A 140,549-nucleotide genomic window follows, 5' to 3' on the forward strand; every position below is an offset into this window, starting at 1 on the left:
GGATTGTCCGGGATTGTCCAGGCTCAGCATCCAGAGGGTCCAGAGGGGGATCCAGGCTGGTCCCTGCTCAGTCCCCCGGGAAGGAGTAAAGCCAACGTCTGGCACTTCTGAAAATCAGGCACTTGGCTCGTGTTGTTATTTGTAGCAAGAAATTATGGACTGTTCATTGTCTGGAGGGCCAGCAAAGCTCAGAATTACTGTGCAGATAGAGGTGTTCTCTGTGTGAGTTTTAATGGCAACAAAGGCATTTCAAAATGATCCTGAAATCGGTACAAAAATGCACGGAATGTGTGAAAATACTTCACAGAAATTATGCCGTGTTCCTCTCTTTATTTTGACAGAGGGAGTTGGTTAAAATGAATTTAAACAAATACTCAGGAAATCTCTGAATGACATTTTAGAGGGTTTTCCTGGTATATTATTTTCCCTGTCAGCCACTTGGCCACCTTGATAGATTTGCCTGACCAAGTCAGAGTGGTGCTGTCCAACCTGAAAGGGTTCCCTTGTTTTGGACTTTTTTTTTTTTCTTCTGTTGTATTTTAAAAATCTGTCTAAAATTTAACCATTTGTATGCTAAAAGTAATCTTTAAAAAAATCTGCTTACACTGTGATTTCTGGTAGCCTTTTATTTAGAGTATACAACACAATCTAATTTTCTTTTGGGATATGCAGCTTTCAGAAGTGTTCTTATATATGCCCAGAAAGGAAAGTTGTCTATTTATCATAGGAATGTGATTAGATAAAGTAACCCATCCAGAATCCCAGTGCAGCTCTTTCGTAGGTGCTGGATGGATGTGTTAGTGAAATTGCCTTTTAATCTCTATGGGTTAAGAAATATTTTTTTATAACTAGCCACAGATATTCCTTTTTAAATTATACTTGGCAAACAGAAGATATTTAATTTTATATACAATATACATAGTTACCTTGATTGACATATTTATAACATAGAGCTTTGTGTTTACTATGAAGGCTTTATTTGTATCCCGTGGACTTCACGGGTAAAACTTTAAAAAGCCAGTTAGCATTTAGGGAAGGATATGGGAACTTTCTTCATGGCTTCAGAATGAGGACATAGGAGGATTTAAAAGGCAATAGCCAGATTGTTTTACAGAGTATCTGGGGGGGTTCTTATTTTTTGATTGGGGCTGGTCCCTGCAGCTATTCTCATAACATCTGGATGTGAGTAACAGAATGGAATATGAGCATCTGCCTCCTCTGACTGTCACAGGCTGTTGTCTAGAGCACAGGAAATTTCAGGGTATTGTATTGTTTTGCTTTGGACAAATGTCTCAATAGACATATTTAATTAAAACCTTCATGTGTCTGAAAGAAAACATCCTCTCTTAACTAGGCTGATTTATCACTTTTGGTACCCTTTCAATCCCAAGAGTAGTGCTGTCTAAATATTTTTAGTGATGTTCCAGCTATCCTGATGTCTGCAGGTTCAAATGGTCCTGGCTAGAACCCTTTTATTACAACAATTGCTACCTTCATTTTTCTACTGTTTCTACTTTAATCTTGAATGTTTACCAGTTTCTATTGTTGGATCTTGTGGAGGGAGAGTGTCTTAGCACTACAGCTCATCCAGCTTTAACTCATACATCACAGTCCTGGAGTAAGAAAATACTTTGAATTATATATTGTGGCCAATTTATTGCATTTTAAAATGATTTCTATACTTTAGACACAACATTTATGACATAATAGGACGAATGACTTAGCTAATCGTTATATCTGTCTAGACTTACTCTCTTCTGTGTTAGTGTCATTTGGAAACTATTTGTATATGTTGAAGTTTGTAAGGGTTCAGGAACCCACAATAAAATAGTAAAGTATGTATTTATTTCTCATTATAATGCTCGAATTTGATTTGGAGAAGTCGACACTTTGTATGTCTTTTCACAGAATTGTAAACAAATACCGAAAAACTGCTTCACCTGGGGTGCCTTCCATGTGTGGTACAAACACTTGTCATTCACAGGAACAGAGATGTAAATTTATTAATCCAGTAAACACTATTTTTGTAATGTGAGTCACTAACGCAGCTCTGGCCTCGTTGTGCTTTGTTCCCACCAACACCAGGTTTATGGCTGCTGTGGTCACTGCCTTCCCCCCCCTGTGTGCACTAAATCTGACCCCTGGGGAACCACAGGTTGTGTCTCCTTTGCTCTGCCCTCAGCTGCCCCCTGAGCACATTCCTGGTGCTCCGGATTCCCTTCCTTGGGCCTGGCGGAGGGATGCTCCGTGTGGGGTGTCTGTACTCTCAGGGCTGACTCTGGCTCCTCTAGACAGGCTCTGCAATCCAAACATTCCAGTTCTAGCTCATCGTTCATGACTTACAGCTTCCGAGGAGGGAGCATCCATGCCTGACCAAAAGACTTTATCCCTCTGGGTTCCAGGTGCTGTATCGACAAGTTTGTAATTGCAAACAGCTCAGAGGTATTATGGAAATACCAGGTTAGAATTCCATTCAGGCTGAGCACAGGAGATGCAGTTTTCCTTTTACCGTGAGCACAAGTCTGCTGTGCAATACCCTCGGTACTTTGCTCTTGGAACAAAACCCTGCAAGGTTCTGTCCCGGAGAGCCCCCGGTGCGGTGCCAGGGCAGCTCCCGGCTGTTGTCCTGCCCCGGCCGTGCCCCCTGGCCCCAGGGGCTGCAGGCCAGGGCTCCCCCGAGCACGGGCTCCTGCTGCAGGACTGGGCAGTTCCAGCGGGCAGCCCATTCCCCTGGGGACACCTTCCTGGGGGTGCACCTTCCTGCCGTGCCCACGACGGGAACTCACTGCTGGCACAGCAGCAGCTGGCTGGGAAAGGTGTCCTGGGAATGCTTGACCAAGCTCAAGGGCAAGGTACTCTACAAGAAAACACAACCTCCAGCTTGTTTCTACACCAGTAACCATCTTTCAGCTGTGTTCTTTCTGTTGGGGTCTGTGCTAATCAAAAAACACAAGCTGAAGAATTGTGAAGTCCTGCAATACGCAAAGCAGTCTTGGTTTGAGAATCCATGCTGTCGCAGCATAATTTAAATGGTGTATTTATCAGTTTCAAATGTCATTTCGCTTTTCCAGTCTTTTGTATATGGGCACGATACTTTTTGTAATTTTTTTTTTAATTTAGTTGTCTTTCTGTCCTTTCTGGTATTGGAAGATCTGAGCTCTCTGGGTTTTCACGGTACTCTTCTGATCATTCTTCATAGTGGTAAAAGTCTGTATTTTTGTATGTAGGAGAAATGGTAGTTTTCTAACACTTAGCCCAATCAATATAGTACGGAATCATTTGTGAAGGACTTCCTGTTTAATAAATGGAGATATTAAAGTACTAAAAGAGTGTCTTCATCTGTAAACGTGGCCTGGGCTGGGATAATTTTCTTCCCAGTGGCTGGTGTGGGGCTGTTTTGGATGTGTTGATAATTCAGAGATGGTTTTGTTCTTGCTGAGCTCCCCCAAGGGCTTTCCTGCCCCTTGTGCTGGGGAGGGGCTGGGGCTGCCAGGGAGGCTGGGGGGGACACAGCCAGGACAGGTGGCCCCACCTGACCACAGGGGTATCCCAGGCCTTATGGCATCAGAATGTGAAGGGGGGAAGAAGGAGGAAGCACATTTGCAGTGATGGTGTTTGTCTTCCCAAGCCACCCTTCCAGGGGACGTGGCCCTGCTCTCCTGAAGGCGCTGAACACCCGCCTGCCCAGGGGAATTCATTCCTTGTTCTGCTTTGCTTGTGTGCACTGCTTTTGCTTTCCCTATCAAACTGGAGTTTTCTCACTTTTCCCACTCCCCATTCTCTGCCTCATCTCACTGAAAGAGCAAATCCAGTGTGGGGCTGGGGGTGAAACCACCCCCAGAGACAGCAGAACCCCTCGGTGCAGCACCAGGGGCGTTCCTGGGTTCCTTACCTGGGTTCAGCCAGGCAGCTGCAAAACGCCCTTGGGGTGTGGGACAGCGTGGGGGTGACACACTCAGCCCGGCAGCCCTGGCTGGGGCTGTCCCTGGAACACTCCTGGGGGCAGGAATGGACCACCGGAGAGGCCTTGGGGAGAGGACAGTGGAGCAGAGAGAAGGTGGGACTGCTCTGCTGCTCACGTGCTTGTGGTGGAATTCTCTTGGAGTGGTTGTGGTGCGCTGCCACGGGCTGCCGTGCTCCGTCCTGGGGTCTGCAGCTGCCCGTTTGGGACTGGAAAGGGATTTGGGGGCTGAAATGCCCCAGGGAGTGGGGTAATACTCTGCCGCCTCACGGCCTGGGGGGGTTCCAAGTGATGCTGTGGGATTTTTGGTTTCCAGGTGCTTTAGGCACGAGGTGGAAGCACTGAGTCAATACAGGTGAGACCCTGTGGAAAGGCACGGAGGGATGGGCGAGTTTGTGAAGAGCTTTGGGAACGTGGACGCTGCACTCAGAACGCTGGGGACGGATCAGGGGCGTGTGGGGAGGGGGCACAGGTGGTGGCCTGAAGGATTCCCTGAGGCAGTGACAAGAGGCCAGTTCCTTCTGCCTGTGGGGGCTGCCGGCAGCACTGTGGCATTACCCAGGTGCGTATCCCTACTTCCCCAGGTGCGGCGTTATCCGTGGCGGTCCCGGTCAGGAGAAGCTTCATCAGCTGTCAAATTAAACAAACAAAAAAAATTATGTTGTCTAACTTGCAGATACTGGGTCTTCCTTCAGTCTCCCGGGAAGAGTGTAATTAATTTATTGATGGATCAGGCTAACAAAATGTGATGGGCTGTGTCCAAAATGCATAAAAGGAAAGGACAAGTATTTCCTGGCAAAAATTAACGTTGGAATTGGTATTTTCCTCTTCACGGAAATAGAGTTTAAATTTGACTTATTTAAAAAAATAACCAAAACCAACCAACAAAATCCCACAAAAGCAACAGCACCGAAAAACCAAACCAACCAAAAAAAAAAATCCCTAACAACCCCAAACCAAAAAACCTCCACCCAAACTCCTCCTCTCCAAAACCCCAAACAAAACCACACTTAAATTTTCTGGGCAGCATTGTTTTACTTTCTGATCTGGAAGGTTTACAAAACACTGAACACTGAATTCTTCCAGGAAAGGAGTGTCCTAGGGTGACTGTCTGTGTTGCAGTGTGGATTTTTTGATGCATTCCTGTTTATTAATTCCTGCCATCTTAAAGATCCGGACTTTTCAGCCAATACTCCATGCAAAAAAGCCTCTCAAGCATCTTGTAACAAGATCCACATTCGCAGTGCTTGCCTAAATTTCTTCTGCTTCCTTGACACATCCTCTGTCAGAGGAATAAAGGGTGGCCAGGTGGGGCTGCTGTGCCTGTGCTGCCACGTGGCGTTTGCCCTTTGAGGGCAGTGTGTCCCCTAGTGCAAATCCGGAGTGAAACCATGCAGTGATATCATTTCTGATCAGAACTGTGCCCAGTGGACATCCTTAGCAGAAGGACAGTGAGTGGAACCAGGTGCTTGCTGAGCAGAGCATGCAGTTGTGTTCTGCTTTCCAGCACACCAGGCTGTTCTCCACCACCACAGCAGCTGACATGCTCTGCTCCTCCTATCCTGGAAGTGACTCTGTCAGATGGAAACTGAAGACTTGAGGAACTTTGAACAGTATCAGGTGAAAAGCACAGTTAGGTGGAGTAATGGACAGTGTTCAAAGGACAAGAGAGCCTCTTACTTCAGTCAGAATCTAAAAAAGCTACTTGAAATGGTATTTGAATTCCTTGGAGAGGCCTTTTGAATTCCTTGGAAAGGTCTTTAGAATTCCTTAGCGTCACCTGCCCAAAAATCACTGCCCAAGTCTGAATAAGTCCACAGAAAAATGTAAAAGCTTGGTAGGAGAGAGAGAGCCCCTCAGGCAGCTGAGAGCCGTGTGAACTCACCTGAGGTGCCACTTTCCCTTCCTGGCAGTGGCTTGGAGGTCATGGCACTTCTGGCATTGTTTCCACATGGATTTGTCCACACTTGGGTTTGGAGAGTCCTTCTCAGGCAGGCCCAGGAATCCAGGTGACAGTGGCTGTGCTGGAGCTGCAATGAGGGCAGGGACTGGGCTCTGGGGGCTTTGGAAGCAGCTCCTCCACGGGACACGAGTGAGTGTGATTGGAAAGAGGTGTCTGACGAGGTCACCGAAATCAGGACTTAATTAAAGGCTCCACACTGCAGGTGCAGTGTTGTGTTTGTCTCCTGAGACCTGAATTGCAGAGAAGCCAGCGCTCCCAGCACCCTTTTGATGTTGTCAGTTGAGGAAAAACAAGCAAAAAACCAACCCCAAAAGCCAAGCTGACCTTGACTTTTCCTCCACGTGCCCCAGACTCCGAGCTTGGAGCAGTATTTGTGGCACAATACGGGCAGAAGACCCCAGAGTCAGCCCACGCCAGCCCAATCTAAACATGCTTTGAAATACTTATTTTAAATCTAATTTTCTGAAAATATATTCCTAAAATACAGAACTGTGTTTTCTTTCAGTCATGGGAACAGATCTTTTTAAATAAAAGGCTGGGATCTTACAGAAGTGCTTGACCCTGGGAGCAAACTGCTTTGAAATAAATGAACTTATCAAGCACTTAAAAGCCGGTAATGAAATTCTCTGGGCAGGCACCTCAGTGCAAGCTGCTAAAGCAGTCTTGAAGCAACTAATGAACATTTTGTTTGCTGCCTGTTTATTTTAACCCAACATGAAAAAAATGACCAGGAAACTTGAGTATATTTTGGGGGGTGTGAAGTATGAACCCGAAAGGGACTTTGTTGTTTACAGGATTATTGGCTGCCAAGAGAGAGCATTGAATCCCCAATGTCTACTCAATATTTAGAACTAATTCTTAGTTAATGTTTTTCATCTCATGCCCTAAGGAAGAGGTTTGTCCTGTGGCTGATCCCCAGGGCTGGCTCCGAGCTGTGCCCTCTCCCCAGCACAGATTTAGGATTCCTTAAGTCACTGTCCCTCATGCTGGGCAGAGGCAAAGCAGCAAAATCAAGGCTTCAAGTAAGTAAAGACGCCAAACACTTCTATTAAAAGAGGTTTAATCAGCATGGTTTCTAAATATTAACCAGCTGTACATGCAGTACATTTTTTACTTTAAAAAAAAAAAAAAAGAATACAAAATGAGTATAAAAATGAGCCCAGGTCCCCTGAACATCACAGTGTGTGCCAGTAAAATATGACAAGGGAAAGAAACACGGGATTTGGTACAGGAAAAGGTCCAAAGAGACATTTCTCTAAATGAAAGATTGTCAAATTTAGAAGCAACCACTTGTTCTGCTTTTACTCTGTCAGTGGTCAAGAAGCAGGAGATGTAGGAGCTGCCTGCTGGACAACTCTGAGCCTGACCAGCACTCCCTGCTCCCTGCCAGCTCCCCTGTCCTGCTGGCAGCTGCCACAGGGAACTGGAACCCAGGTGCTGATTTTATTCCAAAGGAAATCTGCCTTTATTGTTTTATCCCTGTTTTTCACTTACTCTGTTAGTACCATCTGCTCTCATTTTAATCACACCTGTTCTGGTACTGTATTCATTTTTAAAACATCCATACAGGTTTCTTTGCCACAGATCCGTCTAATGCCATCTGTGAGGAGCGTGCCACGCTCTTCCCAAGTGTTTATAAATGGACACAGATATTCCAAGATAGGCTGTGCTGCCTGTGAAAACAGCCTGTCAATTCAGAGGGCTTTTCCCCTGGAACACACCACCACCGGAGAAATCACATCCTTCCAGAGGCGAAGAACCAGCCCACCCCACCCACACCCACTGAAAAAAGGGGGCTGGGGGGATGAATTCATCGCAGACATTCTGTAGTTTGGGGTTGGTTTCTTGGCCTTTTCACAGTGGGAAGGAGGCACTGCCCTCCTGGGGCCTGGGCACCCTCAGTGTGGCAGCACCAGCGGCACAAGTGCAGCGCTGGTGACACAGCAGCACCATGGCCCCAGCACAGAGCAGGACATCAGGCACTGGTGCCTGGGACACAAACACCTGCAGGGTCCCCAGGCAGCTCCTGCTGGGAGCTGACTGCCAAGCCTGCCTTCCCTGGCTCTGCAAACACTCCCAGGGGCTTCCACAAGAACAGGACAGGGCCGCCCAGAGCTGCCTCACCTGTTCCAGCCCCATCCTGTGATGAAATTGCAGCAAAGGGGATGTGACTCCATCCAAGCAGCTTAAAACAAGGGATACTGAATGCTTGATGAGCCAGCTGCCCTGCAGCACCATTGTACTTGGAGGTTTGCTCTTGCTGCAGATTTCCAGTTATCACTTTTCCTTGTCACAGACAGACGGGAGATATGACAGTATTGAGACCAATGCGTTAACTGTGATCCATGCCTTCAGTGCTTGGGAGCATTCAGACTTGGGATAAAGAAATACTGTTAGTTAGTCAAGAAAAATACAAACAAAGGCATCCAAACCTCTCTTCTTTGGCATGTCAAGAAGTCTAAAAGCTTTAAGTGTTCGAGGTTTGGAATTACGAAAGCACATTAAAAGCTGCAAATGTTAAAAATGCTGTTCCCATTTACTCAGGACATGATGTGCTGAGTGGGGAGGGACAACAGAGAATTATGCTGTGCTGTTCGGACAGAACTACTGTAGGATCTGTAGCTGTCAAGGAGTGTTTAAGGGCACTGGGAATAGTCTCCTTTTCCACATCACTGCCCTGTCTGTGCTCTGGGGATTCCATAAACAGTGAGGTGGAAAGAAGCTGAAATGAGGGGATATTTCAATTGGCAGTGCATTCAGCAAAGAGGAAAGTGCTCGATCATCTTCCCTTCATGCTTGGTTGGTGTTTGGTTCTTCAGTCTGAGTCAGAGTCGGAGTCCTCATCTGAGGGGTGAAACAAGGAACAAAAGTGAAAATGCAAAGTGGAAATCCCCCCCAGCTGTGGCTCTGGCTGGGAGAAAGAGGCTGCTCTGGCAGGGAGTGCTTCAAAGGACACAGTGGGGTTGGGAATGAACACTTCTGTGAAATGGCAGCTCTTGCTGACGTGATGGGACCTGAAATGGTGTTAGAAGGAGTTGGGAGATGCTGCTGAGAGGCCCTGCTGGTATCCTTGCTGCTCTGAGCACTGCTGTGTGCTCTGCACCTCAACACCCCCGAGAGGAGAATCTCTGAGATGCTGAGAGATCCCACCAGGCCCACAGAGCTCCATCCCTCTGGCCTCAGCGCTTGAGAGCCCCTGTGTGAGCACAAGTTGGGGCTGCAGGGCTGAACCTTCCTTGCATGGTCACAAACACCAGCAAGAAGCTCTGTGACTGCACTGCTGCGAGTTTATGTGTTTGTGTCTCCATCTCCAGGGGAAATAGATCTAATCTGTGTCCTAATTCTGCACCCTTGCCACCTGATCATCTTCTGAGGGCAGTTCAGTTTTTAGCTTTTACAGGCTGTTTTCTGTTCCTTTAATTCTCTTTTTCCTTTGTCTCTTTTCAGCCTAAAGCTTGAAAAACACGTAACAGTCTGCTAAAATCCCCAGAAGAGACTGCCAGTGCTGCTGTTCACCTCCCAGGATTCTATTCACACCTCGGGTGTTTGGTGTTGTGGGGGTTTAAAATGGGGTGTTTGGGATATTTTTTTGTTTGTTTTTTTTTAATCCATGCACATGCAATAAGGAGTCACAGGGACATGATGCCTGATTTGGGCTCCTGGAAACTGCAAAACAACTACCCCTGTCCTGTCTTGAACTGGCTTTAAACACCCACCACCTTCTTTTTACCTTTTTCTAAGGGGATCTGTCTGATCTGAAGTAGACTGTAATAGAAAAAAGATTGATAACAACCTTGTTAATTTTATGCCGTTTGACCCTTGGGTTTCAAGGCCATTTGCCCACAGATGGTCAAAGCTGATCATGAGGCAATCATGATAAGGAAATGATAAAGAGGGAAAGGAAATCTGTGCTGCATGGTGATTTCTACAGTTGGATTTGGGGCTTTTCAAAGTTACATGCTGTGAAACTCTGAGAAACTTCACATTCCTGGCTTGCAGGTTATCTTCATAAATCACTGGAATTCCATTTGCAGCTTCCTAACTGAGCAGATCTGTGGCAGACAAACCCAAGAATAGAAACTGCTCTCACTGAGCATGAGCTCTTGCTCCCTGCAAAGGGTGAACTGGAGAGGGAAATCTCACACTGCAGCTCGTGTAACAAGCAGGAATTTTACCCACCTTCTGTCTTGCACCCCTCGGGGGAATCGGAGCTGCCCTGCTTGAGGAAAGTGACCAGGTCATTGAAGGTTATGTAGAAATCAATGGCAAACACGATGGTGGCTGCAAACCCAAACACCTGGAAGGGCAAAATAACACTCTCCTTAACAACAGCTCCTGTCTGCCAGGGACAAACCAAACCCAACCAAACCCACACAGGAAAAACTCCAGGGTTGTTTTGGCCTGTGCCTTTCCAACAAGGCAGGGAAGGGAAATGGTTTGTGACACATTGGTATCAACTGAATCACAGCTGATTTGGGAGCCTGAGAAGTGACCAGGAGTGTCCTTACCCCTCCCCTAGGCTGCAGGCCTCTCGGGCTCTGGGCACGTTCTGGGCCTCAGCACCCTCTGCATCTCCACTGCCCCAGGGCACCTCTGCCACCAAGAAATCACCTCCCTTTCTTGGGAAATAATTTTCCACTTGTTTGCAAGGAGATGTGTCTATTGCTGAGTGAACTAGACAGATTAAAACGATTCTGGAGTTCCCTCTCCAGTGTCAGAGCAGCAGAGCTGTGCCAAGCACAGGCTGGGTGCTGGTCTGGGAGCCTGGGCTGAGCACACTCCATTGCTCCATGTCTCACTGCAGGGACAAAGATTAAACAAGGTTTGGATTTGCACTGTGGGATGGTTTGGGAAGGGCTGCTGGCTGACACCACCGGGCATTGTTCTTCCCAAGCTTAAAAAATTGTTATGCAAATTTTATTTATGTTGCATACATTATTGATGCTTAGAGTCAAGTTGCAGATGCAGGGTCTGTATTGTATTTCTGGCCACAAAATGTGAAGGCTCTCTCCTGGGCAGTCCTTGTACTGAAGGGTAAAATGACTCTGCTCTTGTTTCAACTCATGCAAGTAAAACTAAGCAGGAGAGGCAGGAGGTTGAAATTGCTTAATTTAGACTGGCCTTAGCAGTTATAGGTTTGGGTTCTTTTTTTTATCATCATCATCATCATCAGAATTATTATTACTATTATTATTCCCTCCATTCGAGGATCTTGACACTCCTTGCAGGAGCAGCTAGTAAAATTAAAAAGCAGAATAGGTGCTTTCCCTAAGGGCATAGTTAACACTAAGCAGCTCTGTTAGCATGAAAAACCTATTCATTGGTTCAAGACATGTTTTTCTGAATAAGGGACCGTTTCTTCTTTGCTTTGGGTAAATTAACTCTCAGTTAATTGAAGAAACTTCTGTGACTGGTCGTGGGGTCATATTTGAACTGTTTCTTAAGTACATCCATACTGAGTTCACCACAACACTTGGGTGGAAAGCTCGTGCCTACTCACCCCTGCTGCTTTAGATGCTCCATCGCTGTATTTTGAGACAGCAGCAATTGAAATGGCAAAGTAAATAATGGCAGCAGTGACGCAGCGCAAGAAATCCTGTGGAAGAAGCAACGGTGCATTCTCAGACTGGCCAAGGATTTCCTCTAAAAACCACTCTGGAAACGAACACCCAGCCCCTCTGTTGTTGCATCAGTGGCCTTGCTGGCATGTGACCACATCCTGGTTTGCTGCAGAGGAGGAACTGCTCATCTCTGAAATATTTCTAAATAGGAGAAGACGTGAACCTTGGCATAAACTTCTGCTCTCAACGATGCTGGGATAAATCCTGCTTCTACCCTGCCTGTGTCAGGCAGACCTTCCTTCAGCCTGGGAAGGGCTGTGTGGGCCACTTGCCTTGGAGCACAACAAGGGCTTTAATGGAAAAATCGTCTGAAATGCCATAAAAACCTCATGTTTGAGCGCTGGGAACTCCTGCGGAACCAGAGGCTCAGGAGGTCCAGGCTCCTGTGGGAACGGGTGCCTGTGCCTCTGTGGGTGCAGGGCTGTGTGGTGATCTCCAGGGAGACCTGTCTGTGCAACTCCTCATTCAGGAACCAAACACTTGGTTTAGTGTTGGAATGATTTATCCTTCCCATGTCCACTGCCAGCTCCAGCAGCCTGCCCCAGGAGCAGGTGCCTGGCGTGATCCCCGGGATATGATCTGCTGAGCTGTGCCCTGCCACAGCAGCAGGGGTGTCTCTGCAGTGAGCTTTAAGCACAGAGCTGTGCTTCCCAGGGCACAGGCAACTCATGGGGGCTGCAATAAGGGCACCCTCAGCTCTGCTCACAATTAGCTCTTCTGCCTTTCTAGAACAGATGGAGGAGTAAGATCCTGTCTCAAAGCACAAATCCTGCAAGAAACCTGACTCCTCTGAAGTCAGGACAAGGTCAGTTATCTACATTCTGTGCCTGCAGTATGTTATAGTAATGGCCATAATAAACACACAAGTGCCTTTTTTGTCTCTGTTCTGGAACCAGATGCATGTAGAAAATGGGAAAATGATGGAACTGAGATTACCAGCCGAGAGCTGTGCACAGTTGTAGCCAAAGTCACTGATACTGTTTTATGTCCCAGTGGCCTTGCTAACGTTATTTTCATACACTGAGAGCTCTGATTCAAACCTCACTGCAATGAACTACTGATGGTACCAAAAGAGAATCCGGATTAATAAGATCAGCGGGGTTTTTTGAAGTATTTGTACTGCAAAGCAGCTGCTCCCTTTGCAGTGATATTTGAGGCTGCAGGGCCATCCAGTGGCCAGGGCTCTCCTGCAGCCCCAGCATTGCTCCAGCAGCCACTGGGCTCTCGTGTGGGCATGAACTGGCTGGAATTGCCCCTTCCCAGAGCAGCTCAGTTTGCCTGAGGGTGTAACTCTACCCGAGAATTTGATCACAGCCTGATAAAGTCTGCCTGTTATCAACAACACACCTGTTTCCCCCTCTGCAAAGGTGGCAATAAGGAGCCCTCAGCAGACTTGGGCTGATGCTGGCCCTAAGGCATTTGCCTGGAACTGGGCATACATTCTGTGCTTTGATAAAGCCATGCTTTGTGTCAGCACCCAAAAAGCTGCAGTGCAGAGCAGAGCATGGTTCAGTGTGCTTCTGAACTAGAGGCAGCATGGACAAGTTTCTAGCACGGCAGTAAAGTTGTTAGAGTCCCCCTGAACTCCTGCCCAGCCCCTCTCACTCCCCTCACATGCACAATTCGATCTGAAGGTTTCTGTTGCACATCGCACTTACCGCCAAAGGCCAGTAGACTCCTTTAAACTTCTCATTAAGCTTTGAGGCGTAGGCAAAAAAAAGAAACAGTGCCAGCAGAAACTCTAGGAGTGGTGCCATCATGAAAGAAGCTGCTAGAGATGCAATATAGCAGATAAAGATGATAAATGACAGCACCTAAAGTAAAGGGAAAACTCGTAGTTATTTGCATGGAATAGCAGGGCTGCAGTCAGCTGAGCAGCTTTGAAGGGTTGTTTTCCCTGTGTATTTCTGTCTGTGCTGCTGCTGTCATAGCTTCACCATCCTGCTTTTTTTTATTATTATTATTTTTCATTGGGCCAAATGATTTTTCTTGTTCAGCAAGAAGTAATGGTGTTTATTTCCATGTGTGTGAAATCGCTTTTCCGGAGTGCTGGGTGGATTTGCACTTCTAGAAGTCAGTAATTTGCTCTGGATTGTAAACAGCTCTGACAACATAATTCTGAAAATAGAGTGGGGTGTTGCCAAGCAAGCAGAGCTCTAAGCTTCCAGCCGTGACAGCTCTCATTTGAAACTCAAAGCAGTGCTCAGACAGCCTGAAGTAACTCAGCATTTATAATCTTGGAGTTGAAAGAATAAAGTCTGATGATGATGGATAGAAAAGGGCCAAGAATTAATTGTTCTGCGATTTCTGGAAGTGTCTGGTTCCAGTTTTCCAGCGTGGCAGCTGTTTTAGAGAGTAATAGGACAGATAACTCCCATAGATTTGTTTTATCTCCATAATGTTTCCTAACTCTAGTAAATAATAAAAACCAGCATTTTTTCCCCACTCAATTGAAATGCCTTTAGAATATGGCTCAAAATACAAAGTTTCACAATGGTGGAACAACTGAAGAAAATGCATTTTCACATAAACCAGGCAGTACCAGAGTGCTGCCCTACACTCCTGGACTGTGTTTGTAAAAGTGGAAGGTGAGGGAACCATGGAGAAGCTCAAGAGCATTTTCAGTTGTTGTACTGAGGGCTGGTCACCCCCCCAAAAGAGGCTCCAGTCCTCCTCTTCCACTGCCTTGCATGGGAATTGGTTGCTTTTTCAATCAAATTAGCTTGAAGTAACAAAAGTAGCCAGGGTGCTGAATTACACATTATTGTGTGCCAGTTTACACCTGGGCTGCTCTGTCCAGCCTTTCCTCCTGGAGACAAATCTCTGCCTTCCCAAAGCTCAGGGATGCTTTTGGTCAGCACAGACTGAGCATTAGATTGCAAAGATTTTTTTTAAACTTCTAATTCCAAATTCAGACACTGACATTCCCACTCACATAGCAGTGAAAATAAATGGATTATTTTCCCCCAGATGGCACATCTGAAGGCAGATGTAGCTTCCTGCAAAGGAAGTCAATGCATTTACCTCATTACATTTTAGCTCTGCGGATTTGTTTGCTGATACTATGGGTTCCTGGGGACCACCTGTACCTCAGAAAAAAAACCATCACTACATTTGAGTGATAAGGCTTCCATAATTATTAATTGGTAATTACTCCTATGAGACATCAGTCAACCCTCAAATACATGTATCAAAAAAACCTTTTATGTTTCGGGGGCAACTAAGCAGTTCAATCCCACTGAAATAATTTCTTGGTGTAATTAATTATCCAGCTTTTATTCTCAGCCTGTGCTTTGGGGAAAGCAGTCAGTGCCTGAGCAGGATGCTAACAGCTGGAGTAAACTGTTTTCATCCATTAGGACTGGCTGGTGAGGTTAGAGAGGATGTGACATTTTTAGTAAGAGACTATATTTATCATAAAACGTCTATGCATTGTTCTTGTTTCACTGGGTTCTAAGAAACTGAGCTGGGATAGTTTAAACAGCTCACTTCTGCATGGGTCTGCTAGCTTGTAATATCTGCCCCCATTTGTTGGTGTTTACCCCATTCTGATTTGTTTATTGCTCACAGAGCCTCTCTGCAGGTTTTTCTCATTTTCATAAAGGGGAGGGAGCTCATTCCCTGCATCTCATCCTTAGTGTGGTATTTTCTTTCTATGAGCTAAAAGTGACAAGAACTTTCTGAAGGGAAGTGGATTCATCAGAGCTTGACAACTCCTAAGAGGAGAAAGACTTCCTTCTTCCTACCACAGCACCTTAAGGTGGTCCCCAAAGAACAGACTGCGCTTGCTTTGTGAATCCACTTCACTTGCATTTCTGGAACATAATTTAGACACAGTTCTATGTCTTCTTGGATTAAAAAGGAATCACCATCTATACAGGACATTTTCTTTTGGTTCTTGTGTTGAAAAAATATCCTTTTTGTGGCTAAATGCAGCCATGTGTGATGGTTGAGTTGCAGGCGTGGCCAGCAGCAGGGAGTTAGTTGGGTTCAGGGCAGGTCCCACTGACCACAACCCATCCAACGGCAGATCCTTAAACCTGAACTAAACCTGGGGATCTCTTAGGAAAGGAATACGTGCAGTATTAAATAATACATCCTACTGGAGCAGTGAGGGGAGGTGGAGGGGCAAATTCCAGATCTGTGAAGTGATGCTGCACAGCAGATACCTTTGATCTCAGTTCTGTTTGAGTCAGTAACTCCTGGGCTCTGACTGCCGTTGCACTGAGAAAAAAGCTTTCCTGTCGAAGTGTAAAGTGAAAGGAAGAGCCTTTGTGGTCTGTTCTTATCAGCTTTATGGCAATTTGTGCCAGGGAAGGCTCCTGCTGTCTCCTCTCAGCCCTGGGCAGGTGTGAGGCTCAGCTGGACTCAGGGAGAAACAGGAGCTGTTCTGTGGCAGGAACACACCAAGGAGTCCCCAGTCCCAGGTGCCGGGGATCCCTGCTTCTGTGCCAGGGAAGCTGCTGAAGAGACAGATCAGTCTCAGCACTTCAACCTTCTAACTGGGTCTGACCCAGAGAAGCTGGAGAAATATTAGTTGTTTATTTTAAAATCTGGTTACCAAGCCAGCTACTTGTTCAAACCAAGCCCTGCCTGACTGGCAGATGACAGCAGTGTCCTGCTGCCTGCTCCTTAGCCCTGAAGGTCAGTAACTGTATTCCCAACTTCCCCACCCTCAGCGGTGGGATTGAGTTCAGCCTGTCCTGCTCTCCACCTGTCAGCATCCCCTGAATGAGGAGAGCTGCACCTCCAGGCACACTGAAAAAAAGAGCACCTTTTGATTCACAAGAAGCCACTTGATTTCAGTAGATTATTGACGGTATTAGGAAAGGGGAAAGACTCTGATGTGTGGTAATTGGTCTGCAGTTAACCACCATTCCTCATCCTGGAGGCACTCTGAGACTGAAAGGGCCCAAGGAAGATTTTATGTGAAATAAACATCCATAAAACAATGGAGCAGATTTTGAGAATGAAGATTTGAAAGATGATATTTTTGGATACCTTAATCGAGGGAAGGCTGGAAGGCACAGGAAAGGAAGGGAGGCAGACCTTGGAAAGAGCCAGAGGAACAAAAGGAAGGAGGAGCCCGAGATGGTGCATCATCTGTCAGGTGACGACCACGGCACTGCACCTTGGTACTGCACCTCCTTCTTTGGTTTTCTTTTTTTCTGTCTCCTGACACGGATTTTAATGCCAAACTTCCTTGGCAGCTTGGCAACAGTCCTGTGTAATACAAGAGCCCACAAATTGTAGGGTTTTGATGACATTTCTCATTTCTCCTTGTGTAGAGCTCATTTCCTCTTCTGGCATGTGGAATGCACAGGCTCCTTGAGCAATATTGGATATTACTTATAACTGTCTTTTCTGAATTACAGAAGTGAGCAGGTGCCTTTTCTGGTCATTTAAGTGCACTGCCACTAACACAAGCATTTGATGTTATCTCAAAATTTTAAAAATACACCTCTCCTTGCACAATACAAACACTGCAGTGCCAGTCTGCACCCAGAAATAATGACATCTACCTATGTACTCTTCCAGACTTCAAGTCTTTGTGAAACATCTTGCAAACTGAAACAGGCTCCAAAAACTCAAAAGCACCTTTCAGAATATATCCTGACCCCTCCAAGGACTGTCAAATGTTCCACTGCACATCAGACTTGTTCTGCACCTCTTATCCTGGAGCTGTGTTTTTCAGGGTCACTTCAGAGAAAGGTCAAGCAATGGGACCTTGTTGTTTTTCTCACAGCTCTGTATCTATGCTTAAAAAAAAAAAAAAAAAAGTCAGCTAGAGAGGAAGTTTGTGAGGCTCCATGCAGTTGCGAGTTCATTTCTAGCACTTTCAGAAAGCACTGCAGCTTCTGGGAGAAAAAAAAAAGTAGCAGTGTTTTATCAGTTTTGTCCATTTGTATTTACACAAGGTTTTTCTCTTCCCTTCACTTGGGATTGCACCCTCAACACTGAGAGCAGCCAAGTCTGAGCTCTCCCTGAGCTGCTGATGACAGGCTGGTGTGACTGCTGCCAGCTTCACTGCGAAGGAATATCTGCATGCAGGCAACTCTAATGCAGCAAAGGGCGGGACAGGAACCTTTCACAGCTTGGCAGTTGTAAAGGTATAAAAAATCGTGGCAAAAAAAGCAGCCTGACTATTCACTGAGCTCCTTTTATGTACACTCCCATTCACACAAAACCCTTCTTGAGTATTGTGTTTCAGAAAGCAACTTTCCCATTTAAACCCATGTAATTATTACTTAATATTGTGTTGCTGGCCTTCTTAAAGTGGCCAGGCATTACGAAGTTACACTTTATTGTACAACTGGCTTGAAGTTCAAGGCCTAAAAAAATAATGCGGACAGTGGTTAGAGAGCACGGTGCCCCTGAAGGGAGGGAGGCCTGAGCAGTGCTGAGGTCATGGCAGCTCCAGAGGTGTTTGCCTCCCCTGAGGAGGGAGAACAGACCCGCTGGAAACCACTGGGAATATGGGGATGCTGGGAAGGCTCTGCCATCACTGCACCAGCTCCCCATCTCCTGCTCCCACCTCCTGCCCCTCACCTCCTGCTCCCACCTCCCTCCCCAGGAAAGAACAGCTCTGCCAAAGGCTTTACGAGTGGGTAGCAGTGTCATCTTTTGGACGAGAGTGCACTTTGTTCTTGTATTCTTGTCAGACAAAGTGCATCACTCAGCGGTCTCCGCTGTTCAGTTACTACTTCTCTGTTGCACTTGTGGAGGTGAAATTCCTGCTTCCTTCAGAACTGGCTGCAGGAGAGGCCTTCTGGCTACAGACCCTGAGAAAGGCACAGGGGCCTCTTCAAAGGAGACTTTGCACCGAGCAGCTGCAGTTTCAGTTACGGAGGTCAGTGCAGAGGAGACTGAAAAGACAGGAGAAAGACAGGAAAAGAGGAGAGAAATAGGCACAATGATTTCTACATCCCTTTATGTCACCACAAAGGCGGCACAACTTTACCTACTCACACTGCATTTTTATAAAAACAAAATAAAATGGAGTGCCACTGCATGCTGGCTTGAGGAGACTGAGGAGATGCCAATTAAAGCAGCCACAAAGGCTTGAGTGGAACAGCCAGGTGAGCGGCAATCCACAGCTGGGGATCCTGCCTGGACAAGCTCTGGTGGCAGTGTGAGAGTGGCTGTTAAATGATTCCAACACAGGACACAGGGAACCGAAAGCTCATCTCTTGAAGGGTGGAAAAGAGCAGGGATGAGATGCTGACCTTCAACACAGCAACTTGAGTGGTTAGGAAAAATGAGTAGCTTAAGAAGAGTGTTAAAATGTGTGGAAGAAACTGTGACATGGGGGGGGGGGGAGAATAGAGAGGAAAAAAGATTAACCTGTAAGATTAAAAATGATGGTTAGAAAATGGAGGGAACAAGGCAGTGAGAATAAACAGAATTAGGAGAGATAGTGAAGCTTATAAATGTATTCGATGCTACTGCTTCTTTCTCGCTTTACAGCTGTCCAAGGTGGAATAAAACATTCATCAGGCAGGTTACTGGGGAGGTGGACGGGATGTTCCCCAGAGGTCCCATACCACCCCAAACATTCTGTGATTCTGTGGAGATCAAAAGAAAAACGAGCAGGGAATGGGGGGAGGATAACTTGCTTGGCTGAAGAAAATTTGAGATTATAATTAAGCCTCTAGCAGTAATCAGCTCCACCACCAGCCTGACCTGTTCCAGGGGGAAGCACCAGGATGCCCAGTTTACATGGGTATTGCACCGTGCACTGCACCATTTACATCAGTACTGCACCTGAACATCCTAAAGATCCTCTGTGTGGAAATATTATTTTCAAAAAATGGCTCGAGAGCTGCAGAAATAAAGTGCATTTCTGGGGAACTGCCAAGCTGCTGAATAATGTGACCCTTGTAAGAGTAATGAGGACCCCGCTTTGCTTCTGAACAAAAGGCACCGTTCAAAACGTGTATCCCTGAATGTTATTTCCATACATTTATGCAGAACCCAACCCCACCCCACATTAGCATTGTGTCAGAGGAAAAATTAAACACTCAAGATGAGAAATACCAAGCTAAAGATGAAACACAGATTCAAACCACAATAGATTTCACTTGGACTCATCTTCAATTATTTGGCACCACATTTCTCTAATTGTATACAGGCTGCATACTCTGGGGCCTGTGTTGTCTTCAAGGGTTTCTTCTGGCAAAGCTGAGACAACTGGAGAGAAACTACTGCTGCCTCTTGTCTGCCAGGAAACCACGTCCTGAGCACGTGGGCTTGGCCTGCAAGGAGCACAAGGAAAGCTCTCGCAGATGGGATTTTAGAGCTGCTTTCAGCCAGCCAAGCCCTTGGGAAGCCCCCAGTGGCCTGACAAAGGATAAATCCCTGTTTTGTCAAGACAGAGCACTTTTTATTACTCCAAGGAGGCATCGTCAGTACTTCTCTATGACAACAAAAGGGTGAGTCTGATCCCATGACCAGAACAGTACTCCTCCAATATGTCATCATTCTGAGATGTTAAAAAGCCAGACTGTCTGAAAGCCATCATTTAGTGGCTGTAAGCTTGTAAAGGAAATTCCAGTGTGTGTTATAGAATGTAACAAAAATATGTGCCAAAGGAATCAGGTTAGCTGGGCTCTGGTATCTTCTAAACGTGTGGGTTTGTAAACTACAGATGCTGTGTGGGTGATGGGGTACCTGGAGGAGGGATAGGGTAGCTGGCATTTTTTTGGTGGAGCTGACAAAGCCCGTGGCCTCTTGCTACCCAGCCCGAGGTTTTCCCCACCACAGAAGTCATCCTGACCTCCTGAGTGAATGCTTTTCCTCTCAAAGCCAGCCTCACATCTGGCTGTTCCCTGTCTCTCTGCCACAGGGCAGTGCCCACAGTCTCACAAACTCTCAGAGCTGCTCCCCACCAGCTGGTCACAGACCATTCTGCCTCCTTCTGCCAGTTCCTTATCTTTCTTTTGCTGGAATATCCTTGTTTCCTTCCACTGAGCTAGCACAGTGGATAGCCAGAGACACCGTGCACATCTGAACAGCGCTCCGTGGACCGGACTGCTAGTTTGGGCTGTCTTGATATTTGACTATCTGCTGCCAGAACTCCAGCTAACTGAGTGTTTGAATTTATCATTATTTCTAGCAAAAACTACGTTGGACATCTAACTTCAATCAATGAGCTTCCTACTTAGAAGCTAAATTTTGGTGTGAAATACCCACTCCCCACGGGGCGAGCAATGTCCTTCCCCATCACGTGGGTTCTGTTTCAGCTGTCAGGTTTTAAGCCTTTACACGTAAAATTCCACAAAGTCTCACACCAGTCACTGCCCTGGTCCTGCTGTCACACTGCTGCTGATCCTTGTGCCCTCCTGGGCCGGTGCCCGGCCGCTGTCCCTGCACCCCAGGGCTTTCCCTGCGGGCAGCTCTCCAGCCAAGGGCTCCACGGCCGCGAGCCAGCGCATCCCTCCGAGGGCAGGGACAAACACGGCTCCGGAGGGCTCGGGACAGCAGCCGAGTGACCGGGATGCACAGCCTGATGCCACACACATTAAATTCGTCAGTAAAGTCTTTCGTGACACATTCAGGACGGGCTGTCCTCCAACCTGGCACCAGCCGATAATGCAAACCGCAGCCGTAGTGGCTACTGGATTCCCACTGCAAATGGCTTAAAACGAAATCAAAGCGCTTTTTTACCGAAAAGAGGTCGCCGATAGCGAAACACACGTAAGGCACTGGAAGTCTAACGTTTCAAGTTCTGTCTCTAACGTGCTCTGCCTCAGCTACGCGAAATCCATCAGCTGTCAGCCCTGCAGTTCCCCCACTCCGGTGGGGCTGTTTCCCCGTTCTCCCCTCGGTTGTTGTCTCCCGTCTCCCGTCGGCTGTTGTTCCCCAGCTTTTCCCACAGTTGTTTCCCCCCCGTCTCCCGTCGGCTGTTGTTCCCCGGTTTTCCCCGTCTCCCGTCGGCTGTTGTTCCCCGGTTTTCCCCGTCTCCCCTCGGCTGTTGTTCCCCGGTTTTCCCCTGGGTTGTCCTCCCCGTCTCCCCTCAGCCGCCCGGCGGAGCGGCCGGGGCAGCTCGGTCCGGCGGAGCCCGCGGGGTCCCGCCCGCCCCGGGGGTGGCTCCGGCAGCCCCCGGCGCCGCTGTCCGGTCCTCCTTACCGACTCAGCGAGCAGCAGCTGTCCCTTGCGGGAGCGCAGGAACTCGCGGGGGGGGAGCAGCGAGCTCAGCCCGGGCGCTGCGGGGGCCCCCGCGGGCTCGGGGTCCTCCATGGCCGCGGCGGCGGGCTGGGCTGGGCTGGGCTGGGCTGGGCTGGGCTCGGCCTCAGCTCCAGCCGGGCTCGGGCTGGGCGCGGGCTCGGGCTCGGGCGCTCAGGCTCAGGCTGGGGGTGGGGGGTTGGCCGTGGAATTTTTTTTTTAATTTTTTTTTTTTTTCTCTCTGAAGGAGGGAAGCGGAAATCGTGACACTGCGGAAACGTGAAAAAAAAGCTTCAGCATCCCCAGCTGTGGGGGGCGGCCCCAGCGCCCGCCCCCAGCCCCGGGACAATGGAGCTGTGCGGCTGGAGCGACACCAGGAGCTTCTTGTCCCTGCCCCTCTGAACACAGAACCACCGTGCCCTTGGGGCTGGAAGGGGCCGCTGGAGGTCACCCAGGCCAAACCTCGCTCAAGGCTGAAATTTCAGGATCCAAATGCTTCGGTGAATGCTTTAACGTGCAATACACAGGGCACAAGAAAATCTTTCCGAAGGGTGGTTACTGGATCGTTACATTTTTACTTTACTTTAAAATGTGCATTTACTCTAATGTGCTTTTTTACACTTAGTAAATAAATAAGATTAAATAATGCACTTAAGCTCATTTTTTTTCTTTTTATTAGAGAAAGAAGACAACCACGAAAATAATTTTCATACAGGTAAAAACACAATTAAGTTTAAAAAAACACAGTAATTTTCTCTGAAGCTTTAACTGGTGAAATTGCAACACTGAAACTGTATTTGGAAAAGTATGAAACCTTATGAATGATACTTGCAGAAACATCAGTGCACAGGAAATTTGAGAGTGAGCACGTGAAAATACAAATTCTTTAAAAGAGAGTGGGGAAACGGAATGGAGAACTCATTCTTTCACTAACACATCAATCTTATTTGGCAGGAGCACTCCTTCCTCTTGCTTTATCAAGGCTAATCTTCTTGCAAAGGAGAACCATGTCGACAAGGCAGAGAACAAGCAATATAAGACCCAACACCTATAAAAATTACCATAAAATTAGTTCCCCTAATCAATCTCGAGCTTTTACTGTAGTGACTCATCAAGGTAGCAGTAAATACATCTTCTGAATTTGGTTCTGGCCTTGAAAATGTGTGCGATTTGAGACAGCTGACAAATCAAATAACACCCACGTTTACATCCCATGAGCCTTTCAGAGCGCTGTCTACAGGCTGCTCTGTCTGATGTTTGTGTCAGGCCTTGGAGATAGTGTGGCGCTCTCCTTGAAAGCTAAGCTAATGCTGGATTATGCCAGACAATGCTTTTATCCTAAATTAAAGCCCTTCTGTCCCTTTAAGGGTTGCTTAATTAATGGGACCGGCTCTGAGAAAAGTCAAGGGGAAAAGTCAGTTTTCGTAGAAACAAGCCCAGCAGGGAAATGCTCTTCTCCTCTGAAAGGAAAACATATTCCAAATTGAATAAAATGTACTAAATTATTTAGAAAATAGACAACCTCGGGCAGGTAACTGGAAAAATCTGTTTGCAGAAGAGCCACTGAGTAAACTCACTCAATTCCTGCCCTTCAGCTCCATCCCACATACACGCAGGGTTTTTTATGCAAGCACTGAATTATCTGATCAGAGGATTTATTTTCAGGAGAGCTCTTGGGAGAGGACAGCTCAAAGCAGTTTGTGCCTCAGGAGAACAGGCTGGGGGTGATTCTGTCCCTCCCAGCACTGAAGATGTCACATGTTCACCCAAACTTGTGTTCCCAGCTACCGGCTCAGTCTCCTGCTCCCACCTTTAATTTCTGTGAACTTCACAACTGAGAATATAAATTCTATGCCAGCACAGTCACTCCATCAGGAAGTCTCCTTTTTAGGAGGACATTGCCAGTGAAGCCAGCAGCCTTCCCCCTCACCATCTCCTAAACTGAGTTTGAAACACCTCTGTGGCAGGTTTTAGGTTTCTTTTGGTTGCTTGTCACATTGCAGCTTGTACTGTATCTTGTACTTCTAGAGACTTTCAAAGCTGAGGGGTTTTTTCCCCTCCTTATTGTTTATTAAGGTTAGTTATATTAGTTGCCATTTGAATTAAAAATACCAGTTACTTAAACTATTAATTTGGTTTGATCTTAAGGACACGAAATTCTTACAATCACAGTATGATCAAAACTCCTTTTCAACTGACATAATACCTCAGTTTGTGTCAGAAAAAAGAATGTACATGCCAGGAGGGAGGTACCAGCATGTCTGTAAAAAGGTTTCAACTCTTTTCAGCAGGATTGTTGGTATTTTTTCTCAAGTAGTGTAACCAAACTGGATAGCTCTAAAAGAGCTAGGGATCTCCTCATCTAGGATTCAAGCTATGGTAGCAAAGGTAGGTTACTTAAAAACGTCAAATTTTCAATGTTTCAGTACTTCTCTGCAGTAATTCCTAACTCTAGTAGCATCTTTAAATTACTAGTCATGTGAGGGTTATTTTCTTTTTGTGAGATACACTTGAATGTATCTTGTTTGCTCCTGCTGAGAGTGTTCTTCCAAGACAGTTGTTTGCATGGTCCTTCCACAATGTGAGTGTACCAAGAGGTTCAAATCACTGCACTTTAAGAACTGAAATTCATTAACAATGTTCCTACTTACTCCTCCAGCCAATGTCCCCTTGTTGGTCTTGATTATTATTGCAAACAAGGCCACAATCAGGAGGAACAACGCTGCAACCACCGAGTTGAAAATATCCTGAAACAGGTAGTGGAAGCAAAATATTTATTCAGAAATACAGGCCTGAAGGAGAAGGTGGAGAGCTCCCAACACAGAAGGGATGGTTGAAAATGGCTGGATTGCCATGAAAACAGTTACAGTAATAGCTGTGTGAGAGGACACTGACACCCAGTGGTTTGATGGCAAAAAGAGCGTTTATAGTAAAACTTCCTCGTTTTACCTTTCTTCTGTTTTTGCGTCAGATTTTTGCAACTTGGCTACACCTGCTAGGGTGAAGCAGCAAATACACGTACAAAAGGGAGATAAGATGAGAACTCGTCAGTATTTGAGTGAAAGTGTGTGACTAATTTGTGATGTGAAGGTGTTACACAGCCAGGCAAACAGTCAGTGCCTGTGCTGGGAGGGGCTGTTACCAGATCCAGCAGCCATCCAGGAACTGATGGAACACAACGCCCCGTCAGGAAAAACTGCCTCAGCCTCCTCAGAGCACTGGGGCTTGCCTTACCTGTACAGAGACAATCACTGAGCTGGCTGACACTGTCCCCTGGGACAGGTGATCCCTCCTGTGCACACTCACAGCCAGCGCTGCAACAGCCAGGGGACACGGGTACCCACAGCCAGGGGACACGGGTACCCTCAGCCGGGGGACACGGGTACCCTCAGCCGGGGGACATTGGTACCCTCAGCCAGGGGACACGGGTACCCTCAGCCGGGGGACACGGGTACCCACAGCCGGGGGACACGGGTACCCTCAGCCGGGGGACACGGGTACCCTCAGCCGGGGGACACGGGTACCCTCAGCCGGGGGACACGGGTACCCTCAGCCGGGGGACACGGGTACCCTCAGCCGGGGGACACGGGTACCCTCAGCCAGGGGACACGGGTACCCTCAGCCAGGGGACACGGGTACCCTCAGCCGGGGGACACGGGTACCCTCAGCCGGGGGACACGGGTACCCTCAGCCGGGGGACACGGGTACCCTCAGCCAGGGGACACGGGTACCCTCAGCCAGGGGACACGGGTACCCTCAGCCGGGGGACAGGGGTACCCTCAGCCAGGGGACACGGGTACCCTCAGCCAGGGGACACGGGTACCCTCAGCCAGGGGACACGGGTACCCTCAGCCAGGGGACACGGGTACCCTCAGCCGGGGGACAGGGGTACCCTCAGCCGGGGGACACGGGTACCCTCAGCCGGGGGACACGGGTACCCTCAGCCGGGGGACACGGGTACCCACAGCCAGGGGACATTGGTACCCTCAGCCGGGGGACACGGGTACCCTCAGCCGGGGGACACGGGTACCCTCAGCCGGGGGACACGGGTACCCACAGCCAGGGGACATTGGTACCCTCAGCCGGGGGACACGGGTACCCTCAGCCATCAGTACTCACAGCCAGAGCGCCCCGGCACTCGGAGCCCACGGGTACTCACAGCCAGCGGCCAGAAGACGCACCGCATCCGCGCGTCGAGCCTCAGCAGGTAGAGCAGCAGGAAGAGGACGGTGATCACCGTCTCCATGCCGGCCAGCGCCGTGTAGGCCTCGTGCGCGCCCGAGGCCACGAAGCAGATGAGCGCGGCCAGCGCCACCAGCTGCGGGACAGGAAGGGACGGGGTCAGCGCCGGCCCGGGCCTTGCCGCGGGCCCCGGGGCCGCCGCCGGCCGTACCGTGCGGGCGATCTTCAGCACGCCCCGCGGCGAGCGGGGGAAGGCCCGGTCCACCTCCAGCCGCGCCACGCCGGCCGGGCGGTGCCCGGCGGGACCGCGACCCCGGGACGGCGCCTGGAGCCGGGGAGACGCCGGCGCCGATGCCGCAGGTGACACCGGGGCCATCGCCGGCGCTGACCCAGCCCCGCCTCAGAGCGCCGGGGCGGAGGAAGTGATGGCGCGGCGGCGGAAGGGCCGGGGCGGGCCAGAGCCGGTCCGGAGCGGGTCCGGCGGCAGCGGGGATGGGCCATGTGGCGGCGGGGCGCGGCCTGGGCCTGGGGCCGGCGGGGCGCGGGCAGAGCCGCCCCCGGCCCCTCCGCGGGCGGGCCCCGCGCCGCTGCCGGCCGTAAGTGCGGGGCGGAACCGCGGGATGGGACGGGACGGGGCGGCGGCCACGGCTGGGCCCGGCTTCGGCTCCCTGCGAGCCCTCGGGATGCCCTGGAGCGGCTCCGGGGGAGCGGGGTCAGCCCCTGGAGCGGCTCCGGGGCAGCAGGAGAGAGGTCGGACCCGGGAGCGGGGTCAGAGCCTGGAGAGGCTTTGGGGGAGCAGGAGCGGGGTCAGCCCCTGGAGCGGCTCCGGGGCAGCAGGAGCGGGGTCAGACTGGAGCTCTGGCCGGGGGTGACCGCCGAGCTCGTCCCTGCCTTCCTGTCATGCTTGGCTGGGCGAAGGATTTAGTAAGCTCGGCTTGGCTTGGACAGGTTGTTGTGTTTGTTTTTTTTTTTACCGCAGTTTTGAGGTGTAAGGTTTTGGAGCTGCTCTGTAATCCTCACTCTTATCCCACCGGGCCTGTGAAGCCAGCGGGTGCTGCTCCAACCAGTCTTTCCAAAATTAATTTTTCCCCTGCGCAAACCCACTGAGGAGCAGCAGATGTAGCAAAAATCTGGTGGAAGTGTGATCACTCACCGTTGGACTTGGCACTGTCAGGGACAGTGGAGAACTTCAGCTAAATCTGTGTCAGTCGGTGCCACAATGTGTCTATTACATGACCCAGTAATTACCGAAAACCTCGCAGGTTGGTAATTTAGAAAATAGTCATATGAAGCCATAGGGAACCTAAAAATGTCCTGGATGATCTCACATTAAGAGGCTCAGTATAACTAAGTTATTAAGACCTCTTTGATTTTAACTGTTGTTTATTTCCATTCTAGATAAGCATCTGATTAAAAAAGATGCTAGAAAGAGAATTGTAAGTATTTGCATTTTGTTCAGAAAACAAAGTAAACAGTGCAGCCTCTCTCATTATAATTGCGTTATAATTTGAGTGTGCGTGTATTGGCCATAGCTGTGTCACTGTGTAGTGGTGGGTGTGTCACTGGGTCCTACTCTGTGCAAGGCTATGCTGGTCTAGTTCTGAAAATTGTAATAAAATTGTGAGAGATCTGTGCAAAGGTTGTGAGGAATAAAATTGTGAGGGCTTGTGTCAGGACAGGTGGCATTTTGGGTTCAGTGTTGCATGTGTAGCCTTGCCATTGCCTTATGTAACTCCCCTGGGCTATAAATTATTTTAAGGCAGTTGAAAAAAATTCTCTTCGTTTATTTTAGTTGTTTAGGTTTCTGAAAATAAAAATGTGACCCTTCCTAAGGTTTAAACTGTCTATATAATGGATGTTGAAATTATTTCTTCAGCTGGGTCTCTGAGGTGGGTTGTGGCAGAGTGAGGAGCAGCAGGTGACCCACTGGAGCCCCTGGGGAGGGGAAGGGAGCTGTGAGCAGGGCAGGGGCTGGCTGTGGGTAGCGGGGGGGGAAAGGTCGTTGTCTGGGAGAGTCGCAACATCCAAACAGATCCCCAGTGCCTTCCCATGAAATAATCCCTTCCCAGTGTAGGGAGCTGGCACGTTGGAATGGGCAGGGTGCATTTCTAACACACCGTTCACTGTTCTGCCACAGTGTGGGTCTCAACGTGACTCTGTTTCTCACCAGATCTGTATCGAGGGCAACATTGCGAGTGGAAAAACAACATGCCTGGATTATTTTGCACAAACTACCAGCATTGAGGTACTGGATGCACATTTCTTTGTCCTTATTTCTGTCACTGAGCAGCTGCTTGTCTTAGATCCAGCATGTCCTTGGGTGTGTGAGGAGGGAGCAGGAGGGGGCTGCTGGGGCACCAACCCAACTTTTTATTGTCAAATTGCAGCAGAGACATGTAGATCCCATGTGGTATGTACTGGATGCCAAAATACCAGTAAAACCTGTGAATCAGAGTTTGTACCTATATAAAGTAACAGCAACTCACAGAGCATGGGCATGTTTGGACTTGCCTGCCTGCCATTTCATGTCACTGAAGTCTTAGATGGGTCTGGTAAAAGCAAAGTAAAGAACTATTATGTAAAAATACTTATGCCATGTAACAGAGATCCCAGTGAATAGATGGCTTTTTTAAAAAAAGGAAAATCTGTTAGAACTGTTTCAGATTTCTTAGACTGCTCTGGTATTTGATTTTGTGTTGCTTAGAACCAGGTTAGGGGAAGGGCAGGCTTGTTGTATTTTAAACAAAATCAAGGTCAAACCTCAGTGGACAATTGTTTTTATACAACAGATATTAATACTTTCCCCAACAAACCTGGCAACACATTAGGTAATAAGTTTTAGGAGTCCTCATAGAAATGTTGGGTTGCCAGATATTATTCAGTAATTCAACAGGAATTGTCCTTATGAAGTAATTAACTGTTAATCCAAAGGATAACAGACTTTAATTTGCATACCATGCTGCATTTTTCAGTAGCTACTTAAGTTCCCCAGCTGATGAGATTCTCCTCGGCCTGACTCTACAGTATTATTGCAGATTTAGACCCTGTCTGAACCAGGCAGGTCTCTTGTGATTTTACCTATTCAGGGTAGAAGCTTTTCTGATTCATTTTGTAAAAGATTCGAATACACTTTGTTTGTTAGAACACAAAAATAAAATGAAAAGGAATGTGGTAGCAGTCTGATTCTCTTCCTTTGCTGGCAAATGTTCCTGTCTGAGAAATTAATTTGTAAGGTGGTGGGCTTGTCATTGAAATGCTAAGTACTCTGCTAAGCTCTTCTTTCCCTTACATTGCACTGATTCTGGCTCAAAAAAAAAAAAAATTCTTTCCAGGCTTATGAGGTAGCCTAATCAGTGTTTAAAAATGCTAAGAAGATGTTGGATATTGACATTTCTCTATTTTTAGCAGTGTTCATTATTAACCTTTTATGCTACAGAATTCAGTACTATTTTTTAAAGTGTGATGAGTTTCCAATGCAAGTCCTGAATACTCTGATTTACTGCATAACTATTCCTTAAAATAGTTGTACACTAGTAGGGTCATTAAGTATTTTGAATCTAAGATGTGTCTAACATGGAGTAATTCTTTTTAACCAGGTTTTGAAGGAACCTTTGACCAAGTGGAGGAATGTTAGAGGTCATAATATCCTGGTAAGTGGCAGAAATTATTTCTGCAGTTACAGTGACTGTTGTTTTAGCAAGACATATATGATGGCTTTTAATCAGCCAGCAAAACTGCTACAAAATGTGTGATCCAAATGTCACACAGCAAAAACTAAAGCTCCACGAAGCAAAAGAGTTCTACTGTGATTAAGACATGCATGTAATAGAAGCATTGCATATAAAATGTGGTTTTGGCAAGGATTGGGTTTCCAGTGGGGTGGGAGTTAAAGCAATTCCCAGGAAGGTAAGCCCTGAGTGTGGCAGTTGTTTCTAAATGTTTTGTGCCTGTTTCAAAGAAGGGAAGGATGTAACTCAAGGTGCGGGGTGGATCCAGTCAGTTAATGTTGTTTGACTGGAGTTCTGTGAACAGTTCTGGCACCCCAACATAAGACAGACGTGGAACTGTTGGAGCGAGTCCCGAGGAGGCCACGGAGGTGCTGAGGGGACTGGAGCACCTCCCCTGTGGGGCCAGGCTGGGAGAGCTGGGGCTGCTCAGCCTGGAGAGCAGAAGGTTGTGTGGAGACCCCAGAGCTCCTGCCCAGTCTGAGGGGCTGCAGGGAAACCAGAGAGGGACAATTCCTCAGGAGCTGCAGTGGCAGGACAGGGGAAAAGGGGACGAATTGAAAGAGGTGAAGTTTAGGTTGGATGTGTGGAAGAAGCTCTTCCCTGGGAGGGTGGGCAGGCCCTGGCACAGGGTGCCCAGAAAAGCTGTGGCTGCCCCTGGATCCCTGGCAGTGTCCAAGGCCGGGTTGGACATGGGGGCTTGGAGCAGCCTGGGACGGTGGAAGGTGTCCCTGCCATGGCAGGGGTGACCTTGTAAGGGTCCAACCCCTTAACACTGTATGAATCTGAGATCCTGTGGCTGCTGCAGATAAGGAAAATCCAGCCCAGTGAGGTGTTGAGGGCTTCTGTTGTCTTTTGGGTGGCCGAGGCTGCTCGGAACTGTTCCCGCAGGGATGTCCCTGGGCCCCAGCTGCAGCTGCACACCGGCCTTGCTGGGGTGCTGGGAGTGGTCCCTGCTCTCAGTCCTGTGCCTGGGGCTCGGCCCCTCTGCAGAAACCCCACGGTGGCTGAGGCAGGGCCTGTGCTCAGGCTCTGCAATCTGCCCTGTGGACACACCCCAAACCGTACTTGCCCTAACTTAAATACCATCAGTGTTAGCGCAGGCCCTCTGGGACAGTAAATTGTCCCTCCTAGGAGTTGCTGATGCCTTTCTGATTGTTACTAAAGGGTGGGGCACGTGTTGCACGACACCAGAGCAGCCTTGGAGCACTGGGAAAGTCTGATCTTGGCCGGGAGAAAAGGAGAAGGTCAGACCTCTGGGCTGAAGCTGTGCTGCTGGCTTAAAACTTGTCACCTCAGCCAACACTGAATGATGTTTTATTTTGAGTGAGATCCTTTCTCTGCTGTGCAGGATAGATTGTTGCTTGTAAGTTGTGTGTGTGTGCAGAATTGCAGCAGTCAGAAAGTGGAACAGCTACTTGAGAGCTGCTGTGAGGATCCTTTGGGAAGAACAGTTGCCTGTGTTAAAGGACACCTTTTCTGAGGCCCAGACCACACCTAGAACCCTGTATGGTTTCTGGATGCACTGGGTGTACTGAGAGTCCATCAGTGCACAAAAACAGAGTAGTAGACAGGTTTTTTTTCATTACTTGGTTCTGAATGTTCCATGTGCAGAGTAACTAATTCCTGCTGACTTCAGCCAGCCTCCCGCTCAGTGTCTGTAGGGACAGCACCATAATTCTACATCTCCACTGTGGAGAGCAAATGGTCTCTTAATTCTTGTCAAACCTGATGTCAGCTGTTTTAGTGCACTTCTTAGAGCAATGCTGTTGTAGGGCAAAAGCTTCCTAATTACCCAACTTCCTGTTGAGCTGTTTGTCCTAACGAATGTCCATCTGTCCTGCTTCCATCTCTGACCCCAGGGCTTAATGTACCAGGATGCATCGAGGTGGGGGATAACTCTGCAGACCTATGTCCAGCTGACCATGCTGGAGCAGCACACCAGGCCCATGGTAAGGAAACTTCTGCTTTTAATTTTAAGAGTAATTAGATGTGATTATGAGTGCTAAATCCATTTAACCTTGTATTCAAGAGTTAAGATGCTGTGTGTGTTCATTCTTTGTTCCTGCAGTGAGTAGGGATTTCTCTGGTGCAGACATTGATATGCTCAGCGTGTGCTCTGGGGATAAAATCTCTGTCTCCTGCCTGCTCACAACTTCCCCAGACTGATCCTGCTGTTTGGGCAAACCTTCTGGAGCTAGGCTTGCACAAATCTCTTCATCATTTTGTGTCAGTGGCTTGTCTGTGATTTCATTATTTTGAATCTTTGGCAAACACCAAGTAATCTCATGTTAGGATTCATAGTACTGCTTTGTGCTGTCTAGCACAAATTTAGCCATTGCTTCTTCTGTTTATGCAAAATACTTCCACTGCTGTTTTCTATTGTTTTTTCGGGTGGTTTACATCCTTTTTTTCCCTTGTAATATTATTTTTTTAATATTAAATTTCAGGTTCTACGTTTTCATCAAGATTTCTTTATTCTTTTCTCCTTCTTTTGTTACATTCTATGCTTTTGTTACATTCGTCCGTTCCCTGATGACAAGACCTGGTCTTACATGCCATGCTTATATTTTACTGACTGTTCTTATGTCCTGTTTTCTGAGTTTGTGTCAGGGCAAATTTTTAGCAGTGCCAAATATGGAAATGGCACATATAATCATTAGATTTTTGGAAAAAGTGTTTTTCCAAGACAGTAGAAATCCTATTCTGTTGGAGAAGTTAATTCAAGAATTCCTGAGGATTTCCCTATATTTCAGCCTGAGGTTTTTTGTCATTTGAGCCGTGCTGGAGTTATTTTTGCTTCATTAATGTGCAGAAACCTGGGTGAGAAGTTGCTCTGCCAGGCCTGAGAGTGTCAGAGGATCTCCCTGCTCCAGCATGAAGTGCTGGTAGAACACATGCAGGGCTGGCTGAGGCCAGGGCTCTGTCAGCTGCAGTTATTTCTTTTAAAAGTCCTGTTTCCTTTCTTGAGTGTCCGATGTCAGCCCTGTGCTGTGACCCAGCAATGCATGGGATGGAGCAGCAGTTTGGGGGGCAATAGTTCCCACTGTCCTGCAGATCTCACGTGGATTGCTGCTTTTTTGTACCCTGAGTTACCTCCCACTGCTCGACTGAATGCTGAGCACTGAGCTTTGAACTGGTGTCTGAATAAAAAAATTAGAGTAAGATCAGGAGTCCTTGTTTGTTTTGTGGTTCCCGCTCTCCCAGTAAGTTTGTTTCTCACGAGATCTGAAAACTGTATTTCATAAGTGCCGTAGGAGTCTGCAAAGAAACAAGTATGAAAATGTACAGGGTCAGGTTTTGTGTTGCAGATCTCCCCTGTAAGGATGATGGAGCGATCGATTCACAGTGCAAAACACGTTTTTGTGGAAAACCTCTATCGAAGGTATGGGATGTGCCTTTCTACTTTACGTTCTCAGAATAATTATTTTAAATACGTATCTAATCAAATGATAATTTCTTTGGTAATGTGCATTTTAAGAGCCTGTGAAATATGCCAGTGAAGTGGCAGTGTGTTTGGTATGGGCTGTGCTGCCTACTTCCTGTAGGACTCTGGAAAACCTTTTTCACCAGTGCTCCTGAATATTTAGAATTCAGTATTGTTTAGACACCATCTATTGAAGTTATCTGCTCTCCAGCTGAATACCCAAATCTTGCTTGAATCAAACACATGCTGGACAGGTAAAAAAACCATGAGGATATAAAGAATAAGACGGTAGGAGGGAGAGAACTGGGCAGGGTTATCCAGCCTGGCATCCAGGATTGGCATTTCTTGCAAGCAGGGGCTCAAGTCCTGTGCTCATGCTCAGAATCAGGATTGACAGGATCAAAATAGACTTGGCAGGTTGTGAGTGAAGAAAGAACAATCACCTATTACCTGCCCTAGGTATAACTCAGCCATCCCAAACTAACTGAAATAGTGCAGGGTTCGGGGTTTTGTTTGGTTGTTTGGGATGCTGACCTCCTGTCAGGAGTGTCTGTGACAGATGGGTTTTAGTGGGTTTTTCAGTGGCCTTGTGGGACAAACCCAGTTTGTGCCACAAGGTGTCATCCATGCTGCATGAGCACCTCTCTGCCACAGGAATGCCTTGGGAAGTGGGGAGAGACACACATTATTCATCCCAGTCCACACACAGTGCAAGCAGCCTAGAATATCCACCATTTTAGTTACTGATTTCTTTTTAATATAGGCAAACTGCTTTTTTCCCAAAGATTTCGTTGCTATGAGGCTAAATCTGTTTGTGTCAACTCTGTGAATGAATTTAATAATAACAATTTTAAGGGCATCTAAGATGTTTTGTGGCTTCAGCACTTTTCAAATGTTGGAGAAAAGGCATTTGCTTTGTTTTGTTACAGCAAGCTAGAAGGCAGCTTATAGTACCAACAGCAAGCCTAAAGAAAAGGATGTGTAAAAGGATTATAAATTAAACAAGGGGCAATTAAGGAATGTATGACAGTAGCTATTTTGTGACACATTTAGAAATGAGTCAGCGTAGCTGTGTTAGGTGAGTTTTACGTGTGTGCAGGGTGTGCTGTAGGTGAGCACTGCAGTTCATTGTCCCTCAATCTATCACCAGTTATGATAGAAAACTCGCTCTGGTCATGTTGGACTTAGGCAGTAAAAACGTGACTTGGTAGGAGTCAAATGTCAGCAAACTTTGGAAATTTAAACACCATTTGGTGCCTTTTATATTCCCTGTGTCTTTATGGATCTTGAGCCAGAGTCCTCCCAGGATTACCCAGGGAAAGCAAAGGTGTGTTGTCTGCAGGGCAGGTCAATGCAGAATTGACTTGGATGTGTCTGTCTTTCAGGGTAAGAACAATGGAGCTTTTTCTTTTTTCCAATTCCTTGCAACCTTCCCATTTCCCCCATCTATCCTGGAGAAAAGTAGCACAATCAGAGTTTGGCTGATGTAGATCCCTGCTGCCCAGAACTGATGTGTTAGAAGAGCAGCCGTGACCAGTGTTACCCCATTTCTGGATGGCAGATCAAGAGGGGAGTGGTACAAACAGGGATTTTGCTTTTTTCTGTACTTAGGGAAATATCTTTATTACTTTTGCTCAGTTTTGCAAGTGATCAGAGCAAGTTGCCAGGGGACTGGTTTAGAAATCTGTGGAATATTTTTCTTCAGTCCTATTTAAAATGGCATAACTGGTCTTAATTACTCAGCTGGAGAGCACAGGAGCCTCCCAACTCCATCTTTTTTTACAATTTTTCTACTGCAGAACCATTTAGGAAAGAGTATGGAGTATGGGTTACTGTCACCAGTTTTGAAGAGAGGATACTGTAAAATTAGTAATATTTGACAATCAGAATATGGTAACAAGTGAAAATTGATACACTAATAAAAACATAATGTGTGATTCTTAACATGTCCTCAGTAATTCCCTTTTACTTGAGTTGTCTGATACTTTATTATTGTTGCTGAGATAACTTTGGGACATCTGTCTCCAACATTCTGTGCTCTGAGTTCAGAGTTCCAGTTAAGCGTATTGGATATTTCACTACTCTTTCCACAAATATTTCTTACAGTGGGAGTAAATTTATTGACACACTGACATTATATTTTTGCTGCCTTTTACTGTGGCTTCTGTAAGGAATTATTGGTGCTGCTCAGTAAATCCAGCTCTTCTGGTGACATGCCCTGGGACAGATTTGAACAGATGCTGATATAGAGAACCTGAGCAATAAGTACCATTGAGTACTTAAAAAAAAAAAAAATGGAAAGGATTTGGTCTTTGCATTTTATAAACAATGGTTTGTGTGGCCTTCAGTTTGGGTGGGCATAATGTTGGCCTTCTTTTCATAAATGTTGGAGTAAATGGGGAGGGATTCTGGTCAAGTGGGCAGAATGAGAGTTTGGAGTTGATCTCTGCGTGCTGCTCAGTGAGTGATGTCTCTTGTGTTTGTTCAGTGGGAAAATGCCAGAGGTGGATTATGCTGTCCTAAGTGAATGGTTTGACTGGATCCAGAACAACACTGATGTTTCAGTTGATTTGATAGGTAACATAGGGCTGTGTTTGTGGGTGGGGTTCCTTTCTGGGAGAAGAAATAACTCTTGTTTTTTGGCTCATAAATAATCACATTATTCAGTATAAAAGTGAACACCATCAGACAGCTTGGGTTGGTGGGTGGTTCATGGGTTGATTCCTGGCAGTGCCGAAGGGGAGGTCCAGTGGTGGTACCCAAGCCAGGATGCTTCTCTTCTGTAGTTTGTGAAGTGAGTTACTTCTTTTCTTTTAAAGCTGATCCTTGGACATAACTATTAAAAGTTTTGTTCCTGCAGTTTATTTGCAGACATCTCCTAAAGTTTGTTATGAGAGGCTAAAGACACGATGCAGGGAAGAGGAAAAAGTCATTCCTCTGGTAAGGAGTTCCTCTGATAAATGTGCTTACAGCTTTGAAAATGGAGTGATTCCAGTCTAAATACCAAAATTGTATCCTGAGTATATTACCAAAATGTGGCGCAGCTGTTTCCAGTGCAAACTAAACCCTGAATATTGAATTTTGATTTATTTTTAAAAAGCGATCTGTCATGCACGCTGACTCTCCCAGGTGTTCTGTTGTAGTAATGAGTGCACTGTAGCTGACTTCAGGTGCAGTATTAATCAACTGGTAATCTTCTCTAAGATGTACAAGTCAATTGCCTTTGTACCATTAAATGGCACAAAAGCACCCAGGTGAAGCTCGGGTACCTGGGCCTGCAGGTGCTGAGGTTTTCCTGGGCACTTTGTTGTCTGCTCTCACCAGGATGTTTGAGCATGAAAAGTGTCTCTGCTGTGGCTGAAAAGAAGCAACTCCTTGAAAATTGTGAACCTCGGGATCTGCTTCAAAACAAACTGTGGTGATGGAACAGTGACTTTCTGTGCCAATTTACAGCATGGCCCTTCATGCCACAAGGCTTCTAAAGAAGCCTGACCAGACATAAATGCAGTTCCCTCTGCAGCTCTGGGTGGGTGGCTCAGGAGAAGCAATTGTCAGTGGAACATCTGTGCAAGGAGCTAAATTTTGGGCCATGTGAAATTTTGCCTTGAGAATAAATCCTCCTGTAATGGATTTGAAGAGCTCTTGTGTTGTTTTGCAGCTCTGCTGAAGAGGAGGGGAGCAGTTATGAATGAGCAATGTGAAGTGGTCTCCATGAAGAAAAAAAGCAATTGATGGCAGGCAGAAGAGCTTTTAGAGGAAATTGAGTTATGAGAAAGTGAACTGGGAATTTTAGGGAAATGTATTGACACAGAAAGTGCCTCCCATACATATTCTTTGCAGCCTTGCCCTTTTTGTCCTTACTTTGTTGTATTTTTCTCTGTAAAAATCTTGAACCACATCTTACCTGTGGGAGAGAATCATGGTTGCTTGATCTTCAAAGGAGCTGAGAGCCCTGTGCTCCTGTAAGCTGTGCCTTTGAGGTCCTCCTGGAGTTAAACTTTGTACTGGGAATTAATTTTTCTCAAAAACCTTCTGATGCTTTTTTATTTTTTGTTAGTGGAAGATTTGTGTTGCAGGCTTTTATATGTGTCTCTTAACTACTTCCCAAATGGATAAAGATTGCAATGTGTGTGCCATCCCTGGGCATTTGTGTTATTCCAGTGCCTCTTTTCTAGGAATATTTAGAAGCTATTCATGAGCTCTACGAAGAGTGGCTCATTAAACGTGCACTGTTTGAAGTTTCCTGCCCAGTACTTGTGAGTATTATTTTAATTATAACCAATTAGGCATGTGGGGGATTGTGCTTTCCAAATTACAGGAGCCTTGTTCAGTGGTAAAAGTAACTAAATCTGCTTTTCTGATAACCTTTGGAGAAGGACAACCTCAGACAAACGTGATGGCTGTTGGTGTATGACATAAAAGTGAGGTCTGCCATCTCTGCAGTGGAATTTGAAGGGCTGTTCACTGGGATTGTTTGCAGGATCAGCTGTGTAGCTTTTTAGGGAATGCCAAATTCCCAGCAGAAAGCAGCTTGGGCAGATCTCTAGGAGTATCCCAGTTTGGCTGCACTGGTAGTCCTGTTCTGTTCAAAAGAAACCAAGTTCTGTGGTGTCAGTTCTTTCCAGTGTTCATCTTCTTTATTCCAAGGTTATTGGAGCTGACCATGACATGCAGAAAATGATAGAGAAGTATGAAGAAAACCGGGACCAAATACTCAACCCACCTAACAGACAGCACCATTTATGAAGCCTGTGACTGTTGTATCAGAAATTGTCTACTGAAGTCTGATTTGGTATTTTTAATACTTAAACGTAACGGTTATTGTTTTTGCACTATGCTTTGTAGAATGCTGTGGACTTACAGCTCTGAAATTATCAGATACCAGTCAGGAACAGAATATGAGCCAATTCCCTTTGTGTTTTTAGGTTTTTCATCAGCTTTACTGTGTCAGTTTTGTTCAGCTAAAATATGGCTGTTTCCCTCATTTCCCACTTCACTGCTGCTTCCTAGGAGTAACTTTAATGTCTTTTTTTTTTTTTTTTTCCCCAAAGACAACCCTGTTTTTGTAGTTTGAAATAAACAATTTATTACAACACCCCTCTGAGGGAGGGTATCTGAGGTTTCTCTGAATAACCCCCTTGGGGTGAATGGGGTGAAACAAGCCCAAATGGCCGGGGTGTGTGTGAGGGAGGTTTGTTTATGACAGAGCTGTCAGCCCGGCCCTGGTGCCCAGCTGATCATCCTGAGTGTGAGCACACGGCACGGCCGGGATGACCCCGGGATAACCCCGGGATCTGGTCCTGCCTGGCCCACCTGATCTCCCCCAGCCAGGTGACCCTCCTGCTGGGTGAGGGAAAGGCTGTGGATGTGCCTCCCTGGAATGCAGCAGAGCCTCTGAGCCCCTCTTCTGTGGCATCTCCTGGAGAAGGTGCGGCCCCAGCTTGGCCAGGGCCCTCCTTGGCTGAGATGGGAACTGATGGCCAGGCCCAGAGTGGTGGGAATGGGATTCCCCTGGGATCCATGCTGGGACCAGTCCTGTTGAACACTTTTCTGGTGGTCTGGAGGAGGACACCGAGTTCACCCTCAGCTGACTGGGGTGGTACCTGTTGTGGGGCAGAAAGGTCCTGCTGAGGGGCCTGCCCAGGCCGGGGGGATGTGCCATGGCCACTGCCATGAGCTCCAGGGCCGGGTCCTGCACTTCGGCCACAAGGACCCCCTGCAGCTCCAGGGGGACACGTGGACCTGGCACTCAGTGCTCTGGGCAGGGTGACAGAGTGGGTGGTTACAGGCTGGACTCAGTGACCTCTGCGGTATTTTCCAACCTCAGTGATTCTCCAACCATTGAATTGCAATAGAAAGGAGGGGTGCAGCTCTTTGGGTTCTTTTCTATTCAAATACAAAAGTACCACAAAGTATGGAAGGCAAGGGTAAGAGTAGGTAATGGAAAGATCTTACAGGAACGTGGCTGGATTGTTGGCATTTTGATGTCCGTGGTCAGGTTAACGTTCAGTCTTGATCCCTTGGGGTGGTACCCACCAAACCGAAGGTTCAGAGGGTTGCAGACATTCCATTTAGCACGGGAACTGCTGTATCCCTCCCCAGGGAAATGCGTCCTCTGTCAGCTGTAACACCAGGGGCCATGCAGAGCCTTTGGGTGGAGCCTCCCTGGCAGGAGTCAGGGGCATTCTGAGGCCTGGGTGGTCTCGATGCCCCTCTGGCTCTTGCCCACTCGTGCTCCTGTGCTGTGTGGGCACCAGGGACCTGAGCAGGAAACTGGCTCCAGGAACGTGCTGCCCTACCCTCTGCTCCTTTGTTCCCCTTTCCAAGCACATCCTGAGTGGCCATCAGGTGCCTGAGGCACAGCAAGGAATTGACTCCTTCCTGCACAGGCTTCACACTCTTCACACCAGAGGTGGGACGTTCATTATTTTACTATTGGAGGAAGCAAATGAAGTGCATTGGGATAAAGTGGCCTTGTTAAACAGATCTTACCAGTTAGAAATGGCTTTTTGCTCTAGTCCTGCCCACATTAATGCAACTTCATTGAATTCAGAAGTTTTTTCTGCTCAACAGGACATCACAATATAGCTTAGTTCTCAAGAGAACTGTGCACTGGTAGTCCCACTGAATTCAGTGCAAAAATTTTTAAAACCCCTCAAAACACAGTTTTCGTAAGTGATTGCAGAATGGCCCTGAGGGTTTTTTCAACTCGCTTTTCATAGAGAGCTGATTCTGTGTTCATGAGATCCCCAGTCCTGCTCTGGCTGAGCTGAGGAATAGTGAAAATACAGGGTGCATGGGACTGTTTTATTCTTTTCAAATGTTTCTAAAAAAATCCTAGAATTAATTATTTCTTAACTGGTTTGCATTCTTTGATTTTACTTCTTTTTGTAAAGAAAAACACAGATGTTCTTTTGGGTTTATATCATGATCAGTTTATTATGACCTGTAAGTACTTGGAGAGTAGAGAAAACCAGTGGGGGTTTCATTCTTGGACTTGTTAAAGGAAGTGCTGAGTTGCCCTTCACTCGTGCTTTACCCTCTGGGTGTTGCCTTCAAGGGAATCCTTTCAATGCAGTACTCAGACTGCTCTGACATTGATTTTCTGGGTGATTTTAGGGGAATGATCCCAGAAGTACAGAATGTATTTTTCCCCTACTGGTTCTGGTTGGTTTAGCTGGAACAAGCAAGGCTTCATTAGCACTTTGATCACTTTGTACAGACATTTGTCAGGCACTTAGTGCAGGAGAGAAACATTCAGTTATGTGGCTTTTCAACAATATCTGATGGTGCTGCTTTTGGACATCACTGCTCTTGCAGGGTTGTGGTTTGCCTAAAACCCATTGCACAGAAAGAACCACACCCAGTCAGGAGCTGCAGCTCCTGTTCTGTTATTCCCATTTGGTGAGCTGTTTCTTTTCTAAATCACTGCAACTTAATAATGATAAGTGCACAGAGAGAGCATTTCCTAGTCAAGTACTAAAGCTTGTGATCCCAGGAATGCCATTCTGCTGCTCTGTTGTAAATCTTTAGAATTTAAGCTTAAAAGTAAGATTTTGTGTGCTAAGTAATCTTACTTATTGCAGCTTCTTTGTAGGGGGATACCAGATACTCGGAATACCTGCTGTCAAATTTCCAAAACTTTTTCTTCTCTAAGAGTCCAAAAGAATGATTTCTTTGGAAATGGTTCTATACGTTCAAAACTCAGTCATCTGCAGTTTGTTCTTAATTCCAATTTCACTGTGGACATACATTTTGCACAGCACAGAAAATGCCACTTAATGGTTGAGTACAGAGAATCTCAGAGCCCAAAGGATGCCACTGTTACCTGTCAGGACACAGCCCTGTGAACGCTTTGTATTCCTAAAACTCGTTTCTCACAACCCCACCCAGAGCTGAGGGCAGTCCTGTCTGTCCCCCAGTGTTACCTTGGGCAAAGTTCTGTTTCTCCCACACTGTTTCAACCATTAGCTGTTCAAAAAGCAAATCTTTGTATTTTAGGACCTGAGGTTTTTCTAATCTAATCATGTGTGCTCCTCTGATTTTTTTCAGGGATGAAAGTCAATTATAAACAATTCATACAAAATTAATTTCAGCTAATATTTTAACTGTACATGAAAGGCATTTTTTTTAGCATTTAAAACTGAGCTCCATGTTAGCCACTGAGAAGAAAATTAACTCCACCCCAGCCCTAACCAGCACACATTTCAGTGCTACTGAAAAAGCTACCTGAAGCAGTATAAAGTGCCTTTCTTGGTAACAAGTGCATCACAGAATCCTAGAGTTTTTAGGGCTGAAGGGACCTCTGGAGGTCACCCAGTCCAAGCCCTGCCCAGGCAGGGTCACCTGGAGCAGGTGACACAGGAGTGTGTCCAGGTAGGTCTGGAATGCCCCAGAGAGGGAGACTCCACAGCCTCTCTGGGCATCTGCTCCAGGGCTCTGCCCCCTCCAGGAAAACAAGTTCTTCCTCATTGTTGAGATGAAACTTTTTGTGTTTTAGTTTATGGCCATTGCTCCTTGTCCTGCTGCTGGGCACCACCCTCTGACACCCTCGGAGACATTTGTATGAAGAAGCACTGGAGACTAAGCACAACTACAGTGTGCTTTCCTAAATGACTTCAGAGCTGTGTGTGACACAGGCTCGCAGTGCTGGGGCCCCAGCTTCCAGCTGATCCAACACTCCTGAGCTTTCCACACAGCACTCCCACCTGGAGGATATCCCTGACCCTGCCTCTCCTGCTCACTGGGATCCTTCTCTGAGCAGATTTTCTTCCTACCACTAAAATGGCGAAGAACGAGATCTTTTCCCCTTCATTTCAGTGAGGACAACTGGCCTGCAGAAAATTTTTTGAACTTCTGGTGCAGAATGAAGTGTCAGGAGCAGAGGCACAGGAAATGGCAGCCCTAGCTGGACCTCTCTCTGCTGGAGGCAGTTAACAGTTACAATGCTCAAGGCTTCTCTTGGAAATTGTGGTGGTGGCCACAAAATACTTTGGTAACAAATGGAGGCAGATATAAAACCTGTAACACAGGTTAATGCCTCTACAAAACCAAGTGTTCACAGAGCTGTTTCCCTCTTTAAAGCTAAAGGAGTGTTATCAAACTTTCTAAACCTGTTTTCAACTGAAGTCAGAAGGAAGATTAGCTCAAACAGCTTCAAAGGAATGCAGAGAGTTAACTGGAGCACACCCCAGTAGGGCATTTCTAAAGCTGGGTCTTCCGGTTTAGAAGAATTTACCTTGTCCTAGAAGAGTATTCCAGGAATAGGTTTGTGAAGGAAAAAAAGAAAAGTAGGATGCCCAGCTGAAGAAACCTGTCTGGCATTAAAAACAGCCAGAAGGAATTTGACTGATGAATTAAATGGATTTAAATTTACAGAAGTTTGCCTATCCTTTATAAAGGTGACCATTCAGGTTTCCTTGTGAAAGGAACCATTAAGAATTTGTGTAACTCCTGCTCTTTACTGTCTGAAAGCAGTGATGTGGTTTGAGTTTTTTAGAACTGTTTTTATAAAGCCAGTCATGTCCCTGACAACAGGATCAAGGCCACAGGTGAGAGGACAATCCTCCCAGGTATTACAAATGAAGCGCTCAGGCTCAGGTGTGATGGCACAGCACTGCCTGGTCGGTTCTGTCAATGATGACATAAGGCTCCTGGGTGTCAGTCTCTTGGGAATTACAGTTCTCCAGCTTCCCTTCTCTACCTCCAGCAGAGTCACCTGCAGGCTGCATCAGGCTCCTCCGGCCCTGTGTGCTGCTCCTGCCCTGGTGTGAGGGCCGCACATCAATGCTTTGGGGGGGGATGTAGGTGAGGTTGGGGGGCTCTCTGATGTGCCTGAAGCCCTCAGAAGCTGGGTGTGCCTTAGCAGGGTCCATGAACAGTCTCTTGCTGTCAGAAGCAGTAGTGGAATCCTCCATGTGCCCAGCAGAACAGCACAGACCTGAAGGTGGCTCAGTGTGTGACGCTGCTCTCCCGTGCAGCTCAGCATCAGTCAGGTATGCATGTTTTATTTGGGAGTGATTAAATTCTCTAACGTGCCTGTCGCTTGTTCCTGCATAGCCCACTGCCTCAGGCTGCCCAGTTTCCTCTACTGGATACGTAAGTTTTTCCTGAGCATCCTTGATTTGTAGTTCTGTGAAGGTTAAAGACAGCTCACAAACATCCTCTTCCCTGGGGATGCTGCAGTTTTGGGCAGAGGCAAAGTCCGTGTAGGGCAGAGACTTCAGTTCAGTGGGTTCATCACCAGGGGCTGGGTCTATGCAATTTATGGCATCATTGATTTCTGCTTCAATTGATCCTTCTGGGACTCCTGGAGCTTCAAACTCCAAGGCGATTTTGCAGTCACAGGAGCTGTCAACAAACATGGCAAAGGCCGGGGGGCCACTGGCTCCCGGTGACAGAGGCGCCGGGGCACGTGCAGCCAACTCTGCAGCCCCTGCCAGGGCACACTCCCCACCCAGCCTGGCTCTTGGCTCCTTCTCCAGAGCCTTTGGAGAGAGGTTCTCACTGAAGATGGGTGTTTGTCCTATGACAATGTCACTGTATTTGATCAGGAAGTCCTCGCTATCTGAGCACTTGCCCGGGAGATGCGTGGTGTTGATGCCGTGCCTTTGGTGCTCCTGGAGGCTGTCAGGGGCTGCAGCAGCTGCTGCCTGAGCCACGTCCCCTTTGATCCTCGCATTCCCAGCAGACTCAAAGGATGCAGCACAGGCAGCTGAACACTTCTCCTGGGGAGCAAGGCACAAAGGTGTCTCACTGGTCCCTTCATTTTCCAGGCTTTCCGTGTCTCTTCTCTGGGGTGTGTGATCTTCCTCATCCTCCTCTCCTGGGTGCTGATGTGTTTGTGTTCCCTTCAGCAGGCTCTTCTCCAAATTGCCATGTTTCTCTTCATTTGTCATCTCGAGGATGGCTTCACACTCGATTCTTGCCAGGAATATCTCAAATGCAGTCTGCTTCGTTTCCTCATTGTTTCTCTTTTTGACAAGTGAAAACTCTGTTGCTGTAGTTGCAACATAACCTATTTTCTCCAGGACTGCTTTCACAATATCCTCTGGGAGCACTGGCTGGATGTAGTAGACAAAATTCCCAGTGAAGGTCTGGAACAGAATGCAACATGGAAAAGCTGGTGAACACTGGGGGAGTGGGTGCAGGGAAATGTGAAAGAGTTGATTTCCTAAAGATCAAAAATACTTCAAAACTTGCTTACAGCTTTCAAAAAACTGTTTTCTACAAGTCTGAGTTTTGAATTGCAGTGAGTGAGGCTTTAACAGCACTATTCTGGCAGCCTCTGGAGCATTGTAGCTTTGCTACAGCACATCAGTTTCAGTGAAGTTGTGCCAGTTTAAACCTGCTGGGGTCTTGGCTAAAAGTACCAGTATCCAAAAAAGGAAGAGAGTAAAGAAATCATTTTAGTCAAACCAGAGAAGCTCAGAAACAAACCGTATGTATTCGATTGAACCTAAGCTTTTTAAACAAACAGAGGTTCATGAATCGCTGAGATCTTTTCCTAAACAGATGTGAGCCACTCACTGTGAATTTCTGAGCTGTCGACATTTTCTTTTTCCACGGTTCAGACTCTGCTGTGAACCTTACTGCCCTTGAACTGAACTGCCATATTTTGAAAGCACCTTTCTGAAGAGAGACTAGTCTAACAGAAATATTGTCCAAACAGCTCTTTTTGCACAACCTGTCCGCAAAACACCAATCAAATGACGCTGCTGTGCAACAACGTAAAAAAACTCTTCAACCTTTGCTTGGTTTCAGAGCTACCCCAGGCATGAGGCCTAGTTTGTAACCTGGAAGTGGTTTTTGGTTTTGTCTGAAACCCTGTGACAGGAGAGACTATTCTGAGCTGAGCATGACCAACTCCTGGCAAGTCAGAACAGAGCAGAGGGGGGAATGTGAAGTCAGGATTTCCAGGAGTCGGGTAGCTTGTTTCCAGGCTGCCCAGCTTGGGCCAGACCAAGGCTGAGCCCTGAGCATCACTATCACAAGCAGAAGGTTCAGGAGAACAAAACTGACCTAAAGAATGGCCACAGTATAATTCTTAGAGACATCTGTCAATAGTGCCCTGCACTCCTCACCTTCTGCTCCTTCTGGAGGGGGGCAGCTGCAGGCACTGCAGGGACATCAGAGCAGGTGAGAGGCAGGACATGGGAAATACTATTCCATGTATTTCAGTAGCTTTTAATCAAATCTGTGCATGCACAAGGTACTGCTTGTTCTCCAACTCCTGCCCTGCAGTAGAATTATTTCAGGCCTGCAGCAGGCTGTCTCACACTTTGGGTTACCCACAATGGTCTTCAAAGTTTAATTTTAATGCAGCCTAGGATTCTTGTGTTAGGAAAGGCTGAACCCACTAAGTGTAGACCTGACTATCTTATGCTTTGCCCTGTTTTAGGGAGATGAATGAGAAGAACAGGAATTTACAGCTGTTTGAGAATCCACAGGCGAGACCTAAGTGCAGGAAGAAGCAAAGAAATGGCTTTTCCTCACCAGTACCCGTTGCCAAAGCAAGGGCAATAAGTTTACATTTGGGTGTTTGGGGAGTCTGTCTGAATTTAGAACATGTGAAGATGGCTGTGTCTTCTGGGCAATGAGACGTGTTCAGCGCACTGGGGAGGTGGGGTAACCGTGACCACCCTGCTGCAAAAGACAACAGCACTTCCTCTGTCCAAGGGGCTGTCCCTGCCCACCGCCAGCTGCAGGCGCCGAGCTGGGATCGGGGACCGGAGAGACACCGGCCCGCCTGGCTTTGGCACCAAGCCACTGGAGATGGCCACTGCTAAAAACATCCCTGCTTATAGGCAGATTTTGGTCAGAGCTCAGTATGATGAAAGGCAAAGCCTTTGAGAGTAGCTTTAACCTTCTCTGCTATCTCACCGCAACGAGAGGCTCCGTTCCCACCCCCCGGAGCTGCTCAGCACGGCCGGCCTCAGCGAGGACAAGGCCTGCGAAGGCCAGTGAACACATCTGAGCAGCCCTGCACCGTGCTGGGCACCCTGCCCTGAGCAGACGGGCCCCACTCCCTGTCCCGAGCAGGACGTGTCCCCGGCCCCACTCCCAGCACCCTGTCCCCACTGCACCTCCCGGGGCCGCTGCGGAGCCCCGGGCCGAGGGAGCGGCCCCGTAGCCCCGGGCAGTGCCTCACCTTGAGGGAGCGGATCTCCCGGCGCCAAGGGCACAGCAGGAGGTTGACGCAGAGCAGCTCCAGCAGCTCCAGCGCCTTGAGCAGGTCGCGCAGGGCGCGGCCGCCCCGCGCCCGCCGGCAGCGCTCGGCCACGCCGCGCACGTCCAGGGCCCCGCGGCGCCCCGGGGCCAGCAGCCGCCGCGCCCGGGCCTTGATGGCGGGGTCGGCGCAGGCCGCCAGCTGTCCCTGCGCCGCGCGGGCCGCCAGGTGCGACACGTACTCCCTCAGCAGCGCCGGCTCCGCCATGGCGCCGGGCCCGCCCCGCGCCCCCGCCCCGCGCCGCCATTGGCCGGCACCGCCCGCGCGCCGGGCGGCCATTGGCGCTCCCGCCCGTCAGTCAGAGTGAGAGGCGGAGCCCCGCGAACCGAAAGTGAAAGGCGGGAGGGCGGGGAGCGCTCGGGCTGCGCGCGGGAGCGGGCGGGGTTTGTCGCGGCTTGTCGCGACAGGGGCGCTGAGGCGAGATCAAGGCGTGGGTGGGATGTCCCGGGGTGTCCTGCGATGTCCCGGGGCGTCTCGAGGCGTTGGTGGCTCCCGGCTGGCAGCGCCAGTTCTCGCACGCACTAGGCGATGTTTCCCTACTTTAACCTGGTTTGCACAAAGCTGATGGTAAACCACCTAAAGCTCCCTGAACATCGAAAGATTACACTATTTGTACATTTTTTAACAGCGGTGCCAGCAGCCATGGGTCACAAATGGTATAACTTTTGCATTGATTAGTACTCAGACCCCTCTTTGCTGGCTATGCCTGTGATGCTGATCGGCCCTCGGGGGCGGCGGTCCCGTCACTGGGCTCTGGGTCCATTCATTTGCAGCAGGTGATCCCTGAGTTGGCCACGATCTCCCACTGCTGGAATTCCCTTTCCCCCTGTACTGCTCATATCGCTCCTGCTGCCTCCTGGCCAAACAGCCCATTCCTTTCGGGGCTGTCTTCCCTTTCTTTAAAAAGCTCAGCCAAGGATACAGCATTTACACTGCCTTTGCTGCCTGCCCTGCTGGAGACCCCCCCGAGACAAGGTGTGATCCCTGGGTCTGTTCTGTTCCCCCTGCTGCAAGCTGCCTCTGGATCCCTGGGCTGGGTAACAGCTGGAAGAGGTTTGTGTCTGCTGTGGGGGTGACAAGTGTCCTGCAGCGGGGTTAAATGGAAGTTGGATCCAGCAGCTGGGAAACACACCTGTGATCCACGTGCTTTTCTAACCCTGAATTTTGGCATCTGAATTTTCAAGTCACCACCAGTGGCCACCATGATGTTGTGCACCTGTGTGGCCTCACAAATTGATAAATATATTCTCAAATGATGATTATTATTTTCATTCACAGAAGTCTATGGTCATAATTTCACGTAGAAATTCTTTCTGTAGTTAAAGAGGGGAATAATTTGTCAGACTGTACCAAGACGACTTAGATCAGTTGGATGTGGTTTGCGTTCAAGGAATATATTTTTACTCAACTAGCTGTGCTAAAATATGATCTGTTTGAGTATTTTCTAGGATGATTGGCCTATTATTTCCTGGCTTTTCATGCTTTCCCTTGGTGATACGTTGCTGTTTTCAGTGTCTTGACTTCAGTAATTTGATTCTGCCCTTCTGGAGCTTAGACACTGACTTGTTCCCCAGAGCAGGAGGGACTTGACTGCTCCAGTGCTTGTTCCTGTGACCTCTGACAAAGGTAAAATCCAAATGTAACTGACTGAAGCACAGTGTTGCTTCCTCAGCAGTTGCTCACTCATGGTGGTCCCAGGGATGTGAAATAGAAAGCACAGAAGCAAACCCAAATACTTGTGTGTTCTTTACTAAGGTTCTGTACAAGATCAGTATACTAAAAACTGAAGCAGAAGAGGTGACTACAGAAATACAGGGTTGTTTATCATGTAGCAAGAAGTAGCATGTCCAGTTCTCTTTCTGATTTTGCGTATGTAATAAAGCGAAGGCCTGTGTTAAGCCTATGTTTAGCACGGGTATTAGAATTATGCAAGGGTTTAGGGTAATATCTGATAGCAGGAGATGAATTTCTCAAAAGCAACATCACTTTGCCAACTTTGCTGAGATTTATCCAAGATCTGCAATATTTTCAAGAAATGAAAGCATGTTCTTATTGCATCATTACAAGGAATTTCAACACTTGCAGTAGTAGCATTGGAAGCTGTTGGAGCAGCTTCAGAGCTGCAAACTTCACTCTGCACTGCTTTACAGCTGGTTTTTTTCTTTCTAGTGATGTCTGTTTGGATTTATAAGCTATTCCTCCTCCACAGCTTTGTTGGATATCACTCAGTTAAAAAGATTAACAAGAACAGAAAATGCTAAACCACTCCTGCAAGTGATAGTGGTAAGATATCACAGAAGACAGCACACTCTGCCTTCAGTTCACAGTTTGTTTTTTAATTATATATGTCGGTAATGAATCACACAACTCAGGTGGTAACTTAGAAAAATGTAGAAAATCCGTGTGACAGAGCAGCTGGGATTATTTGGATTGTTCTGTGATAACAGGATGACAGGATTTTATGGAGTGGTCCACACCACAAGAGGGAGCAGGCAGACGTGTGTAAGAAATGCTGCCAAACCCAGAGCACAGTGCCAGGGACACTTCACTGTTACTGAAGGAAGGAAGAAAGAAAGAAAGACTTGGATTGATTTTCTACAATTTTACCAATGCGTTGCTAACGTGAGGTATTATGTAAATCTCCCGTTCTCATCAGAAGTTTACTAAAAGCCAGCTTGTTTTGTAAACCGCAGATACAGAGTTGGTGGAAGGGCAGGAAATCTCAGTTTAAAAAGTTAAAAGCCAAACCAAAGGGTTTCCCACCATGCAGAGAAACTGAGCATCAGTAATGGAGAAGGGACTTGTCTGTCACATGTGAAAAGCCCTCTGTGCCTGTCTGCAGAAGAGCCTGCAGCTTGGTCATGTTACTTGGACTTTTTTCCCCTGAAATGTGATCTGAAAAGATCACATTTCCCTTCCAATCTGGGTTCCTTAGATTGCCCCTGGCCCTCCCCAGCAGCAGCCCAAAGGAAGCCCTTGCTCTGTTGCAGGCAGCTCTGCAGGAGCTGCAGGCAGACACAGCCCTAAAAGCAAATCCCATTCTGCACAAACCACCCTGTGCTTCCCCTCTCTTCTGATTCTTCTGCCAGTAAATTTGACTGGACACTTCTGTGCATCTCCAGCCCCTCAGAGGTGCAGTAGAGTTTTGTTGCAGGGTATTTTGCATACCACAAAACTGTTTAAATGAACACTTTTTGGAAGGAGCAGTTCTCTCTTTTAAAAACACAAATGTGGAATAGAGCCTACCTTTTAGCAATGTCTGCCAGCAGTTCTGCAATGGAAGAGGGTAAATGTTTGTTATTTTGAGTATAGAATACTGAGAATATTAAAAATCTTGCTGAACTGCAGAAGAATTGTCTCATTTTAGCAAAATACATATTTGCTGTCATCTACTTAGCAAAAAATGCATGCTTACCTTATATCTCATATGCATATGACTCAGTAATGGTATAATTTATATAGCAGTAAGAACCATATAATTACTTCCCATCTAAGTATTAATTATAATTGCGTCAATCTTTGGAGTGTTAAATGATTATAGTTGAAAATTATTCAGTACTTACAGAAAATCCAAGTGCAATTTTAATAATTTGGATGCTGTTTCCTTTTAAAGACCATTATATTTTTACTATACTCAGCTTTACATATCCTTTAGTGGGGATAGAAAATGAAGTCCATTTTCATAGTGTAAAAAACTTCAGTTTTGTTTGTTTGGCTTTTTTTTTTTTTTTTTTTTTTTTGTATTTTAGTGAAAATGACTCTAAGAAATTCCCTGGAGATGAGCCTGTGATAACTCTGCTCCCCTGCCACAGCTCCGTGGCTCCTGTCCCTGGTCCCAGAGGGAATCCAGGCTTGTGAATGCCCCAGGGGCTGGCTGGAGCTCCATCCCTGCTGTAGATGTGCTGGCAGTCAGTTCTGCTTCCTGCTAGCACCCAAACTCACCCAGGGGTTTTCCATTAGACACAGAACTTTCAAACTACTTTAAAATGTAGAGTGCAAACTAAGAGCTTGACTTTACGGCAGCAAGACGTTTCAAAACAACACAGCAGAGAAGTTCTTCGAGGGAAAGTCCCAAGGAAAGCACGGGCATGAGCTCTCCTTGCTCTCTTGTGGGTTGTGTGTCCTCAGGCAGACACACAGAAGCTTTCAGATGAGGACTGGGACTATTTCAGATGAGGAATGGGACTTTCCAGGCAGAAGTGAACAACAGAATCCAAACTATATTTTGTTAAAGGCCATAGAGGGAAACCTCCTCTGCCGCCAGCTGTTGGATTTCAGGGCTGCCCTCTAGTCTGAATCTTGCAAAAATTTTTTTTTTAAATTTATTTTTTTTTTCTTCTGGGCCATAAAAATGACGTGGGGGAAGCAGATCTGCCTGTCCCACACGTGGATCTTCCCCAGCTCGGGGTGAACAGATAAAAGCTCAGGGGATGTGTAGTCTTTAAACGCGTACCCAGCCCTGGGAGCTGTGCCCAGCAGGTGCCTGGGGCTGCGCCAGCGGCTCCCGGGAGGGAAAGAGGAGCAAGGGCTGCCCGGGAGTGTCTGGGTCCCCGCTGTCCTGGGGACAAGGTGCTGCCGTGCCCTGACCCTGCTGTGCCTGAGCTGAACTCCCAGGCCAGCTCCCACTGCCCTGGCACACCGGCCGGGAGCCCACGGACTCCCATCCCAGTGTCCTGGGCTCACTCCTTGGGTTCCTTTCCCTGGTCCCTCCTCTCAAAGCTGGGAACTCTGCGAGGCTCCTGAGGTTCAGAGCTGAGGCTCTCTTACTGAGCCCAGCACAGCGTCCCTCGTTTGCATCACACTCATTCCTAGAGGTCACTGTGGTCACACCGTAACATCCAGGCTCCTTATGGAAAAACAAACTGGTTTGTGCCTGGAAGTGCAGCCGTGTGTGGGAACTGGCCTGAAGCATCCTCTAGGATTCCTGTGCCCTTCTCTTGGTTACAGCAAGGCCCGTGAAGGACATGCAGGTGCAGCCTGCACAGCTGTGCTGCAGCTTCCGCAGGTAAAGCCAGCTGCACTTTGGGGACCCACTGCCACTTCTCCACCACTTGTGCATGGTTTCTTCTGAAGAAGACTTGCAGCAGGCTTTGTAACGGCCTGGAAAGCCTGGTACCAAAGGAATAATGTGAATAATAAAATATTATTTTTTTTTCTTCTACATGGTACGGATAATAATTTTTTTTTTTTTTTTTTTTTTTTTTTTAGGCAGTGCTTTGCCTACTGAAACACATAGTTAGACAAAGAGTTATTTAAAAATGCTTTGTTTTCAATACACTGAATGAGATGTACTAGTGACACCTACAACGACAACAGAATGCTCTTCTTTTTCCTTCTGTTCTAAAACATGCAAAGTATCATAAAATCGACAAGTAGGCTTGACTGGATAACATTTATCTTCATTATGAGTAGCTGATTTCAATGGGTTTTGCAATGCTTCAAAAAAGTCAGATGCACTGCTTGTCTCTGCTGCTCTGATGCTGTGTGATGCCATGGAACACTTTGAAGCACAAACAGGGAAATTTAGGTAAAGTTGCAAAACCCACTGTAAAAAAATCCCATTGTATCCCTGTTTAAAGATAAAAAATTGGTAAAACTTCCAGAGGTTTTATTCTTCCACTGGTCTGAGTTCTTGAGAAGAATTGAAGGAAAGAGCCACTTTGATTGACACGATTTGGGATCTGATGGCCGGTGGGAGAATGTTCCAGGTTTCTGTTGGAGCAGGCTGTGCTCACACGCCGCTGTCCCGTACGGGGGAGCAGCACTGGGAGATCACGGCGATGGCCGAGCTGGGCTGCTGCAAGTCCTGCAGCCTCACTGCGGAATGTGCAGCCCATCCTGCAGTCCCCGGTGCTGCTTCCTCTTCCTGGCTGATACAGATATTTATAGGTGTTTCATTTCTTTGGCAAGGGTCCGTGAGGGAATATGGGGGGGGATCATCTGTGGGAATATATATTTGTGTTGCTCCTGGCCCCACACATTCGTCGTAGCTGAAAGGAAAAAAGAAATGTTCATTAGATTCCTGGGAAAAATGCCACAGTACATTATTTCAGCATAAGAGAGGCAAGTAAAGTGAGAAGAAAACGAGTGTCTGGAGTGTCTGCATCCTTGCTGACCCTGCCACGTCAGACATCCAAGAATATAGCACTTAAAAACGCCCAGAGATAATCCCAGGGGTGCACAGTCACCGTAAGTGCAGTGCAGCCAGGGCTCATTCCTGCTCTCACTTGCCTGTAAGAGCCAGGTTAGAAAAATCTGGGGGAAGGGAGGCGGTGTTGCTGTTTCAATTGTGAAATGAGGTATGGAGAGCTTGTGATGGGAGTCTCTAGCAGGTATACCTCTGTGCTGTCCTGCTGCAGGTCTCTGGAGCTCAGCCAGCACTGCCTGGGTGGGCAGTCTGCAGGAAGGCGTGTGCTGCCAGGGGCAGCAGGATTCCTTGCTGAGCTGCAGAGACCTACTGGATAGCCTGGGCAGACTCGTGCTGGGCACTCTGGGACTGGGCACAGTGCCCCTCGCGTTCCTGCCAAGAGCAGGAATGCAGGGCAGGTGGGTTGGGGGGGTTTCCATGGGGAGCCAGCTCGGGTGCACCCAGGCTTTGTGGTTCTGTCTGCGCCACCGGGCTGGTGCCAGGGAAACTGTTCCCTCCTCACTCTGCTCTGTGCTCCCTGGCTACAGGCAAGAGCCAGAAAAGTCACAGCATCATGATCTTAAACGTTAGACCTGCTTTGTGGCTGGTCTTTAACCATTCCAGGGTCATTTTAAATCCAGTCCTGAAGAAGGGAATGTTTCCTGTTAAAAAAAACCCACACCCCCCCCCCCAAAAAAAACCCAAAAACCCCCAAAAAACCCAAAAAAAAAACCAAAAAAAAAAAACCAAAAAAAACCCAAAACACAAAAAACCCCACCAAAAACCCCACCAAACCGAACCCCTTTCCCTCCTGAGTTAACCTGAAAAATATTTCTGCTGGAGCCAGACAAATTAAGAACCTATTTCCTCAGCCACAGTAACTGCTGGGCAATTAAGATCTGGGATATTTCCTGAAAATTGGGATATTGAGCATGTGTCTTCTCAGCAGACTGCAGGCACACACTGTGTCCCCGTCCCTGTGTTACTGCCAGGCTAAACTAAGCTCCCAAACCGCAGTCTGGGTGATGGAAATGGTTCTTGGGAGGAAAGGAGAGGTAGGAAAGTGAAATCAGAGTGCTACATAACTAAACTCAAATATCCATGGGTGTTTTTATTTTTACCCCCATTTTATCTTACTTCTATATTCATCAGGACAACGGCTTTAAATTCAGACTAGAAAAGTTTGATTTCCCCATCAGAAAATGATATTTAAGAATGCAAGTCTGTTCTGAAAACCCTGAATAGGGCTGCTAGATATTTCAGAAAAGTCCCAGCATGTTAGGAAGTAGAATTGTTTTTTTTCTACAGCATGTGGAAAAGGTCTTACTCCAGCCTCTACTGAACACACTGAAGCTTTCAAATATATGTGGTAGCCTTTGAAAAGTTCTTAGACCTCAGTCAGACATTGAGGACCTGATGCCCTCAACTCTCCTTGAGCTCTGTGAGAGTAAAGGAACAGGCACTTCTTGCAGGATTCCTATGAGCTGCATCTTTACTTAATTTACATTTTGCTGACCCAGAGCCCAGTGAATTTATTTAAAATCTCTCTTCAGGTTTTGACTGACTTAATCAGGCTAACAGAGAGCACTTACTGGTTCTGTTAGCACAGGTGAAAAGTTTCCATTCAGAAAAACCCACAGTAATGCGAGTTTCAAAGTGGAAAATTTGGAATTCTTCTGCCAAGACACAAAAGGGAAGAAGCTTCTGTCTCCTGCTTCTGGGAAATCTGCCACTGACCTAAAGGAGAAATAGGCACAATGGGAACTGTTTCTTGCTGCGGTTACCGGATCATCTGCAGATGATTCTCTGCCTTGGGTTTAATTTAATGCCTTTCCTGGACCACAGCTCAGCTTTGTAGAACTGAACTGCTGGCTGGGATAAACAGGGAAATGATCCCTTGGGAAGCAGACCTGTAAGGGTCAAGTAAATGGGTGTGAATTATGCTGTTGAAGAGTTGGCATTTTAGTGTTCAGTTCCAAGTATCAATGTACAATGTATTTGTGTTAGGGTATTTTATCCTTCATACATTATTTCTTTTTCTCCAAAAGCGATTAATATTCTTCCCCCTCATTTTTGGCAATTAAGATCATATTTTAAATATTGAGTAAGGTAGTAAAAAACACATGCCAGACTTTCAATTAAACACCTTTTTGACAGATTCACAGCTGTGCCTACAGATTGTTGTGGCCATGGAGAGAATTACAAATAATTCAAATAGTTGTGGGGGTTTTTTTTAATAACTTTTTGTATTTCATTATCAGTTTATGATCTTGATGTTCATTTCCTGTGTTCTTTTCTATGCATCAGGATATCAGGGATCTTTACTTGTAGAGCTGGCATTGCAAACAGCTCCTGCTCTGTTTCTGCAGATAAGGTTCCTAGCACTCTCTGGTGAGGGCAGAATGGACATGAATTAAGGTCATGAAAGAGACTTCAACTTTGTATTTTTTCTTTTGTTTGCAAGTGTTTTGTGGATTTCTTTAAATGTATTTTTTGGGGGGGGGGATTGTTTTTCTTTGTTTGTTTTGTGATGTGATTTTTTCCCCCTCTGTTTAACAGCTTTAGTACTTTGGTTGTGCTTTCTAACTGCTGTTATAGAGACATTCCTGCAGGATAGATAATGCATTATCAACTCCACAAGCATGAATTTTATTTTGCACTCTCTCCTTCAAGGAGACTTTAATATGTAAACTGATATGACTTTACAAGATCTTTTTTATTAGAGAATCTAAGCAACTATTGTAAGAAATGATACCCGGTTGGACTGGCATCCCCTGTCCATGTATGGTGGTGGTTGGAAAATTATTCCTCAAAAGATCTGAAGGATTACTTAGAAAAATTGCAACGGCAACAATTTCTTGCAAGTGATAGCAAGTATTGATGTTAGTGAGGCTGGACTAAAACCTTCCTGTCATTTTAAAATAAAGGCAAACCTTGATCCCCAATCTGGAGCTAAATAGGCAGAAAGATTTGCGGGTGGTGGCAGGGGGTGGAGGTTGGGAGGTTTGTTTTGGTTTGGTTTTTTATTTAGTATTTTATGCGTGAGTTTTTCCTGGGCCAGATTTCTCCTGGTTTGGCTGCCTCAGTCAGAAGCTCCCAGTTTAGTTGAGGGCACCAGGAACACCAGGGAAGTGGAAATGGGAGAGAGGAAGAGGAAGGGGGGAGGTCTGAGACTGCAGCTCACAGGCAGAAATTATCAAACTGCAACCTCGGGAACTGCTAAGGGAGTGATACCCACAAAGAGGTGTGTAATGTGTGTGTGTACATATATATATATGTGTGTGTGTGTATAGGTATATTTATATGTTTGTATATATATTTACATATATATATATGTGTTTTGCAACTGACAATGCAGGACCATGAAGTGGACAACCAAAAATACTTGTTCATCTTTTACAAAACCCACCACAATAGTTTTATTTTATCTGTCAGATTCACTTCTGTGAAATGTAAAAAGTAGCTCAGGCTTGAAGTTCACTACAGCAGTTACAGGAAAACCCTTTTAGATAGGAAAGCAAATGCTTTTGGAAAGTGTTGTGTTACCATAACGTAAATAATGGAGCACAGGAACTCTTTACACTGCATCTTGTGGATACAAGCCCTGAAAAAATCCTTGGCTGCAGTACTTGTGGTGAATCCACTTTAATCCACTGCTTTCTAAAACTTGTTTTATGTGGAGGTTCAGTATCAGCAGGCAGTGATGAGAAGGAAGGGGTTACTGACCATGAAATGTGCTGCTGTCTGCATGGGTTTGGGCATTGTTTTCTGTTGTAATGCCTGCGCTGCGGTTGTAGACACACTATTGAGTTCTTTAGGGATAATTTCCCTGGAAAAAAGCAAGGAAGGCTGATGTCTGTGAGCATCTTACTGCAGGTAAATGTGATCTGCAGAGAGGGGAATAGTACTCAAAAATGGCAGCAGCTCCCCTAGATGACCTTGTTGACTCAGAGCATGGCAGGAGTGGCAATAACTTTGTGAATTTGTTGGGTCTTGTTGCAGTGAGTATTCAGATGGGTTTGTTGCCAAGGAAACTCCGAAGAGCTTCTTTAACTGGCTGTCATTCATAAATTAGGAGCCCCTCTCGGGGGCAGGAAGAAGGTTCTGCTGACAGAACTTTTTAAGATGCAAACAGCAAGAAGTGAAAAAAGGCAGAGCTGGGAATGAAGAATTTGTCGTGCAATAGATGTCTCATGGTTCATTTGTTGTACGTTCTGACTCTGCTAAAATTGCTCCTGTTGCGCTGTTTCCATTTTGCTGGTGACCTGCTGTGTTCTTTTGATAATGGCAAACAGAACTCCTGGATCTGGAACATCCATGTGCTGACAGGTTGGAGCTGTTATGAAACAGCACAAAGGATGTTTAGATGCTGTTCTTACCTAACAGAAAAGCTGAAATTGGCACAATTGTGCTGTAACTCTCTACAAGAAGGTTCAGATGAAAAAGAAAATGGTGTGTTTGATGCCCATGTAGGCAGTTGAGCTGATGATGCTGAACTCTGCTTTCTGTGAGCTGATGATGCTGAACTCTGCTTTCTGTGATGGCACAATTTGCTCACAGCCAAGTTTGTAGGAGAGGAGCCTGGAAATCTGTCCATGTTTCCTTTGAGGTGTGTTGTCCTAGAATACATATTTTCTTTGGCGATTTATTATTACCATGAGGAAATGTATCAGTTTTGACAGAACTGCTCCTCTAATGAAATGTATCATGAGCCAGGACATTTTCCTAGGTTTATTTTTGGTCCTGACACTTCCCATTTGAGATTTTAATCATACACATATTTATATACATGTTTATTTTAATGTTTTTAAATAGTAAAAAATGTAACCCAAGGTACTGTTCAAGAAAACATCTAGGGCTTGAGTAACTTAACCATTGACGAGACAGGAAAGGTGGAATTTAGGGTTTTTTCTGTCTTTTTTTCTGTTCATAGTTATTTCTGGAATTTCCAGTTCCTCAGAACTACAAGAGGACTATCTGTGTTAATGAACACTGAAAGGCTGCATCTTTATTCAGCTCTCTGTGTCAAGATAATCTTGAGGAAGTTATGATTTTGATGGATAAATACTCCAGAGGAGAAATGAAATTCAGTGTAAACTGTTTTCTTGAGAACATATATCAGATGACATTTGAAACTAATATAATGCAGTTTCATCATAACTGTGGAGCTTTAAATGATTGAAATAAATGTTTTAAATAAAACAAGTCATTCTAGGATGAAGATTTCATATGACACAGCCTGACATTAATTTTATACATAGTAAGAACTACTTGGTCATCAGCAGTGTTTGCTCTCTGGATTTTTGTCATCATTATAGAGTAAAGGATGCTGGGCACTGATTGAGTAACAAGAATCAGTTAAGAAAAATAAAAATTTGTAGCTTCCCAAGCCATGGAGTTAATCCACAAACAGGATTCTAAACTACAGCACCAATTCTTGCATGTCACCGGAACCTGCTGATGTTTGAGGACGTTTTCCATTTGACAAGGTTTAGGATAATATTCCTAGAAAGGGCTTTGCTTTAATTATTCCAGGAATGAATTCTGAGCAGGTGAAGGAAATACTGCCTGCAATATGCAACAGAAAGTATGACAGCTGGGAAATCAGGGAAAATTCCTCTTTGTTTTTTAAGTACAGTCATCAAAGATTTGACAGCTTTAAGTTGTGGTTGCTCTGCGTGGCACTGCAGATTTCTGCTCAGAGATCCTTGGTGCTTCCCTTCCATCAGATGTTGCTGCTCTCACTGCTGCAGGTTTTTTATGCAGCAATAATTTGCACCTCCAGAGTGGAACTGGAGCAGGTGTAAAGAGAGGCTGGTCAGAAGGTGCAGCCTCCCCACAGATACTTTTAATGACAGAAAGTGAAGGGAATTTTGTGCCTCAGCTGCCCAACACAGCCTGTGGTGTGAGAGTGTTTTTGACTACAAAGACAAGAGAAAAGAGAAAGATGTGGATATTTTAGAGGAATGGAAATGCCACAGAAAGAAACTCTCATGAAATGGCTGTAAACAAAGTTAAGCTTGAAATAAGAAGTTTGCCAGAATAATTAGGAATTGACTTTTTCTATCCCTAATACTGAGGAGGGATAGCACTGGGATGTGAAGGGAGGGGCTTTAGGGTGTTTGGAATTTGGAGTTAAAGGAATTGAGAGTTTTAGCTCATGCCATGGTATCTAATGGACTTATAAACCTGTCATATTTCCAGTGGCATTTTTTACCTTACTAAGTGAAAATCTCTGCGGGGGTATTGAAGTAAGAGCTGAACTTAACCCCAAATGTCCACCTCATGCTTTGCCAGCTGTCATTGTAATGTGGCAAAAGCTCCTCACCTGGTTTGCTCTCAGGAAAACAACCTTGGCAAAGGAATACAGCAGATTTAGCAAGATTTTATGTCAGTTCCCTGCAAGCCTAATTCTGCCTTTCAAGAAAATCCAGGAGGCTGGCTTGGCTGACTTGCATCTTCAGAAGTGGGGGATGGAAAAGAATGCCTTAAAAAAGAAAGTCCCTTAAGTAGGCTTTTAAAAATATATATTTAAAGGAAAATTAGTGTCTGACTTTAAGACAGGAGCATTTCCTTTTGCCATTTTAAAGTAATTTTTAAATTGATTTGCTCATTTAAACAATGCAGGCTGAACATGGTTATTGAGAATACTGGGATCTATCAAGCCCAAACAAGAACATTTTCTCTAGAACAGATCCTGTGTAGATTAGGCAGAGTGACCAGCTGAGAAAGAGTGAGCCCACAAACAAGCCCTCACACAATGTGATTTAATATGAATACTGGGATAGAGGGGGCTGAATGTTTTTTTTATCTTCATGTGCCCTGTGGGGAACATTCAGTGTGAACTCTGGAGAGGGCTTCTGTGGCTTCCATTAAAACCATTCCTGAAGGAAAATCCCTGCATCCTCCTGAGCAGTTGTTCCTCAGGGATGGTCTGTGTTACACACTCACGAGCCTCAATCAATTTCAAACATGTGAGCTCAACTTATTTTTAACCAGCTTTCTTATTATATATTTGTAAGAAGATAATTAGCACTGCTCACTAGAAGTGTGTGTTACAAAGAGCTCAGCAAGTGAACATGAGCTCATGATTTGTCTATAAAGGTTTCATCCCCACAGTGTCAACAGCCTGACTTCACACACACCAGCAGAGTGAACCTTGAGCAAAATGGCAAATACTGGATTTACAGGCTTTCCAGTGTTTCTTTCCATGTCATATTGACTGCGATGACAGCTAAGGTGTGGCAGGGAGATTGTGCTTGTATTCTGTCCTGGCTGGATGTGTTCAGTTTGCTCTTTTGGAGGGATTAGAACTCTGTGGTTTGGAATTGCTGGGAGATCACTTAGATTGTCTTTCTCAGACTGAGTTTCTTAGAAACAAAGGCTTTTCCATGTCTGGTGACACAGACTGTGAACATTAACTTCCAGCCCTGCTGCAAGTATCTGTACGTATCAGGAATAGCTCTGAAATACAAACCTCTCATATTCTGAAACTGTTTGGTTCATACCCCCTGTATTTGGTTTTTATATTTCCCATCTACACCTCATGTAAAATCAATGTGACAGATGCTAGCACAGATCTGAGATTCATTAAAAAACTATTAACTGTCCTAAAGGGATATTTATGGATAGCAGCCCTGTATATTTTGGGCTGTCAAAACAAATTGACCAAATGGCATCTCTGTAACCACCTTCCAACTACGGCAGGCTAATGACAAAATTCCACGCCTGGTGTCCCTCGAAATCTAATGCAAGAAAGGGGTTAGTGGAAGTGTCTGTGGGGACAATCAGACTGAGTCTCCAATGAAACCTGTGATTTAGAGATCAGAGCAAATATTAATATCCCAAGGCATTTTTCATGGATTAATTTACCAATAACATTTTTTCCCATAAACAGTGTTTTATATAAACAGGGTTATTGGACATCCAGCTGGAGAGTTGGGGGTGGGCAGGCCTGAACTGGGAGCTCTCCCTCAGCCACAGACACGGGGACTGACTCCGTGTTTCATCAGCTTCCCCTTAAATCCCTTTTGCACTCATTTTGTGGTTTAAAGCTCAGCTACAAAATCTAACTAAAACATTCTCGACCAACCACCCCTTGGCCAATTGAAGGTGTTGTCCTTTCTACTGAAACCATTTCTGGCGTGTGGACTGGCAGGAATGGTGTGAGGAGCCCTGGGCTGCACACTCCTGTCTGGGTGCTCGGATGCAGGTGGCCTTGCAGGCTCTGCCAGCACCAGGTGGATAAAGGGAATTATCCTGGCAGCACCCACTGCTCTTAACTCACTGAACTCCTTAATTTCAAAGATTTTTAAGAGTTATTTACCAGTGCAGTTGCTTTCCTTGCTGCTCTTCATTTCTGTTCTGCTGATGCCACAGCTGCATTATTAGCTTTTGGCCACGCTAGTTTAGCTTTAAATTACATCTTGCCCTCCAGGAATTAGGAGGAGGAATTACACTCATTTAGGCAGTGCTATGTTTCAGTAAACCTACTCTTCAAAATATTATCACATGCAATGAGATTGATCCCAGGGATTTTTATTTTAAATGCACAAGGTCAGGCATGTCTTGTTTCTGCTTCCAGGCCGTGTTTGACAGTCAGCTTTCAAATAATGTCCATGCTCTACTAATTAAAAATAGACACTGCAGTGTTATACCATGCAGAAGAATATAAAAGGAGATGCACAGGAATTTTTCAGGCTTTACATAATGTAGTAATTCAGACAGTGCCTCTCACCCAATGTCTTTCTGAAGTTACAATGGTCTGGAGATCGCATTAATAGCAACTTTCGAAGTCTCCATGTAGCTTTGCTTTCAGCCATCTGCTTTCCCTGAAGTTCCCCAAGTTGTGTTGCTAAGATACAAAATTTACTAAGATTTTGATGATTTGCCAAAGCTACTTTTTAAAAAATATTAAACTGCAGCAGCAGTGAGAAAACAGCCAAACCATTAACAATAATCTTTACTTTGGACCTGTGATGCAGGGCTGTAATTACTGGGATGGGCAGCGTTTTCCAGTGTGTGTGCAGAGTGGATCCTCAGGGACACAGTCCACTCAGCCCAGCAGGGAATCACTGCCCAGGAGGAGGCAGTGGCTGGACACATGAAGGTAGGACATAATATAATTAACCCTTGCCCAGCTTGTTACAGAGGCCACTGCAGAATTTACTGCAAAATGTGGATAATTTGTGCTATCCTGTGTCACTCCTATCTCCTTCAAACAGAACTCCATAGAGATGGAAAATTCTTTGTGCCTGTTTCAAACTGGAAATGCAAGCATCCTTTGGTAGAGCCTTTGATGGTTTGTCTGCTGAAGAAATATATTGTCAATTTGTTCTCAGGAATCTGGCCAACTGCCCACTCAGCGTCTTGCTTAGGTGTCAGCTGGCTGCCTTTTATTAGTAAAGACTCGTGGGTGTGGGCCCAAAATCCAGTCTAAATTCCTAGGTGGATTTATATGAAGTTCTACACATTTAGATGCCAGGCTCAGAGTAATTTTTCACATGTGAGCTTTCTGCTAAAATATTTACACAATCCCTAAAAGCCCATTTGTTATATAGGATGAGTTTGTGATCCATAACGGGCTGCTTGTAGAACATGCATAGAATAAACAAAGCAAAGATCCATGTCTGGTGTGCTCACAGTGCTGAGTTGCTCTATATCACAGTCAGGAAAGGGCTGCTCTTATAGTGGTTTAACTCTAAACACAGTCTGCTCAAAAGGAAGAAAAAAATAAAAAGAAAGGGGGGCATGGCTGTTCAACATTTGTTTGCTGTTCGTAAGACACAGCACTAGAGAAAGCTTGAAGTGATGTTCTGCTTAAAATGATTTCTGTTGGTTCACCGCAGGGAGTAACTGAATTCCTTCATTTCTGGACCTCAGGGTGCCTGAGGCACACAAAGGAGATGCCCATGGCCCAAAGTGCAGCTCCTGTGGCTCATGAGGCTGTTCCTGTACCCTGTGAATGTGGGCACGCAATTTAGGAGCTGCTGTATGATTTCTGGAATTTTGTTTTTCAGTCTCCTCTGCTCTGAACATTCTCAAGGTCAGTAATAAATGTAACATGGAAGTTCTTGGAAAAAGTATGTATTTTTGACTTTGAAACTTTGATTTGTAAATGCATTTCTTTCAAAGAAAGAAGATTGTAAGTAATTCTACTTGTGTGTTTCATTAGTATGTCATCACTATGATAAATTTCAAGGTGAATATCACTGAATAAGAATTCCTGTTCATACCTTTATTTAGTAAAAACGTATTCTGCTGAGGAAAACTTGAGCTTACACTCAAGCTAAGGTACGTCTGTCTGTATTTAGAGTTTTTGTAGTGGGCTTTGCCAGTGCAGGACTGTAACCCTGAGAATCTCAGGCAAGTGCTTACCATGGAGGTGGATCAGGATACATGATGTTCACCTGAGAAAGTATATCCAGGTAGGAGTCAAAATCACAGGCTGGGGGGAACTCCTCGGTGCAGGTGGATCTCAGCTCTGCAGAGGAGCCGCCGGGAGAGAAACCATCTGGAGCTACAAAACAAGAATTTATATTGGCTGCTGTTCTCCTCCGTGCTGGATTCTCTGTCACTTTTTATAACACTGCCATAAATCAAAAAACAAACCCTTTCTGAGGCAGAGGAGTTGCAGATATTTTGGAACAATCAGGTTTCACAGGATATTCTTATTTCCTTAAGAGTAAATGAACACCATCTGCAGATGAACTGTGGTGTTTTAGGCTATGCCACAGGGACTGTACCTTTACTGCTGCCCTGCGAGGCAGATGGGAGTTCCAAAGCTTTTCTTGTGCCTCCAAGGCTGAAAAGGAGTGTGGGTTCTACCATGTTCAGCTTCAAATGTCTGTGGGGTAACTGAACGTCCCAGCAGTTGCATCCCTGGAAAGTTTGTCTGTTCTGGGAGGGGAGTAAAAGGAAGGGAAATGATTGATCACTGAGAAAATGCTGTTCTCAATAAACACTGGCAAAAATGGGAAAAGCTGGAAAACAGCAAAGAAAAATCCTCCTGCTGCCTGCTCCAGGGATTTCTTAATGCTTCCATGCAAGAGCTTCCCAGCTCCACAAATATTATGAGTTTAGTGCTGTTTTCTGTGTTAGAGGATAATTAGTGTGTGTGTCCATGGAACATAGTGTGGCACAATTTAGTTTAGGATCATTCTTTTGAATATCTCCCAAAATATGCTTTTCTTTTTCATTTCTCTAGTATTATTATTTCTGATAAGGAGTTTGAAAACTTTCCTTTCTGTTTTTGCCTGGCTCTAGGCTTTTTCAATGAGATGAAATTACCAGAGTAGCAGATTTAAACACAGTGATTAAAGTTTAATGGTCAGTATTTGATCATGCCAAAATATTGGGTCAAACAGTAACTCAGTTTGGGTTTAACTATTTAATCCTCAATGTAGCTGCTGAAATTAGGAAAATAGATAATACTGTCATAGTAGACATTAGTTTTCTGGATTTTGTTTTTATTTTCCCTCTGTAGGTTGCCATGGAAGTTTGCATTTCAATTCTTTTGGACTCTAACTTTTATTTCCAAAATATAGATGTTATTCACTTACCTGGATAAATATTTCTGGAAAAGCCACAAAGAAATTATTCCTTGCTTCAAGGGGACAAACTGATCCGAGGAGATTTGTTTCGTTTAGACAGGAAAATTCCTGGTCCGAATAACTAAATGAAGTTCAATTGGCTTCAATGGATACTTAATTTGCCTCAGTGAAAACAAGATTTAAGCCAATGCATTTTTATGGGCTCACTATTATTGGCTTTTCTATATAAATAAAAAACCCCTCAACGATACGCACAGAACTTCACCCATAACAAACTGCAGGTAGAGGAGCCCTGCTCACAGACGACGTGGTTGTTGATGCTCCACCATTTATCATTCGAATTTTTACTGCCTGAACAATTACACGGTAACTTTTAAAACTGTTTTTTTCCTTAAATAGAAACAACCTTCTGTCATTTCCTTGACAAAGTGACTTTGTGTCAGCAAAGCCCAAAAGGGCTGAAAACGCTACTCTAAAATTAACTCACTGATATTCCCAAATTATCTTTAAGGTTTTTTGTTGTGTGTTGGTTTCGTTTCATGGATTTTATTTTGGTTGTTTGTAGGAATTGGCACCTTTTCGACTCTCTAACGATGATGACTGTTGTAATGACACCGATGTCACCAATGACACCGTAAATGATGGTGACAGTTTAATGATATTTGGGTGCCCTGTTGTTCTGTTTCCAGGCAGATATTCACCTTTGCACTCGCACAAACAGCATTTGCCCAGTGATTGCTGTAGTCTGGTGCACGCGACTGAAATGAGAACAGCTCTGCCTTTCCAAGAAATAGAAATTACAGCATATGCCGCACCAAGGCTATAGGGGGATGCGAAAATGCAACAGAGAACAAATCTTATCCCATACCAAGGGAAATAAGCTGTTTAGGAGCTGCTGTCAGCACTGGCTGGGTTCTGTTGACCATTATCTATGGGCTGTAGTGTGGGAACCCTGTCCTAGCACGGGGATGCCATTACACTGCCAGGCTGCCCGTGACCGACTTATCCCATTATTAAATTAAATTTCGTTTCATTCCATTTCATTCATGTCCGATGCCTTGCCCGTGGCCGGGTGTTTTGTGTGCCCGCAGTGGTGCCCCGCTCCCTTACCGTGCGCGGCCTCCCCGCCCCGCTGCGGGCGGCCGAACCGGCTGTCCTTGCGCAGGCTGCCCACCACGATGGTGGCACACGACAGGAACAGCACCAGCCCGATCACCACGCCTGCCACCAGCAGCGGGGACACCAGCAGGCTGCTGTCACCGCCGTGCTCTCTGGGGCTGGGGAAGGCGCTGGATGTGCTGCTCTGGTTCGAGGCGATTGCTGTGCAAAGAGAGAGAGAGAGAGAAACGTGTCACTTGTCCCAGGGGTTCCACAGAGCCTCAGACAGAGAGAGATAGAGAAACGTGTCACTTGTCCCAGGGGTTCCACAGAGCCTCAGACACAGCCATTGCACCGCTCCCGGCCTTGGGGAAACGCAGTTTCCAGACCGATTCCTGGGGCTGCCAGGAGCTGTCTCCAGGGAACACTGGCTGTAGCTTCCCTGTTTATTGGGAATATCCTGCTGGAGCCTGTGCTGTGTGACCCATAACTCTGATGGTTTCTTCCCGCCAGGACTTTTTGTACCAGGAACTGATTGATGCTGAAAGAACTGAAGTGCCCAAGGACGAAAGTGGAAATTCCAAAAGGTGAGCTCCAAGAGGAACAGAGGAATTGCCTGTGGTCAGGGGGAGAAGAAGGCTCCAAGATTTTGCAGAGAAAGTTCTGAGCAAGAATGAACCACAGGAGCCTGCTTTTGTTGCACAGAGCTTGTTTTGATTTGTGAGGAGAGTCAGCATCCCAAGAAATTAATTTGTAGTGCAGGAAGAGACTCATCCAGAGTGGGATTGTTTGGTTGCAACTGCTTTACTCTGGTAAAAGAAATTAAAATCTATAAACGTATTATTTGAGTTCAGTAATAAATCTTCTTAAAGGAGAATGACTCCAGTAATTTATTGCCAAGTCAAACATCTTTTTGAGACAAGCCACAGAGATAGTATCAAAAGTTAAACAATAATATTCCCTTAGAGAATCGATTGATGGCATGATTATACATGGGAATCAATTGCCCAGAGATGTATTTATGGGAGATTGCCTTGCTAATGGAGGGAAGGTAAACAGAAGAAATTATGGGGAAAAGGATTCAGGATTTTAGCAGATAGAATCCCCCTCTCACCCCAAACTAAAACAAAGCCTCCCATTAGCTACTCAGCAACAATAAACCAACATTTTATTGATGCAAAAAAATCCCCAAACCTGGCTGTCGAATCTGGCCTGGATATATTTTTATATCTGGCTCTGTGCCAGCTGAACAAATACAGATTTTATTTCCTGCTGAAATCAGGGCTAACAAACTTTTCTCTTTAGAGTATTTTGTGCAGTATGTGTATTAGGAAGTGCAGTGTGCTGTTTACAAGGATAGATGTTATCAGAGAGTTCTCAGCAATGTTAGCTCTTTTCCTTTGGGAGACACCACTTGATGTTTTGCAGTCACAATAAGTTTAGAAAAAAGACAAGGGCTCCAAGCCAGTGTTTGTTATCATTGGCTGATGCTTGAGATTGAGACAACCAACTAGAAACATACACATGAAACCAGGGCAATTAGCATGCAGTGGAGTTTTGTTAATTTTCTGGAAGCACTTTACTGTTGGCTGAGGATCTTAATAGGCATTTAGGACAGACAGCCAAGAAATGTGCTGAGCTTTTACCAAGTTTCTTGTGCCAAAAACCAAGACTGAATTTTCTGAGAATTAAACTGATGCTGTAGCATTAAATCAAAAGTTATGGACAAGTGTCCTACTTAATATTCAGTGCAAAGAAGTTTTGGGTATGGGATATGTTAAGGCCCTTGTGCTAGAACTCAAATTCCTGAAACTTTACAAAATGTTAATTGTTTTTCTCATTTGTACAGTTTTTTAGCTATCTCTGTTGGTAATGTGTCCAACACACCCTCACTGGATTTCCAAGGCCTTGTTTTTTTCAGATTTTTGCAAATTCTGCCTCTGAGAGATGTAAATATCACAGCAGTGGCAGTTTAAGTCCTGGCTGCAGGGATTAACATCTGAACTGGAAGTGGTGGCAGGTAATTTATTGGTAATTTTGGCTGATTTGCAAAGGTAAAAGAAGAGTCAACTTTGTTGTCAGCATGATGATAACATGAGCCTGGGGCGTGAGGTTGCCCCAAATACTGTCAGGCTTGTGGTCATCAATTTAATGTCTAATAGCAGTGAAATGGAATTGGTGATAAACTGCTGTCAGGTGGGGAGGAAGGAGGCTGCAGTGAGTGCTTTCAGATCTTTAAAAACTTGGGACAAATTTGGAATGATCCTCTAAACAAGAAGGGCCTGGGTAAGGATATTTGTCTTTTTTTTTTCCCAGTTGTGGAAGCCAGCTGGAATATCCACACTGACTATTTGGGAGATTCCTGTGCTTCTACCCAGTGTGAGCACTGATATTTGAACCTGTTTTGCTTTATGGAAGTTCAACAGCTTTGAGTGGCTTCATACAGAAAATACGCTCCTGCACTGGTATTGAGGTGGTGTGGTTTAGTTCAGGACACCCCATTTATCCACCACACTCTCAGGGCTTCCTTGGCTGTCCCAAGTCTTGTCTGTTTTATCTATTGCTTCTCACCAGCTTGAATCTTTCTGGGTTTTTTATGCTTTTAATCTAACTGAACCCAGTCCCTCATATAGACAAGTTATAGTGCAATATTGCTTTTATTAGAAGGAATGAATGAGTCCCCTTAGCCCTGCTCCTAACACAAAATGTACTTGATAAACTTCTCCTGTGGCATCATTTTCAGTTTGACACCGTGAGTCTGATCCTCCAGACTTTACTACTGACTTACTAGTGTGACAAACAACAGCGGAATGAGATGCTGTGTTGATATAAATTCTTTGGATTTGAATTTTGTGGGGGGAAAAAAAAGAGATGTTTATATTACTTTTGGCAAAAAACCTCAATATAAATTTTCTCCTCTTATCCAGAATCATCATCTTTGATAAACTGTGTATTTCTCCATATAAAAATGCTATGTTTTCCCCTTCAGAATAGAAGCATCTACAAATGTATGTGAAGCCCATAAATAAACCACCACTAACAGAGTGCTAATGCTTTTGTTTTGAGGTAAATTGTAAATCTGAAACTGCAAATTATAAACAATACATACATAAATATGAATATTTTATATCTAATCCTCTAAATATGAATCATGTTGGATGTACACACGGCAGCTTTTATTCACGATGGGAGCTGTGTAAGTAACAAGAAACAGCACAACTGGCACAGGGCTGGCAGAACACTGACTTTAGAGAGAGCACCAATGCAAAATTGCCTGGACTGTCCACTCAGTGTCAGACAAAAAATTTGCACTTTGAAAAATCCTTTAAATATCAAACTATATTATTTTACTCAGTGCTCCTGCATCACCAATTGGAAAGTAACCGAAGGAGGTATAGAACAGCCTGACTTTTTGGCTGCATATTGTTCTTTCTCACTCCTGCCAATCTGCCTTTGAAGGGACAGTTGCCCCTTTCTAACCTGGCCATAAGTAATGGGGAAGTTTCAGCTGGGTCAGATCCTGGCAGGGTGAAATGTCCTGGTGTGCAGACATGTCCTGGGAGCTTGGCTCACCCAACATTCATCCCTTTATTAGGAGTGACTTCTGTCTTCCTCAGCGCCGTTCACCTGCCTGTACCTCAGATGAGAGAGAAGGGAAGCGCCTACACATGAATGAGTCTCATTTCTCCACACTGAGTTGGGTTTGGTGGTGGTGGTGGGGTCTTGTTCCGTTTCCTTTTTTCCTGAGGGCACATCAGCTCCAGTGAGGCTGCAATGGCCTCTGATGGGCTTTGAGATGATTTTACAGCTGGATCCTGCTAAGGTAACCAAATCTGTTCCCCTGGTTTCCAGTTTATCATCTTAATGAAGATGATAATTCATGTTATGACTGGTGAAGAGGATGAGACATGGAGTGGTTTTGTTTCCCAGGCTGAAAAGTGCATGACCAGCTCCTGAAGGAGTGCTGATGTGTTGTTCTGGAAAGATTTTGTGTCTAGAATTATCCACCTCTTCATCCCTGCCAGCCTGGGATTCTCCTTCCTGAGGGCAGGTGGGCTTGGTGCTGACTTGCTGAACTAGAGCTGAAGCACATGGACAGAACAGAGTTTTCCTTGTACCCCTGGGTCAGTAAAACTGTTTGGGATGGTGATCCAGCCCTTCCCAGCAGCCTTAAATGCACTGCATTAACACAGGGTACATGACTGGGAAGGAGTGGCGGGAAGGTCAGCTTAGGATAGTGCATAGCACCCTTCATAACCCTTTGGTCTTCAAATAATTGCAGCAAAGCATCTCAAACACCAAATCAATTTAAAGCAGGTTTCTGATATTCTTACTTTCTCAGTCCCCTGGACTATGCAGTCTCTTTATCCAGGGAAGGTGAGTGACAGATGTCAGGAAGGAGCTGAGAGCACCCAGATACACTGAATCTCTGGAATGATCCAAGACTTTGTTGATTCTGTTCCTGTTTGAAGATGTTTTAGTCTGGCCAAGAGTGACCAGTTTGACCCTACTCTTGCTGCTGCCCTGGGAAATAAATCTCTGAAAATAGCAGAAATTGCACTGCTTGTTTCTGTGGCACAGGAAAGGAGAAAGGGAGGTAAAGCACAAAAACATTCTGGGAAAGGGTTTGGATCACAGGAGCATTCCTGCAGCCAGGGGGAGAGGGATGTTGCTCAGGCATTGAATACAAGGGCCCACAGGAGATGAACCTTAAAATTAACTAAAAAGAAATGTCTCTGTTGGATTCAAATCTATTCCATTGAATCCTGAGGAAGGCTGAAACTTCACTTAGGCTTGATAAATACCAGGGTGTCATCTGCTTATGGGATTAAAAGAAAGCAATGAAGATGCTCAGAACAGGGCAGGTTATTTGTCCTTTTGTATTTCTCTTATTGTCTTGTAGAAAAATTGAGAAATGAGTGAGTGACCAGAACAGTCTGGGAAATGCCTTCTCTATAACGCACTTTTACACTGGCCAGACAAATAGTATGGGGAAAGGAATTTGCAGTTCAGGAGGCCCAGGAGCATGTTTAGTTCTCTCAAACACAGCTCTCCTTTCTTTAGGCTTTTCTGCTTTCCACACAGAAAATTAAGCTGTCTCTTAAGCTACAATGGATGTTCAATAATAACTCTATATGGAGTGCTTCAAGCTTTTACCCCTTATCTTCTTAACTTCCAGAACTGACACTTAGTAGTTATTTGACAAAATCAATGAATAAAGAAATTTTTCCCGTCAGTTGCTGCACCAATGACATTTTAACAGTTCCCAAAACAGATGATATCCATTATTATTTCTAAATTTGAGGTAAATCTTCCTATACAAATGGTTAACTAATCTTGCCTGTTCATTGCTGCTGTGGGAGATACCTCGGCATAATCCAAACCCACACGAATGCCATTAACCAGGCAGGACCCGTGAATTCACACTCAGTTTCTCTGCAGCTCTCTGCAGTTCAAAGACTCTTTGAACTTTTTTACTGCATATATATGTTCTAATCAAAATTAATTTTTTTCACTGATTAATAGTAAAAAATGAAAACCTTTTTCAGACCTGAGACTGTGTGCTAGGCATGGCTCAGCTTTATCTGATCCCACAGCTGAAGGTGAATGTGGGACATCCTTCCAGGTACAAAAGCTGCCCGTGACCTTGAGGAGCTCCTCCATGGCACAGGGTGGCCTTTCCCCTGAGACTGCAAACTCTGCCTTTTCATCCCGTCTGCTGCCTATCAGATAATGACTTTCTCTCTTCTTGCATTGACATCCTTATTATAGAGCCAGAACGAGGAAGATTGGATCACCAGCAGCCTGCAAATTGAGAATGTCAGAAGCAAAGAGAATGTGGCTGCAGAAGGGCTCAGGAAATAAATCTTTTCAGCTGCTGTGGCTTTAGGGTATTATGTTGATGTCACAGCAGCTTGTATAGGTGCTGTTTCAAATTAACAGGAAAAATCTTCCAATTTTCAGATCCATGGTCTTTTCTATCAACATGATAAATACCACTGCAGGGAAACAAATCACTCTGAAGTATAACAGCCCACTTTCTGATGGACAAGGAATAATTTTCCTCTATTTTCTCATATTCAAACAACTTGGAACTAATACAGCTTTATAAGCAGGACCCAAAGCTATTAGTTTTCTCAGAAATTCTGTATTAGGGCTTGGAAATAAGTATGATGAGAATTCTCTTTTATCCATTAAAGTAAAGTTACCTTCATAAGCTTAGATCCAACCTAGCTTGGTAGTGACTTGAATAGGACAAACCCTATAATTTTGGGGTTTTTTAGTGTGAGAAACTCTGGGCTTTTTTTGGCACACAACTTTCTGATATAAAACTTTGGAAAAAATGTTGCAATATAGTGATAACTTAAGGTTTGAAAAAATATAATGGGCAAATTATTTTATATTTTACCTTATCAGTCTGCTTGGACTGTGATCTGGATGTCTCACGTCTTGTCTTTAGGAGGCTGAGCTCTGTCTGAACTGTATTTAATGTAACCTAAAGAGGGCAGGTGGCGGCTCATGGGACATGGAGCCCAGGCAGGAAACATAATCTATATTGGAGCAACAAAAAACCAATCCCAAACCAAAAGTCCAAACCCTTCCACAGAGAAGTTCCTTTCCTTACAAACTTTTCTCTCAACCTCCACAGAGAAAATGTAAAGGAATGATGAAATACTTTCCAGGTCAAATAGTCACAACTGGTCAGCACCTGACACTATTAGCATTTATGAATCTCCAAATCAGTAATCCACTTCTGATCACTATTAAACTCGCTCATATTTACAACTTTTTAAATGATGGAGTTTTGTATTTTTCTGGTGTTTCAATGAATTGTTCCACTGGCTCTATCAGTCATCATCTTTAGCAATCCTTACCCTGCTCACGGGGTTCAAAGCTCTGTAACGAAGATCCATCTGCAACTAAATATTAAGGCTGAACTGAGCTTCAGGGACCAGATCTACCTTCCATACATACCCCCAACAGGGTCGTCCTGCATCGTCCTACGGTGCTTGTGCCCTTGTGCTGCTTCTTATTTATCAAAATTAATCCCATTTCTTTTTCCAGCTTACTTGCCAGTCCTCAGTAGAAGTAATCTACTGAAAAAGCACATAGAGTAATGACAGATTTTTACTGCTTACAAAATAATGATGACTGGAATACTGATCCAGGGAGCTGTGTAAGGAACGGGGTGCTGAGATAGAAACCTGTTAATGAATGCTGGCATCCCCAGATCTTCCTTTTGGAGGTGGTATCACACGTGATCTATCTCAGCCTTTCTTTCAAGGTGACATGAATTTTAAAAATAATTAAAATGGTTTGCAGTGGAGTTCTGCACTCCCACATGAGTTATGATGATGGTGTTGCAGAGTACACAAAGCCTATTGTGTGATTTACATCATCATTTGTATCCGTGAGAGCTCCAGCAGTATCTGCCTGCATAAATCAAGGGGTTTTTCTCATACCATTAAGAAATTACTTAATTCCTTCAGATTTTATCTGAACAGGACTAGGATGTCTGCATAGACACATGCAGGGATGTCAATAATGGCAAGTCAGACATTGATTCTGGAGACAATTTCAATCACCTGGGTTCTTTGTTGCTAAAGGAGCTGCTGAAATACAAGGACACTGGAAGATCTCTGGAAATGAAACACTCGAACATTACTATGCAAAAGCCTGGGGGGGAAATCCCTACTGCTACTGTAGAACACCCATTTGGTGAAAGGACTGGTCACAGGGCCACGGGCCATTCGCTGGATCTCTGCAGTGTCTGGGGCTGTGTGTGTCCAGCAGGGCTGAGCCAGGCTGGCAGAGCAGAGGACACACCCTGAAGGGCTGGGAAAGCTGGCAGGGAGAGCTGCCAGGCTGTGGGGTTTCTCCTGGGGTAGCAGAACATTCTGCAGCCTTGCACACAGAGCTCCTGTTACAGGCTCCACACAGTTCCTTCCTCTAAATAATGTAATGATGGTTGCTTTTCACTTGAGGTGGCAGGAGAAAGACTTTAAAACCAAGAAAAAAACCCTCCCCCTAAGCCAAGTGCAGCCTTTAGGAAAGGACATTTATTCACCTTCAATATAAACTGCAGTGTGTATATGTGAATATTTAAAATAGAAAATGCAGTTCTCACTCCAAGGCCCGTTTCAATGGAGAGCTACCACAAACATCTGCAGCAGCTCCAGCAGCTCCACGTGTGCTGAGAAGTCCAAAGGGCTCTGAGCTGTCTCTGGAGAGAAGGCGTGCAGAGAAAGACTGAGATTTACAGGTACCCCCAGCACCAGCTGTGCTTGCTGCACCTTTTCCTCTCCAGGCAGCTGACAGTCCAGGCTGTAGGTATTCCCAACTGTTCTTAAAAGGAAGCTGTTTATTATTTTCAAAGATGATTTAAACAAGGGAGTATATCTAAAGGAACAGGAATTGCAGTGTGCATTGTTCAGCATTTCCATCCAGTGAGACTGAGAGAGAGTCAAAACGGAGGGATGCAGAGTCAGGCTGGAGCAAGAACTTGGGCTTTTTTCTGTGAGTACACTGTTCTGGAGATTATACTCAATTTAAATAATTATATGCTATGGGAAAGTTGATTAAATTTTGAATCCAAAAAATTTATAAATCCCTTTGTAATGAATGGTGCTGCACATAGATGAGAACCCCTGTGATGCCCTCGGAGTGCTCTGGACAATGCCTTAACCTGGCTGGGTTTTGTGGCCTTTCGAACAAAAGGGATGAGAAAATGGTTCAGTCCCAGAAAATAAGTGTGCCCAGCAGGGGTGGTTCTAATAAAACTGTCTAAATAAAAGCTCTTGAAGGGATATTGCCTGGAAATACCCAGGGATGCCATCCAGCTCCTACCTTCTTGAAGTTCAGTCTATGTTAAAGGTCACTAACTATTGCTGCTTTCTATTAATACCCACAGTGGAAATGTATCTGTTAAATTGTTACCATTTACCCACTGGGGGGAAAAAAAGACTTTTTGAACAAAGCTATGGGATTCTGGTAGAGAAACCTGTATGTAGGCTGATGTAATCTTCCATCCTCTTTCAAGTGCATGGGTAGACACATGGAGAAAGAAACAACTTTGTCATAGAAAAGGAAGTAATTTCTGTCCCTGTTGTCCTGTTCACATATGATGGCAAAGGGATTTTTATCCACTGCTTGCTAACAGCAAGGGCTTTTACCTTGTGGATTAACAAATTTAAAAAAATCACACACACACACACACACACACACACACACACACACACACACACACACACACACACACACACACACACACACACACACACACACACACACACACACACACACACACACACACACACAAAAAAAAAAAAAAAGGAACCCCTTCTTCAGTTTCCTCTCACCCACCTTAATTATTAACTCCATGCTGCAGATCAGGGTTACCTTGTTAGGTGCTTAATGAGGCTGAGAGGACCCACATGCTGTGGCCAGTTAAGGAGTTCTATCCAAATTACCTAAACATTCTTCTTCCCTACCTGAAGGCAATCTTGCATTACAGGACAATCAGAATGTCCTTCAATATGAGGGCAATCCAAAGAGTTTGCGTCAGGAGATTGATAAACTCCATCTCAATGAGACTGATAAACTTAGATTTATAAATGGTATTCTCCTCCTCTTAGGAGGTCCCAGAGTTGCTGGATATGCTGCTCTTCAGTTCTGGTGGGAATGGCTCAACCTCTTCAGTTTCTGGTGCATGAACAATCAGATTAAGAGACATTCAGATTAAAAACAAGTTGCAATTTTCTATTCTTTGCATTAGTAGACAAAGAGTTTTTTTTCGTGAAGAAATTGACAGCATGAAAATAGCTCCTATTTTATATGACACTGTAGAAGCACAAGTGTGTGAGCTGCAGAAAAGTGAGTGCTGTTCTGAAAAAGGCTTGTTCATGGAAGTGATGGAGCACTGAAAGGAATTAAAGGGGGGAAATGGTGCTCCAGGGTTACTAGAGCACTGTCAAACCCCTGCACAGCACAGTGGGATCTGTGGTCTGTGCTGGACAGAATGACCTTACAGGGAAAGACTTGGGGAAAATCCCGTCCAGCAGGACCGGAGTCCCAGGGCTCTGAACAGCAGCTCCTGGAGGGGACCAAGAACAACTCCCAGAGCAGGAATTCACTCTAGCCCAGCCATGTAAGGTCCCCTGAGCAGAGGCTGGCAGGAGTGGCTGAATTCCAGCAGGTCACCAGCGAGGGAGGGTTGGCTGAATGAGAGAGCCAAGGAATGATGAGACATTGTGGGAGCCTTGAACCTCAGCTGCCTAAAGCACGAGCAGTGCAATGACAGCTTGCTGAGACTGCAACAAATATCAGTCTAAAAAAGGTGCCTGCTTTCTCTTCAGAGCTCCTGTGCTCTAATGTCAGCATGGACTTCTTGTGGGTATCGTAACTGGAAAGAGTAAAACAGCTGAGATGAGCCTCAGCTGACAGTCAGTGTGGATCTTCTGCAGAGAAGCTGTGAATTTAGGATGACCTGTTGCCTCAAAACAAAGTTTAGATCTGTGTTACCTCTGAGAAGGAGTTCTTCACCTGCCCTGTCAAAGTTATAAACCCATGAACTTCACAATATATCCTAAATATAATTGTACTGGCAAAATGCCCTGTTAGAATGGCAATGGGAAGTGGATACTTTTTTGATTGTTTTAGTTATTTCTGTTTTTTTAAAAACTCAAAATGCCCGCTGTCCTGAAGCTTGAGGAAAACCATGAAAATGGGAAAAGCTTCAAATCTCTGCATGTATCAAACAGTTCAAATCCTCATTCTTGACTTGTGCATCACAAGGTCCTTTTGAGGGGTCCCAGTGAGGGTGGTGGTGGTGTCTTTAACTGTGCTACAGAGATGTGGGCTCCTGACCTGGGGAAGGGAGGGTCCTGCCTTCCACTGCAAGCTGGAAATGGAACGTGATTTGGAGTCAGGTGTTTATGGTTTGATGGCTTCTCTGGGTTGGTTTTTGGTTGTTTGTGTATGGTTTTTGTTTCTTTTTGATGGGGTTGGTTTGTTTTAAACCTCTTTTAGCTGCTGAAGATGAAGGACAGATTGCAATGCTTGGCCAAGGAAGGTATGAACTCTCTGCAACAACAAAATCCTGTTTGAACTCCTCCTGCCTTCTGGATGGCTCCTGCATCGGGATTAATTGGTGAAATGTGCTGGAAATGTTAACAAGGGTGATCACTGTGTTTATTTGGGCTACATTTACAGCTTTAGAATGTTCAGCCAGCACATGCTGACCTGCTGCAATTTCTTCTCAACAGCACCTAGAGCAGGGACTTTCACTGTGATGTCCTTGTGCTGACAGCACATGAGACAAGAAATACCCTGCTGTTTGTATTATTACCATAATTAATGGATTCATATGTACTGTGTCATTTGTTAATACTATCCTGTTAAATCCTTCTGGGAATGAGATCACAGATTTTTCTAAGTAGCAGCTGCTGCAGAGTTTCCTGAAACCCCAGATTTCAGGCTAGGCCAAGGAAGGCAGGGCTGAGGATACAAACTGATGCCTGGTTGCAACAATATGAGCTAACAATACCTGAGCCTGCGGCCTTGAGAAGGTGTGGGCAGCCCTGGTGATTCAGGGAGTGCTGAGGGAGTTCAGTGAGCTCTGTGGTTCAGAAAGGAAACTCACTGCTCCTGCTCCCCTCCTGAGTCCTTTGGGGATAAACCCTGCCTGGAGACAGGCTGGAGACAGCCCAACAAGGTGTGTATTCCCCATGTTGCCCTTTATCAGTGTTCCATTACCCAAAAGCTCTGCAAAGAGAACCATGAACATGTCACCCCTAGAAAAATCTCTGTGACTGAGAAAAAAAAAGGAATGAACAACAACTGATGCATTAGTTTACATCTGTCAAGGTGATTACTGATTGAATGATGGTTTTATTTCCTCTGATTAATTTAGTACAAGATTCCTTCTTTTATTCTTTCTCTGCCCATGGGGCGGATATTCCTGATGAAGCACATGTTCCCTAGAATGTTTTTTGCTATTACTCCTCTCTCCAAACAAGTCCTCCTCACCAGCAGCTCCTGAGTCATTGCAGGAGGAATCAATACAGTGTCTGGTTCAATTACCTGGTGCATGGGCTCAGTTATCTGCTCATGTCCCAGTTACTCCCAGAGATGAAATTACAGAGCAGCAGCCACTTCACTGAGAAAGGATTCCAAGGGAGCAGGATGTCCCCAGGATAAGCTGGGGGAAGGCTGGTCCTGGGGCAGGCAATGTAGGTGCAGAATGATCATGGTGTGAGACCACATTAATTACTCATCCATGCATGCATCTGTAAGTTAGGAACATATCTTTAATTATTATTTGCCATCTTATTTAATTAGATTTGAATTACACTTTTTTTTTTTTGTTATGGTTGCATTTTTTCAGTGAAGTTTTAATCTCTCTTGAAATTTTGGAAAATTGTTTTTATTCTTAGTAGTAGTTCCCCTAAACTTTAAAAGCAACTTTCAGCAGAGAAATCAAATTTAAAGGTTTTATTTACTCTATGAACACTGTCCTTTGGGTTCTGACTCAAGATAATTCAATATGAGCACATCTGTGTCTCCTACAAATGTGTACAGATCTACATTATCACAAATAGTTGCTGTGGTATGATCCCTAATCAAGACTAATACAAAATCAGTTTGTCTAATGTCGGCCTTATTTTGCCTTTAATGAAGAGCTCTTCTAATTCTTGTAGGCAATTTCTGCTGATAAAATTAAGGGTTTTTTTTCCACTGTGACCTAGCAGAATGCAGCCGGATTTTCAAGTTTCCATAACGCGGTAGGACAGATGCTGTTAAGGCTTGTTTTATTTCCATTTGTTGGATGCCAGTTTGCCTGTGGGAGAGAGAGGGGGCTGCTGGCCCAGTCCTTCCCTCTGCCAGGACAAAACATCCTGGAGGAGTGTGCTGGGAGCAGAGGTGTCCCCACAGAGCTCTGGGGCTGCAGGTGCCCTTTCTCCTGGGGAGTATGGAACAGACCACTGTGGTTTCCTGTATAACCAGTCAAATGGCTTTTGCTGGCTTGCAGGAGGAAAATCTCCGGGCTTATTTCGCATTGTCAGCTCTCCTGTTCAACAGCTCCCCACACAGCGGGAGGAGGTGTCCCTTGCTGGACTACACTAAAGGACTTTATCACCTGCAGAGCCAACAGAGCTTTTTCTGTCCCAGTCGAACAGAGGATGTACCAGGAACTTGGCATCCAAGTACTCTCTGCCTTTTCAGAAGGAAGGGATGGGGATGAGATGAGTGCCCTGGAGCAGCCCGGCACCAACCCACACTGGATCCACGAGGATGTTTAGCTGATGAGACAAGGCAGTTGCTCAAGCAACATACAATAACCTAAATGTGCAGGATTTTAGCACATGGAGAGTTTTTTGGCTTGTTCACTCCTGAAATCCCACCCTGGCCTCTCTTAGGGTGCAGTGTGGTGGGGACAGGCTGCTGTGCAGGCTCTGGCAGGGCTGCAGGGACAGGGGGGCACTGATGGCACCAGGAACGACAGTCCCCCTTGTGTGAGTGGGGCTCTGACTGGAGGCACTTCCCAAGGGATCGTCCTTTTGGCTCATGACTTAGCTCTGCTCTTCCCTGGATTGCCTTGGGATTTAATTTAAACCCCAATGGCCCTTTCTGTGGCACATGATCTCTGTCACGCTCTGTGTTCAGTCACATCCTATTCATGCACATTTTTCCTGCACTTGCTGTGACCTGTGAAGAGCGATGAATTACCAGCATGCTGTTTCCTTAAGCTGAGCAATTACTTTGAATGAATATTACATGGGTTATGTGAAGTTAGAAAGTGGGAATAAAGAGACCTGCTATGGAAACGGGGGTTTTTTCCACTTTTCTTTTTTTGATGCTTTCATCTCTTCTGCAGTGGGGATTACTGTGCTATTTATTCTTTATGGTGAAAATATGACAGTTATGTCTGTTAGATTTTACATATTTTTCTTTATATTCCTTAAAAAAATGAGAAATGTAAATGACATTCCTGTACAATCTTTGGGTAGTTTGTTTTTATTGTGATGATGTCTCCTTTCTCCAGGCAACAAAAATTAAGATGTTGCATTATGCCCATATCACTCATGCATTTTTTTTTTTTTTCAGGTAAACTGTCTGTCCTTCTTGTAAGCTCACATTGCAGAGTATTTGCAGGATGGGGGTTCTGTAGAACTTTGCAAAGCCCTGCTGCCTACAGTCTCCAGGGTGGTATTTAGAACAAGAAAACATTTAAAGCCCAACAGAAACTTGTGGATTGACCTCTCTGTATTTTATTGAAGTGATTGATCTATTTTATATTTTCATTGACTGATCTCTGTGTTTCTGCACCAATTACTCACTTCTTCATGTTTCTGCTGTGCTGTATAAAATATTCCCAGTACTGAGAATCAGCAGTCCTTCAGCAGTGTGTGCAAAAGAGCTGCCTGAGAAGCTCAGGGATGCACACTTTATCCTCTTGGTATTAAACAAGTTATAAAACAAGAAGGAGAAATGCATCTGTGCACTGCTGACACTGAGCCAGCAGTTTCAGTCTGAGAGGAGGAGAGAGAACAGTGGTATTTGTAATCCAGTGCTAAATGCAAATAAGTTCTGCGTCTCTTTCTTCGGGAGATTGCTTCCCTGAGTCACCGGGGTTCATTTACATTCGGGTGACATCTACAAGAATTTTGCCAACACAGCTTATTACTGCAAACATTGTGTCAGTTCTGACATTTCCCTTTGCCGGAGAATCCCCAGAATGGCTCTGTTTGTTCCTGGTGGCAGACGTGGAGTCACACAGGGAGCGGTGCCAGCCTCAGCCGCGCCTGCATCCCGCCGAGCTGCACTCCCCGAGCTCTGCCTCCACAACCCTTCATGGCCCGGTGGAACAGGAGCCTTTCCAAAGCCGTTTTACTCTGGAAGCAGGATCGGCACCTGGAGCTGGCTCCTGCAGCAGCCACGGGCAGGTCCCAGGCCTTTTTCTGGGGCAGAGGCACAAACACGTCACCACAAGGATGACAGAGCTCCCTACGGCACCAAGCAGCTCCAACGCCAAACAGGAATTCAGATTAATCCAGCACTCCTGGGGCCAGACAACTGAATCCATGGACAAGAAAGGTTGTTATTATCCCTGTAGCTGCACTGAAAGGGTGCTGAATTCCCAGACTCTATTTCCAGTCTACCTCCCAACAAGTGTGTGTTACAAAGGTGGGGAAGGAGCCAGTGCCAGGAGCGTTACCTGAGTGAGATCCTCAACTCTTTGGTCCTCCTTTCCTACATCCTGCTTTGTGCATTTCCCTTGGCCATCCCACGTAAAGGATTGAGGCAGTTCCACTTCCCTCCTCAGGGAGGGCGTCCTCAGGGTTTCCTTCATTTGTAAACATCATTTACAGGTTCTGTGAATTGCTCTTGTTAATGGGAGTCGTCAATGATGCTCAGTTAGAGATATCAGAATATTTTCTTGTCTACCATTCCATATACTTTTCTCCTGCCCTGTTTATGTATTTATATGTAATATGCATTTATTTGTCACTCTCCTCTGGGGAACAAAGCCTACAAACACGTCTCTTGCTATGCAATGATGGGAACAAGTCTCTTCTGGACGCCACTCAAATGAAACCAGCCACATTATTTCAGTTATGACTCAAGGCAGATTTGAATTTAGGATTTCAAGGAGGTGTTATGCCCCCTGGCCCTGCTGGCTGTTTTCTCTTCACTCTGCTCACTCTGTATTTTTCATCTTATTCTCAGTTCTACAGCATACAGTGTTTTCCACTAACTCACATTTCATAAAGATAATGTGCCAAAAACTGGAGTCTGCTATTTTTAATAAAGATACTGAAGCTGGGCCTCAGTTGAGGAAGGTGCTTATGTGCATAGTTTGTGCTCTGTAAACGCATCCCTGATTTTATTCCTACAAAATTTCCCAATTCAGGAGGCACTGAGATTCATGTTCTAAAACTGTCACTGTTCCACCCCTTTAGACTGTGGGAGAGGGTTTTGCCTTGCTGATGGGCTTGTCTTGTTTTCAAAGTTTGTATGTTAGAAGTGTTAAAATCAAAATTACCAGAGTGTTTGAAAGCGCTTTTGCTGGAATTCTTAGATTCATGTAACAGAAGGAAAAGGCATAGCAAGGCAACTCCTTTAACAAGAACAGTTTCTTGGCTGTGTTTGTGGGTTTATGGAGCAGCCTTTGCAGGCTGCCTTGATAGAAACTTTTAAACCATGGTTTCTCCCCTGAAAAAGGGCAGCCATTCAGAGAAATATGTTAATGTATTTCAAAATATAAGAATACTACTGATCATTTCTCACTATGAAACAGAACTGATCATTCTTTATATCCTGTTAGATAATTTACTGTTGTTAAATGTGTCTTGAAAATGGCTGTATTTAGCAGAACTGAGCATTTTCTAAATTCATGGGACAAGGGGAATCAGCATCACAGTGCCTGTCCCATTTCAGGAGGAGCTGGCACTGCAATCTTTCCTTGTCCCTGCTCCTCCCCCTGTGTTAAGGCTCCTGGTTTCCCTCAGCCAATGTCAGAGCTTCCAGGGGGGAGGCAAAGGGGCCACAGCCCTGCAAGTTTGTCTCTCTTGCTTCCTTTGGACCAGAACTCTGTGCTCAGAGTTGTTATTTCCTAAGCCCTCTATTCCTTTTAGCCTCTGAAAAGATAAGCCGTCAAATCAGAGATGCAAAAACAGATAAAAGTTCTGCTCCAATTAACAGTTACTCGAGGGCTATTGCAATTATGTCCTTTGTTCATTTCTGCTTACACAAATTGGTAGTGTGTCAGTGGGATTTTCTGTATCAGGCAAGATCAACAAATACTGACCCTCAGCAGGCAGTAAAATACTCATTAAATAAAGTCCAATGCCAGCAAATAAAAGAGGAAGAATATGCTGAATACACAAAACTACTGGAAAAATCAGTCTTCCAAATGAATCCTTAGAAAGGATAAATAAAAGTTGTAAAAGAAAAAGACGTTGTTGTCATTAGTTGTCATTGATAATCTAGACTAAAGTAATCTAAGAAATTTATAACCAGCCCAACAGCAGGATTTTTGTAGGCATTTTGTTGTGGCAGGGAAACAGTAGATGGTGATTTCCACAGCAATCTAAATTCTCACACTGAACACTGATAAATGTTGTGAATGCTCCAAAGAACTGAAACCTGTCTGGAGGTCACAGCCTGTGACTATGCAAGTGAAAAAGAAATAAGAGTTACAATTGTATTCAGAACTTAACTGCCTGACAAAGACTGCCTAAACTATCAGTACAACACACAATGTGACACCTTAAGAGGCCAGAACTGGTCAGCGAGTTTATAAGAACTGATTTATTAATTTGCCCCCAAACTGGATGCTGGTTGGGTTGTTTTTTACCTTCTCCCATCCCTTATATTTTTCTTTGGGATGTTTGAGTATTTTTCCTAATAGAGAAGATTGTATAATAAAGATATTCCTGAATATAAGGAATATAATTTTGTTGCTTCAGAGAAGTGCTAGAGTACTATGATAAATCAATTTGCCAAGCTGACAAGTACAGTTACATTCATTTGCTGAGTGAAGAAGTGAAGCTAAAGGAAGCAGAAATGACTTCTCAGAAGGAAAATGGCAGGCACAGGGCAGTCTGGGCCTCTTGAGTTGGGATTCTTTGCCGTCAGTGCCTCTGAGAACCCTCCCATTTGTGTATCCTTCAGTGGTTCCTTAAAACTAGGTTTTCCCATCTCTGTCAGTGGTGTGTGACAGTATCCCACAGATTAATAGCAAAGAGTCCCCTACTTCTGGAAACTTTGGAGCTTGATTCAGGAATTTCTTGCTCTCCCATTTGGACAGTAAGAAGAGCCTGGATGCACCTGCAGGGAGGTTGAACCTCTCTGAAATGCCCCTCCTGAGTGCCTGCCTGTCTCTGACAGTCTGGAGAAGGTCTGTGTGCCTTCCCTGGAACTGCTGGCAAGGACTGGGAGACGCCTGGGCACAAATTTGTAAGAGAGCTGTGAAATTGCAAATTCCTTTTCTTCAGCTGTGCCAGCTCTAAAAGGGCGTGCAATGAAATGAACGGAAACACAGAATGCAGTCATTAGGTTAACATTTAATGTTTTCAGTATTTAATATTTCAAGTTCTGCTATGTTTATGCAATAGATGTTTCAATAACAGTACCATGCCTCTCTTGAAATCAGCTTTTCAGACAAGAACTGTCCAAAACCCAAGTTTGGACAGTGTTCAAATATATTTTCCTCAACAGTCTCCTGTTTGTTTTTTGGTTCTGTTTACCATCCTGGTGGACTCCAGGCAGGATTACCTAGAAAGGACTTTCCATGGGCAGAATTATATACATGATTCTCTATAAAGCTGCTGGAGAGGGACGGAGGATGGAGGTTATTAATCCCTAAAGCCTGAGGTGCTGCCCAGAGAGGCACTCTGGGGGCTTGGCTGTGGAGATGCTGCGCTTGGAACAAACAGAAACCTACTGTTAATTTGAGCTTTAAGTAAAATCTGCATGACAGAATCATTCTAAACTTTTGTGCAGTGTTTAATTATTAATAAAATGAGAAGTGTCAAGTTACATAAAAGAATTTCTTTGAGATTAAAGCCTCCACTCATGTAACCCTTGGGACTGGAGCAATGATTACACAGGTTGTGATTCTCTTTGGCTTCAGTGGGGCAAATTCGTTGGTTCCCATGAAAATGTATGTTTAAACCTGAAGCAGAATTTTACCCTTTCAATCTACTTTCTCATGGTCTCAGGCAAGTCTCTAGAGAAAATACAGCTTAAAAAAAAGGAGATAGGTAAACTGAGACACTAAAAGGCAGCTCAAATCTTCGTGTGCTTTAGCTTCATGCTAAATGAGTGGTGCAGGAGGAGACAAAGGGGAGATGAAGGCAAGAATATCTTAAGTGCTACAGGTCAGCACCACTTTTCCAAGAGTATTTTCTGAGATATGTCTGGCTAACCCTTGAGCAAAGGTCATACATTTGATTTCCCTTTCCAGCCAGGGAAATTTTAGCTTGTTTTCTCAACTGGAACAAATCCATGCATTGCTTCTCAGGGCAGCTTCCCCTGAATGCACGCAGGCCAATGCTTTTGGTAAGTCCTAGAAGTGGTTCTACTTCCCATCCAAGAGGATTTAACAGCAAAACCCACCCTCAGTTAGAAAAGAGAGCACAGGAAAGGGAAAGGGAGAGGATGAAAAATACAAGAATGTGTTTTTTTCATCTGGGGATTCTGGTTGACTGAGCCAGAAAGGAATAGGCAAATATATTCATACTTGCAATACACTTGAAACAGTTCATGATCTTTCCCATTAGGCTGAATTTCACGGTAGGTGCACATTAAATGTAATACTTTTATGCCAGGGCTTTGCTTCCTAAATGCGAAAATTAAGCTCTCAGAGTAAGCTAGGAAGTAACAATTCTGTTTCTGAAAGCCAAGACAGCTGTGGAGGGTAAAAATGAACTAAATTCTGGGGACTTATCCTGCAGTATGAAATTTTTATTTTTTATTTTGACATTATTTTTTCTTTCCAAATTAGTCAGCATGATTATAAGAATTCATTTCCTAAGCTGCCCCTGAATTGCAGGCTAATTTATTTTTTTTTTCTTCCCCTTTCCTCCCTCCTTTATCTTTTTCACCTAGAGGGGACTTTCCATAGGCAGGATTATGTATGTGATTTTCTATAAAGCTCCTGAAGAGGGATGAAGGTTATGAATCCCAAAGGCCTGAGGTGCTGCCCAGAGAGCCAATCTGGGGGCTTGGCTGTGGAGATGCAGCTCTTAGAACAGAAACCTCCTGTTAACGTGAGCTTTAAGTAAAATCTTCACAACAGAATTAAGTTTTTCTATGCAGTGTTTAATTACTAAAAAAATGGGAAGAATCAAGTTACATTTGATATTTTCTTTCTGCACGAAGCCCCTCCTGTGCAGAGCTGTGTGTGTTTGTGTGTGCACACATCGGCTGTTGGAATCCTCTCCATGAATCACACATGTGGCTTCTCAGCCTGTTGGCTACTGTGATGCCCTAGAGAGCCTTTCAGGAATTTTGGAGCTGTGGCAACTGATATTCTTACACAGCTATAATGCCCAGGAGCCACAACTGGGAAGTGGCATGTGCCAGGTGCTACAAAAAGAACAAAGATTCCCTCCTCCCACATTCTTCTTGTTTGATCACCACTTGTTCAGGCTCTTCCTGCCAGGCTGGTTTGTGGCAACAGCACAGATGTTTTCCACCTTGCAGCAATATGCTGAACATATGATGGAAATCTGTCCTGGAATACAGCCTCCCTGGGAAGTCCACTCCTACTCTCAGTAGACGCTGTGGATGTTGATTTTGAGGACCTAAGTTTTTCCTCTGTTCCTTCCTTGAAAATTCACTTCATCATGGCTGGCTACAAAGCATTTTCTGCATATGCCTAGGTCTGAAAGGATGTGTGAAATACTGGGAATCCTCTTTGTTTTACAAGCACCATTCTGTGTGTAAGCCCTGGGGAATCTCTCTCCCTGCCTCAAACAGAACACATGGGATGTCTCTGCCATTTGTTCATTGTTCAAACAGCACTGCCAAGAGCCCCAGTGTGACCAGACTGCCCACAACAGTGGTGGATCTCAGAACCCCACGGCTTCACTCCTGCCCACAACAGTGGTGGGTCTCCTCAGAACCCTGTGACTTCATTCTCACAGCTCCGGCCTGAGATTTCCATGAGTTTTGTGATAGTAAAATTGGTGTGATATGACTGAGAAAGAGTTTCCAGGTTTGGGTTTCCCCTTTCCTCAATATTTATTTCTGAACTCCTTCCTTAGCATCTCTTTTTGCTTTGCCCTTCTCATTTCTGAGATCCTGCATGGCTGATACAAAGCGATCTCTTATCCAATGCGTGTTGAGGCCTCCTGGTCACTGCTGTAGACACTGCTGAATCTGATTTTATCAATGCCAGAACAAAGGGTTTGATTCCCTCCGAGGCCCAAGAACAGGAATTCAGGATATTGGATTAGGCACTAATGTCACAGTGGGCAGGAGGTTTCTGAAAGTCATTTCCCTTTCCCTCTGTCATTAATCTGCTTCCTTGGCTGATGAGCTGCCAGCGTGTTAAGAAGCAGATCTCATGAATATTCCTTAGTGACAGGCCAGTCCAGAAGACCCTGCAGTGAATGCACTGTGGGCACATGTAACAGACTGAGGAACTTGGGCATTTATTTCTCTGTCTAAAGAAAAAAGCTTTTCTCAGACCAAAACCAGAACTGGACTAATAACTTTCTATGAGTATAAAGTGGGAAAGCTTTTTGTTTTCAAACCTGTACGAAGCTCAATCTTCCATGCTTTGGGAGTCTACAATCTGAATTTATGGTTTTGTTTAAGGACCTGAATAATCACACCACAGCTGTAGTTTAAACCTGAGTACCATCAGAGATGATCCAGTTCAAAGCAAAACCCCACCATGCTTCTGTGATTCATTTTTAAGAACTCCAGCACTGACAGGAATGCTTGACCAGTTTTCAGACTGATGAGGAAGTTTTCTTGGGGCAATAGGAAATACATCCCAGTACTTTGGTGGCTACATTGTATCCCAGTTTTCTGAGTGACTGGTCTGTTCTGTTAGTTGATAGCTGAGACTGAATTGCTGGTGTTTTTTTACAAATAAAGTTTGCACATGGTCAGCTTCCCTGGGAATCCCTGTACAGCTGTAGTCCACCAAAAATTCCATGATCTCAAAAGCTAATGACAGATTTGCTTCTGAATAAAACCAAAAAGTACCTAAGTCCTGCTTGTAGGCATTTACTGGGGGGTGAACTGTTTGTCAGAAGCACCTGAAATGGTTCTCATTTTCCAGTTTCATGTATGTTTGAAAGTCAAATTACTGCACAGAGTTTTCAATAGGGTTCCAAAAGATAAAGGAATTCTTTGGGGTGCTGCATAACCACCAGTTGCCATTACTGTTCATAACATAAAACAGTTGTGTAAATGCCATTTCAGTCTTACTGAAGGATATCTGGGTTTCTGGAAAGCCAGAGGTGGGGGAAAGAATTGGAATAAAAATTGAAATGGAGCAGACCAAAATAACACCGTAAAGCATGTTATCAGCATTGAAAGGCTTTGTGACTTTGATAAATATTCCAGATAATTAATTTAAGAGACAGAGCTCTGCACACTGTGTGGCTCTATCACCATCTGCCTGGCACTGTAATCAATAAATTCTATCACAAAATTGCTTTGCTAATTAGATGGAACACAGTCTGGTAGTAGCACTTGGAGGGTTCATCCGCTGGCCTGGTGAGTGCTGTGCAATATTTGTGTGTCCAATCCTTCCATGAGAAGCAGGGATTGTGATCCCAGTGGCACTTAGGGACACATCCCCCTCTGTAGAGGACAAGGTATGGGCTTCCTGTGCTCACACATTTTTAAGCTGAGGAAGTAATCTCAAACCTACTTAGTCAGGGTCAAGCTGTTAGCAAGAACAGATGCTGGTGAAGATCTTCTACCTGATAGTTTTCCCCTTTTGCTGGGGGTTACTCTCCCTGGAATTCTTGAGGTTCACAGAAAACTTCCTGATAAGCTGCAGGGAAAATCTGAGGAGCTATTCAGCCTCCCGTTCAAATATAAAGCAGTCCTTCCTGGCTGGTGATGAAGAACTTTGACAAGGGCTGTTTTCACAGACAGCTCCAAAGGTGGAACATGGCTTTATTCTGCTAGATTTTTACAGTGTAGAAATTATTTATTTGTAACACACTGAAAAAGGAAACATTAACCTATCTATGCACTAGTTTTACATTATGATTTATTATGAGAATTACAAACTTCCAGCCCAGCGGAAATTAATTTCAGAACATCTGCTTAGCATCCATTGAGGCACTAGCAGTCAAGGAACACCATATTGCATGGCAGAGATTTGGGCTACAGGTTTGAGTTTAAAAAAAAGCCTAAACAACAGCTGTCTTTTTCCTCCTCCTTTGCAGTTAATTCATCATAACTACAGTCAATAAGAGGTCCTGCTGCACCCTGCTAATGTGAGTCAGAAACACACAGAGCAGTGGGAGCACTGCTGGCTATCAGCACTGGGATTCAAAAAATATTGTGTCACTTTTTGTCCTTGAAGAAATGGCTATTTAGCAGAAGGTTGTAATTTCCAGTGGGAATTTGTGTGTGTGAGTGTGGGGGATGCAGATGTAGCCTCTAAACAAATGTGGGGAGATGATGGCCATAGGGTTTTAGTACTGACACTCTCATAGCTGTAACTTTATAGAGTGCCGCACTTGCCTGTGGTTAAAAAAGAAAGTTTAAAGTCACTTAAAGCCATTTATCAAACGATTTTTAGGGTGTTGAAGTAATAACATGAAAGTAAATTTCATCTGTCTATCTATCTATCTATCTATCTATCTATCTATCTATTCCTGCTGTTATCCAAATAAAATCCTTTTCGATTAAAAAAAGGTGACAATCCCCCATGGTCTCTGGAAACCTTGAAATAATTAAACAACAATAAATCTTAGCTGATATATCTATTTGCATGTTTATTCAGTGTCCTTAAGCAGCATGAGAAACTGTCCAAGGACACACAAATAATGGATAAGTGGTATAACTGACACAAGCTTTCAAGGTATCTATTAATAATGATTTAACAGAAAACCTGCTATAAGGGAACTATACCGCCTTCTTGGTACCTTCTTGGTTTTTATTATTTATGGGTTTCATATGAAGTAGATGAAGTTTTTCTTGGCCAAAATAAAAAGTAAATTAAATTTCTGAATCGAGATGCCATTAACAGTAAATTTAACAAATGTAACATGAGAAAGAATAATGATAACTAACATGTAAAAGTCAGGTATTTTCATTTATGGCTCAAGGATGTAGTAGTTTAAATGACTGTTGTCTTCAGAGGGTCTTGGATCCTGCCAGGAAGTCCTAAATGTCCTAAAATATATTAGTATGAAGCAGGTATATCAAATATACCAAATACTAAATCTATTCTGAAGGAGCCAAGGTGTTTTCTACCCTATGGGCTAAATGTTTAGATGTCAGTATTACAACACCAGAAATAAGAACGGTGAATGATTCAAGTGGAGTGCCTCTATCCTGCACATGGATAGGAGGAGAAGTAATAAATATGATACATACAGATGATTTATATTTAGATATGTACTCATCCCCGAGATATTAGTTATGGAATTATATACATTCCATAATGTTACCTATACATTAGTCACAAAGGTGGGGTTTTACACACAAGTATTTTTTCCTGTGCTGATTTAGCTACATGTTCATTTGACTTCCTGATGTGGACACAACTGCTATGGAAATCTGCCGGGCAGCCTTTGGATGCCATGTGGCTCTGGCCTGCATTCCTGGGCAGCAGCACTGCTCTGGGCAGGCTGGCCCTGAGAGAATGCTGCACCAGGGGTAATTCCTAGGGAGCTCTGCTGTGGCTGCTGCTCTGCTGACAGGCCTTGCACAGGTGCTTTGGCAGCCTCCTGGTCTGGAGTGTTTGTGTGTCTGTGGGGTGACCGTTGTCTCAGTGCTGACACTCTGCTCCCAGGGTCACTTGTGAAGAGTCAGTGTGTAAAGACTGAAGATCATCAGTCCTTGCACTGACAAATAATGAATTTTCCTCCCAGCAATTTCTGAGTTCAGTGCACACCTGTAACTGTTGCAAATGCTCTGCTGGTTTGGAGTCTTAATGACTGTAATGTGTTCAGAGCACAACCTGTGAGTACTTGACTCTTATTTTGTCAGCTGTCAATCCTGTAGGTTTTTATTAGCACTGAAGTGACAGCTTTGCATTTAGAAAAAATATATTTACATATATTATCAAGATTGTTGCCAGTCACTACTTTATGCACACCTTTATAGAAGGGCAGAAAATAACACATTCTTATGTGCAGTGTAAATTGATTAAAGGTTATCATGGGATCCTGGCAAAATGCAAGATCATCCAAACTGGTGTGTTCCCATCAAACCTTCCACAGCCACACCCAACATGTTTCCTCAGAGGAAAAACCACAACCATGTGTAGCTGTAATCTCTGCTGAATTCAAAGTATAAGAACCCGAGATCTCGCCTAAATTCAGGTCTTATGTGCCTCCCATGCACTTTAACTGTAAACCTTAGGAATTCTCAGTATGAAGTCATAATCTTTTGTGCTCCACAGATCTGACCTGGATGTTGCTCTATTGTCAGAGTGTTGTGTGGGGCTGGAACTGGTCTGGGCAGCCTGGGAGTTGGTGATGCTGAGCAAGGATGGTGGTGAGGGCCTGCTGCCCACACTCTGCATGTCCAGAGGGTTTTACTTTGCATTTTTCCTCCATGTATCTCATACCCATTCGAGGATGGGGTGTATCAGGCTCACTCCTGAATCTCATTTTTTGAGTCACTTTCACCTGAAGTGTCTTTACAGTCCACTCTGCCATTGTAACATCTGGTCCTTCTGTACAACTGAGGCTACGTTCTTCTGTGTAAAATGTCATGGTAACTGAAAGTCTCCAAGCACTTCTTCTAATCAGTGACAGCATGTGATCAATGCTATTTGTAGAGTGTAGAATAGAGGTCTAAAAGTAGTTTGTCTCTTAAATGTTGCTAGTCACAAAGTGGGTATGCTAAAAGGAAAAGTTCAGTGTTAAAACTGTAGCTTAACATGAACATGTAAACACAAGAAGGCAGGAACTGAAGAAGCTGAGGTGGTTACACCTCCAAGTTTACTTGTAAACAGCAGCTGAGACTGCAGCACCCTTGTGTTCATATCTGCCAACACCTCCTTCAACTCCTTTGCAACAAATCTGGTTTTAAAACAAATGGCTAAAACTGTCTGCACTCTGTATAAAAAGTACCCCATGACTCCTTTAAATACACTGGATATCTCTGACCTGGCAGTAATTCTTCCCTCTCCCCTGGCCAAGCATTACTTGAATCAGCTGTGAGGTGGTTTGGTTATTCACAATCCACTTCCAGATGCAGAGGCCCAGCCAGCAGCCACTGCTCTGCAGAGCTGCCAGTGCCTAATTGTTTCTGGCAATGGCAACTGCCTTTCTTAGGCCTTTTTTCTTCCTTCTCCCTCCTCAACTGGCATTTCAGAGCAATAGCTTTCATAATACATTAGCTTAATGCACTCTGAGCTTGACCACATCTTCCATTCCCACTGCTGCCTGAACCACACACGGTCCTTGAACTCAGCATCCAGTACAAATGATTTAGACAGATGAATAAATAAGCCTCTAAATACCCATGTCCTTGCAACAGCAAAACCAGAGCAAAGCTATTGTTCAGAGCAGCCTATTGCTGCAGACACTGAGTTGGTGAGCAGATAGATTCACATTCACAGAATGTGGGGGCATGATTCAGGAAACTGAAGGGTAACTCACTTGAGCAGAGTTTCAAGGACATGGGGACTCTGCCACAGTCCCCCTTCTAGTGACAGCACAGCCAGTGTAAGAAGCAGAGTCTGTCACCACAGTGTGGTTCTTTTTTACTCACCAAAAGGCTCAGTTCAACTGAGAGGAGGAGAAACAATAGATGATTGTGTAACAAGCAATTCCGTCTGAAAGTCAATCTTGCTGCTTTTGAAAGGCCTGGCTGGATGAAAGCACTCTCTGCTTTGTCAGACCTGAAAAGGGTCTCAGACTGAAACAAATACATCCTGTCCTGTTGTTCCGGGCATTTCACTTGGGTTTGAGCCAGATGAGGTCTAGGTGAAGCACACCAGAGAAATCCTAAGGTTGCGGGGTCTCTGAGCCTTCTGGCTGCCTGAGATGCTTGAACATCCAAACCAAAACAATGTACCTTCACCCCAGTGGAACACACAAAATGGTTAAATGGGAAAAAAGAAATATCTGTTATCTTACATAAACCTGAAGGACTGGATTAAGACCTCCTTAGCTGTACGTATAACTCTGTCATGGTCTCTTTCCAGTTTGACAATTAAGGGAAGGAACTGAGTCTGACAGAGTGGGGAAGAAATTTTTTCAGTACTCCTAATAAAGCCTTGGGTGAATTTATGGAGACATAAACTCAGGGTTGGTTTGCAGAGACATGAAATCCTATCCAGTAGGGTCTGCAGCTCTGCCTGAAGCCAAATGTTTTACTGGCCCCTCAGTTAAATGATTGAAGATGTGTACCAGGGCTACTGTTCATTTTGGGGGGGGTGAGTAGAAAATTTAATCATCCCTCTCTGCCTAGAGAGGTGAAAAAAGTAATTTACTCTTGTCCTTTGATAGTGCACTGGGGTTCCTTTTATCTTTATGCACACAGACAGCAGTGAACAGACATTTCCTGCTCTCAAAGGAGAGATGGTAACAGCCAGAAAAGCAGTTTCAGGTCATGCAAATATTCACCTGTACAAAATATATTTGCACGAGAAATGGGAGTGTGGGTGGGACTGGTGTCACTTGTCACATCTGAGCACTTGACATATCTGGTGTCACATCTGCCACCCCTTCCCGGGCAAAAGCTCTGAGGGTTTGCCTGCAGCGGCAGCAGTTTGGCTTTTCATGTCCATCAACATTCAAACAGCAGCTGCATGACACAAAGTTTAAAAAGGAATTGGGCCATCTCTGTGAAAGGAAGTATTACGGGGTTTTCTTGTGTATATCCCACGGAATTTCAGTGTCCCACTGAACCATCTAAACCACTGAGCAAATCATTGAAACAAGAACTTGTCATGTAAATATATTCCAGTTTCTTAGGTTATGAATCTATCAACATACCACAAGGAACAAACAAAATTATGGGGATCAGGAAGTCAGAAAATTCTCCAAGACAAGAGAGGTAGAAACATCCTACATTAGTCAAAGAATATATTATTTTATAATTTTTTCCCATTTCATGACAAGAGCTATTGAAAGTGATCTTGTTTGGATGGTACATAAAAGCAAATAATTGTCTGACAAGTACATCTGAGTGTGCACTGACATGTAGAGTCTTCCAATAAAAAGAAATAGAAGTAAAACAGACAGAAAATACTCCATTAATGATCAAATTAAATATTTTTAAGTTTGGCAAGGAAGAAGTTTGTGCAGAAAGATTCTTTGGAAATCAGCTTTAATTTTCAGCAGAGTATTATGAATTCAGGTTGTATCCAGGCCACTTTATGTGAGCAATCTAAAACATTCCAGAGGCAAACAGAGGTTCAGGTTGAGCTCAGGAGCACACAGGCTCAGAGGTGCAGGCTGGCACCCAGCAGGGCACAGGCACTGCTGCTACACGAGGTTTGTTAGCCCCCCAGTATTTTTAATTTGGAACCTTTTGTCACCCTTTACAGCTGCAAAATCCTGCACTTCGGGTAATTGCTCCTGATTTCCCCTCCTGCACAGCTGCTCCAGGGTAAGATGGCAGCGTCCCCAATTCATACACATCACCAGCATTGCCAACACACTGCCACAGCAAATCTCAGGCTGGGCCCTTGCACCTGGCAGCTCTGCCACCTCCCAGGATCATCGTGGACCTTCAGAACATCGTGGTGCACCTCCCAAATGGCCTCTGCATTTCTGGCAGGCATCTCAGACAATTTCAGGTAAAATAGAATGGACTTCCCTTGGTTGTTTTGTTTGTTTATTTGTGGGGTTTTTTGAGGGCATTGGGGCTTTTTTTTTGTGGTTTTATTGGGTTTTGGTTTTTTTTGGAGTTAAAAAAATGATAGAAGCAGCAGCTAAGCAATAATACTTCATGGTGCCAAGGGTAGTCCTTATGTAAATGGGAACAACTTTTATTGGTGTTGGACTGGTTGCACAATCATTGCAGATGTCTAACAGGAAAATTATGCAAAGGGAAAATAATTTTTTTAGGAAATTTATTGGAGTAAGTGGTCCTGGTAATATCTCATGTCTTCCATAAATCTGTTTAATTCCTAATCTAGTTTAAAGTTGCCCTAATTATTTTAATCCTCTATGAACTTGCTCCAGTTTACATCCTTTTGTATCTTGTTCACTGAGCCTTTTTTTACCAGTTCAACACAATTCTCCTCTACCACTGGCTGTGATGTCACCACTTTTTGGACATATGAAAGTTCTCTACAGTTTCTGCACCATAAAATTCCTGTTTTACCTATCACCACTTTACTGTCTCCACTTTGAAGGTCACTCTAATCCAAACACCTCATCTTCCATGAGGTAATGCTGTGCTTTTTGTTCTGCCAGCTGTTGTGGAGCTGGGGAAGTCACTTTGGGATCTGGCCTTTATGAGAACACCACAAACACACAGTGATGTTTTGTTATCCTCAGGAAGAACCATTCAGATTGTAAACTGTAAAACATTACATGGGCAGATCCAATTTCCCTTGGACTGAGAAGCAGTGGGGTACAATGATGGTTAAAAAAATGGGTGTGCAAACCTATCCCAGCTGTAGCAAGTGCAAATTATGTGTCTTGTGAATCCAGATGATACACATCTCCCATCTGTTCTCAAAGGGAGCTGTAAAATAATCCCCAAAATGATGAAGACTAAAAATATGTCAATGTTCTTTTGAGGAAGAGAGTGAGGCACAGCCAACAGGCAGGAAAAGAGGCATCAACAAACTGACTGAGCAAATAATTAGCTTTCAGTTCTTTGCAATGAAAATTCTTTTGAGACTGAGTGTTTCACTGGTGAAAAAATGCATTCCTTCCCAAGGTGATCCTTCTGTCCCAGTACATGCTGCCACAGGATATTGTGTCTTCAAAGCACGTTTTAAAACTAAAATTGATTTGAAACCCATTTTTCCTGTGGATGACAGGGAGCTAAGAAGCCTCTCTCAGAGAAGGCCTTTCTGGTTCTTCACCTGTTCCCATCAGAAAGGGCCAAACAATGGGGTGCAGGGTTTGGATTCTAAATCAGCACACGTTTCATGGATTTAACAAGTGGAAACTGGTAACTTAAGAACATCAAAATGGCCATGTCAAATTTAGGCTAAGGGGCAGGATTCTATGAATGTGATGCAAAAAATTGACCCACAAGTTGAAAACTAATCTGCATCAATATTAAAACAGAGTAATAAAAGGTAATAGTTTGCAGCTAATTTTCCTGTGTCAGTAATATCAAATTTTTTAGCCACATGACCCCTGAATTGTGTCTCTGTTGAAGTGGGAACACAGTTGTCACCTCAGCCACTGAGTGATAATGAACGAACCACTCATGGCCCAGGCTCAGTTGACATTTAACGCTCTGTATCTCTGATCTAGAGGAGTATGACACAGAAATCTGTGCCAAACACAATATAAGGAACACAGTTCTTATCTCTCTGGTGACTTCTTGTGCCCACCAGTTCCTTTATTTTTGTACTGATGGCAAATAAAGAAATGTACAATAACCTTAAGCCAGAGGACAGACACAGGATGTCATTTGTGTGACATCCTACAGAAATGACAACTACAGCACCTTGATACCACCTTTATCCCTACATTTTACCATGTTGTCCTTGCCTGTACTTGGGAATCATAATTTGAAAATCTGAGGAAAAAATCTTGGCTTTACGTTTATGGATGCTGCAGCTCTCCCGAAGAGTTGGAGATCTTATGTCTCCAAATTTAGGAAAATTTCCAATTTACAGCTTGCTTCATTCAGTAGAAATGTGGTGGGGTTTTTTTTTTGTTGTTGTTGGTTTTTTTGTTTTGTTTTGTTTTGTTTTGTTTTTTCTTTTTTTTTTTTTTTTTTCCCAGAAGCATGGAAATAATGCTCTGAATTTAGGGATTTTTTCTATTTTTATCTATCAGGATTTTAGATATCTTTCAGATTGATTAATAAGATCAAATGGCAAAAGTACAGTTTCCACTCATGTTTCCATTTAGGACTGTGCTTAACTGTGAGGAGAGTGATCATTAGTGCAGTTTGATCTACTCTTCAGATGATGCACAAAAATCACCCCAAATAGCTCCTCCTTTTTGCTCTTCTTTGCAGAGTGTGTGTTCTCCCCTTAGCCCCAGGTTCCAGGCCAAACCAGAAATCACTTTGGATTCACATTCCTCTCTGGATGTGTCTCTGAGGCAGAGGTGGAATTACAATATCCAGTGACTAGATATTGTTGGGCTACGTGTCGACATGGCTGGTCCAATAAAGCAGCAATTTGTCATAAAATAAAATAAAATAAAATAAAATAAGATAAGATAAGATAAAATAAAATAAAATAAAATAAAATAAAATAAAATAACCTCCAGTAATTTACCTCTCAGAGCTTTTATTTTCTGGTCAAGGCAGCAGGGCTTTACCCTTTCTCTGCTGCCCAGGGAGTGAGGATCCTGTGCTTCCCTGTGTAACCACTGCCCTTGGAGTAAGTTTCAGGGCAATACATTGAGGTGACAACAAGGAAACCTGGTTTGCAAATTTCTAGAAGTTCTGGTCTTCTGTGTTGGGCTTTTTGTGACCAACTTCTTTAATAAAGGCTGGTATTTCTTGCCAATTTTTTGGGCCAAGGAATTGTGTGCTGGGTGTGTTTGGAAAGTGAAAACAGTCAGCCTGTACCTCAAGTAGTTTAGCTTGGAAATAACCAAAATAATGATCTCTGCTAATAAGAAGAGATGTTAAAGTGTGGATTAGAAACAAAATTCAATATGAGTGGGTCCTAGTAAGAACCAGTCTTTCAACTGGGATTTAAGAGCTCACAATTACTCTCTCCCTAAGAGGATCTGGGATCTCTTTTGTAAAGCTCATCTCTTTAAATCCTGAGGCCTTGCTGTAGAAATCCCTTCCCCAGTGGAATGGAGACCTGCCTGCATTTGTCATCTAACCATTTAAAACATTGCAGGTCCTCAGTAAGTGGAAACTGAATTCAGAGAATTCCTCTCTTGTTAGCAAGAGTCAGTGCCAGGTAATGGACAGACACCAACCCAGCAGCCAGGAGAGCCTGACTTTCTCCTTAAGTTCCTCTGTAATTTCAAGCTATTAACTTTTTTGCCAGCCGTTTTTTTCATCTTCTCACCTTTTGTGTTTTCTAGATACCTGTCATCTGAAAGGACAAGGCCAGCTGCTTTGTGCAGAACCTAGAGTGATTAAGCTCCAGTTTTAGTTGGGACTTTTAAGTAGAAGTAATCTTGTAGCAATTTTGCAGCTAAATCAAAATAAAGCTAGGATGCTGAAAACCTGTAAAGAGCAGATGCTTACAGAGCTGCTTTTCTTAAACCATAAAACTGATAAAGATGACTTGTCAACGAAGGAAAAAACAATTGCTGAAAGAAAAATCCTCATTTTAAAGATGGAAAGAGAGGGATTAACATGCTTGCAACTAAAAAGAGCAATTAAAAGATAAGAAACTCGGAATTAAAAAGCCCACAGAAACAAAGTATCATAAAAGAACTATTTGCATTAAGGGTAGAGATCATGGGGCTTTGGCTGGAATGTCCTTTAATGAATTATCTTTACACAGGTTCTTGAGGACTGTAGGCTTCCCTATTCATGTAATGTCATTAGAAAACCAAGAAGCCAGAGGTTTTTCAGGAAGTTCCAGCAAGAAATGTATTAAGTCTTGGAACTAAAATCCCTGTTTGCTTAAATGCTGTCAAAGCCAGCTGAATTGCTTCTGCCAGCTCTGAGCTGGAGGCCAAGTCTTCAAAGCATCTGAGGACAGAGACTGTAAGGAAGCTTTACAGAGGAGTCCACCTCTTCTGGAGAGCTGCTCTGCATAAAGGTATCTGGGCATGTGCCTGAACACACACAGCTCAAACAGGATCTAAACCAAACCTCCCGCTACCCTCCTCTCAGCGGTTTCTTTATGGGGGTGCTTGTAGCAGCTTAATGAGATTCCCTCCAAAATCTGAAGCATCATTTTATTTATTTGCTAGGGAGCAGGTTTGGACTAGACTCTGTGTGTTTGCAATGCAGGTGCATGGGAACTATGCATCTATTATTTCCTAATCTATTATTTCAAGTGGAGAAATGTGAGTTGGGAGAAGCTGCTTGAAATGAAAGCATTAAGTCAGTAGGTACAATGTAAATGAATGACTTGGAGTTGTCAGCCTACATCCTCATACAGGAGGATGAGAAACTGTCAGGCTTGGAGAGAAATGGATTCCTTCCCAGTGCAGATTCCAGCCTGATAAAAAATTAAAAGGTGAAGAAACTATTCTTCATCTAACAGATGATTTCAAGCCATCATAAAATGAACTGATGGCAGAAAGATGCTGGCTATTATTTAGTAGGAGAGAGGAACAAAGGATTCCGAGGTGTGGTTCTCCAGGTATTTGAGCATCCTTCCCTCCTGCACACCTGGAGTTATTAAAACATGAAGTACAATGCGGAAAACTGTAGGGAGATATGGGGCATGCCCTTAAGGGAAAGGAGATGGGAACCTCTTCGTCACCTTCAGAAAAACATCCACGCTTGGAGGAGAAATAGAGTGAAAGAAGAAAAGAGAAGATTATTCTGGGGATGAAATTTTACTGTGCACTTAAGAGAAGAGGGGGAAACTGCAGTGCGTGTCCCTCGCTGTCTCCTGTCTGGCACCACAGACCTATGTGGTATCTGGCATTTTTGATAGAGAGACTGCTAATGGGTGGTGGATGTTGCTGCTTTGATCACTGACTCTTCTTAAGGCATCCCTCAAGTGCAAGGGGATGTCCTGCTGTGCTGTGCACAAGCCTTGCTGCAGATCTGTCAGGCTCTCTGGAACTCCTGGCATCCTGTACCTCTCCAGGCCAGCAGCTCCCACCAAAGCTGGAAGCAATCTCCTGTCTTTCTGCATATCTCAAATCTGGGACAGCCAAGAGAACTCCTGAAGGTGCTTGCACAGACCCTAAATCACCCAGTCTCTTCCCTGGTTTGGACTGAGGTACTGGGCTCCACTCATGCCTGGGAATATGCAGTTATGCTCCTGCTGGTGTTGTGCTCCCTGTCATTGGGAATTGTGTCCATGCCTCAGAAAACTGCACTAGACTGGCTGAGTTTGGAGTGGGAGAAAGACAGGATTTGCCATCAAGAGCTGCAGAGCCCCAAGCCTTCAGCACTGGAGAGAGCATTTTATTCTTGCTGTGGGCAGAAAGATTTCCTTGTATATAAGTAGAAGTTTATTCATCCTTTCACTGCTGTCCTGGGGTCTCAGGGTGCAGTTCTCAGTGCTGAAGTCAGTGGCAGCGCAGCTGGCAGCCACCGGAGCTCTTCTGCTGTCCCCGAGCCAGGTGCTGAGGGACAGCCTCCAAGGTGGCTCTATGGATTCCAGCAGGAGGATTTTCTGCAGTTCTCCCTTGTGGGAGGTGCCCCTGTGCCTGTCTTGGGTAGGTTTTCATGTGCAGAAAGCCCCAGTAGGAATGCTTCTGTCCCTTCTGGATTTGGTGAGAGAATTTTGTTTAGGTAGGGTAAGTTTGTAGACTCACTAAAGATTCTAAGACAGGAATCTTAGTGCTGGATTTGAAAATGCAGTCTGTATTTTTTAAAGCTTTGGTTTTTTGTCATTCATGAATGCAAATGAACATTTTACAGATCTCTGGACATTTCTTGTGCTCTTAGATATAAAAGCAAGGATATAGTTGAATGGAATTATCATAAATACTTAATATTTGAATGCATAACTATAGAGTCACTAAATAACTGGAAATAACTATTTTCTAATACCACATATGTACTGGTGATCTGGATAATTGATTGAATAATCCGTTGGTTTGTTTGCTTTTACTTGTGTCTACAACCAGTTTCCTCAGAGATAAATCTCAGAAGTGCTGGGAAGCAGGTGGAAGAGGCAGGCACATGCAGAAAGGGGAGGTAGTTTGCATAGAATCATTTTTCTGCATTTTTATTTCTCTGACAGTTTTTGGACCCCTTCATTTAAACACTTGAAACACTGACTGAGGTTCATGACTGCTGATCAACAATTTATAGTCATTATTTTCTAGAGATAAATCTGACTTTTTATTCTGAAAACCAACCAACCATCCAAACACAGATGACTAAACCCTAGAAACACTTTGCAAAGAAAATCCAATGTTTCTCTCAGAAAAAAACATCTAAAGCAAGCAAGTCAAAACAAATTCTATTTCTGACTAGGAAGTTCTGTTAAATGCTGACCCTGTCAGTCCACCTTGGCTCTGTGTGGTTGAAATCACTGGGCTCCATCCCTGAATATTCTCTTGCCTGGACGTTGCTCGTGTGACTTTTCCCTTTGTCCTGGATAAGAGCAGGATTCTCCAGGCACAGCTGACTGTATGGGCAGAGCTGCAGTCCTGCTCCTGGCCCTTTGCCCCTGGTTAGGAAATCCAGTGTTTGGAGAGCAACCAGGTCTGCTACCTGGCCTACATGAGCTCTGTAGAGGCCACTGTGGAGTCTCCTTCGTGTGGTACCTCCAAACAGCTTGGGTGGGATAGCTCGGGTCTCTCCACGTTTGCTGTAAAAACATCCCATGAGGCACAGTTTTGTTTCTGGCTAATGCCCACATGGTGCTGTGTTAACATTACCTGTTCCTGTCAGTGGAACATTTCAGAGCCTAGGCACTGCAGGAATTAAAGCTCAGAGCCCTTGTGGAGAGGGCCAGAGAGTCAGGCCTGCCTGTGCTGGGCTCAGCTGAGGCTGAAGGAAAACCATGGTCTAAACCATTGAATTTTGTAGGCACCTGCATGGGAATCAGAGCAGTCCTCAGACTCCACTGAAAGGTTTGCTGCAATTGTTCTATTACAGAACTCTGCTGATCTAAACCCAATGCAATACAAAGCTGTCCTGCAATGAAGTGCTAGGAAATATCACTTTGTGCATTATATAAACCCAGCATTTCTGGGGCAAAATAATCTCAGCATTCTTTTTGCAATATTGACCTGTAACAACATCCGCACAACACAGGGATTTTCTTGCCAAGCCCAGAGGCAGCTCACTAACAAATGAGGAGACTGCCAGTGTAGCTAATACCAATGTGCACATTTTTGTCCTGCAATTACATATTTCCTGTGACTCGGGTGATGCTAGTTGGGCATCTCTTAGGCAGCAGCTAAGAGTTTTGCAGTTGCTCCTCAGCCCAGCTTTAATGTGGTGTTTTGGAGGAGTTTAAGGAATTTCCAGGCAATCTGAAAGACAGCACTTGGCATTTACTTGGTTTTGCACTGTCTTCACCTTTACCAACCAAACTCTGCTCTCAATGACCAAAGTTATCTGAGGGATAGATCCTAAAAATCCCTACTGTGGCCAGAAGCTGGTTCTGACTGTATGAATAATTTCCCCAAGTTTTCTGTCACAATAGGTTGTGGCAGAAAACATTAAAATGGCTATGATTTCTAGTCTGTGAATGACTGTAACTGTCTGACTTTGTGTTCCTCCATGTATGTTCCAAAGTAAATTAAGGGAACTTCTTGTCTGTTCTTCCTTTAAACTGCACCTTTAATTGTATGATTTCTCAGCAATGATGGGCATGAACAGCGTTACAAAGTCACAGTCTAATTATAACACTCCACCACAGCTTTCCTTGAGCTGCAGTCCTTGCTCCAAGAGGGCTCTTGGTGGGTTTAATTGTTGTGAGTGTATTTTTCTCATTATGCATTCTTCCATCCAAGACACTGGACATGCTGCCCTGCTTCCCGGCGTGCACGTGGTTTTCTGCCAAAATAGGACCAGTGACACGTGGATAATTGGCTCCTATAATGCTGTATCTCCTTTCCAGAAAGCCTTCATGTACTGACTACAAAAGGCAGTCATAAAAAGGAGAGCAGAAGGAAGTCAAATGTCAGGAATTGTTTTATTTCAATGACTGGAAGTAATTTTTAGCCACATTTGTTTCACTAGTGAGTGCCAAAATGATATAAATTTTGACTGATGTCAGTGTGCTCCATTTGTCAATTTGCTTGTTTGCTGTTGTGGGAGAAAATGCTGAAAGGAGGATTTTTTTTCTATTTTTCTAATAAAATACTGAAGTACTTGTACCTGACACTAAATTTTATGATCCTTTATTTCAGACAATTCTGTCATTTCTGTGAGTTTGGTCTGCCTAAATGACAAGGTTAAAGACATTTCTGTTAACTCAGTCTTTTCTCAGTCAGGAAGCTATTTGCTTTTTACTGGATTGATGTTTATCTGCTAGAGAACTTTAAATATAATATTCCTGCAGCTGTACATGACTGCAAAGCATGCCAATAATGCAGTTAAAAAAAAAAAAAAGAAAGAAAAAAGATTACTTACGGAGATTGGAATAATTGCTGCCTATCCCAGTATTGATGGAGCTTCCAGAGATGAGAGGAAGATGGAAGAAAATAACTAAAAAGGGGAAAATGAAGAGAAAGGTCCTTAATAGCAGTTTGGTTTTATTTGGTACCAGATGCGAGTTGAAAACATTTTGAATTAAGGTTCACCTGCTCTCTCTGGGCAGGATTGCACATCTGAGACCCTGAGTGCACACATAGAGGTAGCCTGAATGGGGGGGGGGGAACACCAAACAAGCCATTGTTTCATACTTCCAGGAATCCCTCCTGTTCAGGAAATGATATTAATGCCTCTCAGATTCCAAACCCCACGTATAAACAACAATGTGTTATATAAATATGCTAATTATTGGTAAGACATTCACCAGTCTCTGAAACAGGCACCTACCACTTGAAAACCAAATAACTTCCCTGATTTGTGTGAGTGCAGCTTGAATGCATCGGGCGTGTGTGTGCCAAACTGCGTTGGAATAAATTTAGTCTAAAATTTGATACACATACTCCCCCTATGCACTTAGGCATTAATATTTATAACTTGCTCTTCAAAGATTTATATTTACAGGCAACAAAATGCACACGAGTAAAACGTGTCCTAAATAACCAAATCTTTAGATTTCTTAAAAGATGAGCTCGTTTGCGACTGCGGACGGATTTAAAGCCCGACTCGCGGGAGTCGCTCGCTGTGTCACGGACTTTGGCTCGGGGTCTCGGCGCTGCCCGGCCCGGCCCGGCCCGGGCACGGCCGGCAAGGGGCTGCTCCCCTTTCGGGAGGGGGCCCGGCCCACACAAAGTTTCGGCCACGGTCCTTTGGGCTGTGGGATCCTCTCAGCCCGCACTCGCGGCAGGGCGACAACCCACGGGCTCCCGCGGCCCCTCACAGCCCGCCCCACCCGGCCGGGATGGGCCCCGCACAGCCTGCCCCACTGGCACGGCTCCTGCCCCACTGGCACGGCTCCTGCCCCACTGGCACGGCTCCTGCCCCACCCGGCACGGATGGTCCCTCAGAGCCTGCCCCACCCGGCACGGCTCACGCCTTTCCCCAGCTTGATTCTTTCCTTCGAGCCCGAGTCAGCTCAGCTCTCGCCTTTCCCCGGCTCGGTTCAGCCGGTCTCATCCCGGCTCGGTTCCGGTTCTGCCTCTCCCCATTCCTGCTCAGCCCCAGCCCCTGCCTTTCCTTATCCCGGCTCAGCCCCAGCCCCTGCCTTTCCTTATCCCGGCTCAGCCCCAGCCCCTGCCTTTCCTTATCCCGGCTCAGCCCCAGCCCCTGGCTTTCCTTAGCCCGGCTCAGCCCCAGCCCCTGGCTTTCCTTAGCCCGGCTCAGCCCCAGCCCCTGCCTTTCCTTATCCCGGCTCGGCTCCAGCCCCTGCCTTTCCTTAGCCCGGCTCAGCCCCAGCCCCTGCCTTTCCCCATCCCGGCTCGGCTCCAGCCCCTGCCTTTCCTTATCCCGGCTCGGCTCCAGCCCCTGCCTCTCCCCAGCCCGGCTCAGCCCCAGCCCCTGCCTTTCCCCATCCCGGCTCGGCTCCAGCCCCTGCCTCTCCCCAGCCCGGCTCAGCCCCTACCTTCCCCCATGCCGCCCTGCCCTGCCTTACCCCAGCCCGCCGCCGTGCCCGCTGTCTCCATCCGCCCCCGCCGCGGCTCCCCGGGGGCCGGCGGGGCCCCGCCGCCTGCTGCCGTGCGCGGGGCCGGGCCGGAGCCGGCGGCCCCGGGCTGGGGGCAGGCGGGCGGGTGACCCCCGCCCCGCGGGCAGGGCCGCACATGCCGGGGGCAGCGCGGGGGGGCCGGGGCCGCGCTTGCCGGGGCTGACCCCGCCGCTCATCCCTCCTGCGGCGGCGGCAGCGCCCGGCGGCGGCGAGCGGCGCTACCGGGGCTGCCGCGGGGATTCGCTGCCTGCATGAGGAGCTGTAGGCGGATAGCGGCTCCGGAAAGCCGAGTCCAGCCCAGCACTTCGGCTGAAAGGGAGGGACTGCCTGGAGTAAAGCCACGGGGATGGACGGGATTATCTGGCTGTGCGGAGGATATAATTCCGTGGGGCTGGATGGGGGCTAGGAGGAGGATGTAGTCATGTAGTCCGGGCGACGGCTAAACCCGCTTTACAGTAGTAAGATCTACTTGTGACCGGGGATCTTGGGGACGTTTCTCACTGTGCTTGGTAAATGCCCTTGTGCTGGATACGGAGGGAACAGGGCTGCAGCAGGTACTGATGAGTATGAGCTTTATAACTGCTTGCTTACCTTTCGAAAAGCATCATTAGCTTTTAAGGTAAAGGATGAATGAAATAAGGCCCCTTTTCTGAATGTGCAGTCAGCAGTTAGGGGTTTTTTATGATCCAAGTTCCATTGGCAGTTTCTGTCAGCAGCACTCGTTTGCTCTGCAGGACACTGCGGAGCGGTCCCGCTGATCCTGGTTGTAGGGACATGGAGCTGGAGCTCCACGGGTGTGCACAGCCTTCTTGACTTCCCTGTCCCTGGGTGGTTTTGTAGCCTGGAGAGCAAGTTCTCACAATCAGAACAGCTTTGCAGTCAGTATTTAGGCTGTTCAGACTCTCCTTGGTTTAGCAGTGATGGATGCAGGGGTGTGATGAAGTTTGAAGTCGATGTAAAACATGTGAACTCCCTGGTAAAAAGTTTCCTGCTGTCACTGATCACCTTTTTTTTTTTTTTCATTTTCTTTTCTTTTTAAATCCAGACAAGCATTAAGTGAGTCTAAGGCAATTGAAAATGAAGGTTTATTGGAATTTACAGGTGCATTTCCTTTTGGGTCAGAGAAACCTGTACTTGTTGCCAAAACTGTAGTACCTTGGTACCCTAAAATCCCTTAGAATGCTGCTGCAGAAGTTACCTTGTAATAAATTTCTTCAACCCCTCAGAATGTTTGATTCCTTGAAAGACATTTATAATTTCAATAAATGGAAAGTTCATGGCTTCCTTTTAGGGGTCTTTGCTATTTGGTTGTGGCATGAAGGTGTGAATCTGTGCATTCATCAGAAAATCGGATTTTCTGTGTGTTGGGTTTTGGATATGTGCCCCTTGGCCTCATTCTGCCTGTCAAGAATCATATATGTGTGTAACACTGCATTTAAGGATATCAAAATATTTTTCTCCACTTTAAATTTCAGGAATTCCTAATGTTTAGTACTTCTGCAAATTTTGGTGATGACATCTTTGTTCATCTCACATTTACTCACAGTATCAGCATTAAGTTTAGTCCTGGCAGACTTGGGGTCTTAAGTTTGACTGAAATATCCATGTTCAGACAATTAAATAAGCTCACAAATCATGGGAAGTGCCTTAGTAACTGACTTTGGATGCTGGAGAATTTCTCAGTGTTTGCAGTTCTGAAGAAATCTCTCTCTCAGCTTGGCTTTAGGGCCGTTTCTGTGAGAGTCTTGTCCTTTTGCTGCAGTAGGAATTGCAACTGCTTCTGAGACAGAGAACATTTGTTTCTGGGTCAGATAACACAGTGCCCAACAAGATCCATCAGAGCCTGCAGGAACATCCCCACAGGAATCTCTTGGTCCCAGCAGTACGCGCTGTGCCCAGCTGCAATGGGCTGCAATGGTGTGGGCTTAGCTCACCCCACTGATTGCCAAATCTGCATCACATGCATGTGGAGATGGGGTAGTTTTTCTGCCCTTTTTCCTGTGTGTTTTTCAGCTTTTAGACTTTCCTGTGTTGCTCCTTCAGCTGGGAAGCTGAGTGGAACCTGGCTCTGGAGTGGGACTTGGGCCAGACTCGTACTTGCACACCCAGTGCAGCAGTGCTGTGTTGTGTCATGGTGATTCTGTGGGTAGTTTACATCCTTGGCTGTTTCTTCTGGTAGCATCTGCTTTTCTGTTTTGGTAAAATGGATTTGTATTCCAAGAAAATTCACCGCAAATAAATGATTTAACACATAGGAGCTTGCTTATGGACGGTACTTGGGAGAGCTGGAACAAAAATAAAAATTATTCAGTATTCCCGCTGCTCCTATCTATTGAGTTTGGATTAGTTTGTTCTTCTTGGGACATCACAGAGCAGGGGAGACCAAGGCAGTGCATGTGTGAACCTGAGTGTCTCCAGTCTGAATTCTGCCATCTTCTCATTTTTTCCCAGTCTACAAAAATGGGGAGTGTGACTGACTGGGAGCCCAAGCACATTTGGGTAAAGTTTGGAGTGGTATTCCTTATGGATGGAGCTGCACGGAGTTGCTGTCCACAGTGGCTGTTGCCCAATTTACTGATAAGGAAAAAAAAACCAGTGAGGAACCCTTGGTGAAGACAGATAATTATTCATGGATGATTTTACATTTTCTCTAGTTGAGGGACTTAATTATAAAGCTGCCGTCAGCACAGTGACAGACCTCAGCTCAGCTTCCATCTCCTGGGGTTTGCTTTGGGATCCTTGGAGCTGAATGGAAGCTGCAGTCTGGTAGCCAATTTTTGTAAGGCAAAATAAATTTTCTTGCTATAATGAGATCATTTTTGACTGAGAATTTTATGTATTCGTAGCAAGACATTTGGGGGATACTGTTCACCACATCTTTCTTTTGCTTAGTGGAAAAGGTGGTAATGAAATAAATGTCAGCTGGATTATACAATTAGTCGTAGATAAAATGCCTCAGGATGAGCAAAATCGATTATAGGAACAGGAAAGTCTTTTCTGCATGGAAAATCTGGGAGCAGTGAGATTTCATCACTGCTGTAGAGTCTGCAGAGCTTTCTGCCCTTGCATCACCTCGGGCCAGCTCATCCTGCCCCGTGCTGGGCATTCCCAGTGCTCTGGCACTGCTAGAAAAGCTGATTACACCAGGCCCTGGGCTCAGGGAATTCCTTGCTGGAGTCTCCATGGTGTGGTGGAACTGGCTGAATAAAACTGTGCCTGCTGCTGAGAGCAAAAGAGGTCAGGAAAAGAGGCTCTGGAGTCTGTGGAAGCATCTTGTGCTTTCACAGCTCCCTGGGTTCTGAAATGTAATAAAAAGAGTCCTTTGAAGGAAAAGTTTTCAAATTTTCTGAAAAAACCCAACGAACAGATGTTTGCCAGGTTTTAGATATTTTCTGAGTTTGGACTTATTGTAGAATTACTAACAAAGGAATTTCCTCCATGCTAAAAGCAATTTTAATGAAAAGGGTGGAATTTTAAATATATACATTTACTGTAGAACATTTTTCAGCTGGCATTTATAGGACATAAATTTATTTTGAATAATATTTTCCAGAGTTTTAAATCAAGTGTTTTTTTATTCTTTAAGCATAAAATCTGTCAAGAGGAAAAATTGTTTTAAATTATTAATACAGATGAAGCTATCAGTAAAAAATATTTCACAGCAGCCTGAAGACCCAAAGGCAGAAGTCCTGTTCTTTTACCTGCCATGCAAAGGAATGAGACCTGGAAAGAAGAGGCTCTCTTTCTATAACTGCCACGGCAGGAAAAGATTCTGTAGGAATTTTATGTCATGCCCAAATTCTCAAACACTATTTTTCTGATTTTTAGCTTGCCAACTGTCTTTTCCTCTGGAACAAAAGGTGCTCTGGGGCCAGATTTAGTTTCTTATTTATTCATCTTCTTGCAGACCTTTGAGGAAGATGGTGAGTTATTCTGTCATTGTCTGCTGTACATTTTTTTTTAATATCTGTATATATGCTAAGAAATAATTTGGTCCAAGATTGTTATTGAAAATCCAATATTTCCCCTAACTGCATTCAATATTCCTGATGCCAATTTTTAAGGATGTAGAATGGAAAATTTCATCTCAGTGTTCTTTTCCCTCTCATTCTCTGACTCCTTAATTAAATTTAGAGCTATTTATGCAATTTATTTTGTGTTGACCTTTCAAAGACCCTAGAGCATCTGATGGTGAATGTAGAGTCTCAGTGTTTATTTCCATGGGTCCTTGAATGAATTTGTTATAAAGGCTAATGGCGCTTTGGAATTAAGGATGGCCAATGGGTTACTAGCAAATAGTAACATGTGTCCCTGGAGATACAGAACTATAAATATACAGAAATATATAGAAAGAAATACTGAATTATGTCATACATAGCATTTAAAACTAGGTAACACCATGACCACCAGCACGAACACCAAATCTGTATGTCAGAATAGTTTAAAACATTTTATATGTTGTAGGTCCAACCTTTGACATGGGTGTTGCACTTGGTGCTGGAAATCCCGTTTGGATGACCAGATCCATCTGTATCCCATGAGAAATGGATATACCTGCTCCTAAGGTGAGGGCTATCCATCCCCCTCTGGGGGACCAGACTTAAAATCTGGTTTTTTTGTGCAGAGTCCATGTTCTGTATTGACAGAGCTTGGTGTGGGCATCAGATGTCACAGGAAGGAGAAAAGAAAAGGGAAGAGAAGCTCCACACTACAGAGTAGTTTATTGACGATTTAAAAGATTGCTGGTGAGTATAACCCTCAGAGAGGTTATAAGTTTTATGATTTAGTTCTTATTTTTTGCACTGAAGTAGATTTTCGTCATTTACTCTCGAGAAGGCTTTTAAAAGAGGCTTTGATAGAGGGCAGAGAAGGCAGCCCTGCAGTGCTGTTAGTGCAGGCAAGAATGAGAATCCAGCCATGCCTTTGTTCACCTAAACCAAAAGTACGAATGAGGAAAAGGCAGCATGGCAGCAGCCCAAAATGTAACCGTGACCCAACATTGATTTTATCTCTCTGACACCATTGTGTGCTAACAAGAAATACTTCTTTCACCTTGAAGTATAAACCCCATAATTCATTGTTTGTATTTTACCAATGAATGCACAAGTCAGTATCTCCCCATTTTATTACTAGTTTATTTATGAAGTGTTTGTGAATCTGCAGAGCCTCTGAAGGGGATAAAAAATTTATAAATAAGCAGAGGTGCAAAGTTCCTCACCAGAACTGTGAACTTTTTCATGGTAGCGAGGAAGAGAACCAGACTGGAGATCAAAATGCTCGGGGAGGAACCTTAGGGCTCATGAAACACTTGTGTTTCAATCCCAGCTTGGTTTAAATGGCATTGGGCCGGCAAAACAGAGAGTAGAATAAGGCCCTGGGAAGGCTCCTGCCCTAGAGGAATTGCCATGAGATGCAGAAACCAGTGACAGAAAAGCGAATGATTCAAATACAGCCAGATTTTATACGAAACATGGGGGGGGTGGGGAGGGGGGGGAAGAAAAATCAGTGTCCTCCAGGTTTCCTGACAGACTGGCACCACTTCTGAAACGAGATATGTATTTTTATAAACTATTAATAGTTAAAGTAAGGGTGTAATCTATTCTCTTGTTTAACACTTTTGCCCTGTGGGAATAAATGTGCAGTAGGATAAGCAATCTGGCAATTAGTTTAAAACCTGAAGAGCAGAGGAGTTCACGTGCTAGGAGAGAGGAGCGCTGTGATACATGATGTGGAGAGGTGGGACACCAGGGCAGTCAGGGACATGGTGGAATTCCTTTGCAGAGAAGTGAGAGACAGGCTTGGGCACAAAGGGAGCAGAGCAAAGCAAAGGAGGAGGAGCAAACTCTGAGGGTTTGCAACACTAAAAGGTTGTACTGGGGTTTGGGGTAAAACTTGGACAGCCTGGGCAGGTGTTTAATGCAGTGGGAAGAGCAAACAGGGTGGCACAAACTGAGAAAGAGATACCGAAACCAACTCAGAGGTGCTGGGGTGCTGCAGCCCTCAGACTGCAATGATTTCTGGTCAGCCTTGAAGTTCCCAAAATGAACATGAAGTTCCCAAAATTGCTAGTAAAATTATAAAGGATCAGTTGTGAATTGAGCAGTCTAAGGTAGAAGTGAGCCAGAGTCAGTACAACTGTCTGCAGAGGGAAATTATGATGGAGTGGCTGGGAAAAGAGAAAGGAATTGAAGGGAAAGGAAGCCACAGGCTGCCTGAGTTGGTGATTTGTAGTTAGCACAGCCACTTCTTTGTTCCTTAGTACTTAAAAGGACAATTGACTTTTATCAGAAGCCCAACAGAAACAATTGAATGCTACAACACAAGCACTGGAGCTGTGTCTCTGCCACTCTTGCTTTCATTACTTTACAGCACAAGGTGGACAGAGGAGCATGCCCTTCTTACTAACTCACATTGGTCCAAACTTAACTGAAAATGTGCTGAGTGTCAAACAGGGGATGGAGAAAGTAAAGGGCAGTTAGACTTTTAAATTTTTGATTGGTTATTAGCTTGAAAAGTGACCAAATTTGGTTTTGTTTTGTTGGTTTTTAAATTTCATTTTAATTCCAGTGTATGCTTTGTACTTTATTATTTGGAACAGGTTAATATTTAGGGGCTCCTTTATTCTGGTTGTTAAAAGTTCTTATCGTTAACCTATCTGTCATTAAAGTATAGCATGAACACAACGTGCAGATTCTCACCCATGAGCTCTGATGCTACTTTGTTCCAGATCTCTAACAAATGAACCCTTACCAAGGTCTACAAAGTATCCAAAAATAGCACCTGTTAAATACTAAAGTAATCTGTTTATCCTAAGAAGCTTCAGAACTGAGCCTTGGTGTTATGACTTGTTAAAATATTACTTTGGTTTTGAAATTTTTAGCTAAATTATAAATTTGTGTGCCAGCAGTTAGTTTTTCCGGTTATTGTTGCTACACAACAATGTAAGCAAGTGTCTGAGGGGAAAAAAGCTGTTGCCCCAATGACTGCATTTGTCCTTTTGGACCATCCAGCGTCAGAAACAAGGATGTTATCCAGTGTTGATGTGCCCAGAAGTCACCAGGAATATGACATTTCCACATGTTTTTGTACTGTAGCGTGAATTCGATTCCAATGCCTCATCTGGATCTCTTCCCAGCAGGTGAAGATCTGCTTAAGAATATGAGCATGCAGAGGGAACAAAACTACATCAAAAATATTATGAGCAGCTGATTTTCATGCTCGTCTAAAACTATCTCACTGTGGTCCCTGCTTCTGCCACTAAAACACTCAGAGCTCATTTTACTGATTCTGAAAGTCACCTTTACTCAACCCATACTGCAAATGAAAAGGATTCAACCTTTTCTGCTGCCTTCTGCTTCCAGATACTCTGTGAGCTTGAGAGCCTTAAAAAATAACAAAGAAAAAATCCAACACAATTGGTCAGGTGCTAGAATATAATACTGTTGAGTCTTGCTTATTCTGGGGTATTTGGATTGCTGATACCACCAGTAACAGTTTGGATCTGAAGAAGTTATTTAAACAATGCTAGACTTTGGTATTTTATATGAAATTAATTAATTGCAGGTCCATCTTCAAAGCAATATCTGTGGCCAAAAGGTTGATAACACATTCCTTTTATTACTGAGTAAGGGTCAAGATCAAAATCATATAGCTGTTAAATCTTAGAACTGAAAACATTTATTCATATATGTATATATATATATAATATAAAAATGGGTCTACATGATCTCTATTGCTAGATTTTGAAATATAATATAAATATCTATTGAGCAATTGTAGCATGTTTTACCACCAGAAATATTTGGTTTAAATACCCAAGTTTTAAGAAGGAAAGAGAACATGTGGATTTGTAAATTCCAGATGCATTTGCTGTCCTGGCAAAGAAAATTTTTAATTGAATTTAATTAAATTTAATCTTCTCTTATAAATACAACAAATACTAATAACATCAAATGCAGGGGGTGCAATGTCAGGTTTCCCAGCCAGTTTCCAGTGATCACACCTTAAAATGGATATGTCTCCCCTCTGCTCTGAAATGTGAGATTGAATTGGGAATATTCCCATGAGAGCTCTCCAGGAATAGCTGATATCACCCCTCTAAATGTTACATGTGGTTCTTTTGGCAGCAAGAAAACCAATCCAGCTGACACACATGTGCACCTGGCTTGGAAAATACTGATACAAAACAAATGTTGGGCCTTGATATTCAAGTCAAAATTAAAAACACCTATCTGTGAATATGTAGAGAGACTGTCCTTGAGGAAGAAGAGGTGCATGGTGCATGCTTTAAAGAGGTGAGAAGGCCTTGTTTATGTTTTGCAAGATGAGCTAAGGCTGCTTGCAGTGCCACAGCAGAGTGCCCATGGCTCCTGCTTGTGGATCTCCTGGAAAATAAACACAAGGACTGGGAGCCAGCACTGCCCAGAGCACAGCAGGGAAACCTCAAACTGTGCTGCTGGGGCACCAAGGTCCTCGTTCCCCTGCCCGATGCTGCTTCTTTGGGGCTGAGTGAAGCCCCAGGGATGCAGGGCGAGTTCAGCTGACACTTTGCTGTGTGGGTGGCTGTTTCTCAGGGTATGAAATGCATGAAATGATCGCATACTCAGTCCAAAGCCCCGGGGTAATGCATTATTTACCATCCTGCCTCCTGATGGTGTTTAGTCTGGAGCTAAGTGCAGCTTTGGCTGCAATGATCAATGTGCAGAACCTGTGGGGCTGCCAGGAATGGATTTGGGAGCCATGCTGAGGACACTGTTATTACACTGCTTTTCTATTGCTTTCAAAATCACTTTGTATCTGACAATGTGAACTGACAGCAAAATGAAAACATGTCCCACCCACTTAGGGCTTTCTGTACATGTTCTTCCTTTCTTTTCCCTTTAGTTGCCCTACATGAGGGGCTGGGTGTAGATCTTACCCTTGCTGGAGGCCAAAATTTGGCTGCATTTAAATGGTGCAGACAGAGCCCTGTAGGGGTTGGGAGTGAAGAAGGGGAATTTATTGCTGGAAAGGGATTAGTGCTGCTGTGGAGAGATCTATTTACAGAGCCCACCCACCCTCAAGGGGCTCTGTACATGAACTTGGATTTGGGTGCTTCCCTGAGAGGGCTTGAAACGGGCTTCAGAGAGGGGGAGACCAGGCATTGTTATGTGGGATTGCACATGGTTTTAGCAGCTTACACAAGACACAGGAAAATACACCTTTCTGTTTGACATTTAATTTTTCAAGTTTTATTACATAAAGACAGCTAAGACCCATTAATTCACTGAGAAATCCTCATTGAAGTGATCAGTTTATGAAAATTATCTTCCTGCCACTGAGTGGAACTAATTGCTAATGACAAAAAAAGGTGTATGAAGACAGAAGACAACATGATATATGAACAATGTATTTTCACTGTATTTTGCTAAGTCCAGAAAAATTCAAGTGATATGTCCTTACTTACTCCTTAGGTATATATATAGCACCATGATCATTACTTATGTTTTAGAATGTTTTATTAAAAAAGAAACAACGAGTTGAGCAGATTTTTTTTTTTACAGAGCACTAGACTGTTAAGTGAAAAACAGGATTACTTGTGAGAAAAATCAGAATCCGAGAGCAGCTGTAGCTAGAGATGGGATTAAACAAAATGCCTTAATACTGAGACATGACATTAGAGGCTGAGGATAAATGCAGACAGTTGATGAGAAGGTTTGTATACAAATTGGCTTAGACCATGCCTTGCCTTTGAAGATGAGTCCATTGGAACATTAAAGCTGATGGACACTGAAAATATCTGCTGTCTGCAGGTCACATCTGTGCTGGGAGGCTCTGATCAGGTGCTGCTGTCACTGACTTTGGGGATCTGATGTGGCCAAAGAGGGCTGGGTTTCCCTGTGGCTCTGCTGCCATTTTTCAGCTGTAGGGAGTGTCTTTCTGTAGAATGTAGAAAAACAAAGCAGACTTAATTAATTCAGATAGGAACCTTTATGATGTGCATTGGGATAGGTGGAGTGCAACAAGAAGAGGGGTTTGGGCTCTTGTTTGGAAAACGTAGGGGTGTGAGGGAGGAGAAATGTGCTGGGGGCCTCTGTGGAGGAAACAGTTCCCAGTTTGGGAAGGTGAAGGGATAACAAACTTGAAGCTGAGCAAGCCCAAACTGTGTTCTCAGAAAAGAGAACTCTCATTCTTTTTTGGCTTTCAAGTGCCAAATGTCATGGCTGAGAAATGTGCTTCTCTTGATGCCCCCCATTCATTCTGTCTTATTCCTTCCTTTGGCTGCTTCTCTGGAAATATCTGGTGAGAGTTTAGTTTTTTCAGACTCTTTGGTATAGAAAGTTTTTCAGCTTTTTGTTACCTAGGAAGAGAAGAGTTTCCTGCGTGCAGTGCCATCATATGCACAGTATTCAGTAGAAACCTTTAGTTTCCTCAAATAAATGAAATTTATTTGTGAATTTATTTATATGTGAAAATAATACATTTATTTATATTGCATGAAGCTCCTCTGAGCTGAATCTGAAAATCACAACTAACTGAAAATGGCAGAGAAAAGGCAATTGTGCTCTCTAGAGATAAGAGCAAGTGATTGGTGGATCAGGAGAAAAAAATATTTTAAAATGAGTTTTTTGGAAGGAATAAGATCAGCTGCTGTAATGTTCTCTATGTTGCAAACTTGCTACTGCAGCTCAGGCTGTTCCCATTGCAGCAAAGATTCTTGGAAGGACTGGAATAGCTTGCCCAGCAGAGCTGCACACAGTAGGATCTCTGTAATTCAGCTTCCACCTGCATTTCTGGGCCTAACCCATCTTCACAGCCCTATAACTCAGCTTTCAATTCTTCATTTGGTGCTTGCAATGTGCTGTGATGTGATTTAACATTTGACCAAACGTCATGATGTGAAACTGCCCTCCTAGTGGTGGAGCCTTGTTCAGATCAGAGCTGTGTAGAGTTATATGTCTATATATTTATATTTATTCCAGAGGCCCATGGCCCTGTGGGCTCTCTGCTGACTGTCCTGTGTGGGGAAATGGGCAGCTGAACACCAGTATAGCCAACTCATATTTTTGAGTTCACTAGGAGACTTACTCCTGCAGGATGAAGTCGTTGTTCAGTGCTCAGAGGAAGGCAGGAAAATCACAGAAGGCCTCTGAACCTGGTGGTTGAAAACATCAGGGGTGGGTAGAAATTAAAAACAAACAAACAAACAAAAACCCAAACAAAACCCCCAAAAAATCCAGACCTTAGTTATGCAAGAAAAACAGGCGAATCTTGGTTATTTGTTGTGGTTTGAAAAAGGGTGATTTGGGCAGCTGTACTAAAGGTCTGATGTGAGTACCACAAATGGCTAAGATAACCATGATCCTTAGAGGAAGAACCAAGGTAGTGAAAAGGCCCTGAAGCTTGAATCCCTTGAATAAGAGTGAATCATCTTCCCTCCCATATGGAACCACGTGAGGCGTACTGTTCATATGTTTAGCATCTCAGAAAAAATAACACTTAAGCTTTATTTCTCACCAGTGTTTTCTGCACACAGTAAATACTCTTTGTGGCTATGCCATGGATTACAGATGCCTAAACCAGTAATTTTAACTTCCAGATGTGTGCGTGACTGCCTTGTTTAACACTCCCTGATGTGAACTCCTCACCCTCACCCTTGGTCACAGTGACCTGTGAGCTGCAGGTTCCCCTCCTGTGTTATGTTACAGGTTCTCTGTTGGTTGCAGTGGAATAATGCTGCATATTCCACCCAGGGCTGTAAATACGGGCTGGGGAGGGTGTCTTACTTACAAGTTTTTGTAGATCTTTTGCAAAATTCTCTTGTCCCTGGAAATTACTTTAAAATGATGAGTGGTACTAAAACTTGCATCTGTAAAATGAGTAAACGTAAGGGAATATTCCTTATTCAGGATGCTTTGGTGTGTATTAACTAACCCTTGTAGTGTGTCTGTGTGGCTCCTGTGGCACAGGAAGGGGAAGGACCTTTCAGAAGGGAATCCCACTTTGAACACTTGATGTGAAAAAGCAAAACTTGGCCTACGTGACATACCTGAGATGGAAAGGAAGTCTGTGAGGGTATGAGCCCGGAATTCTGCCCTTGCAAAAAGCCTTTATTAGTGGTGTTTATAGGCCCTAATTTCCTCCCAAAATACCAAAGGCAGCCAGCTTGACATAGTCAGTTTGGTCACCATTTAATATTTTGCCAGATCCCCTTCTCTTGAAAGGCTGTGTGGTGCTTCCACTTCCCTCAGGAGTGACTGATGTGACAGCAGAGGGGTCACACACAGCCCTGCCCACAGGTGGCCTTGTCTGCTCACCCACTGCCTGTATCAGTGTGCACAAAAATCCTGAAGTGGTGATGAGATCCAAGGAGCCCAGTTCTGATTAGGGTTCATGCTTAATCACCTGTTTATCGGAAGGAATTAATTGAGGAGATTGTTTTACCAGGATTGAAGAGAATCACTGATTTTTCCAGCTCACTCAAAGCTCATCTAGAGCTTTGAAGAAGAGGGGCCTGGCTGTTCTTTTATGGCCCTTCAGGAAGGGTTTAATGCTTTGCTCTTCCTCCAAGTGATTTCTCTGCCTGCCTCGAGCAGCGGTTTTGCCAGATCCAGGCAGGCCCTGAGAGGCAGATCTGAGGCTGTTCAAGAGGTGGTTTCTCAGGCTGGGAACAAGTGGGCACTGCCAAGTAAACAGAATGACAAAATGATATTTTGCCAGCATGCTGCCTGGCCTTTCTGACTGTCCAGCGTCTATCCCTTGGCTTTCCAGGTGTATTCCTTGGTGCCAGCTCTTTCACACAGTTGAGTTTCATGGTGGATCCCTGCTGGTCTGGCCTTCTGCTTGTGCTGGCAGTTGCTGTTGAGTTCTAGGAGGCAGCAGAACTGGCCATGGCTATCTGAGCCTTGTCCTGGCTGCACTGGTCACAAAGGCTGTGAGTTTTGCTGCTCTGGATCCTCACCTGGCTGCAATTGCAGAGCTCACCTGATTCCCAGGCTCAGAAATCCATGGAGAGCAGGGCCCTGCTTGTGTCTGCCCCGTGTCTGCAAGGGCAAAACACTGCAGGAGTGGGAGCCCACCCGACCCCCAGAGCTGGAGCAGCCAGCAGTGACATTTGGGAAGTTTCAGCATCCATGTGGCTGGCTCTTACCCAGCTGGGTGTTACAGAGGAGAGCTTCTTGTCCTGCCCAGCTGTGTTACACACTCACATCATCCCTCATTATCCATCCTCCCTCCTGCTCCAGCAGGAATTCCTCAGCCAGGAAGGCTGCGCTCCAAGGCATGGCAAATCCCAGCTGCAGGGAGTGTGTGCAGAGAACTTACCCTTGGTGCCCTCAGAGCAAGGCCAGGCTGCCTCCCAGGGGCAGGACCTGTGGCCAGGCTGGAGGTGTCACCTGTGCTGTCCCTGTGCTGGACAGCAGCTCTGGGGGGAAACCCTCACTGCTGTTGCTCTGGAGAGGAGACCTGGCAGGGTGGGACCCAGTCAGGTGCTGGTCACAGGCTCTGCTCACTCTGTGGGGGCAGGATGGGACCCGTGGGGCAGCAGAGGTGTCAGCTGAGCAGGCTGAGGTGGCTCAGCTGCTGCTGAGCTGAGCAATGGGGGACCTGAGCCCCTCCAGACTGGTTCTGCTCACAAGGAATTTGCTGCTTGTGTATAGCAGAACTTTTTGGATCAGAGGGAGACATAACATTTTCCCCCTCTCCTGTTTTTGACCTCCAAATTCACCTGCTGCCGTTTCTCTTTCCTCCTCCCTTCTCATCCTGCTTCCTGTCCAGGGCTGTTTGGGACAGATTGTCAGTGTGCACAGTCACTTAATTTGTAACCTTTGTCATTACCTCAGCCCGGTGAAATGTCATAAACAGACCTTAAACTGACCCGGGTGTTTGCTGTTGTTCTTTGTGTCTGACCAGCTGGAGTGCCTCCTGATGGTGTGCAGGTGGATCTGGGTCCCAAAGGCAGAGCCCGCCTCTCCCACTGTGCTCTCTCCACAGAGCTGCAGGATCAGCAGGGTTGCAGTAATCTGTCCAGAGGAGGGGCAGGAGACAGGAGGGAGGCCGATTAAATTGCTGAACTGCATCCACTTGCAAGGAGGCTTTACTTGCAGGTAGTTATTAATCTGTAACTGTGTGACAGGATTTCTATGAATACTTCCAACTTTTAGGTGATCGCTGAAAGGCTCCTGGTAAATTTTTGTTACTGGCTTGTTTTTGTGACTACTTGGGAATGTTTTGCTGCATGGTTGTAACATAGAAATAATTAACAAATTTTAACTAGTGGATAAGGTGTGTGCTTATAAATAAATATTCTCATTCAAGGTGAACCAGGAGTCAGTGAAAATAAAAAATATTTGGTGTTGCTTCAGAAAATCCCATTTAGTAGTTGTAGTTTGGTTTGGAAAGAGAATATTCTAGAGAAGTAGGGTTGGACATCATCATCACCAAAACCAGACTGCAGTGTGGTGTGACAAAGCAGCAGGATTTGGTGCTGACTCCTCCTGGCAAACAGGAAACGTCCCCAGGGAGGATGGTCTGGACCGAGGTTTGATTAAAGGAGACGTCTGGAGCTTGCATCCTCTCCCCAGAGCCCTTCCCTTGCCCTTCGTGCCCTTCAGAACTGCTGCCTGAACCAATCACTGCCTTTCCTTCCAAATCCAAGCCTTGCAGCCCTCCTGGCTTCCACAGATACCAGAAAATTACTGTGGAGTCAGCGTTAGTGAATGAAACGGATGGAATGACCTTCGGGGCGTTATTAAATTCACTGCCCGTGGTCGGCGTGATGTCACACACAGGGAAGCAGAGCGGGCATCCAGCGGGCAGCGCCGGGAATGCAGCAGGCGTCCAGTGGGGATTCTTTAAGGATTCATGAAGGATCCAGCAGGGATACGGCGAGAATGCAGCGGGCATCCATGAGGGATCCACGAGCGATCCATCGGGAAGCGCCGGGCGCGGCCGTGCCCAGCGCTGCCATCGGGCACCACCTGGCGGCCACCAGCGGTCACTGCAGCCCGCGCTGCTGCGGCGGGGCCGCGAACTGTGTCGGGGCAAAGGGATAGAGGGACAAAGGGATAGAGGGATAAAGGGATAAAGGGAAGTGTCCGGGGAGCGGAGACACGGGGTAAAGGGCAGTGTCCCGGAAGCAGCGATAAGGAATGGAGGGCAGTGTCCCGGGAGCAGAGATACGGGATAAGGAGCAGTGTCCCGGGTCCGAGGGCTGTGTCCCGGTACTGAGAGCAGGGACAAGGCTCAAGTCCCCTGAAGTGCCAGGGCACCAGCCTGCATTGCACACATCGGTGTTGTGGGACACACCAAGTGCAGCTCAGGCCTTTGGCAATTTTAGGTTCTTCAGGTTTGCTCTTCACACGGGAAGAGGGAAGCCCGGACAGCTGTTTAGAAAAGCCATTTTTGAATGCCGGAGCTGGAATCGCGTCTCAGGCTCCCTGCAGTGCCCCGGTTCAGAGCAGTCTGTGGTGCCACACGCTGTCCCTGAGCTCCATCTGCCCGGGGTTTGCTGGGGGCACAGCAGAGGGGGACCTGGGGCTGCCATTCGGGGATGCTCAGGTTTGGAGGAGCACTGCCGGCCGGGCTTTGGGGCTCCTGAGGCTGCCACAGGAGCTCCTGGGACCATTTGCGGCCCAGCTGTTTCTGGCTTTTTGGCAAAGCTTACCGGGGTTGTGTTTGCTGGGTGTGTTTGCCTGGGGAGCTCTGTCCTGCTTTGTTCTGGTGACTTCACCAGGAGCACTGACTTTCAAGTGGAGGTTCTTTCAAAATGAGGAATTCAAGAGTTGCAGAGATTTCTGCCTGATTGTGGCATTGATGAAAGGGTTAACTGGATGAATTAAGAAAGTCTTGAGGGGAAGCAGGTGGGGCAGCGCCTCACTGAGGATAAGTGGAAGGAAGTGCTGTTTTCCCCTTTTCCTTTAGGTCAGGCAGGAACAAAGTCAGGAAAGTGAGAGAAGTCAGAAAAGATCCATGCATATTTATTGCTCATAAAAGCATTTTTCTGCTATTGTTTTCCTTCCTTTTGTTCTGATGCAGCCTGGAAAAGTGTCTTTGCTGTTTCGTTTTCTGCCGTGTTTTTTTCTAAGGGCAAGATTCAGCCTAAATCTTCCACTGTGTTCTGATCAGACTCTTATTCATTTCCTGGTAGGAAATGATCACTTGTGGTACACTGCGATTGTGAAATGGGAAGATTTCAATGGGAAAGATATCACCTTGGTGATGTCTTTCATTCCAGAAAGTTTGTGAAGTAAAGCCAACAGTTTTATTTCTTGCTCTCTCAAACTTGAAACTTTATTAAAAAAAAAAAAAAAGAAAAAAGGAAGAATAGGTCAGAAAAGATGATAATTATTTATTTTTGTCCTAACCCCACCTGAAATATAATGAAAATAAGTGTAACTATTATTTCTAGCCAAATAAGAGAGTATGTCACCATATTTACTGCCAGCAGAGCATTTCCCCTGCATGTGACATATACGTGGGAGTGAAAAGATGTAAAATAAATGTACAGAGATGGATCCGTACCCTGAACTCTGAGCTCCAAAAACCAGTGAGGCTTTGCAGGCTTTCCCCTGCAGTCAGTCTTGGCAGGGTGACAATTCCTGTGCAGGGCAGGTGTCACTGCCAGACTGGCTGGGCCCTCCGGGGGCTGTTCTAAGCCCTTGCTGCTGAAAGGAGCAAAGGGAAGAATGCACTTCTTGAAGAACAAGAGCTCAGAAATGATTATTTCATTTTCCTTTGATAACCAATCCTTCTGTTTTCACTGAGTTTGCTGTTGCAGTAGCCCTGGACTGCAATAAGATAATAAATCATAGAATTAGTTTTTCTTTCACTGATTGGTGTAAATTTGCCTTGCTAAGGGGACCTTAGCTCACCTGCCCTGCCTGGGATGTTCCACGTGTGCCAGGTGTTCACATTCAAACAGCTTTTCATTGTTGCTTTGATACATATCAAGGATTCTCATCACAAGCCATTGCTTCATAAAAAGTTCTAATGGGATGGGAGTAAAAACCCCTTTATTAAATGGCATGAACTTCTGGATGTGAACGTAATAAAATAATAATTTATGATATATTTTTAGAGATAAGATATTAAAGTGCATATTAATTAAATGAATAATGAAAACCTTTGTGAGATTCTCTCCCACAAGTTGCAAGTAGCTGTTTAATCAAATTCTTTCTATGGAAAAATGCATTTCATTATAACATAATTAGCACATCTATTGTGTTTTTAATACAACTTGTGCTAAAGTGTATTTGATCTGGCGTTTGCTCATGGCAATTAGCAGTGAAGGAACTGAACTTTTTTGCTTTATCCCAGGCTTTATAAATTATAAGTGCCATATCTGGGGAAAATGGATGTGATTTTTTTAAAATGCTAGATTGATCTTGGGAATATATTGGGGAAGTCATTAGCAGTAGCAAAAGGAGAAGGTGAGGAGCTGTGCTGCCTAAAGGGGCAAGTTTAGGGGTGCTTTTATTTTGTGGCACCGATGTGTTTTGTTGTGTGAGTCCTGAGGCAGCTGCAGGGTTCTGTAGCCCAGAGTGACCCTGCTGCCAGTCTGGGGGAGCAGGACAGGGAGGGGCAGGGCTGGGCTGGGCGTGGGGCTCATCTGGATCCCACTCCTGGATCCCCCTGGGGAGGTTCCCCTGCTCTGGAGCTGTGCTGAGCCACAGCTGGGACTCTCTTCCCCATCTGAGAGGCAGCAAAACAGGGCAGAAGCTCAGGGGTGGTTCAAAGCCACCCTGTTGCCTGGGTGCTGAAGTCCCAAACATCTGCTGGGCCATGGGATGGGTCCTGCAGCACTGGCAGAGACCCCACAGGGTCTAACCTTTCCAGCTGCACTGCTAGAGCTTCTCTCTACCAACAGCTGTGCAAGGAGAGGGAGAAAACTGCTTTCACAGAAAGTTCTTTGGTGAGTTGGTGCTCAGGCTGGGTTCACTTGGAGCGTTTTTGTGGTTGAGGTCAGTGTGGCACAAAGCCTGATATTGTCTTCTGAGTGGAACTCATTAATGCACAGAAACTCCAAACTTGAGATTGGCTTTTATGTAGTAAAAAAACAACATAATACAGTACAGGAATATAAAAAGAAACTGTCCAGTGCAAACATCATATACATTGGAAATGGATACAGTGTTCCTTAAAATAACTTTTAAAAAATCAGGCTTAAAAACAGCAATTCCAGGTAATAGAATCTGGCCGATACCTACCAAAGTACTTGATTTACTGCACTAAATAATTTCATAACTAACTTTACCTGCTGATAGCCAATACCACAGGTACTGACAAAATCCTTAAACTATAAGTATGATTAGTTAGCATTCTTTATAATACACAAACATGTGGAACCCCTATAGCACATACTGCTGGCTGGATAAAACAAAAGAGAATGAGCCCATTCAAAATAAAACCAAGGCTGTCACCCCAAAATGTACTTTTTAAAAACAAAGGATGGGATCCAAAGCTGATTTGACCAGTGGACAGAATTCTCCTCAGTTTTTCTTTAGTTCATATTTAAAAATTAGAGTGAGTATGTTGTTGATGTTGCATTAGTGTCCAGCCAAGTATTGCATTGGACAACTTTTTACAGCAGTGAGGAACTGTGTGAGACCATTATGTGCGTTGCTATTTCCTGCCAAGAAAACATTTTGGGGGAAGGGAGTGTGAATTAGAGATGATGTGAACAAGTAAAAAGCAAATATGTGAGGTTCCACCATACTGGTTTAAGAAAAAAAAAACAAGATTTAATATTATTTGGTTAGCTACCAGATTTAAATAATCAAATCAACTAAACTAATAGATACAACTCCAGCACAGATCCTGCACAGTGGAGATCTGTGTAGTAGGGCTCTGTTCCTGTTGGGGGCAACAGGACTCTGCACTGCTGGAAGCCAGAGACAGGCCATGGTCCTAAGGGACCCACTTTTTCCAAAATGTATTTGGCTGGGTCACTTCCAGTGTGGGAAGTTTCATTCTGGTCATTCTGTGGCTCCTCACCAGGTGGGAAACTGAGCACAATCCCTTTTCAGGGATGTGGTGGCTGCAGCTCCAAACCCGCCTTACATTTCTGGTGCTTTTATGCAGCTGAGTGTGTGGGTGTGTAGCCTTCTGGTTTGGGAGTCTACAATATTTTCCTAGGTGGAAAATACTACTTTTACAGTACCTGCTTAGAAAAAAAGCACAACAGTTTCACAGTAATGAGGCCCTTCATTTTTTTGTCCCTGAAAAAATGCTATTGCTTTAATAATGCTGAATAAACCCCCTATTCAACCTCTTTCAAAATCTAGAGAGACCTATATTTCCATCTAGAGAGATTTACAGTGTTGGAGTCTTAACATTCCCCTGATCTCCACATTTCCTGCCCTGCAGGATATGTTCCATTGAGTAACACTGAGATCCCATTTACAGAGAGAAAAAACAATTTTTGCTGCTAGCTAGAGCAAATTCTAGCATGCCAGAAATGTGCCTGAAATTGTCATCAGGCTGTTAAAAATGACAGATGAAACCAGATTGTGTGTCTAAAAATCCTGTCTAATTTTATCTTGAGTAACTCATAGATGTAGTGGAAGCCTATAAAGCAAAAATAATTAATAGAATGGAAAGAAGGAAAAAAAATAATGCTTCTTTTTGAAAGTGATGGAATAATTTCTAATACTAAGTGATAGACCATATGTTCCTCCTCTCCTTTACTGGGTAAGCATAAATGTGGAATATCAATAAAGATGTTGCAAGAGGGGCACGCAAAGCAGCCAGCTGGAGATCCAGGGGGGTTAAAACATCCCTTCCCAATGCCACTGAAGCTCTCTCTCCCTGTGGAGGGTGACCTTGGATGCATGTGGATGGAAACAGCACAGGAGGAGAGGAATGAGGGAGAAACTGGGGACAAAAACAGAAGTGGGGAAGATGGAGAGAGGAGGTGTGTCCTGGAAGACATGAACAGGCCAGTGAACAGGAATTTTGGGACAAAAAATTAATGTTAGCAAGGACAGTAGTGTTGGGGGAAGTTAATATAGGTGATCTCTGCGTGTCTTTTTAACCGTTCTGCAGATTTTTTCCATGCCTGTTTGAAATCCTACTACGGCTTGAGGGAAGTGCTGTGAGTCCCTCTTTGGCCACTGGCAGTCTCTTGGCATCTATCTGTAGTGGGAGGGAGAAAATTCACGGCTAGTTTGAGCTTAATACGCAAAATCTTCACTTGGTTCTGATCCATACAGCTCAGCTAACATCTTGAACCGGGGTCCCCAGTCATTGAGAAAGTCATAATCAATGTCTGAGTCTGAGGAGCCCGAGCCCAGAGAGCTGAGGGATTCCGCGATGGACTCGGCGCCTTCGTAGCCGTAGATGTGCAGGGTGTCGTAGGGCAGCAAATCCCTGTCATTGTCAGCTTCATCCTTCTTCACCTCAATCATCATCTCCATCCCTCCAGCTGCAGGGGTGATGTTCCCAGGAGGTTTCTGGACCTGTGCATATGGACAGGGAGCAGCTTCTGCCTTGAGGCCGTTCTTGCGGACGGAGTTGAGCACGGACACGTCGTAGCTGGTGGTGTCCATCTCACCCCCTCCCTCCTCGTCATAGGTGACCAGCTGCTCGTGGATCTCTGCCACGTTCCTCCCCAGCCCGCTCAGATCCTTCTTGTGCCTCTTTCTCAGCAGAATCAGCAACACAATCACTGCAAAGGAAACTTAGATGAGCGGGTGTGAATACAGAAGTAAGACAATAAAATAAATTGCATTTAAGATATGTAACATAGTCTGAAGTGTTTGTTTTTTGTTTTTTTTTCTGGACCATTTTTTTAACATATATTTATTAAAAAATAGTTTAAGTTTCTATTTAACTGTAGGATTAGTTGAAGGAGTTCAGTCTGGACGGGGATTGTCCAGCTGACTCTTGAGCTGGAATCACAAGTACAAATGCATGGTGTTACAAGGTCATTGAATCAACTACTGCCTTGAGCTGGTAAATCTCTTAATGCCAAGCATCAGATGCTACTTATATGGTACTTGCAAATCAGGCCAGTTCTCAGGCAAGAAAAAAGTATTCAGCCTTCTCTGACAGATTTCAAACGCAGCCAACAGGTACTGGTCTGCTGATTTGTTAGAAATGTATTTATGTTCACTGAACTGCTTAAAGGGTTTCCAGACTAGTTCTGCTAGAGGGACCAGGAATCCTGTTGTTACTGCCCCAGCCCAAATTTCCTGTTTTACAGTTGTGTAAGAGGCTGGCACCAGTAAATCAAGTATATTATACATGTGTGCAATAGCCTCTCCAGTGACTCAGCCTGTCCAGAGGAGTGAGCAGCTTTGCAGCTGAAGCTGTTCTAACAGGCCAGAGAGGAAGAGCACGTGAGATGAATTAAATTGGTACAGCATTTCTGGCTTTGTGACCATTTCACAGGCACAAAGCTTTTGTAGATCTCAGCTAAAGAAAGAACAGAACAATCCTCACACTGTAGTGCAGAGAACATTCCAAAAGTCAGATACTCACCAATGATTGTGAAGATGCAAATAAAAATCGCCACCAGTGCTTGTATGCTGACGCCAACCTGCTTTGCTCTCTCCTCACAGAAGGTGAAGTTGCCTTTCTCGTTGCACTTGCAGACACTGATGACCAGGGTGTTTGTGCTGGTGAGGTCAGGGTCGCCGTTGTCTGAGATGAGGACAGGCAGGTAGTGGAACTTGGCCAGCTCCCGGTTGAACTGTCCGTATCTGACAGTGATGTTAGCTGTGTTGTCTGGAAGGAGTAACAGCACGCCATTAGTGATAATCTCTACCAGAGTGTCCCCAAAGATTTCCAGTACTGGGGCCTCTTTCCCTTCCACACCGCCAGCCTTTCAGGAACACACTGAAACACTGGTTCCAGTAAACTTACTTTTTTTTCCAGTATGTCAAGCCTTTAAAAAGAAAGAGTTACTTAGCTCAGCTAGACCAACTGCAGGTCAGTGCTACAGCTTTTCTTCCCTGAGTCCCAGGGTCCCACTCGGGGGAGCTGAGGAAGGGCAATGCAGGGATACACTACCATAGTTCTCTATCAGGGAGAAGTTGCTGTCTTCCGTGGCCAGTGAGTATCTGAAGAAACCTCTGGGTGATGTTTCATCCTTGTCAACAGCTGAAATCCTGACAATCACCTACAAGGATGGAAAAGGTCACAGTTTTCAGTGCACACTGATAAAACGTGTGGAGTATTTGAACTGGGCTGTGAGTCCTGTGTAACCCTTCAGTAAAAGGAAGGACACAGACATCTCAGGATACCCCTCTTCAAGTTTTTTCAGGCAAGCAATTTCTTTGTGGGCCTTCAAAAAGACCAGTTTTGACTCTTAAAATTTTGTGTCATGAAAGCATGAAAAACACCTCCTTTTTAGACATATGGCTTGTTGAACTGTCTAAGATGGTGTCTTCTAAAGTCCTCAGCCTAATTTGAAGTGTGACTGTCATTCTTGGAATGCCATTGAGACTTATGCCTGAAGGACATGCTTGGGTTTTGAAATCTTCAACCTGATGTACATTAGATGTATCAAATATAAAAAATGTGTCTGATTATGTCCCAAAGGTATTTTAAAAATTAAACTAAAGGTGAAATTATTGCCTTGCATGTTCCAGCAGAGAGTCCAGGCAATGAGAGTGTCCTGGTTCCAGTCAGGGAAGAGTTAATTTTATTTTCAGTATTGGGAGGGGGCACAGTGGTTATTCTTGACCACCTCATGTCATTTCTGGGAGAGGAAAGAGACTCTCTTCCTGGAGAAGGGGTTCCTTCTGTCTGAGCAGGTGTGGTGGACAGAGTGGTGGGATAATGCTGGTGCTGAGCCACAGGGAACACTTTGGGTGGTGTGGCTCCTCTGCCCTCTATTTTTTTTTCTCTCTCTATTTTTGTTATTTATATTGATGCTATTGCTGTTCATTTTCTTATCTCATTGCTGTTTCCAGTAAACTGTTCTTATCTCAGCCCACGATCTTTCCCCTTTGTGCCTCCAGTTCTCCCCTCCCTCCTGCTGCAGGGGAAAGGGGGCAAGCGAGGGGTGTGTGGTTTGGAGTTTCAGTGGGAACACTAAACTGGGGAGTACCACCCCTAAAGCACGACACAAAGTGTCTTAATTAAACAAATATTACAGTATGGGTTGAACACTTGTGTCTGAGGCCAAACAGGTAAATCTGAAATACCAACACTGTGCAGGTAGTAACACAATTTGTGCGTGCAGATCCGTGCACGCTATGACTACAAAATAATGTTCCATGCAGCAATGTCGTCTTACTAGTTTGAAATGTATCAGTTTCACATTCAAGCATTTGTGTGATAGAACTGAGTTGCTGATTCTTGCTGCGCAGAGTTTGACTGTCCTTCATGGCTCAGCTGTTAATAGACAGACGTGAGAGCCTGGGGGAGAGGGGCACTGCAGCCCATGTGTGCAAGCAGATAAAAGTCAATATTCCAACAGAGCAATATCCTTAAGAGATATTCTTGACCACTGATGTTTTGAAAATCAGTGAAATGATCGGGTGTTTTGACATATAAACTGAGACTCACTTTTATTAGAAGACATCTTTCACTTGAGCTGACAAGCAGTAATTCAGGTTTCAGGGAAAAGCTCTCCCTGTCTCACCTTTCCAGGGGCAGCATTTTCACACACTCGGGGTTCCTCAGGAGAAACAAGTTCTGGAGCATTATCATTTACATCATCCACTATGACGTGAACGTGGGCATGTGACTCTCTGTCGGAAAGACGGCCTGGAATGATGGGAAGGGTACAGGTCACAAGTCTGGAGCTCCAGTGCGGCCTAAACTCCCCTTCCCACACTTGGTGCCCACTTCTGTGCCTCCCACATGATGAAACATTTTTACCTCCATCATAACTTCAAAACTTAAACTTTTCCTCTGAGATTTAGATATTTTCCTAAAATCTCTCGTAGTGGTTAAATCAAGGATCTTTCAGGAATAAAATGACAGTAGCTTATGGCTTCCTGATTCTTCCCATTGCATGGCCATGGATTGAGCATCGTTCTCTGGCACTAAAGCAATGTGGACCGAGCAGGCCATTTCTATATTGTGAAATATCAAACCAGGCTGGGACTGGCCTGCCCCGATCCCTGGAGCTGAGCAAAGCCAGGGGCCAAATCCTAAAATGATCTCTGACCTATTTGTAGGGACTTGATTGATTGGGAAGATGATGATGCAAAGGAGAAACTCTCCTTTCATTCCTAGCTCAGTAGGAACAGGCTATCAGGTTGTGCCTTTCCTTTTTGATAAACTGCAGCCCTGCTGGAAAGGTGTACCTGGGTTTCTTTCAAACTGGGAAATGGGCAGCACTTACCATCTTCAAGGATCTCCACAGCTGCCACAGTGATGTTGTATGAGGAGCTGAATTCTCTGTCCAGAGGCTTGGGAAGTTGAATAACTCCATTATTGGATACCCTGACGTAGTCTCCATTAGGACTTGCTCTACGCTGAATATATCTGTTTTTTGTTTAAAACAAGATATGTCAATGCAAGGCTGATAATGCTGTGTTTCACTTCATTTGTTCACAGAGGAAGGTCACAGAGTTCTTGTGTGACAAATTACATTAATATCTTGACTAGGAGGGCTGAGAATATTGCCCTAAAACTATGCAGGCCGTGAGAGTGAAATACATCTGTTGGAAGAGTTTCCAGATTATTGTACTTTGCTCTTTCAGAAGTCTACTTTCTTCTCTAAGCACATGTTTGAGAGAGCTCTTACAATAAAAAATAGAACAATAAATTATAACCATGTAAAAATATCCAGGTTTATATTTTTTCCCTAAATCTGCAAATGTTTTATCAGTAAGTCCATGTGGTAATTACATGGGTAAATGAAATTTATGTTCAGCTTTTGGTGAGCATATATATCCATGGCTGCAGTGCTGGAAAAATTAAACTGGATTTTCTTTGTTTCGTTTGGCATGCAGATTCTAAAAAAATAGGGCCAAAGTCTGGGTTCTTTGTCAAATTCTTGGCACTATTAGTGGATTCTGCACTTTTAAAGAGAATTGCTAAAGCTGGCGTTGTCTTACCTGATTTTCCGTTTAGCTGCGTCGGGGTCCTCTGCATGAACTGAACCAAGTGTTTTCACTTCCGCATGATTTTCCCTCACTTTAAATTCATATGGGAGTTTGGTGAAGACGGGAGGCTCATCCACGTCGGTGACCTCGATGGTGACTGTTGAGATGCTTCGGGGGTTGCCGGGTTTGAAGTGCCGAAGGTTCACGGTGGGGTCTGTGGCCTCAATGCCAAACTTGTATTCTGATACTGTTTCGAAGTCCAGGGGCTAAAAAACCAAAAAGACAATTACAGATATTCTTGCATTGGTGATGTCCAAGCAAACTTTCCATTGGCTTTCTGTGCAGATTTAAGATCTGTGCTCTAATTCATGTTTGGCAATGTTACCAAATTTCATCTTGGCTGGACCCAGGGGAGAGCATTTTCCAGCTGAACCTCTCTATCATAGCGTGGCTCAAACTACCTCTGGTATGGAACAGATTCATCCAGTAGTTTGGCAAAATAATTTTCTTTTGGGTTAAATAATTTTCTTTTTATAAAGCTGTAACTACCAGAACTCGGTTAGCTCCTGTCCCCCAAAGGCCAGGGAAGAGTTTCTCCTCTTGGCTAAGCTTTTTGTTCTGGAGGCACTCAAGGCAGATTGCAGAACTGCACTGGCTGACAGCTGGGGCATTTAGTGATAAATGACATCCTCTTCCCTGTTTTTCCCCTTGCCTGAGACTATAAAAGGAATCACACAATGGGAGGAAGGCCAGCAGCTTGGGCAGTAAGAAACGCTCCTTTCAAAGTTTCCTTTGTTCTACCACCTGAGATTGTAAAAACACTGAGTTACACAGCAGTTGTGGTGACTCTTGTTCTTCTCTTTGAGTAGACATTGTGAAGGGAAGCGACTGGACTTATCTCACATGGCTGTGTATTTAAAATTACGACGTGTGCATGGCAAAAATCACATTGCAAAACAGGGAGGTGAACTTTGCCCAGTGCGTGTTGGAGGAAGAGCAGGTTCCAAATTCCTCAGGGAGCGTTTGTGGGGTCTGTGACTGCTCCTCCTCTGGGCAGGCACTGCATTCCCCAGCTCCTGGGAAGCTGAGGAAGAGCTGCATCAGGGGAAGGAGAGCTGGTCATACCCAGTGTGACCACAGCCAAGGATTTTACTGCCAGTCTTGAAATCCTTGGTACTGTTTTGTCTGAAAGTTTTCTCTTCTTAATGACATTTCCAGTCTTAGCAGTTACAGAGAGACACTTGGAAGGGAAAAAACACATTCCTGTCAATCTGAGGATTACAGGAGCTGATTTACAGTCCTCTCTCCTCTTTTTTTTTAAGCAGCAAGTCAATGAAATCAATGAAGTCTTGGTTTGGCAATGTTCTGCAGCAGTCCCTAGGTACAAATCAAGCGGGTTTGAGAATTCAAAAAAAACCAACAAAGAACAGACCCTAATAAAGGCTTTGGAGAGTCTTAAAGACTTATAAGAAATTAGTGGGGAAGCTCTGAAAACTCTGAAGAGCTCCTTAGGGCTCTTTCCTACTTTTGAGGAAAGTAAGGGAGCTGTGGCTCAGACTGGAGCAAATGACAAACTGCAAAAGAGACTTGTAGAAAAGAGGTCAGGTGGACTTGTTTACATTTTCTGCTTTGGTTTCATGTGGGCTGCAGAAGGGAAGGATTCTTGGATTTGGCCAGTTGGTTCAACACTTAAATCGCTGCCTCTTTGAAGCATCCAACCACTTGAAGTTTGTGAGAAGCCCAAAGTGTGTAACCTGAATTTCTGACACAGCCCCACTGCACTCTGCAGTAATTCTGGAGTTTTTCAGGTCTGGAGGTTGAAAAGGACTAGAAATCCACATCTCTTCCTCTCCCAGAGCTTGGAGAGCTGGTGTTCAGGATCAATATATTTCATACTGACTTTCATACGTTTCCGTTTTTTCCTGCTGCTAGTCCTAAACCAAAAGATCACTTGTTACACGTGGAAAACCACAATAATCATCTTTGTTACAAGGACAAGTACCTTCTTTGGCCTAATGATGCCTTCATTCGTGTATGGATTTGCCTCAATGTCGAAAGTGTCCCTGAACTCTCCTTGGATAAAGCTGTATCTTGTATTTCTGTGCTGTGGTTCATCAATATCTTCTACTTTGACTCTGCCAACTTCTCCTCCTACTGAAATGTTTTCAGGAACTTTAAAGTGAAATGATGCTGTTAAAAAAAGAGAAAAATACGTAAGGTGTGTGTACATGGAAGTTTGAACTTAGATAAAACTGTTCTTACTTGACAGAAGCACATCAAAATATTCCATTGAGAATTTAGCATTGTGTGTCTCTAAGACATGGAGAAGTATAAATAATAATCCAAATTGTCAAGATCTTTAGCAAAGGGATGAAATTGATACTGATTTTTGTTTTCTGTTCTAGTTGTGCATCGCCCAGGAAAAGTGGCTCCAGCTGAAACACAGAAGATCTTCTGAACATGTAAAGTTCTTTTGGCCATTTTTAAGGAAAGCGGAATTGTGCTGGACTGTGAGCTAAACTCGTTGTGTCTGTGTCAGCCTTTGTTTTCAGGGTGGCTCAGAGGCTGTGTGGCACTCACTGCGTTTGAACACTGGGAAGTTGTCATTGATGTCAGACAAGGTGATGATCACTGTGGCTGTGCTGGAATCCCCAGAGAAACCCGGAGCATCTTTGGCTTGAACAACAACCTCATACGTTGACTTGGTCTCTCTGTCCAAATTAGGCTCTTTTGTATAAATCACACCTGTGAAAAAGGAATATTGAATACAATTAGATTTTGCAGCACGTCCAGCATCTCTTCAATTTTGACAGCAAATTTTTAACTTTTTTTATCTCCACACATTCAGCTTTAAGTAGCAATTTTACAGTGGTATTTTTCAAGAAATGTTAGAAATTTTTCTGCATGATGGAATATTTTGGAGAGCTTGAGCAGAATATTTCTTTTAATGGATCTTTAACCTCTTTCCTTGGGTTCTTTGCTCTAGCACACTAGTGGTTACAAGAGGTACGGACACTGGTTTTAAAACTGGGCAAAATTTAAGCTAGAAAGCTTAGGAAAGTAAATGATTATTGATTACTGAATGCTGCTTCAGAATTTGTGTATTCCCCTTTCCTGTTTGGTCACTGGAACAGTATCTATGCTGAACTGAAAACACAAACTCATCTTAGCTCCTGGTCAGTCTTTCCATAAATGGGAAAAAAAATGACCTTTTACCTTCTCACTTTGTTCATGGTAGCTGATATCCTGATTTTATTAGTTCATTTCCAGATGCAGACAGTGGCATTGTGGAGTGTGAATGAAAAACCTTTCTAAATCATGTTTAAAATATTTTGAATGATTTTTCCTCTTTTCCAGAATGAAAAGGCTTAAAACTGTGTTTTCTTCAAAGGGTAGGGCATGGACAAAGTGTTAGGACATTTGTGTGTCTGACTTACCAGAGTCATCAATGGTGAAATATTCACCTCCTGTGGTGACTTCGTAGGTCACCGTGGCATGACCTGACACTGTGGGGTCATCAGCATCCACAGCCGTCACTTTGGTGACTGAGGTTCCTAGAAAAGGGTTTTCAAGGTGCACATTAATATATATTGTGCTTTTTAATGCCAGCCATGAAAGGAGAGGAGTGAGAGGACATACCTACTGGTGACATTTCTGGGACAGAGCCATTGAACACCTTCTGTACGAACACGGGGGCGTTGTCGTTGATGTCATACACCTTGATGATGAATTTGGAGGGGCGTTCCAGGGACCTGTTGTTTGTTCTGTCAATGATGAGAGCTGTCAGCTCGTACTCTGCCTTCTTCTCCCTGTCCAGCCTCTCGAAGGCGTACACGTCCCCACTGGTCTCCTCCACCTTGAAGATGGTGTTGGCATATTCACCCTCGATGATGTACTTGGCATTGTTGTTCCTAACACTGGATGTGATCTGGAAGGAAAGAGTAATTCAGAGAGATAGAGGTGGGGTCTGCAGCTGGGTGCAGCAGAGGATTGACACTGTCAGGAATTCCTCATCCCACTGGGAAGCAAGCAGCCCTCGGGACTTTTGCTGTCGGCTGGGGCAGCACTGAGCAGCACCACAGCAGCAGCTGGGGCTACAGGATCGCACTTGTCCCCACACTGAAACCTGCTGCTTATAGAGAACAAAGCTTTTTTAAAATACTACCTCATATTTCCTAAAGGTATAAATTGTTCATGCAGCCAACGCTTACAAATAATTCACTTCATTATGTCTGAAATAACATGAGCCACTGTTCAGTTTGAGCTACTCTTGTTTGCAGCTTTCTGGACCTTCCAGGGGTTTTTGCTCAGTTTCACAGGATTACAGGAGGAAATCTGTATTCACACCTCCTGACATTATTCAGCATTAGCCTCTATTCCTTAGCATTTAGCAGAATTCCTGCCATAGCTGACAGCTTTCTTGTGCTCAGTCACATGCAATCCTTTAATAGGCTCATGCTATGACAGGGAGGTTAAATTTCCACCCCACAGATTTTAGAATTTAAGGTTATATGCAGTGAATAAGGGATGCAATAAGAAGAATGAGTATTAATCAGTTTTAAAAACATAATTTAATCCAATTCTAAATGTTTTTGCACACTACTTGGTCTGCAGATAAGGTAATGATGCTTCCCTTTCTATGCCCTCACACATACAGGGTCACTGCTAGAAGCTTTAGACCACAAATTTCCATGCGCTCTATCAGTATTCTTATTTCAGCCTGCTAATTATCAAGGATTGCTGGGTTTGACCAAGTATTTCCAACCTTTTGTTACTGATGTTATCTTAAATGTCACCTGTTGGGTGTTCAGGATTTGATTTATTCTGTAGTTGTCATTTACTGTTGAGCATTGTTTAAATTTTGGTTTTTTCTTTCGAAATGTGTCATTGATATTTCCACCCCTCATCCCTTAGTCCTGCTTTTGGCTGCTGGGACTGCTGGAGAGCAGTTCAGAGCTCTGGAGATGCCACATGAGAAATAACCCCACCCCTGTCTCAAAGATGGGGTAGTCTGTGTCTTCTTTCTCCCTTTTTATGTACCTATTCAGTGCAAAAAGCAGAAACTTCTCAGAATGCCTTTTCTGATGCTGGGCATGACCACACAAAGGAAAGCACCGAAGTGGTGCAAGATAAGATCCAAATGTGTCAGCACGTTCCTGCAGCTGTCACTCAGCCCTGCCTCGCTGCTGCTGGGCCCTTTCTTCAAAGGGATTATCAAGGGCTCGGCACTGCAGATGCACCAAGCAGCCACTGCAGGAGCCATCAGGGGGTTGTGCTGGTGAAACACCCTGGACAAAAGGGAATTGCTCTTATTTAGGACAGCTCCAGGAATAGAAGCTGCTCCTCAATCTGGAGCTGAATTGGTCTGAAATGAAGCAGAGATGCTCCGTGGCAGCTGAGAGGACCCTGTGGCCTCTGTGGCGCTTTCTGCAAGCCCAGAGCAGGCAGCAAGGGCTGTGTGACTGTGGTGGGACAGCCCTGACAGATGTGAGCGCGGTACAGGGCAGGGAAACGCTCAGCTGCATTTATCTGCAAAGTGTCACAGTGCAGCCCTTTGAAAGACTGGATTGGGATAACTTTCCCTGGGCAATATGCAGTTGATAATAGGCTCTTATGAGCACTGCCCTGAGGAAAATGAGTTTGCAAGCAGGTCAATGCTTGTAAGTATTTTTAGAAATTATTTGCTTTTGCTTTGTGCAACAGTATTTTTGATTGTGTAACAGCATTCCGAAACACGGAACTCATTGTTTCGTGTACAACCTGAGAGATGTAAACTGTGCAGTTTTTTGAATACATATGTTTTTATTTGATCTCTGAGGTTTCTGAAAGAGTCTTGAGCTGCCAGAAAAATCCTGACATGCATCAGGCACCAGACTTCCTTCCTGATCATGCACCTGCAGGTAATGTGGCTCTTCCTGCATTTGGAATCTCCAGACCTGCTATTCCCTTACATTTATTTGTATTCTTCAAAGGAATTAAAATTCCTTTGGCACTCTTCTTCATTTACTCTTTGCCCACATTTTGAAGATTTTAACATGTTAATATGTAGGTATTAAGCCCAATTTCTACTTCCTTTTCATTTCTCCTGCCTAGACTGCAAACAAATTCCGCTTTTCAAGATCCTCATTTGCTATTTTTAGCCATTGCTCCCAGTTTGCTGCTTACCTTGCCAACGTGGTGTGGCAAAGGTGTATCAATCTCTTCTTTGATGTGCATCTGGTTCCAGATCCAGTCTCTCTTCTGGCGTTTGTGGCTGACATCATTTGAACAAAGGCTTTGGGTTGATTTCTGACTTCCCCCGTCGGCAAATGCTGGAGCCAAGAACAATGAGAAAAGTAGAATAAGGTGGCTCATCTTCTTCTGTAGCCTAGAAAGTAATATAGAAATGCAAAAGTATGAATAACAACAGAATCAGATTCAGCAGAGGGAGCATGTGTAGGAGTGCAAATGGACATTCCTTCCATAGGGAAGTTTGATCACTTTGTTTCTTTACATTTGCCTCAGCATCAAAATTTGAAGGCTTCTTCCTTCTGTGAAAGAGTTTCAGCTGGATGAAAACCGTAAAAACCAACACAAAGTATTTCAATGAAATAAAAGGTGAGCTTTGAATACTGGTATAAGAGCCAGCATTCCACTGAGTGGCTGTCATTGCTCTGAGGAGCAGAGTCACAGTCGAGGTCCCCGTTGTGCACAGGGCCAGGGCAGCCTGGCACCATGGCTCAGCTCGAGTTAACTCCACTTGAAATGAAATGTTCAGGCTTGACAAACCCACATGCAGTATTTTGACATGCCCCCGCACAAAATATACTGTAGTGAATATCTTTCTATGGATATTATTGATTTAGAATAAATTCTGGTGGGTTTTTTTAGGTGGAAAAAGTTATTAGTGTGAAATTTTCAATCAATTTCAAGTACACTACAGCAAATTATCTTTTTTTAAAGAGCTTATCTATTGATTCAACTGCTTGTCTTCTGAAGCTTTTTGGAGATTCACATAAAGTTCCTTTATTCCCTGTTCTCAGACTTTAACATCTCCAAAATGATATTTTGTGAAATGATTTTCAGGTGAAGCCATATTTTTGTATCCTGTGTTAATAGTAGCGAACTTTAGGCCTGACTTTCGTATCAGAGGAGTTATTTTAATGTTATCAAAGCTGATTCATTTTCTTACTAAATTTCCCGTTCCTGATATAAAGGACTGTCAGGGAACTTTAACACTCAAGTAATCAGACTTTAAATTGCACAAAAATGACTTTCCATTAGCTTTTAGGAGCTGACAGCATGCACATCAAAAATAAACCCGCTAATTGTGATGAGAAGTTGACATCACACAGGCTGCTAGATGCGAGATTAAATTAATATTTTCGTCAGGAAGGTGCTGAGACGTTTCCAAAATTACTCTTTGGTAACCAGGCAATCAGTGTTATCCCATGGTGCAGCATCAATGTCAGTAAAAAAGATTTTATTTACCATGAAATGTTGCTTTGCTGTACTTTTCTCTCTCCCACATTGTTGTACATAAACTGAGGAAAGTTCCTCCTTTGTGGCTGTGTAGGAAGTGGCTGAATAAGTTGCTTTTTGATAGATAAGCTGTGTTTGATACAGTTTTCTGCATTCAAACAAAGCTTTTTGATTTAGTCAGTTTTTTCTATTCTATGCCCTTAGCTTGACTTCGAATGTTTTTAGAAAAATGAGTATGATTCAGTTGTGTTTCCATACCTTGTGTAGATGAACATTTTACAACTGGAAACTGGAAGGCAGTGCTATGATTCTATTGAGATTGCATAATAGTCTGACTTTTATCCATAAAACTACAAAACATGATAACCAAAGGAAGCCATTGGAAAATGCCAACCAGCACAGGTTGTGGTTTTGCCAAAGAACAGACTCAAGTGTTTAAAGAGCCTTTTTCTCCTGCTTCTGTGCTGAGTGGAGCTCTCCTGTAGTGCTGAACTGATGCCAGGAAGTTTAAGAACAGAAAGTGCTGACTGAATTTATTTACATACATGCACATTTCAGCTGAAACTTTAGCTACCCTTTTTACTCAACATGTCCATCTTTGTGCTTGTAGATTTTAAGGAGTTCCCTTAACTCCCAATTAATGCATTCCTTGTTAATATTTGTCCAACCTCCCTGGGCAGTGAAGAGTTCCTTTGGCAGTAGTTTGGAGGTCCTTGGCTGCCCTCTGGCACTGCAGCTCAAAACCAGACTGAGGTGGAAGAGCCTCCTGCAAAAAGTGAATTCTGCTTCACCTTTGGCATCTTTGGAGCTGCTCATTTTGGGAACATGACCGTGCACACTGGAGCTCTTTGCTGGCTCCTCTCCAGGGCCATGGGAGGTGCCTTGCCCTGTAGGCCAGGCTGACCCTGAGGACACTCTCCCCATGGCACTGTGCACGCTCTCCCTGTGGCAGCCTTTGCTGTCGTCTGCCACTGAACTCCTCAGGATGCTCAGGAATGCCCTTCCCTGGCAGCACACACAGAGCAGGGCTCTGTCCTGGAGGGAAGGCCACTTTCCCTGGCTGCCAGCTCTTGACAAACTGTACCAAATGCTCTCCTTTCCGCCCATGACAGTTTTCCCTCCCAGCAGCTCTCACCAGAAGTGCCAGAGGCAGCAGCAGAAGAGGACATTCCCATGGAGAGAGAAGCAAGAGCGTTTCTGAGGAATAACAGGGGATTATTAACGGGTAGGGATCAGCTTTTCCTTTTTCCTGTAAGGATTTTTTCTTTCTTCCTGTGTCTGCTGGGGCAGCCAGGACTGAGGGGAGGGAATTAGGTGCATCCTTTCAAGCAAGGACCCCCAGCTCCCAGCACACTGGGAATTCAGGTGGATCTCCTGGTTGCTGCCAGTCGTGCCCTGCCCTGCCCTCACACAGCCCCCAGTTATCCCTCTGTCCCTGGCTGATGGGCCCAACAGTTCCAGCTTCTTTTAGTATAATCAGGGACCATAAATGTTCCTGAAAGTCAGCAGGGAGTGGTTTATTCAAGCAGCTGAGTTTCTTGCTTTGCTCTTAAATTTTCCTCCAGTAAATGATGGGTTCTCCCACCCATATTATTCATTTTATGTGTTGAGTTATTTTAGCAAATAACTCTTGGTCTGCAGGGTACTATAGACAGTTAACTGAGAAATTCTGGTATTCAAAGTGATTTATGTGACACATGACTCATATAGTGCAGTTTCTTCTTCCAGACTGGGAGTAATTATTAAAAAATGTCGGGTGGAGATACAGACAATACTGTACTAATTAAAAGTTTGCATTTTACAGGTTGCTTTGGCAAGTAATCAACTGTAAAAGTGATGAACAGCTGATATAAATACAGTCTCCATGTAATGAAACCACATTGGATGAAATATTCTTATGAACATTTGTGGTTTTCTGGGTTTTTTTTCTGGTATTTGCTTCTCACCTAGTTTACTTCTAACTCTAAAAGTGGATATTATTGGATGAAATAGTCTTATGAACATTCAGGGGTTTCCGGGGTTTTTTCTGGTATTTGCCTTTCACCTAGTCTACTTCTAACTCTAAAAGTGTGTATTAATGCCTATGCAAGGTTAGTTTGGTTGGCAAAAAAATTTGTTCCGTGTTTGTATGTTAAACAAAAGTTAAACCAGGTTTCTGTGCAGAGATTTTAGGAAATGAGCGACAGCTGCCTCTGAAATGATGTATTTTCCTGGTCAGTCATACTAAAACCTTATGTTTACTTTTGAGAATTTTTCGGCATCCAAACACCACAAATAGTGGTAGAGGGGTGATAATGAACACTCTGAGAGAGAAATTTGCTAGAAGTGGCTGTCATACACAAAAAACCCAACACATTTTAAAAGGTCACGCCCGTTGTGTTATAATTTGCATAACTGATTTTGAGAAAGGCTGGAAACGAAAGATTATTTTCTCTTACTGCAATCTGAATGATGTAAATGAAAATGAAAAACCCCATACAAAAGAAATTAGTCTTTCTTGGAGTAGACAGCACTGAAAAAATATTTTTCAGACGGAAAAAATGTACTTTGATGCACTATCTAAACACCTCCCAAATTGCTGTGCACAATAAAACCATGGCAGATACAGAGAGCAGAACCTGGCCCGGTCTCAGGGAGCAGAATGACTGAACAGCCTGGCCATACAGAATCAATTTTAACATTAATTTCTCCTCTATAGGATGGGAAAGACCAAAAGCAAATGTGTGAATGCAGCAAGCCCTAAGGAAGAGAAAGTTAACACACCAAACACAGGAGGGGGGATAAATGACCTTTTTCCTTTGCAGTGCTTTAGTTTTGGTGAGCAGGCAGAACACTATTAAAGGAAAATAGCCTTCGGAATACTTAATGGTGCCTTCCAGGGGCCATAAAGGGCGGTGCAAAGCTGGGCTGACAAAGCTCCTCACGTCTCTGACAAGGCCTGCAGGCAGATAAAAGCATTATCCCTTCCGAAGGGGCACGGGGAGCACAGAGGACTGAGATGTGTTCGTGGTGTCCTGACAGGGGCCAGCGGCAGGAGTGACAATGCTCTCAGCCTTTCCTGTCCCCCTGCCCTCAGCTCAGAACTGGTGTCCATGGCTGTGCCCAGCTCCCAGGGGAGCAGCGGGAGGTGTCCCCAGGGTGTCCCCAGGTGTGTCCCCAGGGTGTCCCCAGGGTGTCCCCAGGTGTGTCCCCAGGTGTGTCCCCAGGGTGTCCCCAGGGTGTCCCCAGGTGTGTCCCCAGGTGTGTCCCCAGGGTGTCCCCAGGGTGTCCCCAGGTGTGTCCCCAGGTGTGTCCCCAGCTGTGCTGTTACCTCTGCTCCGTTCCCCTCCGCGCTCCTGCGGCGCTGCCGGGGCTCCCGTGGGACAGGAGCTGAGTGACAACAGGAACTGGGGAGGTCCTCAAACCTTAGTGACACTGAAAGCAGCTGGCTAAGGAAATCGTGCAACTTTTGACTCAGAGGAATCATTTTTTATTTGCATTTTCGGATGTAATTTGTGGCGGGGCAGAACTCCGTGTTTCTCCGTGTCTGTCACATGTCCCCAGCAAGGCACAGCGATCAAAATAGGCTTTCCTGAGAACACTCTGCTGCTTGTTCCTTTCCAGATTATTGAACTCTCTGCTGCTTGTTCCTTTCCAGATTACTGAGCTGATTTCAGCAGCCCTCGTGCCTGACTACCTGGGGCTGGATTTTTGATTGCCCTTGTGTCGATTTTATGCATGTGAGAAGTGATTTCCACTGATGACTGAACAATCTGGAGTGCAAATGCCTGCCTGAAAACTGATTGGAAAATGGCATTTTCTACTTGGGATAGTATCTTTGACTGAGCAGATGCATCAGCAATATCTTAAAATTTGTTACTTTAAAAATATCAGTGTTGTGAGAGCACTTGTGCTGCATTTGGTGTTGCTCGGTTCCTGGTGTTGCTGCTGCAGCAGTGTGTAAACACAAATGAGGACATAATTCAGCACTTCTGATTTTGGCTCCTCATATTTTCTTTCCAGGGAAAAGGAGGATTAATTCTAATCTGAAGTCACTTTGTGATTTGAGCTTCAAGTTCCTGGTAGGTCTGGGGGAAATTTATTAATGATTGTTTTTCCCTGTCTGTTCAGCTCACCCAAAAGTTTCTCCTGGATGATGCAAAATACAGCTTCATCTCATGGGTGGATGGAGTCCTCAGCTAGGACAGATTTCTCTTTTGGAAATCAAGAAATTTGGTGAAAAAATTCTGTAAATACTTGTTTAGTATACATTAAATGTTTATTGCCTTGGTGGAAAGCAGGCAGCCAACTTTTGCTTCTCAGATACAGAACTGGGAAGAAAACAGGGGAGGCAAGACCTGGTTTGGTGTTTTTCTTTTCTTTTCTTTTCTTTTCTTTTCTTTTCTTTTC

General features: G+C 44.7%; 6 protein-coding genes across 7 annotated transcripts; 1 reads left to right on the forward strand and 5 right to left on the reverse strand.

Annotated features, from left to right (window-relative positions):
- Positions 1-6,967: 6,967 nt before the first annotated feature.
- On the reverse strand, positions 6,968-22,099 carry CMTM3 (CKLF like MARVEL transmembrane domain containing 3). Its single transcript, XM_066194976.1, has 5 exons — positions 21,674-22,099; positions 13,204-13,359; positions 11,425-11,520; positions 10,104-10,221; positions 6,968-8,768 (listed from the first exon to the last, which is right to left on the reverse strand). The coding sequence occupies exons 1-5, from the start codon at positions 21,782-21,784 to the stop codon at positions 8,740-8,742; spliced, it is 510 nt and encodes a 169-aa protein (XP_066051073.1). The 5' UTR covers positions 21,785-22,099; the 3' UTR covers positions 6,968-8,739.
- A 551-nt stretch (positions 22,100-22,650) lies between these two features.
- Positions 22,651-26,325, reverse strand: CKLF (chemokine like factor). Its single transcript, XM_066194975.1, has 4 exons — positions 26,103-26,325; positions 25,869-26,027; positions 24,361-24,456; positions 22,651-22,757 (listed from the first exon to the last, which is right to left on the reverse strand). Exons 1-4 carry the CDS (start codon positions 26,265-26,267, stop codon positions 22,653-22,655), a joined length of 525 nt encoding a protein of 174 aa, XP_066051072.1. The 5' UTR covers positions 26,268-26,325; the 3' UTR covers positions 22,651-22,652.
- On the forward strand, positions 26,317-38,147 carry TK2 (thymidine kinase 2). Its single transcript, XM_066194972.1, is given in 11 exon segments — positions 26,317-26,353; positions 26,356-26,487; positions 27,290-27,327; positions 28,062-28,136; positions 29,488-29,541; positions 31,479-31,568; positions 32,928-33,001; positions 35,532-35,620; positions 35,904-35,983; positions 37,219-37,299; positions 37,691-38,147. Coding segments are annotated over 11 exon segments (849 nt in total). The 3' UTR covers positions 37,790-38,147.
- Positions 38,148-39,844: 1,697 nt separating this feature from the next.
- Positions 39,845-46,478, reverse strand: LOC136295683 (uncharacterized). The gene is made up of 2 exons (XM_066194266.1): positions 46,194-46,478; positions 39,845-44,139 (listed from the first exon to the last, which is right to left on the reverse strand). The coding sequence occupies exons 1-2, from the start codon at positions 46,476-46,478 to the stop codon at positions 42,640-42,642; spliced, it is 1,785 nt and encodes a 594-aa protein (XP_066050363.1). The 3' UTR covers positions 39,845-42,639.
- A 1,541-nt stretch (positions 46,479-48,019) lies between these two features.
- Positions 48,020-103,792, reverse strand: BEAN1 (brain expressed associated with NEDD4 1). The gene is made up of 5 exons (XM_066194977.1): positions 103,666-103,792; positions 102,057-102,131; positions 65,061-65,270; positions 62,776-62,917; positions 48,020-52,261 (listed from the first exon to the last, which is right to left on the reverse strand). Exons 1-5 carry the CDS (start codon positions 103,694-103,696, stop codon positions 52,003-52,005), a joined length of 717 nt encoding a protein of 238 aa, XP_066051074.1. The 5' UTR covers positions 103,697-103,792; the 3' UTR covers positions 48,020-52,002.
- Positions 103,793-121,715: 17,923 nt separating this feature from the next.
- Positions 121,716-135,062, reverse strand: LOC136296136 (cadherin-5-like). Of its 2 annotated transcripts, none has more exons than XM_066194979.1 (11): positions 134,865-135,062; positions 132,339-132,627; positions 132,137-132,253; positions 131,280-131,444; positions 130,702-130,889; positions 128,712-128,965; positions 127,994-128,136; positions 127,286-127,410; positions 125,707-125,815; positions 125,176-125,421; positions 121,716-124,360 (listed from the first exon to the last, which is right to left on the reverse strand). In XM_066194979.1, exons 1-11 carry the CDS (start codon positions 135,051-135,053, stop codon positions 123,867-123,869), a joined length of 2,319 nt encoding a protein of 772 aa, XP_066051076.1. In that variant the 5' UTR covers positions 135,054-135,062; the 3' UTR covers positions 121,716-123,866. The 2 variants fall into 2 exon arrangements, with proteins under 2 accessions (XP_066051076.1, XP_066051075.1); XM_066194978.1 differs by having other exon boundaries at positions 121,716-124,372; positions 134,865-135,059.
- Between the last annotated feature and the right edge of the window lie 5,487 nt (positions 135,063-140,549).

The sequence above is a fragment of the Chamaea fasciata genome, unplaced genomic scaffold (genome assembly GCF_029207755.1).
Source record: "Chamaea fasciata isolate MVZ Bird 193981 ecotype frontalis unplaced genomic scaffold, bChaFas1.0.hap1 SCAF_12, whole genome shotgun sequence".
NCBI classification, from domain to species: Eukaryota; Metazoa; Chordata; class Aves; order Passeriformes; family Sylviidae; genus Chamaea; species Chamaea fasciata.

Excerpts from the sequence above, each read along its gene's own strand:
- CKLF (XM_066194975.1), bottom strand. The coding sequence starts at position 26,267 with ATGGCCCCGGTGTCACCTGCGGCATCGGCGCCGGCGTCTCCCCGGCTC. Across the intron at positions 24,457-25,868 it reads GCGTCTTCTGGCCGCTGGCT|GATATTTTCAACTCGGTGGT; the intron begins GTGAGTACCCGT and ends TACCTGTTTCAG. Across the intron at positions 22,758-24,360 it reads AGGGGACATTGGCTGGAGGA|GTGTTGGGTCTTATATTGCT; the intron begins GTAAGTAGGAAC and ends TAATTTTTATAG.
- BEAN1 (XM_066194977.1), bottom strand. The coding sequence starts at position 103,696 with ATGGAGACAGCGGGCACGGCGGCGGGCTGGG. Across the intron at positions 62,918-65,060 it reads GGGCGGGGAGGCCGCGCACG|CTCCAGATGGTTTCTCTCCC; the intron begins GTAAGGGAGCGG and ends CTTGTTTTGTAG. Across the intron at positions 52,262-62,775 it reads TATCCTGATCCACCTCCATG|CTACGACGAATGTGTGGGGC; the intron begins GTAAGCACTTGC and ends TTTTCCTTTCAG.
- LOC136296136 (XM_066194978.1), bottom strand. The coding sequence starts at position 135,053 with ATGAGCCACCTTATTCTACTTTTCTCATTGTTCTTGGCTCCAGCATTT. Across the intron at positions 132,628-134,864 it reads TGCCACACCACGTTGGCAAG|ATCACATCCAGTGTTAGGAA; the intron begins GTAAGCAGCAAA and ends CTTTCCTTCCAG. Across the intron at positions 125,422-125,706 it reads CTCCCTGATAGAGAACTATG|ACAACACAGCTAACATCACT; the intron begins GTAGTGTATCCC and ends TACTCCTTCCAG.
- CMTM3 (XM_066194976.1), bottom strand. The coding sequence starts at position 21,784 with ATGGAGGACCCCGAGCCCGCGGGGGCCCCCGCAGCGCCCGGGCTGAGC. Across the intron at positions 11,521-13,203 it reads GAGTCTACTGGCCTTTGGCG|GATTTCTTGCGCTGCGTCAC; the intron begins GTAAGTGCGATG and ends CTTCTTCCACAG. Across the intron at positions 8,769-10,103 it reads CGAGGGGTGCAAGACAGAAG|ATGAGGACTCCGACTCTGAC; the intron begins GTGGGTAAAATT and ends TTCACCCCTCAG.
- LOC136295683 (XM_066194266.1), bottom strand. The coding sequence starts at position 46,478 with ATGGCGGAGCCGGCGCTGCTGAGGGAGTACGTGTCGCACCTGGCGGCC. Across the intron at positions 44,140-46,193 it reads GGGAGATCCGCTCCCTCAAG|ACCTTCACTGGGAATTTTGT; the intron begins GTGAGGCACTGC and ends ATTCTGTTCCAG.